The sequence below is a fragment of the Globicephala melas genome, chromosome X, assembly GCF_963455315.2.
Source record: "Globicephala melas chromosome X, mGloMel1.2, whole genome shotgun sequence".
Lineage (NCBI taxonomy): Eukaryota > Metazoa > Chordata > Mammalia > Artiodactyla > Delphinidae > Globicephala > Globicephala melas.
In genome coordinates, this window is record NC_083335.1 from 15573528 (window position 1) to 15715872 (window position 142345).

Sequence of the window (142345 nt, forward strand, 5' to 3'; positions counted from 1 at the left end):
TGGTTACACAACTTTGTGAATGTACTTGATGCCACTGAACTCTACACTTTACAATGGTAAATTTATGTAAAGGGAAACTTTCTCTGCTCACAGTACTTCTGGCACCAAATGTGTAGGTTTTCTACACCAAGCAGTTCTGCAGTTCTTTGTGGACGCCAACTGGTTGCCCTACAATTTAATTCAATCTTGACACTAACTACCCAGAGTTAGCACAGATCCCACAGATTAAGGGCTCAGTCCCATAAGACTGGCCCCACTTCAGATGCCAATCACAAGTAATGAGTTCCCAGGTTCCCTACACTTCTTTACAGTTTGGCTGTAATCAGGGGTTCCCATGATCTCCTCCTCGGGTTTGACAATTTGCTGTAACAGGTCATAGAATTCAGGGAAACACTACTTACACTTACCAGCTTATTATAAAGGATATTATAAAGGATACAAGGGAACAGCCAGGTGAAGAAGTATTCAGGGAGAGGTCTGCAAGGGTCTCGAGCACAGGAGTTTGTGTCCCTGTGGAGTTTGTGGTGTGCCATCCTTCCAACACATGGACAGGTTCTTCTCCCCTTGGGGCTGAAAGCACTAAGCTTTTAATCATTACTTGGTCCTTCTGGGGACCAGCCCCCATCCTGGAACTACCCAGGAGCCCACCAAGGGTCACCTCATTAGAATGAAAGACACTCCTATTACCCCAGAAAGGGATTTAGGCACTCTGAATAAGATGCTTCTAGCACCCCTATCATCCAGGACATTATAAGAGTTTTGGGAGCTCAGTGTCAGGAACCACGGTCAAAGACCAAGTATATCTTTCTTATTACGTCATATATGATACATCTATTTTACTACAATAAAAAAAATCAGCAAAGGGTCTGAATAGACATTTTTCCAAAGGTGGCCAACAAGCACATGACAACATGTTCAACATCATTAGTCACTAGGGAAATAAAAATCAATACCATAATGAGGTGCCACCTCACATCCACTAGGATGTTTATAATAAAAAACACAGGCAGAACAAGTGCTGGCAGGATATGGGGGAAACTATAACCCTCTTACATTGTTGGTGGGATTGTTAAATGGTGCATCCGCTTTGGCAAACCCTTTCGCTGTTCCTTAGAAAGTTAAACATAGAGTTACCATATGGCCTAACAATTCCACTGCTAGGTATATACCCAAGAGAAATGAAAACATATGTCCACACAAAACTTTGTACATGAATGTTCCTAACAGTATTATTCATAACAGCCCCAAAGTGGAAACAACCCAAATATCCTTCAACTGATAAATGGATAAACAAAATTTGTCCTAGCTGTACAATGGAATATTATTTAGCCATGAAAAATGAAATACTGATACAGGTTACAACAAGATGAACCTTGAAAACTTTACGCTAAGTGAAATAAGCCAGTTATGAACAGCCGCATACTGTATGATTTCATTTATATGAAACATCCAGCATAAGCAAATCCACAAAAATAGAAAGTACATTAGTGGTTGCCAGGGCCTAGGAGAAGGGGGTGATGGAGTTTGACTGCTAAGGGGTACAGGGTTTCTTTTTGGGGTGAGGGAAATTTTCTAAAATTAGATAGTGGTGCTGGTTGCACAACTTTGTGAATATACTAAAAACTATTGAATTGCACATTTTAAAAGGATGAATTCTATGCTATATGAATTACATCTCAATGAAACTGTTATTTAAAAACAGAAACACTAGCTTGTTTATAAGCATTTCCTAATCTGATTTTTTCTGAAGCCAAATATCTGGATGGGAAAAAAAAGATCAATACCCACCATATGTAATAAATGGCAGCAGATGACATAATTTTTGCTTCAACCATCAAGTCATCCTCCTCACGTATCATTTTCTTTCTGTCTAGGGAACTTTCTTTAGCCATTCTTTAAGGGTAGGTCTGCTGATGAAAAATTCTCTGAGAATGTCCTTATTTCCCTTTCACTTCTGAAGGAGGTTTTCACAAATATAGAATTTGTGTATGTGTGTATGGGTGGTAAACTGAACCAGCAATTAGTTCCGTTCTGTACCACCTCTTTCAGTGTCCTTGACGCTTCAGGTTTGCCTTTTTCTCCTTGATCATGTAGGTAGGACAATTGCCCAATCAGTGTATACGAATCTGTTGGGTTTCTTAAACAGTCACATGGATGCCATATAGATGTTCAAATGTGATGGTGAACAGGCACTTTGAGAAAGCCTTAATACTCAGGCCAGCCCTCCTTGTGAAACTGGGATGGGGTCGTGGTGACTCTACCTCTTGCAGACAGTTTTTTAAAAGTTACAACTATAAGGAAACATGAGCATTTTTCCACTTCATTAAATAGTCTTGAAAACATGATCAAGTTTGGGTTGGACTTGGCTTACAATAAAGATGAGATGAAACCATGAAAGGGCTTTTAAACACACCAGCAAGAAATGCCATGAACGAGGGCAAATGAAAACCTGAGAGATTCTGTGCAGTATCCAGGACAAACAATGGATTAAGAGAAGTGCTTAGAAATCACTGTAGGGTATGAAGGACTTCAGTACATGCCACCCCAAAATATGCCACGTCGGTTATACTGATTATCTTTAGCGGAAGTCATCTGAAAAAACAGCTTTCTCTGAAATCCCCTTATCTGCTTAAAGACAGAGCTTCTAAAAGGAACTCTGTCATAAATCCCCTCCTTGGAATTTTCATCAACCAGGGAGGATTGACTCTTACCACAGGAGAAGAACTAGATGTCAACACCACACCCAGAAAAACTCTGTCTCAAACTGTGAAATCTCCTATCTATGCTTCTAAGATGTCATCCAACTTTCTACAAATCATTTACTCTTCCCTAGATTGCCTACATCTTACCTCCCCTTCCCCTGTTAAGGTGGCATATAAGATCTCAAATCTCACTGCCTGTCTGGGTATTCTTTATTTTCTTATGATGCCATCGCCCAAATAACATTAAAAATTAATAAATATGTATACCTTTTCTCCTGCTACTCTGCCTGTTGTCGGTTTTTTTCATTGACCTAGGAAGTGTATATATTGACATATTGAATCTAGGAGGGTAGAGGGAAAGTCTTTCCTCCCGTACAGGTAAAAGGGAAGGACAATGGGGCAATTCATGAATAAAGAAATACACAACACCAGCAAATATACCAGAAAGGGGAAAAAATGTGCATGTGGGCTTGGTGAAACTCTATAGTGCAGAGTTACCAGAAAAATGTGAATTAAAGAAAAGTACAGAGTGGGACTTCCCTGGTGGCACAGTGGATAAGACTCCGCACTCCCAATGCAGGGGGTCCAGGTTCCATCCCTGGTCGGGGAACTAGATCCCACATTCATGCCGCAACTAAGAATTTGCATGCCACAACTAAGGAGCCCGCCTGCTGCAACTAAGACCCGGCACAACCAAATAAATAAATACTTTTAAGAAAAAGTACAGTGGGTTGGCTGGCCCAGTTTTCTGTGGAGACAGGGAGGGAGAGGGGATGGTGTAAACTGGCAGAGCGTTCAGGGTGGACCTTCTGTGCAGAATAAGCCCAGCGGTCCAGACCCTCCGGGCCTCCACTGCCCCTGCTCTAGCACATTCTGCAAAAGAATGCCAGGACAGCACTGCCTTCCAAAGCACTCAAGGCCCTCTGGGCTCTCTTCTTGGCAGCCCGGGAGGAGGCGGGGCTTCCCGGGGGGCGGGTCTGGGGGTGGGGCTGAGTCCGCGCCCGCAGCTCTATGGCGCCCGGCAAGGGGCGTGACCACGCTAGGGGCGGAGCTACGCTGGCGGCCGCAACTCCGGGAGCAGGCGAGGGGGCGGAGCTGTCCCTGGGCGGCTAAGGCGGAGACTTGGCTGTGGCTACCACTGCAGCTGGAGCCCAGCCGGGTAGGCGAGACCGAGAGCCGGGCGGTACGCGAGGGCTGCTGGCCGTCGGCTCAAGGCCTCGGCTCCACCTGCCCGCCAGCCTGCGGTGCGATCAGTCGGCGGGGTGTGCGCCGGGCTGGGCCCATGGCAGCGTCGGCGGCCCTGTCTGCGGCGGCGGCGGCGGCTGCCATGTCGGGCCTGGCTGTGCGGCTGTCTCGCTCGGCTGCGGCCCGCGGCTCGTACGGCGCCTTCTGCAAGGGGCTCACGCGCACGCTGATCACCTTCTTCGACCTGGCCTGGCGGCTGCGCATGAACTTCCCCTACTTCTACATCGTGGCCTCGGTGATGCTCAACGTCCGCCTGCAGGTGCGGATCGAGTGAGCGCCCGCAACCACCGCGCGGCCGCGACGGCAGGGGCGCCGGCATGAAGCTCCGCGGGACCCAGGGCCGCCGGCACGCGGCGGGGGAAGGAGAAGGGGCGGCCCGGGCCACCGGACCCTAGACCTCGGCGGAGGTCACGGCCACCGAGCCCCAAGCCCCGGCTCCGGTCACCCACGTCGCGGCCGGTGACGAACTACACAGAAACTCGCGAAACGGGCCCTTTCCATCGAACTCGAGAAAATTACTTGAGTGCGGCCGACCTGTTGCCTCACCTTGGGCGAAGTGGGGAGCAGAAGGAAGAAATTCTGCAGCAGGAACGTGAATGACTGGCCCTGACCAAAGAGGTAGGAGGCCAGAGGTTGGACTTCGGGCTGGAGGGAGGTGGTTGCCATGACATGTAGATGTCCAGGCCCCTCGGTGGTTTGGGGGAGACGTGGAAGGGGCCCGAGAAAGCCAGCCGGGAAAGCTGCCGAGCCGCGAGCAGGCAAGGCAGGGCGGGCGCATGCCCTCCGGAGTCCCTTGTCATATTTCCAAGATGGGGGTGAGAGGCGGCGGCCTCGGCATCTTGGAGGGTCAGCCCATCACCTCCCGGCCACGGCCCCAGTGGTGTCACCTGAACACGGGGGAGTGGAGGGAAATGGGCTCAGGGAGGCCCAGGGGAGGCCCAGGGAAGGCCCTAGAGGAGAAAAGATGCTGCTACCCTTGTCCTCTACACGCTGGGGGGCAGCCTGGAAGGGTGGCTGTGTTCTTGGCCAAAGCCCAGGTCTGTTTCTCAGCGCTTTGCAAACCGGCCCCCTGCCTGGTCTCTGCGGCCGGGGGACTGCTCTCTGCCTGCTGCTGCTGGCCCTGTTGCTCCCCTCTCCGCTCTCCTGGGGCATCCTCCAAAGCTCCGCATCTGCGGCCACGGAAGAGCAGGAAAGGTGCATTCCTCCCCGGCCCTCCCGCCATCTCAGCCACGCTCCCTCCAGCTCCTCCCCGTGCCCTCCCGGTGTCACAGCCCTGGACGGCCTCCAGCAGCCCCCGTGTCCCAGAGGATTTGGGAAAGGGAGGATCTCCTTGAGCGGAGGGCAGCTCTCAGGCTGGGGTGGAGGGGAGATGGAGAAGGGGCTTGTAGAGGAGGTGACACTTGGCGAGACAGGGACCTCTCTGGGTGGGGAGGCAGCTCTCAAGTCCCCATCTCTTTCTTTGTCTCAGGAACTGGTGTTATAGGAAGTGACCTGCCCCTTCTCTGGTCTTGTCAAGAGAGTGCCTAACCCTAACCCTGACCCTGACCCTAGAGCTGCCTGGGGAGCAGCCTAGAGAAGGGCCTGACCCACGAGGACAGGAAGGGACCAGGCACAGACCCCGAGGGGTGGGGAGGCCCAGTGCTCCGGTTCTGACACGGGGAAGGAAGGACAGACCTAGCGACACTCTGCGGGAGCTCTGTCCTCCCCACCTACTGGGGCTCTGGGAGGGGAGCGCTTTGCCCTTATCACACAGGTAAGAAGTGGTGGAGCCGAATCTGCCTCTGGGCCTGCACTCTCCCACCTTCCTCTGGGCCTGCACTCTCCCACCTTCCTCTGGGCCTGCACTCTCCCACCTTCCTCTGGAAGACCTAGCGCCATGGGATGGGGGAAGGGAGCAGAGGCTCCCAGGGGACCTAGAGACAGAGGGGCCCATGGTAGGGAAAGTGGAGTGTATGGGAAGTCACAGGGAAGACCGGGGGACAGTCTGAGCTGAGATGGGCACGGGAGAGATGAGTCCCAGCACCCCCGGCGAGCAAGGTCCTCACCCACAGAGCCGGACCTCCCCACCCTGCCGCAAATCCCACCCAAGGCTGAACCAAGGGCTCCTCAGTGTTGAGTGGCACAACCCTCTCAGTTTGGGTGGTGGGACGGGAGGGTGGGTGGCTCCTGGGGACCGTGTCACCAGGAGGGGAAGGGACAGTGGTGGGTGGGGTGGGGCTGAGACCCACGCCTGACCCCATGTCTCTGTCCCCAGGCTGGCCCCTGGGCCCAGCATCTCACGGGAGAGTCTCCTCTGGATGGGCCTGCATTGGTCCTGGAGGCCTTGGCTGCGCTGCTGACTGACACCCCAGGAGCGGTGCAGAGGGGAGGCAGGACAGACCCTGGCCCTCACCCCGCACCGCTGCCACGTCTGCTCGGGCGGTGGTTGCTCATGGTCGATGCACTCAGAGTTCCTGGGGCTGAGCACCCCAGCAGCCTGGTTGCCCCCAGGACAGAGCGGCCGAGCCTCACACCATGTGCCCTCGTCAGCTGCCCAGCTGGAGCCCGGGTCCCAGGTGAGGATCTCTGCCTGCCTCACCCCGGGGCCGGAGGCTGCACCGCGGCCACCACGTGCCCCCCACAGATGCCCACCGACGGGGCCTGATGGCTTCCTTCCTTGTGCCAAGTCACCCGGGAGCCCTGGTCCTGGTGGCCCTCCTCCAGCCCAACTGTGCCCACCCAGGGCCACTTCTGGGAGCCTGCCAGCCTGCGGACTGCATCCCCGGAGCTCTGGGGATAGCCTCTGAGAGACTGTGCCGCGGGGCTGCACGGGAGGAGAGCAGCAGAGGACGAGGGGCCTCCTTGGGGCTGATTTGCTGACGTGCCCCTTTCAAGCCCAGCTCTCACCCTCCAGGTGGCTCGATCCCCAGCTCCAGCCTCTTGCTGGGCCAGCCTGAGAGGGCCTGAGAATGGCACAGGAGAGGCTCTTCACTGACCGCGTGGGTGCCCGTGTGTGAGTGCGCATGTATGAGTGTGTGCGGGTGTGCGGGTGTGAGCGCGTGTGTGTGAGTGAACGTGCGGGTGTGAGCGTGTGTGTGGGTGCTTGTGCACACACACGAGTGGCTGTGCGTTGCAGCGGGCGCGGAGCTGTTGAGCAGTGAGCTGTGCAGGGTGCCCTGTCCTCCCTGGGCTCGGGGCTCAGCTAGAGCTGCCTGGGGCTGCTTCCCAACAGGGAGAATGCGCGCTGGAGGCCCAGGGGCCCGGGCTCAGAGACCCCCTCCCACCCATCGTGGGAGGGGCACGGCGGTGGCCCTGGCTGGGGCTGTCTGCGCTCTGAGGGGCTGGCCGTGGGAGGGGCTGGGGACGCGTCCTTAGCATGCGCTCCTGCCGCGGCTGTTCTTACGGTTCTGGCCCCGAGTTCTGAGCTGCTTCCGCTTCCCCACCTCTTCCTCGTCTCCCCCGCTGGGCCCTTGCTGTTTGACGGGCTCTCAGAGCACTTTATTTATTTGCCGTCTGTTTCTCAGGCAGTGGAGCTTTTACAAAATCAGACACCGACTTGAATAAGACAACTTCCACTTTCCTGTGTGTGATGTACTCTGCACCGGGCAGCAGCGTCTGGTCAGAGAAAGGTTCTTGTCTCGGGTGTTGTCAAATCTTGTTGTCTGTCTCAGTTAAGAAGAAAGTCCTTTGAGTTCAATCAAATAAAACCTGGAGGCCTCCTGTTTCTGCCGCCTCGGAGGAGAGAGGGGCGGCGAGCTCACCCTACTCTGGTGGCCGGGAGCTGGGGGAGGGGAGCACCCCGAGGGCTCTAAGGGGGCGGGGCTGAGGGCGGGGCTGGTGCCGGGTCAGAAGATGAGGCGAGACCCGAGCTGAGCCGGACCACTGCTCCCGTGAGGGGAAGGCAGCAGCACAGGTCTGGCCCAAGAGGTGGCACTTTGTCCCATTCACAAACTTTATTTGAATCAACTGACGCCTAGGCCTTTTCTTCATCTTAGAGGCTGGTGTTAGAAGGCGCGTAATTCAGCTGAACCCCGAGGGTGGGCTGCGGTAGGTGAGGTGGAATGGGCTGTCTGCAGATCATTTTGTGTCCCCGAAGGCCCTTCCGCAGCCGCAGGTGGCAGGGTCTCCATCACCTCCCAGCTGGCCAGGTGGTGTCTGAGTTTCGGAGAAGATCAGCCTCTGGGACTGGAAACCTGCCTCCCTTACGCCCACCTTAGACGCAAGCTGTCCCGGCAGAGAAGCCGGGGCGGGGGCTCTGAGGCTGCTGCAGGGGGAGGGTGGGCCGAGGACAGAGGGCTGGGGGAGGGGCGCCTGCAGGGGAGGGCAGCACCCCCCATCGGAGGAATGCAGGCCCATAGGACCCAGGAGAGGGGTGTCCTGAGGACTCGGGGTGTGGTCACACGAGGAGCGCAGCCTGGGGTAAGACACCTGTCGCCAAGAGCTCCGCAGGGGTCAGAGCAACTTGACAAGAGGGCCTCTTCCAGCATCCGCCAACCTAGGAGGGAGGGGTAGACTCCAGTCCCGGCCAGAGCCCCGAGCTTCCCGTCCCTTGGTCCAGATGGTCCTGTTCAGTCCCTGATGGTTCTGCACCCACTTCAGGGACCAGGTAGCCTGGCACAGCCAGATGGGAGAGAGGATCCAGCACCCAGGGGCCAAGGGACCGTGATGAGGGAGGACCGTATTCCCCCGCGAGGGAGGCAGGCAGGCTGGCGCATCACACTCTGGTTAAGAGGGGCGCCTAGGACACCAGAGACCTGCGCGCTGAGCCCAGCTCTTCCACTGACCACAGCGGAGCCCCAGGCCAGCCACGGGCACTCGTGCATTTTCAGAAAGGAGCCTTCAGCGTGCTGTGGGCCTTCAGTGTGAGGATGTCTCTTCAACAAATGGCCCCAGGTCTCAGCCAGAGCAGCCCTGTCACCATGAGGAAAGGAAACGAACTGGCAGGTGACGAGAGCCTGCCGAGCTCCAGGCACCATCCCTTAACCTCATTATCCCCATGGCCACCTTCTGGAGGAGGTCACCACTAGGATGTCACTGAGGTTGAACCTCGAGTTGGCCTCAGGCCGTCGGAGGCTCCTCACCCTTCCCCGCTCCTTGGGATGCACGTTCTGCCCACTGTTCCCACAGCCAGAGCCCTTTTGAGGACGTGGCCTTGAGAGAGTAAGGCGTCTCTGGGACTATCTGGACTGAATATGTGACTGAATTCCATTAAGACCTCTGTACAAACTTTTAAGATTCTGCCAGGTGGGTGGGGAGATCTGCTTGTCTTGTGCACTCAAGACAAGCCTCATCTGTAAGTTCACTTGCTTAGTAACCGTGCCCCCTTCCCAGTCTGGAGTGGTCTGCTTCTTTCTAGGTCTCTCCTTGCCTTCTGTGTACAGGACCAGTTTGCAAACCAGCACCACGGTTATCCCCATTTTTCGGAGAAACTGAGTCTCGGAGCCCAGTCTGAACTAGAAGCCCAAGCAGAAGCTGCTTTCCTGAGGCCCCAGTGCCTCTTGCAGGGGCAGGGAATTAGGCTGGAGGGGTGGTGCAAGGACACAGTCTGAAGGCGACCCTGGTCTTTCTGGGTAGGGGCCAGGGGCCAGATAAGAAACCCAGGGCTTGGGGGCGGAGCTGGGAGCCTTAGCAACGTGGAGCTCCCCATTGGAGCAGCTGGGGCCACGCTGAGGTGGGGCCACCTGTCTTCTTGCGAACCTCCCACCTCTGGAGACTGACTGGGATCCAAGCAACTGAGTCAAGGGAGGGCGAAAGAGCAGCTGAGAGGGCAGTTCCAGGAGGGCCAGTCAGAACCCAATACAGTCAGAACACGAGGGAGAGAAACGGCGTACAGAGTCCCAGCCCAGCCCACCCCGAGGGAAACTGCCCAGTTTCGGATGAATTTTCACTTTGTGTGCATGTCCCTTTTATACGTAAAATTAGGAACATATGACTTTTTTCACTTTATGACATAAACACTTCCTGCTCATCTTCCTGTGTGATTAAGTACGCTTCTGCTTCCAAAGCCACAGAGTATCTCTGGTATGAAGCTCTCATCATGTATTTCGCACTGCCTCTTGCTTGTTTTCCTTTGTTGTTTGGGGGGTTGAGTTTGAGGTTGTTGTTGGCTTTGGTTTGCTTTTGTGGTTTTTATTGGGTTTTACTGATGACGCGGTGACAGGTGTCCTTGTGGATAAATGCTGTGCTGCAGTCATGGTCGATCTCTTACCATACACTCCTGCACGTGGGCCGCAGGGTAGGCACGCCTCAGGGGTTTGACACCCTCCAGAGCAGCGGTGCCACGTTACTGTGCTCATGCCACTCAGGAGTGAGACTGTTGTGAGACAAGGGTGGCAATTGTGGGTCACAACACGTTTCAAAATCTGTTACTGCCTTTCCTGCCTCAAGCTGGGTGCATTTCTCTCTCCTCAAGATCAGTGTAATCTTTCATTTAACTCATCATTTCCCTCAAACTCTTCCTTTCCCATCATCCCCAGTTCACGGCTAGAATTAAATCCACTCTCCAGTTGTCCTGGGATAAAGTCGTGGTTCCTTTCTTTCTGCTCCTCATCTTTGCCTGTAGCGAAGTCTCAAGACAGGTTTTGAATCTCTCAATTGGATAAGCCAAATTGTTTATTTTGATATTTTATTTTGCATGCCTTTCAATACATATCAAGATTAAAATTTTTCATATGTCCATTGGCCATTTGTAGTTTTAAACTATGGGGAGTAATTTTTTATTGAGATATAATTGACATATAAATTGTCTACCTTTAAGTTGTACACGTGTTTGTTTGATACATTTATATTTTGCAGTTTGATTACCACCAGTAGTGTTAGCTAATACCTCCATCACATCACATAATTACCATTTTTTGTGTGTGTGATTAGAACAATTGAGATCTAGTCTCTTAGCAACTTTAAAGTTTATGATACAGTATTGTTGACTATAATCACTATGCTGTGCATTACATCCCCAGAACTCATCTCCTGTTTGCAAGTTTGTATCCTTGAATAACCTTTCCCCAATTTCCCCACCTCCCAGCCCCTGCTAACCATGGTTCTACTCTTTGTTTTTATGACTTCGGCTTTTTTACATTCTACATAATGTGATGTCAGATAGTATCTGTCTTTCTCTGTTTTTCCTATCTTACTTAGCATAATGCCCTCAAGTCCCAACCATATTGTCACAAATGGAAAGATTTCTTTCTCATGGCTGAATTATGTTCCTCTGTTGTACACATACCATAAATAAAATAGATAAACAACAACAATTTCCTTATAACACAAGCAAATGCATTAAATATCTTATAATAACCTATAATGGAAAAGAATCAAAGAAAAGAATATATATATATAATTATATATATAATTCTTATAAGAATATATATAATATATATGAATCACTTTGCTGTACACCCAAAACTAACACAGTATTGTAAATCAACTATAAAAAATTTTAAAAATTCCTCTATGGGACTTCCCTGGTGGGCCAGCGGTTAAGACTCCGCTATTCCACTGCAGGGGGCGCGGGTTCCATCCCTGGTCGGGGAATTAAGATCCCACATTCTCTGTGGCCAAAATAAAAAAAAGAAAAAATTTTCTCTATGTGTGTGTATACATATGTGTGTGTGTGTGTGTGTGTGTGTGTATATATATATATATATACACACACACATATCACATCTCCTTTGTCCTTTCATCCATTAATGGATTCTTAGATTCTTTCCATATCTTGATTATTATGAATAATGCTTCAATAAATATGGGAGTGCAGATATTTTTTCGATATTCTGTACAAATTTGAAAAAATAAAAATAAAAAAGCTAAAAAAATTTAAAACTCACCATACCAAGTGTTGGGGAGGATGTGAAGCAGTTGGAGACCAGTTTGTCAGTTGCTTGAAAAGTTAAACGTACACGTCCCATGTTACCCAGTAATTCCACTCTTAGATATTTACCAAAGAGAGAAGATGACACACGTACACACAAAGACTTGTACGTGGATGTTCAAGGCAGCTTTCTTTGTAATAGGCAAAAATTGGAAACCACACAAATGTCCATGACCAGGTGAATGGATTAATAAATTGTCATATATCCATACAATGGAATACTATTCAGCAATATTAGGGAAAGAACGATTGATAAATGCAACAAACTCTATGAACCTCAAAATCATTAGGTGGAATGGAAGAACACTGGTAAAAAGAAGTACATACTCTACAATTCAATTTATTTAAAACTCTAGAAAAATCTCAAACTATTCTGTGGTGACAGAATGTAAATAAGTGGTTGCCTGAGGATGGAAATGGAAGGAAGGATGGACTACAAAGGAGCAAGAGGAAACGTTTGGTGGTAACGGGAACGTCTATCTTGATTCATTGTGTATACATATGTCAAAGTTGACTTTAAATAGGCGCTGTTTATTGTACATAAATTATACCTCAATAAAGCTATTTTTAAAATAGATCTTTATTGGAGTATAATTGCTTCACAATACTATGTTAGTTTCTGTTGCACAACAAGGCGAATCAGCCACATGCATACACATGTTCCCATATCCCCTCCCTCTTGAGCCTCCCTCCCACCCTCCCTATCCCACCCCTCTAGGTCATCACAAAGCACTGAGCTGATCTTCCTGTGCTACGCGGCTGCTTCCCACCAGCCAACTATTTTACATTCGGTAGTGTATATATGTCCATGCTACTCTCACTTTACCCCAGCTTCGCCCTCCCACCCCATGTCATCAAGTCCATTCTCTATGTCTCCCTCTTTATTCCTGCCCTGCATCTAGGTTCATCAGTAGCTTTTTTCTTAGATTCCTTATATATACGTTAGCATATGGTATTTGTTTTTCTCTTTCTGACTTACTTCATTCTGTATGAGAGACTCTAGGTCCATCCACTCAATAAAGCTATTTTTAAAAGGTCAATGTCTGAGAAAAGATTAGGTCTTAATAAAGCAGTGGTCAGGACAAGAGTGGATAGAGCTATCTGTGTAGCATGAGGAAAATGACCTGGGGCATCCTCTCAGAGCACTGAACACAGTGGTGCCCAAAGACAGTAGCACATTTTCCCAAGGTCACAACAAGACCATGATAGATAAAGCAGACACCTTGTGCAGTGAGAAATAAGATATGGAGGTGAGGCAAAAATTGTCAGTAACAGTTTAAATACCTGCAGAGAACAGCAGTCAGTCAGCCTACTCCTAGCTGAAACTAGGAGCAGAGTATTATATGCAAATTTAACTGTCTTAGTGCGGTCAGGCTGCTGTAACAAAATACCACAGACTGGGAATCTTATAAACAACAGAAATTGATTTCTCACAGTTCTGGAGGCTGGAAACCTGAGATCAGGGTGCCAGCTCGGTTGGGTGGGAGTCCTTTTCCTGGCTCATAGCTGGTGTCTTCTCTCTGTGCCATCACATGGCGACATGGTGGAAGGGGTAACAGATGGATTTCTTTCTCTCTCTCTCGCTCTCTCATTTTTCCATTTTCCTTTTTTTTTCTTTTTTCCTTTTTTTTTCCAACTCCGAGTGGCCTATGCGATCTTAGTTCCCCGACCAGGGATTGAACCCGGGCCACGGCAGTGAAAACGTCAAGTCCTAACCACTGGGCCACCAGGGAATTCCCTGGCTCTCTTTTTTTTTAAATAAAGCACTAATACTATTCGTGAGGGCTACAGCCTCATGAATTAAGCACCTCCCAAAGACTCCACCTCCCAATACCATCATTTTGAGGGGCTAGGATTTCAACATATGAATTTTGGAGGGACACAAACATTTAGACCATAACAACAGCTAAGGCTACTACAGAGGAGATATCAGTCCATTTGGGAAAGAAAAATAGGCATGGGGGTCCAAGGACAAGCATTACTAGCAGAATTTATACATCATCAGCATATTAGTTATCTAATGGTGGGGGAATAATTTTAAGACAAAATTAGCAGATTAAAACAGCACACATTAAACATCTCACAGATTCTGTGGTTTGAGCCTGGCTTAGCTGAGTCCTCTGCAGTAAAGTCTTCAGGCCATGTGTCAGCTGAGGCTGTGGTCTCTTCTGAGGCTCTACTAGCAAAAGATCTGTTTCCTCACTCATATCGTTGTTGGCAGCATCCGGTTCCTTGTGGTCTTTGGACTGAGGACCTTTCTTGCTGGCAGTCAGCCAGAGCCCACCTTGAGCTACTTGTCACGTGACCTTCTCCTAAGGGTAGCTCACAACACAGAAGCTTGCTTCTTCAAAGCCTAAAGGGAGTGAGAGTCTTCACACAAGATGAAGGTTACAATCTTATACACTGTCATCATGTTCATCCTATCACCTTTGCTACATTCTGCTGGTTAGAACGTCCCACTCATACTCAAGGGGAGGAGGTTACACAAAAGCATGGATACCGAGAGTTGGGGATCATGGAGATCACCCCAGCACTGTCTGCCACGCTTGGTGAGCAGGGAGCTGTGACTCAGGGCAGATCATGTGAAATGGAGGCGACTGCAGAAGGCAATACACTGGCAGCCCATCTTAAGTGCCCCATTCAGAATAGTATTATTCACTGTAGTGACTGTAAAAAGCAACTGAAAGGTAAAAATGAGGTTAACCCAGCGACTAGGGTACCAAAGGGGAAGCTACCGCAACAGGGCTGTGATGGGGGTTCATTGGCACGTTTTATCAAGGAATGTGCAAATATCCAAGTGCAAGGCAGGGGTCAGTCGCAGAGTTTAGACCTCCTCGGAGACCAGGGAGCAACCTGCCTTGGAGCCAGCAAAGCACAGTGGAGGCGAACAGGGACCATTGCAGCAATGCAGGGGCATATCCACAAATCGTCTTTTTCACTTTTAGTGAATGCAAAGCCAATTACTCAGGAAAGGTCAGGCCATCCCAGAAACTAGAGGACAGAGGAGAGGCTAGGCACGATATGGCTTTAACATAAAAAAAAAATTCCAAACCCCATATGAGAACAATAGAAAGCACCAAGGACGGGCTACAGGTGCAGGAACACCCTCCCTCGGACAAGAGGCAGAACTCTGTGTGCGGGGAGGAGCCACCAGTGGGGGCTGAGGACAGCTATGCTCTCCAATCACATCTGAACCCCCCAGGGAGCAGGGGCAAGTGCCCTGGGGAAATGCAAGCCATACTCAAATGCTGTGAATACTTAGTTCAGGGGGGCAGAGCAACCCAGCTCCTAAAAGAGATGCTCTGCTTGGGTGGGGTGAATACAAAGAAGAGGGTAGGGGTCAGATCAGCAAAAGGGAGTTCGCCGATCTGGGAAGAGCAGGAAACTGGAGTGGGAGTCAGGGATTTCAGAGGCAAGACTCACAGTGCAGAGAAAGGGAAATGACAAACTTCTTTGGAGATGTATGGTTGGGAGGTGGCCCCTCAAAGTCTGCTCTTATTCAGTTTGATCCCCTTGGAAAGCAGCCTGTGTCCACCCTAACATCAGAAACATTGGTTAACGGAGCCCCACCTGAGGTCCCTTTAGCAGGCCAACACCCCAGGAGGAGGGGGCACTCTGTGTCCCCAGCTTCCCTACACAGTCCCCCATTGGAAAAGCAGGCCAGACCCAGCAGTGTAAGTGCTGTGTGTCTGTGCAGAGAGCCGAGAGTCCTGGACTGGGGAGAGCTTCCCCGGAGCAGGTGGCGATGGTGTGTGTGTGTGTGTATGGTGGGGGGAACACTGTGCCCACAGCAGTTCTTTAGTAATTGACCCAAACCCCATCTGCTTAGTTTAGTGAATTAGGCATTAGCATTTCCCAATTTCTCCCTCTTATTACAACTTTTTCTTTACATGTATCTATTCTTTTTCAAATTCTTTTCCCACTTAGAAACATAATATTGAGCAGAGTTTCCTGTGCTGCAGATGGCATTATTTCACTCTTTTTAATGGCTGAGTAATATTCCATTATATATATGGACCACATCATTTTAAAGATGTGGTACATATATTCCCTCCTTTGATGCAAGCCAGAAGTTCAAACCATGGCAGCCCCACCCAGTGGAAGCAAAATCCCTCACCTCAGCTCCATCTCCTAAGCATAATAAAGCCCCAAAGTCAATTTCCCTTCCCTGTTCACTCAAGCCATTTTAAGACCTACTTGGGGAGGCTGCCCTGGTCTCCCAAGAAAGCCTCAATATATGAGTACTGATCCTGTTACTAGTGCTTTAATGCATGTAAGGCGTAACCTGTCTTGATATCTAAACCAAATTTGGGGTTAAGCAGAACAGAGAGGACCCTGGAAGTATCCAGTAACTATGCAAAAGGCAAAACACTGGGTGGTGAGGGGGACAAAAAACTAAAATAGAGGTTCATAGTTTTACCCAATTGGAAATCCAAAATTTACTAAAAGAATTTATGCAACAAAAGATTAAATTATGCTAACTGGCTTTTGTACTTCTACAAGAGAGGTTCTGAATTAACTTTAGCATCTGTTGATATGCACCAATTGGCAAAGCTTCATAGCCTTAATCAGCATCAGACTTAGAACACGAATACAGTTATACCTGGAGATTCTCACTAGATCTTAAAAAGGTACCAATTATACTTTTAGGAGAGAGTTATCAAACACAAAATAAAGGACATCAGAACTGTTGCCTTGCATAAATTCCCCCATAGTCAAATTACCCAAAACTATGCTCTGATTCAATGAAAGATAAAGTCTTTGGCACAATTGGTTTTACAAAATGGAAGCCCTTGGACCTTCAATCCCACATAAATAGTTAATACAGCCCAATATAAATTAAAACAGGGGGTTATGGGTTGACTTCCCCCCCAAAATATGTGGAAGTATTAACCCACTGTGTCCGTGTTTTTCTGCCAGCTGAGTATAGTCAGGTGCAAATTATAAGTCAACTGTACAAGGACTAAGTGTACCTTGCCCTGGAATCATCCTTACACATGATTACCAGCCATGAGCCATTACGCAGACCCAGAGGTTCTGGAACACCAGGGCAGCCTGAGGAAAGGACCTCCTGCAGCTCTTGTGGAGCCTCCTACTGGTCTTCCCCCAAATTCACCTGAACGCATTGACTCCGGCAACTGTGCAATGAGGAGGACAGAAGCAAAAGTTTCAGAGACTGATTGGATACTAGCTATGAATCAACAGTGATGGCTGGAATTAATCTTTCTTTTATCTTTTTTTTTTTTTTTTTTTTTTTTTGCAGCGTGGCATGAGGGATTGCAGTTCCCCGACCGTGGATGGAACCTGCGCCCCCTGCAGTGGAAGTGCGGAGTCTTAACCACTGGACCTCCAGGGAAGTCCCGGGAGTTAATCATTTTGATCACATTAATTCCTTTTTAGGTAAAAGACTAAACCCATATTTAATACAAAGGGAAAAAATTAACGTTCCTCAAATGTATGGACACCGAGGGGGGAAAGTGGCGGGGGGTGGGGTGGGGTGGTGGTGGGATGAATTGGGAGATTGGGATCAACATGTATACGCTAATATGTATAAAATGGATGACTAATGAGAACCTGCTGTATAAAAAAATAAAATTCAAAAACGAATTATAAAAAAATTAATGTTCCTTTGGTAAGTATAATCAAGTATAATATTTTTAAAATATTACTTATACCTTAAAAGTTTAGAACAGGCTTATCTTATTTAGTATTGGAGATACGCTCTTGCAAATGAAAGCACTAACCACATCACTATTATTCAGTCATTGCAGAATAAGTCGTTTGGAGATGCTTTCCAGGCATAGTAAATATTACATATGATCAACATGTAATTAATATGCAATTAGAAGTTTATTACCTAATGTCTTTTTCTTCTCTGCCTCTTTTTTTTTTTTTTTTTTCTCTGCCTCTTTTACAATTTGTCTAATAGTGGATTTTGCCAGACTTGGAATATGGCCCGCCCAGATCTACCTGATGTTTACCTACTTAAAATCTGCATTTTCAAACAGCCTTTAATCATCAAAGTAATTCCTTCTTTGACTATGCAAACTATTTGCTGTGAAGCAGAATATGACAATGAGAAAATAAAATATTAGGGGCAAAGAGACCTTCACAGAGTAAACAAAACAAACTTATGGACTGAATGTTTGTGTTCCCCCTCTTCCCAATTCAGATGTTGATATCCTAACCCCCAGTGTGATGGTATTTAGAGGTGAGGCTTTTGGGATGTGATTGGGTCATGAGGGTAGAGCCCTCATGAATGGGATTAGTGCCCATACAAGGAGCTGAAGAGACCAGAGTTCTCTTCTGCCATGTGAGGACACTGCAAGAAGACCTCTGTGTAAGAATCAGGAAGTGAGCATTCACCAGACACCGAATCTGTCAGCATCTTGATCTTGGGCTTCCCAACCTCCAGAACTATGAAAAATAAATTTCTGTTGTTTATAAGACACCCAGTTTATGATATTCTGTTAGAGCAGCCTGAACAGACTAAACCAAAACCTACTGGCAAGTGCCTGTCAAACTGGGCAGAGTGACTCCGTTTCTGCTGGGTTGCATTCACAGAGACTTGTTTCTATCTGTGCCTACGTGTTTTTGCACTCCTGCTGTCCACTGTGTTTCAAATATATTTGTAAGAATAACTTGAGACCTAGAATGCTAGCAGCTTACTCCAGAGAGGATTTTCATTTGCTTCTGCCAGATGCCTGGGGTCATTCTAGATGGGGGCCAAGAAAACCAAGTGCAAAACTTGAGGCCCCTACACAAACCAGGGTATTTGAAACTAATCTATAATTCCACCCGATATTAAGTCCACTTCCTGTTCCTCCCAGCCGCTAGACCATAACAACTTGGGGGCCCAGATCATTTCTGGCAGAGTTAGAATCCCCATGTTGTGTGCCTCTGGTTTCTTTCACCTTGTCGGTTAAGGATGTCAAACCTCACCGGGCTGACAATTTCCCTTAGGGAAATAGTCACTTCCATGCTCCTTCACATGATTAGATTCCTATTTTCCTTTTGATTTTTAAATTCAAAATGATATGTAAAATTTTAAATATACAGAGAACTTGAAAGAATAGCACCATGAACACCCAAATATTCACCATCTAAACACAACTATCATTAACATTCTTGCCATGAACACTGTGCACATAGGAGAGCAAAATTTGCCACTCCAAAATGTCTCTTAGGTCCAAAAGACTCAAGAAGAAACTTTGACTTTCCCCCTAACCACCTAAAGAATTTAGGTACAGGGCTTGTTCTCAGAATAGAACTATCACCAGAGACACCTGTAAGAATAGGGGCTGGGTCTGGGGGGGCAACTCTTAGAGATCAGAGTCCACCCCGGGTCCCATTGTCTCTGCAGGGCCCAGCAAACATTTGTTTACCAAACATTTGCTTTTCCATCTTCATGTGAAATGCCTTCCTCCCCTTTTACATTCCAAGCCCCTACCCCCAACATCCTTTTCTATCTTTAGCTGAAGTTGGTATTTAAGATGAAGGTTTTGTCCATTTGGGGGAGTTACTCAGTTCTCCTGGGGTCTCTCCCATGGATACACATTATTAAACTTTTCTGTGATTTTCTCCTGTTAATCAGTCTCACGTCAATTTAAGTCTTATTACTTCTGAAACTAACACAACATTGTAAATCAACTATACTCCAATAAAATTAAAATTTTAAAAAGTTTAATTCTTAGACCAGCCACAAAAAGCTAGAAGGGTAGAGGAAAATCTCTTCCTCCCCAACATGCTGAACCTTTTCAACGACATTTTCTAACCTCATGACACCTCATTCCTAAATTTGTTTTTAGCACATATCTCCTAAAAACCAGAACATTCTCCGACATAAAAAGAAAACCAGGTTTCCTGCCCAGCAAGTAAGGAGCTTGGAAGTCATGACTCTCATCCTCATAACAAGAAAAAAGATGAACAAATTGAAAATCAACAACTCTTTTCACATACATCAGATGTTAAAGGAAAACCACTGCCCCTAAAGTTGGAGCAAGAAGCAAATGCACCAACTCACAGCTTACAAGGATCAGAAAGCCAGGGAAAGATGCTAGCACACACCCCAGACCTCCTCCTGATCTGTCAACCAACCCCTCTCCCCCGGGTCTTTACCACTCTCTTGGGGAGTGTTTCTGGAATGAAGGGGGAAGGAGTAGAAGGATGGGTGTCTCCAGGCTCTGGCCGCTGAGCGTGACCCTGTGCTCATGGGCACCAATGATGGAGCCAGACTGCTCAGGCCCACATCCCATTTCCCCCTGGCTGGCACCCTCAGGCAAGTTGTTCCACTTCCTTTAGCCTCAGGACCCTCATCTATAAAGTGGGGATAATAATAATAACACCTACCATGAAAAACTTGGCGGATGAAATCAGTGGCTGCACGTCAAGTGCTCAGCACGGTACCAGCACAGAGCACACACTCTAAAGGCTCAACCATGACTAGTACGTTAAGGAAAAGCCTTGCCTTCATTCTTCCCCATCTCATTTTTTTTTCATGCTGACACTTGCTGAAAGGACAGACCACACTCTCTATTCTCCCCTTGTGACTTGTTGCTGCCCAAATCCATCCCACAGCCACTGGTGATCACCTAAGCCCAGTAGACATTTCTAGGCCCCCGCACTCAACACCATGCCCCCCACGCCCCATAGACCTCCCCTCGTTGTCCGAACACTGCTCTCCCCTGGTTCTCGGGCGTCTCCCTTTCCATCTCCTCCATCAGATGATCCTCTTTGCAGCTCTTCTGCCGTCTCCCTCTGCAGGGCATGAAGGGCACACAGTTTCCGCCACTGTGCCCAGGCATGAAGCAGTACCTTTCTACTTGGCCTTCCTGCTTCACTCTTCAGCCCATTATAACCTGTTCACAGTCAAGCAGCCACAGGCGTCCTTCCAAAACATAAGACAGAATCCTCTCTAAGGATCCAAACACTCCAGGGACTTCAGATCTCATGCACAGTAGAAGCCTGAATCCTTATTCTCTTTCTGATCACATTTCCTACTATTCTATCTCTCACCTACTCTGCTCCAAGCACTTGGCTTTTCCTTGAACACATCAGGCACACTCTGGCCTCAGAAGCTTTGCACAGGCTGCTCCCGCATCCGGATAGCTCCAGACAGCCGCCACAGGAGCCCGCCAGCTGCACCCTCATTGGCTGGACGGCCACAGGGGTGGGCCTTGCATGTGATGAACCCACACACTGGAGCACGGGGCCCGTGTCACCTACTAGGGTGGAAGCAGGGTCCCTTGGGGGCACCGAGGCTGAGGACAGACAGCAGGAGGCTCAGGCCCCGAGAGGTCGCTGTGACCAGAGGGCATCCACGAGGCAGCGGCGTCAGCCTCGTGCATCATCTCGTGTGGCGCGTGCCCAGGCTGCGGTGACCACGCTCAGGCCTCTGACTAGGGCGGTGCCCGTCTTCCGGAGGAGGGGGACCCCGCGGAGGGGGAGTGCCCCGGCCAGCCAGCGCTCACACCAGGTACCTCTCAGTCCCCTTGTCCCCCCACAGCACCCTCGCAGAGAAGGCCCATGGGGGCGCTTCCCGACCCTGCATTTCCCCAGCTGCTCCTGCAGCAGATGCCTTTCCAGATTTCCCCTACGGTGCATCGGCCCGATCTGAGGGTGACCCTGATTTTACTTGACAAACGCGCGCGTATTTGAAGCCAAGTGGAGGAATCATGTACCTGTCCCCGGTCGGAGGGCAGGGGCCGTGTTAAACTTGCTCACCTTTCTGCCCTAGAAACCCGCCCCAGAGTCTGGCACCGAGGGGATGACTCGGGGGACACTGAGAAGACGTCATTTTCTTGGCGGGCATCTGTTAAATTGAGGTTTGCTGGGGAGGGTGGCGTCCGTGCTCTGGTTGCATTGATTCCGTGGGTGCTGAGCGCTCGTCTGTGCCAACCACTGGGCTCAGGGCCTGAGAGGCATCCACGTCCTTTAACCCTCAAGCAACTCCCGGAGACAAGTCGCAGTGTTTCCGAGTCCATTTGGCGGTGGGGTCGGGGAGACGCAGGCAGGGAAGGGCAGGCACAGGCCAGTCTCACGCGGTCCCGAAGCCCCACGGCCGCTTCCTGACCTCTGCGCTTCGCCCCAGGCGCCTACTGCCCGGGAGTCCGTGCGCCGGGCGTTTGCTCAGGATGGCAGTTTGCCAGAGACGGCTTTTTTTTTTTTTTTTTTTTTTGGTGGTACGCGGGCCTCTCACTATTGTGGTCTCTCCCGCTGCGGAGCACAGGCTCCGGACGCGCAGGCTCAGCGGCCGTGGCTCACGGGCCCAGCCGCTCTGCGGCACGTGGGATCTTCCCGGACCGGGGCACGAACCCGTGTCCCCTGCATCGGCAGGCGGACTCTCAACCACTGCGCCACCAGGGAAGCCCTCTCTGAATCTAATTTTTAATGTGGAAAATGAGGCGTGATCTCCAGGAATTTTAAATCCTTCCTCACCAAAAAACCACTTCATTTGGTAAAACCTACCAGGGCAGACAGCTCAGAATTCCTGCTTTAACCTTATAAATTCTAGCAAAATACAACTCATATGTGAATTTCTTCCCAGTTTACACACTTAATTATAAATTCACTACAGTTAACAGTCACTGGTTTTATTTTTTTTTAAATTGTCCTATTGGCCTTAGCTTGAAACTGATATTAAATGACTGCACTGCTTAAATGCAAGACTTTTTTGCATACAATAAACTATAATTAGTGTTCAATCCTAAAGTTATAGCACGTTCCACTCTGAACAGACTTTAGAGATCGCCAGGTGATCCCTTCGTATTATGGATTAAGAAAAAATTAAGGCTATACAATTAATTGGTGTTAAAACCCAGCCTCTGATTCTCAGGTCCATGCTCTTTCCTCAGTTAATCAATTAATTATGTGTAATGTAAAGACATAAAAAAAAGTTTCACCGCATAACAGTCTTTGACCAAAGCAGGACAGGACTGAAGACATCCTTCTCATTCCCAGTTATGCCAAACCTTTCCTCCTGGATCGAAAATCACAGTAAGGAGGATTAGAGTCCAGTCCACTGCCCACAATCCTCTCACAAGGGAAGATAAGATCGGCCCCCAGATCTGCTTTGCACTGTAAGACACACCGGACTTCAAATCTGTTTGTAGTCTGTGGCTGATTCCAAATCCCAGGGAACTTTCCGCCCTAGGCGATAGATTCCCCCCACGGAGCAAGGCTGACTTTGGCTCCCTCCACATTCAATGTCCTTTCCCCATATTGGAGTACTCTCACTATCCGGTTAGCACTGTGAAGAGAGGTCCATTCTAGTCATGGGGCAAACGCCCTATTCCATGCCGGACTTCTTTTCTATTCGGTAGGAATAACTCTTCCAACCTGGCAGCAAAGGTAAATACCCTGCCCAAATCGATGCAGCTCCTAACTAGCTAAGCAGTAACTGAAACCCATGCTGGCCAAGAAATTCAACTCCTCTTCCACTTGTCCCAAGACAGAGTCCCAGCATTTAGGGAGTTCGCAAGATAAGTCATCAATGAATTAATTAACGGTGTGACCTAAATGACAGCAAAGAAAATAAAATAAGGGCCATATAATGTAGTGATTAATACAGGCTTATTTTACTACTATAATCCATATCTTTCCACAACTGCAAAAACAAACAAAAGACCCTTGAATATGCTTTATTTTTCAAATCTGACACACCATCTATTTACCTCTCCTTAGAATTTATTTGTTAATTCTAGTAATAAACTTGATAGAAAATAAAATTACTGGGATTTACATTTCACCTCTGACTTTGCAAACAAGGACGGGAGTGACCTTTGGGCTATCTGTTTAACCTCTGCGTTCCTCAGGGGTGACAAGAAAACCGCCTCAGAGGAGGGCTCCCTTGCTCCAGAAAGGAAACAGGTGTAAAGCCCACTAAGCGGTGCCTGGCACAGAGTGAATGCTCAACACACCTTAATTACTGTCATCCACCCACCATCACCGCCATCATCACCACCCAGAACGTGAGTGTCACAGGAGGCTCATTTTTGTCTGTTCTGTTCACTGTCGTATCCCCAGTGCCTGACACATCGTTGGCACTCAAACATCCGTCGACCGAATTAATCATGAGCACTAGTACTTCTATCACTAAGTAGAGGATGATCTGCCCCCAAATGTAATTGCCTCCAAGAGAAAAGATTAATTAAGCAAAAAACAACAACAACAAAAAACCCACCAAATCCTACTGGAAATTTTGGGGATATGAAATAGAGAACCACTCTCAGCCCGAATGCAAGGCTTACTGGAAGAGAGAAGAGAGGGTCCTCTCAAGTCAAGTAAGCATCTCTTCAGATTAAACTACCACCTGGAGAAAAGGCAAGTCCAAAGTATCCGTTAAGGGCACTCTGCAGGCCAAAAGATGTTCCAGCTTACATGACGGCATCCAAGAGTCTAGAACAGGAGACTTCTTAGTCTCCTCAGGAATCTGGGCCTTGACAGCAAGAACAAACCCCACTCTGCAGAGAGGAAAGAAGCACAGCAAGTGAACCCGGAGCTGTAACTACGGTCCACATGCAGGTGGAGAAGGGCCCTCGCCCGCCTCTCTCCACCACCCGGAGACCTGACTGTCCCTGTGCACATTGGGCCGCGGGCAAGCTCTGCAGCCACAGGCTCCAACCAGACCGCCCTCACCCAAGCCGCAGCCCTGGCCCACTTCTGAGGGCCCACGAAGTGGCTGCTGGCTCTTGACCCTCCACCGGGAGGTCTGTGGGCAGGGAAGCCACTCTGCTCCCCCATCTCCATTTCTTACCGTAAAACCCTCAGAGAACTGGGAAGAACGCTGGGGAAAGGAGCCACCAGGGGTCTTCAGCAGGCTTCAGAGGGCAGCCCTCCGCCCCCCTTCCCCCCCTCACCCCAGACTTCTCCTAGACACACAGGCTAGTAATGTTAATATCACCTAAACAGCATGGTAAAGCACTAATCAAAAAGCAGCCTTTAAAAACAACCTGCTTCTCAAGAGCAGTGAACTTGTACAGTTTGTCAACAATCTGGCCAACAGAGCTAGTCTGACTTGACACAGGAGAGAAGGTCCTGAGAAAAGACTGGTGCAAGAGGTTCTCAGGCAAGTCTGAAGTTCTCCAAATCTCAGTTTCCTTGCTCGGTATAGGGAGGACAGTAAAAATACCTACCACCCACAGTTAAATGAGATAATTTATATAAAATGCTGGGCACACTGCCTGGCACACAGCAATCATTCTATCAATGTCAGTAAATTTTTTCTGTGCCCTTCCCCCAAATAATTATCTACCAAGTGTCCAGAATCCTGGTTAAAGGCAAACATTTTGCCTCACTCCTTAAGCCTGATTCTTTATATGGAATCATAGCCAAATAATCCCAGTTTAGTGAAAACCTCTAACAAAAGTTGAGGAAAGGCTGCTTCAAAGGACAGGCAAGTTGAGAACTCCACACCTCAAAGAAAGCTGTTCAAGATCACAAGGACAATTAGCAGTTCTTCTAGTTCATCTCAGCGATCAGGTGGTAACTAATAAAACTCCCCTCGATTTCAGCCCTGGAGTCCCGAAGCCCCACATGGAGACAGAAGCACTGGGCTTTTGCGTGTAACGGGGAGACAGGCCGTGCTCAAGAAGTCTGCAGGCTCCGGAGGCAACTCTAGCTCGGGACAGCATACGCCTCCAATGAAGGGAGTGTCCGAGTTCTCTAAGGAATGGCCGAACGTGAACCACCTTCTCTAGTCCCTGTATTTTATTAATTTTCCTTTGTAAGTTAAATACTAAAGACTCCTATTTAATTGCCTCTCAATCTTTTCAAACTGCAAAAATTTTGTCAAAATAAGATGTTAAATGTTATAAAACTTAACATAAAGTCACCTTTTCCTTAAATACTGAAATAGATTTGATGGCTTTTCAGGTGTAATTTATTATTATTCAACTTTACAGAACACCATCCTCCACATTTCACTACCATAGACTCCTTTACTCCAATTTTTCTGGCTCAAAGCAGCCCCTTTGCTGTCAGTGAAGGACAGTGTTGATCAGTCCTAGCCCCCGTGCTAACCGGCTGTGTGACCTGGGGAATCACACCTTCTCAGCCTCCCCTCCTCCTCCACACAATGACGGTTATTTAACTCCAGTACGAAGATCTCAACGCACACGACAACGGAATATTTTTTTTAATTCAATGGTTAACATGAGTACAAAAACGGTAGGAAATCTATCATATAAAACTGGATATGTTACTTTTTTCCCTGAAATGGGTATTTTCTAAATCCTTTAAATCTGAAGTTACAACAAATCATTTTATCTCCTAAATTGCAACTATGTTGGGTATACACTGTCCAATTCCCCCACAGTACCCTGAAATGCCTTGCTTCTACCCAACCAACAATAACTGCATTCTGTTCTCATTTCTACAGACTTCTACAACTTCCAGGCAAGTTTTCTGCAAGATAATAAACATCAGTAAGTAAAGACTTAATTATGAAATATTTTGAGTACCTAACCTTTACCAGTTATGCTAGATATAGGGGATAAGTGATTAAGACACTTTTTTCCTAAACCCAAGGATTCACAATCCTGTAAAGACATAGCACTGTGCCATCACTCCCATCCCTCTCCCAGGCAGACATCACTAATCTATCATGGGCCTCTCCCTTGAACTGGACACAGCTTTGGCTCCGCAATTCCATGTAGCCATTACCAATCAAATAGGCTTATTTTAATAGACTTCATCACATTTCATGAAATCTCTATCTACACAAGTGATGATTCTGATGCCAATACTGGAATGCAGAAATTTGCGGGACACCAAATATGGATTAGAAAGTAAAACCAGAAGATGTAATATCCCCGTCATCTATTATGATCCCATTGAAGCATTATTTAAAAGGGATAAGGAAAACTGTGGAAAGAATGGTACTTCCTGCCAATTCTCAATTACCATTTTCCAGCATCTTAAATGAAGATAATAAGCCTGTGAGAGCCACCTAAGTCTAGGGAATCTGGGTATCTGTTTTAAACATGCTCTCTTTAAAGGCTATGGTTGTCTGATGGCAGCTAGAACATGCTCAAAAGAAAATAATTAAATTAGTGAAAATAAAAAATAAGGCCATAAAAATAAAATTCTGAAACAAAATATTACGGCTTAAATAATCTGCCTGACAGCTCAAAGGGTCCATCTCTTTCCTCTACGCAAGACTTGGTAAAAATGTGTTGTCTGCCAACAGCAGACAAGTTAACTCCTCTTGACCAGGACTAACTTTCCAACCATTTAAAGATAAACACTTTGCCTTCCATGTGTCATGGCGCAGAACTCTGGACTTGGTGTTTGCTTAGATGTCTGACCACATCTAAAGCGCTTCCTAAGGAAAACCTAGGCTGCTTGCAGGTGTGGAGGACCTCAACGTGTCAGTTCTTCCATATTTAAAACACCAATATTAATTTCGTACCAAGGACACCTGACAAGGTAATCTACAGTTCCAACTTGCCTATGCTCCTGGCAGAGACTAGCTTGACATAACAGATATCAGAAAGGGAAAACCCCACAAACGCTGACCATTCAGTTCTCTGAAGTCTCCACCTACCGAAAAATGTGCTCCCACAGTCCATCGGGGTAACAAGAGCGTCCTGAGGAGATGACTCCATCGAGCTCATTGTGCATCATGTTGTTCTGTGTCCCCGAGAGTTCAGTACTAACAAAGTTCCACGTGCCCACCCACTCTGCCTCGACGGTCAGGAAGCTCAAAGCTGAATTTCATGCCCACCTGGCAGCTGTCCTCAGTGTTGGGGACACTACCTCCATCTTTCTACAGCCTTCACTGCAGACTCCTATTTTTTTCATTCTTCTTAGGATGGTCCAACGCTGTGTTTTTTCTTATTGAAGCCACCTCAGAATCTTTTTGGAAATAAGCAAGAGGTACAAAATGTAATAAATTCTCTTTCCTCCCATTATTACTATGTTTGGTCCTCATGGCCCCCCAAACTCTCCCCTCTCTGCACTCCTGTACACGCTGTTCTCCCCAAACACAGCCCCTGCTACTGCCAGCATTCAGTGAGGTTGGATGAACCAGGCATGCGGCCCCTAACATATTTGTAAAATACGGACTTTGACATGTGCATTAAGTCCCTCAAAAACTGTGAGATCCTGGAGGGCAGAGAGTACAGCTTACGTAGGCTCTGGCTCCCAGCAGCCACAAAGCAAGCCTTGCACCCTGCAGGCACACAGTAGAGACAAGTTCTGTTCATGGGAAGAGTAAGTCAACATTTTGGAAGCCCACTAGGTGAAGCCACATGGGAGGTAGTAAGCTCAAAAGAAGGTTTCTACCCTAAAGGAGTTAAGAAACCAAAGAACTAAGCTATGTGAACTATCTATGTAGCCAACATGGATTGCACATCTGTAAATACAAAGAATTGAAAATACAAAGCCTGGAATGATTGCATTTGGCTGAGGCTTTTAGCTGAGTTAAAAGGAGTAAGACTTGTGAGGGCATTCAGGTGCAAAATAATGACCCCACGGAGGTACAAGGCAGCAATATTCAGGGAGCAGCAATAACATTTCCCCGGGTGTAGCAAAGAGCAAGCATAATTAGACCATGAGGTGAGCCCTGGGGATGGCTGGCAGAGGGCCTTGAAGCGGCAATGCAGAGCACAGCCTGGTTTTCTTCGAGGTGATTTAATAAGGTAAAAAAAACCCCGGGAATGATTCACAACTACTGTCAGGAAGAGACAGGAGGAAGAAAGCTGGAGTGACTGCTGGCAGTGAGCACTAGAGATGCACAGCAGACAGGCACCCTGGCCACCTGCATGCACTCTCAAGGGCGAACGTGGGACAACCCATGCAAAAGCCCATCTTAGCACAAAGGCCACGACAGCCCTAAGGGCCAGAGCAGCGGTTTCAACCTCACCTTGAATCTGAGACCTCTTCTTAGAGTAAAACAGTCCCTCTCTCTCCCCTACTCCCCCGTCTCTGTCTCTGTCTCTGTCTCTCTGTCTCTGTCTGTCTCTCTCTCTCTGTCTGTCTCTCTCTCTCTCTCTCTCTCTCTCTCACACACACACACACACACACACACACACACACACACACACACAGGGCTGTAACTTAATGTGGCTTACCACAGAGGCAGTATAACAAAATGACTAGAGCAACTCTTGGGTTCAGATCTCAGCCCTGACACTCATGAGGTGTGCGCCTTCAAGGAACATACTTAACCTTACTTACTAAGCCAGGTGTAAAATGGGGACAAAAACTGTACCTGCCTCTTACATAGGAATATATAAAATGTTCAGCAGAATGAGTAGCTCAACAAGCTCTCACCCAACACGACTAAGAAACTGGACAGCAGGTATGGCTCTCCAGATCCTTTGCATTAACCTCACAGCACTCCGAGACCCACGGCGGGAGTCACTGTCCTGGGAGATAAATGCGAAGCAGAGCAGTAAACTCCACCAGCAGGGATTTACGTGGCAACCAGAGATCAGCACTGTACCAGGGGCTGCAGAAGCCAGCACAACACCCAACAAATGAGGGGACAATGCACAGGGTGGGGTTGGAGGGAAGTGGGAGATACTGGTGCAGAGGTTAGAAGGAGCCTGACCCTCAAGCAGGGGTTTTAAGGTGGAAATGAAGTGGGGAGCCAAAACTGTCTGGCCAGGGAGTAGCTCAGGAAGACAGCCTGGAGGAGGCCACTCAGCACCAACCCGACCACTGCACTCCCGGCTCTAAATAAGGCTTCCCTTCTAACCTGCATGGATTCACGCTGCTGGCACTTCCGTAGGCATAAGCCATACCAACAGACTTACACGAACAGCTTAACTACTTTCTCCATAATATTGAAAGTATGCAGGCCCTTGACTGACTTTGAGGGTTCTCTTACTCAGTCTCAGATCCCTGTCCCTCCCCCACACCCCTCCCACCAGTTTTCAAAACGGGGTTTACTGTAATTACCTTAAACACAGCACGATGCATGAGTAACTAAGAAGTAATCAGGTATCCAGCAGTTACAACTGTCTAACTCCCTTTGACTGTACGCCTAGACAGTTTCTACCTCTTGTCTCCTGCCAGAGAGTCTGACAGCAGTGTGAATCCCAACTGGACACTTCCTAGCGCTTTGACCGCGGGCCTTGGTTTCCCAATCTGTGAAGTGGAGATCATAAGAGCACCGCCTCAAAGAGCAGCTGGGAAAACTAAATGAGGTCCTATCAGCCAAGTGACTGCGCGTAATAAGCACAGCCTGCGTGCGCATTAGGATTATCACCTTTATTCACCCCATCACTTCCTGGGTGTCGGCACCGCCACCGCCCGGGGGGACCCTAGAGGCCCGGCCCCGGCGCCGCCCGCCGCTCGCGGGCCGGGCTCCGGACACTCCTGAGGGTCTGGGGCAGGGAGGGGACCTGGCCCGAGCCCAGACCAGCCTGCCCCACGTCCAGGTGCGGCCGCGGTCTCGGAAGTTCCTGCGAGGTGGCTTTTAACGTGTAAGAAAACACAAAACAAGAAAACATTTCCTGGTCTGTGACTGCACAGCACCGCTCCGTCTTACTTCCTCCGCGACCTGGGACCCGGGCGAGGGGACCGGGCAGCTAGGGAGCCCGGCGCGCGGGCACCGGCCTCCTCGCGGCCCGAGCTCCCGGCGCCCCCGCGGCCGCCCCCCCGGCGCCCCGCGCGCACACGTGCCCGCGGCCCCCGCCCCTGCTCACCTGGCCTGTGATGCCCGTGATGAGCGCCACCTTCCTGGGCTTGCCAGTCTCGCCGTCCCCGGAGCCGCGGGCGCTGGGGCAGCACGCCGCTGCCTGGGCCATGTCCGCGCGCGCTGAAGAGAGGCGCCGACCGCCGGGGGTATGCCGCAGGAGCCTCCTCGCCGGCTGCAAGGACCAGCCCCGCGCCGCCCGCTGCCGCACTCTGACAGGGCCGCCTGGGGGACCGGCGGGGCGGGCCGGGGGCGGGGCGGCCGGACTGCGGCCTGGCGGGCGCAGCGTCAGCTGCATCACCGCACGACGCACCGCCGCGCCGGCGGCAGGCCCCGCCCTCCACGCTGAAAGGCCCCGCCCACTTCCGGCAGCGCGCGCGCCAGGCGGGGCGTCGGGCGCGCCTGCGCGGGCTTATCCGGATCCTCAGGAGAGGCTGGGATGCCGGGTCTTTACGCCAGGCATGCCGCTTGCAAGGGCTGGCAGTGGACGGGGCGGACCGTCGGCGGCCTGACTTCACCATCTCACGCTGCACGTCCTCCCCTCCACCCTCCTGAATCTCCCAGGAATCGTCACACTATCCGAGGATGCTGGGAAGAAGTAGGGGCAGACATTTCCCTTAGGAGAAAGCCCTGAATCCCGTCCGAATCTAGGGGTCACGGCCCCTGGGTCATCGGCTTTGATAAGTAATTCCTGGAAACCTGCTGCAATGCCCTTTGAGGAGTCTGGTTCTCTGTTTCCTGAAGGGCACTAGCGTTACAAGGGCCCTGAATGGGGTCACGGATAGGGGCAATGACCGGCCTCACGCCTAACCTGCTTTCTGGATCTTCTCGTGTTTTTCTGAGGCTTGGAACCAGGCACGAGATTCCAAGTAACTCGATTCAAAATGTTGTAGTCAGAGGACTGGCAGAGCAAGACGAAAGTTTGTGACCCCAACCATGTGCAGCAGAAGGAAGTGTTGAAAAGACTGCACAGGTCAGTAAACCTGGACATGCCGAATTTCAAAAAGTAATTCAGATGCAAGGTGGCGTCCTAGCTTGACGTCTGTCGAATTTGGCTTCCGTGTGGCAGTTGCACATAGGGCAGGGAGAGGAGAGGAGCTGACTCAGACGCTGGCAGGGTAGCAGGTGTGTGTACCTAAGCATTGGCTGGAACCAGGGAGGAGAGAGGAACTTCCTTATGCCCACTGCTCTGCTTCTCTGCACTGTACATATTCCTCTCCCCAACGGATCAGCACAGACCAGCGCTTGAAATCACAAACTGAGTGACTAGGAGGTGCCCAACCTAACCTGCAAGACCCTTACAGACTTGGGACTTCCCTGGCGGTCCAGTGGTCAAGACTCCGCGGTTCCACTGCAGGCGGGGGCGCGGGTTCGATCCCTGGTCGGGGAACTAGGATCCCGCATGCTGGCAGGGCCCGTACAAAAAATGGGGGTAGGGGTGGGGGGAAAGACCCTTACACCCTTCAAATCCCAAAATAGAAGAGCTCAGGATTTCATTAAAAATCTCTCTGTCCCCTAAGCATGTCAGCAATATGCCTTAACTTTATGGATAGACTTGTCTCTGGATTCACTTGCCTCTCCCCTGTCCGTTCCATTCAGAGAATGACTAAAGGAAGGTCTGTTACTAGCCCCAGCAGAGGGCTGCATCACTGGTTAACAGAGAGGCCCTGAGGCAGAGGAGAGGAAACCCTCTCACTAGGGCAACTCGCTATAAGCAAGAAATGTCTTTGAAATCTACTAGATTCTATTAAAAACTTATGTTTGTTTTAATATAACTATGCTTTGAATTAATTTGCAGATAAATTATTTAACATTCCCCCAAATTGCTGAAAAAGTGGATCCTTAGGGAGGACGTGCCAAGTTTATCTGGCAGCCGAGACCTCCGATCACACTGCTGGCCTGTCCTGGTAAGAAGCATGACAGTGGAAGACCCATGGAAAGAAAATCAATTATATTTTAGGGCTTGCAAATAAAATAATTCCAAAATATTGAGGGAAATGGTAGTTCAGAAATACAGTGGGAGGTTTAAAAAGAAGGATATTGGACTTCCCTGGTGGCGCAGTGGTTGAGAGTCCGCCTGCCGATGCAGGGGACACGGGTTCGTGCCCCGGTCCGGGAAGATCCCACATGCCGCGGAGCGGCTGGGCCCGTGAGCCATGGCCGCTGAGCCTGCGCGTCCGGAGCCTGTGCTCCGCAGCGGGAGAGGCCGCAACAGTGAGAGGCCCACGTACCGCAAAAAAAAAAAAAAAGAAGGATATTTCTCTAGAAAAATTCTCTGAAGAAAGGTGATGAGACAGGAAGACAGGAGTACAGCCATTTTGGAAAAGGACTGGGGAATGGCCTTGAGTTAGTGGGCTTGACAGGCCCAGTAAAACAAAGCACCTAAAGGCTTGGCCTTCTGAGAAAATAACCAAAGACCCACAGGAGTAGAAGGTTATCTCTGTTCCACTGATGAATGTACACAGTTTCCAAAGTACAAAAGCAGGACTGTAAAACCGCCACCTAGCAGAACCACTGAACTGCCGGTTCCCTGAAAGATATAGATAAAGGCCTGACACACATTCCTAATTTGTTTTTGCAGGAAGCAGACGAAAACTGCTGACTACAAGCATGTGGACCCCAGACCTATTGAAACCAGATGGTTGATGATGCTCTAAACTTCACCTTGACGCCAGTGAATTGGAGACCTGAGCACAGGCTCCTGCATCCCCTCCCTCACATGACCTTTAAAACCCCTTCCCTGAAAGTCCTCGGGGAGCTGGCATTCTTTCATACCTTCTCCCTCGTGCACCAGCTCTCCTTCCAATAGAAAGCTTTGCTCGCCTAGGAGTCTTGTGGGAGCGACACTCATTTCTATGGTCTTGCTGTCCCAGAATCTGGAGAGGGCCCGAGAACAGTGGTAGAGCAGTATATTGGTTTGCTGAGGCTGCCACAGATTGAGAGCTTAAACAACAGAATTTTATTTCCTCACAGTTCTGGAGGCTGGAAGAACAAGATCAGGTGTTAGCAGGGTTGGTTCCTTCTGTAGCCTCTCTCCTTGGCTTAGAGACCAAGGTACCTCCTGGTAACAAGTGTCAGAATTGAGTTACGCTGGGACTTCCCTGGCGGTCCAGTGGTTAAGACACCACGCTTCCACTGCAGAGGGCGTGGGGTCAATCCCTGGCCAAAAAAAAAAAAATTGAGTTGCGTTGTTAGGACACACCCAGCTGATGTTCCTTGGTGGTATGGGAAACCCTCCCCAAAACACGTTGGAATTGTGTCCAGAACCTTATATAACATGTCATCTAAGAATGGTGATTGTAATTTGTAAAAAGTGTTGCCGAGGTCACATAGCTAGTAACTGGTTAGGGTAAAAACCATGATTGGCTCTTCCAACTCCATTCCATATTCTATTTGGAAAAACTGAAGTGCTAAAGCCCACATTTCCCAGGTTATGTTGCATCCAGGGTTTTGGAAATTGAGTTCTACCAGTCAGACTATGACAGGTGGAAGGGAAACAGGCACCATCTTTCTCCTGCTGGTCACATAGTAGAAAAGTTTTCGGCAGCTAGGTTCCAAGTGTAGGTCTGTCACAAGTTGCATGAGTACCGGAGCCGGTCAGGGTGGTGGCGGCAGCAGCTTCCTAAATTCTGGCTTGGAGCTCTGGGGGTGTGCCCTTGACATCAGCAGCCCAGTGATAGCCCTCTAGCCTCTGTTCCTCCACTCCTTACAAAGTTTTTTTTTTTCTAAACCAAGGTTTTTATTGGAATCATTGTAGATTAAAATGTATTTGTAAGAAATAATGCAGTGACATGCCATGCACCCTTTACCCAATTTCCCCCATGGTCACATGCTCAAAAACTACCGTGCAACATCACAAGCAGGATATTGACATTGATACAATTTGCTTCTATTATGCAGATTTCCCCAGTTTTACCTGTACTCATTTGTACATACGTGTGTTTAGCTTTATGCCATTTTATCACATGTATAGGTTCGTTTATCTACCACCAAGATCAAAATACAGAATATCTGGCAACACAAGGATGCCTCCTGCTGCCCTTTTACAGCCCCATCTCTCATCCCTGGAAACCACTAATCTGCCCTTTACTACTCAAGTTTTGTCACTTCAAAAAGTATTATAAATGGACTCATACAGCTTGCAGTCTTTGGGAACTGGCTTTTTTCACTGAGCCTAAGTTTCCTGGGGGTCCATCCCAGTCGTGTGTATCAGCAGCCCATCCCTTTTTATTGTTGAGTAGCAATCCATGGTGTGGATGCCCCAGGTTTGTGCAGCCATTCACCCATTGAAGGGTATTTGGGCTGCTTCTAGTCTGGGGCTGCTACAGATAGAGCTGCTATGAACATTCATGTACAGGTTTTTCTGTGACTCTAGTTTTCACTTAGCTCAAGAGTGTAATTGCTTGGCCATATAGTAATTGCATGTTTAGTTGGGGTTTTTTGTTTGTTTGTTTTGTTTTAAACTTCCAAATTGTTTTCTTGCAAAGAGTTTGTTAACAGAATATCTTGCCTTAAATCCCTTTCTACGTGAATTGCCTTCGGTGGTTTCTGTGTCCCACTCTAAACTCTGATGGACACAGCAGTACGGACGAGACAGAAACTCCAGACAGGTACCCTTCACCTCCATAGAAAGGCCAACGAAATGGGTGTGTGTGTGTGTGTGTGTGTGTGTGTGTGTGTGTGTGTGTGTGTAATTGAGAGAGAAGGGCTGTAGCAGGGAAAACATCCAGTGGGAAAGAAGAGACCATTTCCTTTTTATTTTCCCTCTATTTCAGGATTTATACCAGTTTTCCAGTAAATAAAGCAGGGTAGAAGTAGCGAATCTTTTTTTTTTTTTTTTGAGGTACGCGGACCTCTCACTGTTGCGGCCTCTCCCGTTGTGGAGCACAGGCTCTGGACGCGCAGGCTCAGCGGCCATGGCTCACGGGCTCAGCCGCTCCGCGGCATGTGGGATCTTCCCAGACCCACGTCCCCTGCATCGGCAGGCGGACTCTCAACCACTGAGCCACCAGGGAAGCCCTGAAGTAGCGAATTTTTAAGTAAAATCTTATCAGCTCCAACTCCACTGGAGATGAGGCAACTCAGACCTCTGTTTTCCACTGTGTTTCTCTTCAGAATAAAATTAACTTGTGTGAGTCTCCTGTCTTAGGATTTGTGGCAGAAGCAGCAGAGTTTTAGAAACAGAATTGGAAGGTTTGTGAGGACTTCCTGAAATCCGTCACCTCCACTTTGGGGTTTCCCACTTGACAAATGAAATTACAATATTGCAAGATTTTTAGACCATGATTTTAGAAAAGGGAAAATGTATCCAAAACAATCGAAGACATGTGCTTCTCACATCCTCACTCGTACAATTTCCCATCAGATAGCTCTCTGTCTTCAGGCAAACGTGTATTAGAAGGATGCTCTCTGGGCCCTGTTATACACACTCTATCTCTAGTGGAGCATGTGTGCCTGATGTCACCTTGCCACTACCTCCTTTGTTTTTAAAATTTCAGTTTTTAGTTGGACTAATAGTTTTCAAGCTAGAAGAGCTATCCACTGGAAAAGTTTTCCCCTCTGATAGTCTTAGTTTCTTAATTCACAAAAATCCCAGGGAGAACAGCCTCGGGGTCACTGCTGTACCGTCTCATTAGAATCTCCACTCAAGGCACACAATGCTGTTTTTCCGTTACTGGCATCAAACACAGGGGGAAAGCATGTGAAGCTTTAAGTGTCCCTTGGCTCTGATTTTCAGCATTCTCCTCTCTGGATTTTGGGACGCATACGTGCTCACTCCCCCTTTGTGATATTTCCTAAAGCTGTGACCAATAAAAAGTGAATCTCCCATAACGCAAAATAGTCACTAGAGTAGGGGTAATACATCATTCTTTAAATTAGATGAGGTAATAAAACGCCCTTGACTGCCTAGGGAAACCTTCCAGTTCCTGGCTACTACTCTGACCCTTATAATATGTCAAAATGGCCTCAAGGTTAAGATACAGGTGTCAATTTTTTTTTTTTTTTTTTTTTTTTTTGCCGTACGCGGGCCTCTCACTGTTGCGGCCTCTCCCGTTGCGGAGCACAGGCTCCGGACGCGCAGGCCCAGCGGCCATGGCTCACGGGCCCAGCCACTCCGCGGCATGTGGGATCCTCCCGGACCGGGGCACGAACCCGTGTCCCCTGCATCGGCAGGCGGACTCCCAACCGCTGCGCCACCAGGGAAGCCCCAGGTGTCATTTTTAATTGTAAGAATTCTAATTCCAGAAAACTTTACCCTTCTGTACTAACATGTTGAACATATTCAGGATGCTCTCATAAATTTCCAGTTTCTCCAGGCTGAGTCCACTTTGGCTTCCAATCTTCTCTCCAATACCTGTGTGCCCAGGAAGGTCTGGGCTAGGGGCCCAATGTGTGTAGGTAACAGAGGAACATTAGGATTATAAAGGCACGCACCACAAAGCCTGTGCATTAGAGAATTTGCTAGACCTGCTGGAGACATGGTAAGAATTTTGATGCTAATGAATTTTTTTAATGGCCCCTTCTTCCCCCACCGAGAAAGCTTCCTTTGACCTCTGGGAGGCATGTCTTAAGGAACCTTCTCTAGGACTAGAAATGAGGTAGGCTGGGACCTGGGCCCCTTTGCTGCAGGGCTGCAGAGCTTGCACCTGGACAGATGTCTCCAGGAGCAACAAAATACAACGAAACTACATGGGACTAAAAATCACTGCACGCATGCGCAGTGGGGGCAGATTACGGACAAAAAGCTACAAAAAAGCCAAAAAAACCCAACTGCCACTTCTGAAGAGCTGAAGCAAAAACAGGGTACTGCACGCGCCCCCGGCACTCGACACCACCAAAGGGGTGGGCACACCACCTAAGCCAAACCCCTGGACACACCCCTACCCTCCCCATATGAGGAACTGGCTCGCCTTCCCTCCAGGAGTGAGAGAGGGAACCCGCTACTTGTTCTCCCTCCCCCCTGCTGTAGCAGGGGCCCCACTGAAGCCTTGCCTGAATTTCTTGTCTGGCCTCTAGTCAATTTCTATTGATTGGGGAAGGCCAAGAACGCTGGTAACAGGAGGAGGGCTGAAGTGTATCTGGGCTCTGTCCTTGATTGTGTCCTAATCATTCATAAAAAGATTCACTTTTGGTGTGACGCAGGGTGGAGCCACCAAGTAATCCTCAGGTGCAGCTCTGCCGTAATTCATCCCAAGTTCTTAAAGCTAACAGTAAGCCCCAAGAAAGCAAGCTGCCCCTCCAGGAACCTCACTGAAGAGCGGTGAGGATGCTGGGGACAGAAGCTTCAGCTGCCACTGAGCAGCACAGAGAGCTGGGGCCTAATCAGAGGCAGTGGCGGTGCCGGCACCATGGCTGGCAGGAGACGGTCATCCTGCAGACACTGAGGCTTGAGTCCCAACACGAGGACCTGTAGCAAGTGTTCAAGGAACGCAGCACCTGTGTGAGTGTCAGTTATTCTGAACTCATCATGATAATTCCGTTCCCCTTGTCAGGGCAAGACTGACACGTATCTGGGATGCGACCCTGTGCCGTGAGACATGATGGTGAAGTTGTTCTGCTGTCGTGTCCCTGCCCCCCGTGGGAGACATCCTCCCCACTAGGCAGCATAGCAGAAAAGAACCTGGCAGCCCCAGAAGCACCTGAACGGACACTAAGAACGTACCACCCTCTGGCACGCTGCCAGGGAAATGTGGGGCTTTGGGGCTCCCTGGTGGGGAATCTACCCCTGAAACCATCTTTCCTGAGGCCAGGCAGCCTGAGAGAACTAGTTTGTTGCTTTGTTGTTTGTTTCCTTAGATTTTTTTTTTAACCCATCTCATCCTTAAATATTCTCCCCTTTTCTAAGCCTGGCTTCATGTTGGAAAACCAAGATTATATTTTAGCGGATTTATCCAGAATTATCAAAACCTGGTGCTGCCTCCATTTGATCCACAGATTATTACTAAGCCAAAAATCGGAGTCAAATGACCTTTGGGGGGCAGTGTGTTAGTCTCGTAGGGCTGTCTCACCAAAGTACCACAGACTCAGTAGAAGGAATTTAATCTCTCACAGTTCTGGAGCCTGGAAGTCTGGGACAAAGGTGTCAGCAGGCCTGTGTTCCCTCTGAGAGCTCTAGGAGAGGCTACTTCCTTGCCTCTTCCTGGCTTGTGGTGGTTACCAGACGTCCTTGGGATCCTTTGGCTTGGAAGCACCTGGCTCCACCCTCGACCTCCATCATCACGTTGCACTCGCCCAGCGTGCACCTGCGCCCGAATTTCCTCTTTTTATAAGGACACCAAGTCACGTTGGGTTAGGGCCTGCATTACTCCATCTTGACCTCGTCTTAACTTGATTCCATCTGCAAAGAACTTATTTCCAAGTAAGGTGACATTCCCAGGAGGCAGGGGTTAGGACTTAAACATATCTTTTTGGGAGACACAATTCAACCCACAAAAGGCAATGTTGGTGAGTCTATTAAAAGGCTGATGTGATGGTGGAAAATCATCCTTCATTGGAAGATTTGAATGAACTCTTGGCAGCATGAAAGAGAAGAATCAAAGGGCAGATTTAGGATGGCTGGATTTAAACAGCGAGGTGCTTGGATGACCAGGAAGAAGAATGTGAAAGGAGGCTGGGTAAACTTTTCTGAGGTTATGGAATTCTCTTGGGTAGCCAGGGAAATCTTTGGGAGAGAATAGCGTCTTCCATTTTTCCGGCACATAAACTTGGCAGCCATAAGATGAAACCCTGCGTACGTTGTTTCATTATTTGTCACAATTCTAATAGGAAGTAGCTCCGTTTTCTAGAAAAGGAAGTTGGAGCATAAAGAAGTCAATTGCTTCAAGTTTACTTAGTAAATAAATGGCGGGGCCAGGAATAAAATTCAACTCTGTCTGATAGCAAAGTCCATGCTCTTTCCATTCACAAAAGTAATCTTGTATTAAGTCAACGGATAATTATCACATGCCTACCATATGCCACGTACCGGACCAGAGGGTCCACACTGCCTTCCACAAAGGTAATCATTGTTTACATTTCCACTAACAGTGCTTAAAAGTACCTGATTGTCCAGCCCATTCACCAAACTGTGTATTCAATCTAGAATTCTTCAAAATCTGATGGTATAAGTGGTGTCTTGTTTTAATTTACACGTTTTTGATTATTAGTGAAGTTGACCATCTCTTCAAATGGTTATTTTACCATTTTAATTTATTTTTCTCTAAACCACTGTGTCATGCATTTTGACCCTTTTCTGTTGGATTGTTTGTCTTCTTACAGATTTGCTGAAGCTTTTTATGTATTGTACGTATCCAGTATGTATCCAACATGATGGATAGTAACACTGTTATTTTATATCTTACAAATATTACTCCCTTTAAGTTGCTTTTCATTTCCCTTTCTTTCTAGTACTTACTTAGAATGATATTCCCCACCGCAAGACTGTAGAACTGTTACCTATTTTTTTCTGTATTTGTATTTTTATGTAAAATGTAATAAAATATGTTTTGTTCTCAAATGATAGCCATTATCTCAAAGCCATCTACTGATTACTTGTCTTCTCTGTATCTTAAATTACAGTTTACATATGAATCATACTGGAATCTCATTTGTTTCAATTGATTTAATTATCTATTCCTTTTTCAATACCAAACTCTTTTAATATACCTTTATTAAAAACATATTTGTTATATCATTTTCCTCTTTATGTCTTCTTTTTCAGAATTTCTTTTCTACTTCTGTATTTTTCTCTTCTTGAAAAATATCAGAATCATCTTGTCAAATTCTTTCCACTGGGATTTTTAGAGGGGAATAACATTAAATGTACAGGTTAATATAAAATAATTATGGGACTTCCCTGGTGGAGCAGTGGTTAAGACTCCACACTCCCAATGCAGGGAGCCCCGTCTTGATCCCTGGTACGGGAACTAGATCCCACATGCATGCCACAACTAAGAGTTTGCATGCCACAACTAAGGAGCCGGCAAGCCACAACTAAGGAGCCCATAAGCCACAACTAAGGAGCCCAACTGCCGCAACTAAGACCCAACGCAACCAAATAAATAAATAAATAAACATTAAAAAAATTTATGTTTTTATAGAATTGTTTTCCACCCTTTAATTTAGGACTTTAAAGTTTTATAGTTTTTTGTCACGTAGCTCAAGCACTTTTCTTATTAGATTCATGCCAAGGTTAGTTGGTGTCTGAGAGTTACTCGGTGGTGTGGAGACGCCCTCCACACGTTGGACACAGTGACCAGAACCCTTAGTCGGTGTCAGAGAAAAGGGGTTTGCTAGAGTGGCCCTGGCTCACACAAACACGTGGTTTGTTAAGAGAAAGGATAAAGGGTGAGGGATGAAGGATGTTTGACCCCTGGAATGGCTACCTGGTCACGCATGGTATGAAGCTGCCATCAGTTACTAATCCAGTGAGTAAGTGGGTTCCCTGAGCTCTGGGAGCTGCTCTAGCAAATTAGTCAAACCCACAGAGAGAATCGTCAGTGTCCAATCTGTAGCCAGTCAGTCAGAAGCACAGTTAAAAACCTGGGCTTGTGCTTGCTGTCTGAAGTGGAGGGCAGTCTCGTGGGTCTGAGCCCTGACCTGTGGGATCTGATGCCGTCTCCAGGTGGATAGTGTCAGAGTTGAGTTGAATTGTAGGACACCCAGCTGCTCCTTGGTGGTGTGGGAACTTCCCCCCACAAACACACATTGGAATTGGGTCCAAAACCTTATAATGTGTTATCTAAGAATGGTTAATGCAACTTGTAAAAAGCTGTTGCCTGTCTTTTTAAAAATCCCTGGAAAAAATTTTCACACAAAGGGTAATTCACAGAGTTGTAAAGGGCATTGAGAATAAATAGAAGGAAAAGTTATAAAGCATTTACTCACAATAACACGCATTCCACTCTGCTATGCTGGGAATGCCATTTACATATGCAAAGTTTACATGAACTTCTTTGGGATACAGCAAAAATCTTTGATTGTATTCAGAAAAAAGAAGAAAAAAACACCATGAAATAGCAAAAAGAAAAGAGAGGATTCAAAGATTCAAAGTGAATGGAAACTCTTGGCCAACTAAAAAATTTCACACACACCCCAACCCTTTCTCTGCCTCCTGAGGCAAAACTCTAAGGCATGTAAACACTAGAAATTAGTGTTTCATGCAAAAGCCTTCTCAGAGTATATAAAATCAGAACAGAGTTCTTAATGAATTAAGAAACTATTGAGAGAGCCCAGCACCTTTGGAGTTACTAGCTCCTCAAAAGCAGGACTGTGTATTTTACTTCTTTCAACCTGCCCAGAGCACAATGGAAAGATATTCAATAAATGCTAACTGAATTGAATCTTGATGAGAAGCAGACGACGCCGTTCTTCGAACTATTAGTTCTATTTTATGGGGCTAGCTTAAAAATTAATCCATGTAGATGGTGACATTAATGTCAAGAATATTCTCCGTCCTCTTCCTCACTGGATTTGTGATGCCTTCTCAGCTTATTGTATTCATTGTTCTTTCCTAAAATACAGAGACTGGTTATCCAAATTATCATAAAAAATTACAAACAAAATTGCAAAATTACAAAGTGCTCCTATTAAAAGTTTTAAAAAGTCATTTCATCAAGAGAAAAGACTTTAGTGTTCTCTTCAAGTCCAATAAAGGGCTTTGAGAAAAATACTGAGCAGTTTTCTTTGCTAAGGTCCAAGAAAGACAAAAGGGACCTAAAGTGAAACTCAGCTTGAACATTTTACTTATTCAACCTTCATCAGAAAATATTTCTAAGTGCCGACTGCATACCAGGTGATGTGACAACTAATTGTTCACACTGGGTTATCTGGGAAGTAGTATAATGTGAATCATTACAGATCTTTGATCTGCAGAAGCAAGATAGCTCTCTATCTTGGGGGGCTAACTGGAAAATAGCACATGGAAGTAGGTAAAACTCAAGGTGCCTCTGTCACTCTAACTCTCACTCCATGTTTATCATAAACCAAGAGGGAAAAATCTCAGACATTCTGACTTAGGAGGTGTTAACAGATCACAGTCTGTTAGGGAGAAACAAGCCTTGGCACCTCTCTGTTACCTGAACTTCCAGTAATGAAATTAAGTGAAATGAAACTAAGCATTAGTGAATAACTTAATTTGGTTCAGTGAATCAGCTATTACAGTTACTCCAAAATCATAATGAACAAAATAGCGAAATTTTTCTGTCACTTGGAAACCCGTGATGTACGAAACTAGATCAAGTGTGTTGCATTCTTAAGCAACACTTAAAGTCTGGATGAAAGACATTTCTAGACCCACTGGCTTCCCTAAGGATCTCTAGATGTTTAGACTCTTTCAGAGCCGCCATGTGGGCCACCAGGGCAGACCTGGAGGACCATATTCTCAGGAATGAATCTAGGAGTTATACTAGGTAGGTGTAAATGGTTCCTTATCCTTTTTGCTACACTGAATTTAATCTGGAATGACAGAATTAGGATCTAAAAGCAAACAGGCAAAATGGCATCCAAAGGTTAAACAAGGGATTGAACTTAACAAGGCAAGTTTGAAATGAGACTGGAGAAGAAAGCTGAAAATAGGCAGAAATGGGTCTTATTCACCCCTACAAGGAGTCAGACAGTTACTGACATTTTGGGAGGGACAGTTCATCATTAGGGCATTCAGGTTAGGGTTTTTAATGACAGTGTTAGGGATGAAGGCTGCAGGGGGCCCGATCAGCTTGTGGACCTTCTTCTGATTGGCTGGTGGAGGGGTAACAGGGTAATGTCTCAGGAATCTCAGTCATCAACCTTCTGGTTCCAACCAGTCTGGGGTCTAGATGCTCGTGGTCAGCATGTGGTCACCATCCTCCACTAGGTGGGAATGGTAGGAGGGTCTTAGTTTCTAAAGAACATCTCAAGATCTGCATCAGATTATTATCTCTATCCCTTCAGGAGGCACTAGGGGTCCTGTGACGCTACTGTTCCATTCACTACTGGAGTCTGCTCTTTGGAACTGGGGAACACCTAGGATATGAAAGCCTTTCTTCTACAAGCAAGAAACAGGGGGACACGGAGGGGCATTTGTACCCAGGAAGGCCCCTCAGTGTCCTGCTTGGTTTCAAGCCAAGTTCAATTTTCTCTTTAAAATTTTTAATCAGATTTTATTTGGGAATTTTAAACAGATTCAATATTTAACATTTTCCTGAATACTTATCATTTTATTTTTCTTTTAATCGTCCAATGCAGAGAAAATGCAGTGGTGTTTTCACCAAGTCCATCCGGACGCCATCTCCTCGTCCCCTGCAGGTGACCCGTGTGTAGATGACTATGCTACTTTCCATGACCACCGACCGGGACGTGAAAGGGCTGAAGAGCACAGATTTCCTTTGGTTGTTAGATAGAAACTTGACTGACGCATTCTGCTCCCAACCCTTCCATATGGCAGGCCCCAGCTCTACGCTGGAGATGCAACATGTGGATGTCTTCTGCTCATGTATTTTTCAAGGGTTGATGGTTATTTTTGCCTGCAGACCCTTTACCCCCGCCCTCCTGGTCACTTCCCATGTGACTGAGCTGCCTCACCCCAGGGCCCCTCCCTGGGACAGCCTGAAGCAATGGGGTTTTGTATGAACCTCACTGTGGATGTGATCCCTGCCTGGAAGCTGCTGACCTGCTCTTCTTCCAGCCATGAAAGCAAGGGCCCAGGTTTCCAAGAACCTGCAGCTGTTGGGAAAATTAACTCCTCTTTTCCATGGTGCACACATGCCCTTACTGTGCCAGGAGTGGTAAAAAACTAATTCCCCTAATTCTCCTCTTTGGCTAGGAATTTTCTCTTCCTTTCCCACTGGGTCTCTGAAGGGAGGGGAGGTGGCAATGAATTTGCTTATGTATTTATCACCAGTTGCAAGGCTGAGCTCTGTGAACCATTCATCTGGCAGGATGACTACACATTAGGATCACCTGGAGAGCTTTAAAACCTTACCAATGCCTGGGCCAAACCCCAGACAAATGGGACTGGAATCGCTGAGGGTGGAGTTGGGGCGTCAGGAGATTTTAACAGCTCTCCTGGTGTTTCTAGTTTTCAGCCAAGGTTGAGATCCCCTGCTCTTAGGGGATCTCAAGAACTAACTTAGAAAGATCTAAATTTCAATCTCCATATCAGTAGCGTAAGATTACACTTTAGAACCCTCGTCAAAAATGTTTACAGAGGGACTTCCCTGGTGGCGCAGTGGTTAAGAGTCCGCCTGCCGATGCAGGGGACACGGTTCGTGCCCCGGTCTGGGAAGATCCCACATGCTGCAGAGCGGCTGGGCCTGTGAGCCATGGCTGCTGGGCCTGCGCTTCCTGAGCCTGTGCTCCACAATGGGAGAGGCCACAGCAGTGAGAGGCCCGTGTACTGCAAAAAAAAAAAAAAAAAAAAATGTTTAGAGAATTCCCCTTCTTGAGCACCGTGTCTTTTTTTTTAATTAATTACTTAATTAATATTTATTTTTTGGCTGCATTGGATCTCCATTGCTGCATGCAGGCTTTCTCTAGTTGCGGTGAGCGGGGGCTACTCTTTGCTGCAGTGCACAGGCTTCTTGTTGCGGTGGCTTCTCTTGTTGCAGAGCACGGGCTCTAGGTGCACAGGCTTCAGTAGTTGCAGCTCGTGGGCTCTAGAGTGCAGGCTCAGTAGTTGTGGCACATGGGCTTAGTCGCTCTGCGGCATGTGGGATCTTCCCGGACCAGGGCTCGAACCTGTGTCCCCTGCATTGGCAGGAGGATTCATTAACTGCTGCGTCACCAGGAAGTCCTAACTGTGTCTTTTTCTTGTCTCTAAACCTTGTAGGGGATTTTTGCACACCTCCCTTACCTTGCAGGCCTAGTCTTCTGAGATAGACACAAGGAGTATAACTAACCTAAGTTAATGCCAGGGCAGTGTCAGACGGGTAAGACATTCCCTTTTTCAATTCATTCATTCCCTTTTCCAATTTCACTCATTCCCCTTTTCAAATTTGTTATCAGTTTATTCCACGAATATCAAATTATGTTCAAGGAAGTATTCTCATCTAGTGTGGGATAAAAAAGATCCTTGGGACACTTCTGTGGTCTTCAAGGGTGCTTCTGGTCCAGCTTTCTACAACTAGCTAAACCCACAGCAGTGTGTGATGGCTTGAGTGAGGTTCAAAAGTTTTCTACTTTAGGAGTGGTGGAGTGAAGATAATAAGTAGAATTATGACTGATAACATTATACGAGGACATCAAAATTTCAGGAATTTTATAGTTTCTAGAAAATTTATATTAAAAAAGTCACCCTTATACTATGACCTAAGAAGGTTTATCATTATTTATTTTACAATACTTCCCATGTAATTCAATATACCAAGTAAGCTAGTTTAACATCTCTTCCCCTCCCCCTCCTTTTTTTTTTTTTTTAAATAAGGCAGGAGAACAAATCCTTTAAGATGTTCCAAGGGCCTTCTGGAAATCTCAAATTAGTTCAAGGGCAAAAAGACTTCATTTAGAATTTGAATTTGGGGAATTTTATCAAAAATATCAAAAAGGTTTGCACACTTGACGAAATAGGATCACAGACTATTATGAAACAATAATTATCCATTTAACCAAACTGACAATAAAAGATTTCAAAGGCAAATGCAGAAGGTTACATAATTATGAGTAAAACCAATCAAAGACCTGATAAAGCACAGAAAATAATTTTGATAAGACACAAAATCTTTGCTTTCTAGGCAGATCACTTAAGAGGTAAAGAAAAACTTTTAATAATCTCTTATCAAGACCAGACCAATAATCTAAAAAAACTTTGTCCTTTTACAGAGAGAGAAACTAATTTTAATTTTGTACCACCTTACTTTTGATATTAAACTCATTTTTTAACTTAAATACATTAATTCCAATCTTAGCCAGCTTGACCACACATAAAATTCCTATCCCAAGATTTCAAAAACTAAGCCTTCTGTAACTTTCTCTGTCTATTTTAGTTTGTTCTTCATTTTCTTCCTTCTCATTCTGAAATAACTGGCTTTTAGGACAAAATCACTTTTATTTCCTCAACAAACATGCGTCTCCATTCCTTACACATTTTCTTGCCAAAAACACGTACCCTACTTTTCTTGCATACAGAGATATTTCCCTTATTATTTCTAGTAGTTTTGATTACATATATTAATTAGAATTTTTAACCCTTAGAAACCTTAATTTCTAGTGAAAACTAAGAAGTAAGCAATTGTGTACTGTCTGTTATACCAGCATTCTTTAGGTGGACAAATTTATAAATATATTTCATAATTTCTAGAAACATGCCTTTTCACGCTGTGGGCTTTCAGTGTAGCACAAGACATGTTTACTAATAAACCCATATATCTTTAGTTTCTCTGTAATAAGACAAGAAAGAGTAGGTAATTAATGCTTCATTATTTTATCTTATTTGGAAATGATCTAGATATTTAATTACTATTCATCATTTAATCTAAATTAGCAAAAATTCTAAGGTTTCAAATTACCAAAGAGATGTGGAAAACTATTTTTAAGTACGCATACCATAAAACATAATTACTATTAAAAACTTCACCTAAAAACTCTTATCCCACTTACATTTATCTAAATTATTTGCTCCCAGCAGTTATGTTTAAACTACTCACGAAAACTTCATGAGTCATTAGACAGAGTCAGCTATCATCCTAAGCTATTTTTCCTGCAGAAATATTTTTGTAACGGAAATAACGTGAACTTATTTGCCTAACAAACCCAGGTAGACTGTAAGTTGTTTATCTGCATTATATTGAATGCTGATAACTTTGAAAACATGTTTAATTAAACCAACAAACTTAAACTAGCTTTTATTTACCAAAGATTATTAGGGTTAAGTTGTTTTTGTTTTTTTAATTTTAATTTTATTTTTTTGGCTGCGTTGGGTCTTTGTTGCTGTGTGTGGGCTTTCTCTAGTTGTGGAAGGACCTGGGGGTGGTTTCCAGCTTTTGGCTATTAGAAGTAAGCCCGTGTGAACATTTAATTGTTTGCTGAATTATTTTTATGGTCGATGCTTTACAATCATGGTCAGATCATTCTGACACCTAATTCACTTTGGAGTTAGTGTCACTTGATCGTCTTTTCTCATTCAGGTTGTGAATTTCCTGGTTCTTTGTATGAAGGATGATCTTCCATTGTGTCCTGGACATTTTGGTGTCGTGTCAGGAGACACTGGGGTCTGTTGGAGCTGGGTACTGTAGCACAGGGGTCCCCAAACCCCAGGCCGAGGACCGATCCTGGTCGGAGGCCTGTTAGGAACCGGGCCGCACAGCAGGAGGTGAGGGGCGGCCGAGGGAGCGAAGCTTTGTCTGCGGTTTCCCACGGCTCCCATTACCGCCTGGACCACCCCCGCTCTCCCGTCCGTGGGAAAATTGTCTTCCATGGAAACCGGACCCTGGAGCCAAGAAGGTTGGGGACCGCTGCTCTAGCTTGCAAGTCCCCCTGTTGAGGTTTGGCGAGCAGGCCCTGGCCTCCTGCCGTGGGCTGCGCTTGGGAGGACAGCATGAATTTCCAAGCCTCTGCGGTGCTGTTTTGGTTTGCTTGGTTTACCGCAGGCTGCTGGGGATGCTGCCTGGGGAAATGGAAGGAGCTTCCCCAGGCCGGGCCACCTTGGGATTCTAGGCGGGGGAAGGGATTCCACCTGCTGCCTCCACGAAAGGGATGCTTGCTGTGTGGGGAGCTTCTGGAGGCAGGAGCCCCTGCCAGTGGGCAATGGGGAATGTTTCCTGGGCCTGGGCTCTTTGTGGCCGGTGCCTCCCAGCAGTAGAGTGTCTCTTGGGGGCGGAGAGGGCAGGTTCAGGGCCAGCAGAGAAGCAGTGTGCTTGCTTGGCAGGCACTTTATTGTGATCCAATCCCCCCTTTGTGTGTCTTTGCACGGAGGAATGGAGTCTCAGCTGTGAAGGAAAGAATTTCCCAGGTTGGGTGCTCCTTTTGGTGACCCGTCCCTTGCCAGTGCCCCCAGTTACAAGATTTCTCTGTGTGAGGGAGGGGAGCCTCAGACCGGGTGGGGAGAGGAGTCCTGTTCAATGTGGAGGGAGGGCCCCTGGATGACAGGAGCCCTACAGCCAGCAGGGAAGGATGGCCGCTATTCCTTTACTGTGACCTCACCATTTGGGATATTATTAAGCCCCAGTTGCCTTCTCTTTTTAGAGTGTTTAGTCCTAAGGAGCAGGGACTGGGTTTGGGCGATGCTGTTGTCATTGTGATTTCCGTCGCCTTCAGCATTTTCTGTCCCCAGACTTCCTCTCCTTCCTCCTGAGGGAACCATGGAAGACAAAGTCATGATGGCCCCGGGTGGTGTGACAGATGCTACTGTCTCCCCGCAGTGCCCTTCCCCCTCCTGAGTGCTCCTCTTGGGGGGTCCTTCCTGCCACTTGCAGAGGATCCTTCTTCTGTCACCCACACGTGTCACCCCACCCTCCTTGTTTGTCTCCCCCCATCTCAAATGCAGGCCAGGCCTGCTCCCCTTCTCCCCCATGAAACCTGTTCTCGGCCCAACCATTTTGTCCCTTTACCCCCTGCCTCTTTTATAGAACTGTTCTTGATGGATCTGGAGCTGAAGGGGACTTTGTGCTCTTTCCGGTGACTATGTACTTCTCCCAGGAGCCATGGGTTGTCAGGGTCCCAGCAAGAGGGTCCTCTCCAGGGACACACGGTACAGGAGATTAATGGGAATGTGGACTCAGTGGGTGAGGACTTCTTTTCCAGGGATGAAGACTGGGCTGTTTCTGACCAGGATCCTGTCCTTTAGACACCCACCTCCTGACATCAGCTCTGGGTTGGGCCAAGAAAGCTCCACAGGAGGTGTCCCTTGATGTGATGTCCCCTTGACTAGGATCAGTTCAGCATCAGCTAAGCAGCACAGTAGCCTCAGACTCAAGCCCCAGCCACCAGAGCCCTTTAGATTTTACATAGTTTCTCTTTTTTATTTTGTGTTTCAACCATATTAGCCAAGACATTACTATGGATGGGATCTGGGTGTTATGGGTTTAAATTATAAACCTTTAATTTTGTAGAGTTTTATAAAAGAAAACATGACTCAGTGCATGCTTTTACCACTAACCATATTAACAATATGTGATGAAATTTGTTTTAAGTGAATTACAACTTGTCTTCCTGGAACCTCTAGTCCTTCTCAAGAATTTTCTCTTTTCTTTGAAGCGTAAAAGCCATAGTAGGCTACAAGAAAAATTGAAGAGATCATTATATTTATGTCCATATTCGTTCTAAATGGCTAACTATATAATCTATAGATAATTTCTATTGAAGACAATTACAAGGGATAACTGGCAGATTAATATTAAACTCCACACGGTTTAAAAACCTAACTATTTCAAATAAAAAGGAAAAAGAAAATGCCTTTATCCGACCGTCCTCATTGGTTAGTGACTCAGCTGAAAGGTAAGCCTGGGAATTGTCCAGAAGCAACAGTGCTCTGACTTCCCCTTCATTGTCCTAAAACATTCGGTTGACAATGCCTGACCTCAGGAACAGAGCTTTGAAGGAATCATTCTGAAAATGATTCTCTGGTGAAGCAAACATCTTTACTAGGTTTACAATCACAGACAACGCAGTGTCCTCTCGCACACTTCTGGGCAGCTTTACTTTGCAAATATGGATTGACCTTATCTTCTTAGAGTAATCTTCATTTGCATGTAAAAAGGTGGACAGGTGATCCTTGTTTATTTTCCTCCCAGGCATGCAGAGCTCTTGTCCCCTAGCCTGAGTGGTTTCTCACACTGATTTACAAAAGACGTCAATTTCATCCCCATTGTACAATTGAGCTACATACAGTTTCTCCTCTTTGATTCATACGGATAACTTCTGTCCAGATGGCTCAACACTAGGTAAACACTGAAAATTTGGAGACACTGACAACCCGAGATATTCGGGTTCTTAGAAAGAGGCCTTCTCCAGAGGACTATGCTAAGCATTACAGAAGATATAAGACGAAACAAGGTTCCTCTCCTTCAGGGAAGCATAATGTAGTAGCAGAAACACGGGGTATGCCAACAGGAGACCAAAATTGGTCTAAAATCTGCCACCGGTAATCCAAGTGACCCTGCGGACGTCGCGTCCTGCATCTCAATTTTTTTATATGTCAAGGAGAGATATAAATGGAACCCACACCATACGGTTAAAACCTACCTAACAAGAATAAAATAATAATAGCTGGGAAGGAAGTGCCAGCGAACCAGACAAGGGATTTAAAAATATAAGCGGCTGTTATTCCTGATCTAGCGAGGGGTCTGACTAGGAGGACCAAAGGCCTCTTAACTTAAGGAGTCCCGGGACAAGCCTAGGGATGATTTTCGGGGTTGGTGGCCCTAACCAGGCGAACTTCCCGGGAGAAAGGGAAACCGACTGCCAGAACGCGACGCAGGAGTAATCTGGACGCCACTCCGCATGTCGGGGGTCCGAGATCACGGCGTCGCGCGTCAGCAGGCTGCATCATTCCCAGGAGACGAGACGCCTATTGTGGCATAGCTAGGCCTCCCGCGGGCCCGAGACGCGGTGACCAGAACTCTTTTATTTGCATCCGGGGCTAAACCCGAGATGGGAAGGACCCGCGAGCCCTTCCGGACTCGCTAGGCTGCGACTCCCCAGACTGAAGGAGGGCGAGGTTGGGCGTGGCTGTCACGGAACCACCGGAAATGCATTCTTCCTTTTCCGGTTGGGGCCAGTCCACAGCCCGCGACCCCGAAATGGCGGGTTGCGGAATGTTCTCGGGCCGCTAGTGGGATTGGGCTGGGGACTAAGCTGCCAAGGCCCCGCGCTCCCGGACCCCGGCGTCTTGGCGCGCCGCTCGCGGGGCCTCGCGCTTTCCCGACATCGCCCCCGGGAGCGCGGGAACCCGGACTTTCCTTCCTCCCCGCGGGGGCGAGAGGCGTGGCGACTTCATAGCCGAGCCCAGAAAGAGGGAAGTGGCGTCCACGGAAGCCGGAGCTGGGTGGAGGTAATTTGATTTTCCTTCTGGGTTTGGTCAGGAGGGCCCCCGAGAGATGCCGGCCGCACGCGCCAGCTGCGTGGTGGCGAGCTGGGGTGCGGGCGCGCAGCCTTTTCCTTTTCGCGGTGGCGTCGCTGCTGGGCGGCGGGTCGGCCTGAGAGCCGGCGGGACCTGTTCTCAGCGAGGCCGGCACTCAGTCTCCTACAGCCACATCTAATCTCTGGAAGCAACCTCTTTGTACCCTGTGTGCAGATATAACCCAGGGCTGCTGCTGAAGCACGCTCGGAGGCTGCCGGTGTGCTGAGTGCACGCGGGCGCCCTCGCGGTCGGTCCTCACATGTAGGTGTAGATGGGGGATGGGGCGTAAGGCCTACCAAGGAGCCCAGCGAAACTTGCCCGTTTCCGCTGGCTTATGAGCATATCCCTGGAGAAAGGGTCATTTCAGCTTCCTAGACATTAGTTTTGGCTGACAAAGAAAAACAGGACGTGTCCCTGTACCTCCTGAGCCTGTACAGGCAGCAAGGAACCAGCCAAATTATTTCTTTGAATACCGGTGACATCCTTGAAAGAACTTTGTTGTTTCTGCTGGATCACCTCGGAGAAAATCAGACTCTCAAGGCCGTCCTCAGCCTTGCTTAAAGATCTCTATGACCCTGAGGAAGTGTAAAGTCAAGAGAAGGCTTACGTTTACAAGGACCCTTCCTGTCTCTGAAGAACCTTAATCGTCACCGTTTCTCCTTTCCTTTTTTATAGTTTGACGTTTGGGTATCTTGTAAACAAAGCCAACTGTCAGTTTTTCCAGTAAAGTAAGCAAAAATTTTCAGACACAGGTACAGAGCTGCTCAGTGCCCTTTATAAGTCTTCCCCCAGAAAAACAATGTTGATGCCATCTTATTGCTTAGTGGGGGGATACTTGCTGAGAGGAATAAGGTTGCTTTTTCTCTAATTACTTCTTTTCTGATCTGGCCGCCTCAGTTTCCTTTCCAATATTAATATGAAAAGAGAATATCAAATGTTCCATGAAGCAAAGGCGTCAGTCTCCATAATAGGATGAAGGGGCAGAGAAGTTGTTTTCACCCTGACTAAAGACAAAAAACTGGGGTGATCTATTACAATTTAGAGAAAGTCAAATATGCCCCATTTGTAAAGGTGGGACAGGAAGCACACAGATTAAGTATTGCATAATATCAAAGCTCGTTTTAGTGAATGGGTGCCAGTTTTTTCACCCATCAACCTTAAAAAAAAAAGTGATCAACTGACTTTTGTCTTCCCTGAGCTGTGCTTTGTTTCAGAGTTGGGTAACAAAGGAAAGGGGAAAAACATGTCCAGAAGTCGTCTTGAGTCATCCTGAGTGGCAGTTGATTTTAAAGGCGAGGCAGGACAGGAACTTTTCTGTTCTTTCTTCTCTGATAACTATAAATAGCAAGTAAATATGTGTCATGTGGCTTTCTTCTTGACGTTTACTTTTTTTTTCTGCCCTCCCTCAGTGACCTTGGGGAGAAGATCCACTCATTGGTTTTGTACCAAGCCTGACAAGGCCTCAGTTGTCAAAGGTGGCACCAGGAGGATGTCACACATAGGAGTAAAACTATTCCTAGAGCAAATGATGATGAGACATCTGAAGGTGAATGCATGCTTGTACCCACACGTGGAGGCTTTGTGGGAGACTAAGGGGTCTGTGAAAGAGAGCTCCAGTCAGAGTAAGAAATCCAGCCCACAGATGGACAGTCTTGGTCCTGAGAGCGCTCGCCAGCACTTCCGGAGCTTCTATTATCATGAAGCACCTGGACCGCTTGAGGCTGTCAGCCAACTGCAGGAATTATGCCATCAGTGGCTGAGGCCAGAGATCCACTCAAAAGAGCAGATCTTGGAATTGCTGGTGCTAGAGCAGTTCCTGACCATTCTGCCCAGGGATATCCAGAACTGGGTGCAGAAGTATCATCCACAGAGCATCAGAGAGGCTGTGGCCCTGGTAGACCGTTTTCAGAAAGAACATGGTGGAATAAGTAATGAGGTGAGCAGAAAGATTCCTTACGGGTACACTGAAATAGGGTAAAGGTCCGGGGCGGGGGCTGCTAATTGGATAATGGGATGGATTAGGTCATTCTTCTGTTGTTGCTTTAGAACAGCTAAGTGCGATCTGAAATCACAGACTGGCAGCCACAGTCAGCCTCCAGGTTTCGGAGTTCCTGGGAGTCTTTCCTGGCCTTCGAGAAAAGAAATGCATTTCGCCCTCTTCAGGGCCAGGGTGAATTGAGGGTGATGGGCCTGGTCTAGCATGGCTGAGGAGACAGGACTTAGCAACAGAGAAATAAAAGGCAAGAAAGACTTGGGGAAGGAGAAAAAAACCTGAAAGCGTGGACAGCACTTAGAGATCAAAGGCAAGAGAGGGTAGCAACCGAAGTATAAATCAAACATCTCTGGGGAGACTGCAAAGGAAGAGAAGAGATAGAAAAAAGGGAAACAGGGATACGGAAAGAAGAAAAGTGCCAACAGAAAAATGGAGAGAAAGTGCTGAGGGGTGGTGCCCTCTGTGGTGGGAACACACATCTCAGGGCCAGGAGGAAAGAGCCCTGTGGCCTCCCTTAGTGCTTGGCCTTGGCCTTGCTGGTGAGTGGGGAACCAAGGTCTGTCCTTGGGAGATGGCAGCACACTTCCTTTCCTCGAGAGTCCACCTTGAGGAACACAGGTGTCTTATTACAACTGAAGCATATGGAGGAAAGTTAGAGTCCCAACTCTTCCCTCATTTTTTCCCTCCGCTGCATCCCCTTTCTCCATTAAATCGTTCCCTGGACATGGGAGGATTGGAAAATCTGACTGACAGGAAAACCTTTTTTCTTTGCGTCCTTATTTTGTTTTAGAGAAAACTAGAAGATACAAATCCACTAGGTCAAGGATCCAAGTCTAGAAAGCAAGAGAGTGGAGGCAGCAAAAGGACAGGCAGCCTACCCCACCCTGCTCGTGGCCTGAGCTGTGGCCATCTGTGGAGGGGTGGAGGCCGGCAGCAGTCACAGCTTCTCTCATTTTATCCTAATCTTCCCAGATCACGTGTATAGTTCCTTGTGAGGAAACCATGGTGCAGTATCTCTTTTTAAAAATGACTTCCTGGGCTTCCCTGGTGGCGCAGTGGTTGAGAATCTGCCTGCTAATGCAGGGGACATGGGTTCGAGCCCTGGTCTGGGAGGATCCCACATGCCATGGAGCGACTAGGCCCGTGAGCCACAACTACTGAGCCTGCGCGTCTGGAGCCTGTGCTCTGCAACAGGAGAGGCTGCGATGGTGAGAGGCCCATGCACCGCGATGAAGAGTGGCCCCCGCTTGCCACAACTAGAGAAAGCCCTCGCACAGAAACGAAGACCCAACACAGCAAAAATAAATTAATTAATTAAAAAATGACTTCCTTTAACGTTACACGCTCCCCAAACCTGGGCTCTAGTCTTGTTTGTTCCTCCACCACCACCCCAAGGCCAAAAGTTCTTTGCTAACGAGGATGGGGATTATTTCTAGGTCACAGCCCATGAGCTGGGAAAGGAGGCATTGCTCTTGGGAGGAACAGCAGTGGCCCCAGGCTTTAAGTGGAAGCCAGCAGAGCCCCAACCAATGGGTGTGTTCCAGAAAGAATGTTGGAATACATACCGGGTACTGCAAGAACAGCTGGGCTGGAATACTCAGAAAGAAACCCAGCCTTTATATGGAAGAGGTGAGGAGCTTCATAATAATTCTCTTCTCCTGGGAGCTGTGATAGTAATTGGTTCAGCTAGAATGTCACGGAATTTTCCAGCTGCCCAGCCCTGCTGGCACTTAGGATGGCTCTCTGGTGGGAGTATAGTAGGCCAGTGGTGGGTGAAGGTGAGGGTCATTCTGTGGTACAGAAACATCCCAACCACAGAACCCTGGTATTTACAATGTGGACCTTGCTCCTTAGAAATCTGAGAGGAGAGAGGAAGATACAGCAGGAACAGGCGGGGTCATCTCACCCTTACAAGTTAAAGGAGAAATTGGGATCAGAAATGGACTGTCATTGGCAGAATGGGAAGATAACTGTACACCAGGAAAAAAGTAATAAATCTCCCACATTTCCTACCGTACACTGGAGGACCTTAGGCTTTCATTTTCAAACACCTCTAATTCTTGCCCAGCTCAGCAAACAATTTATTTTATGAGAGGAAAAACATAATGGATTTCCTTTTATTTCATGAAATCTGTGGAAAGAGTCAACTGGGAACCAGTTCTGCGGAGTGGTGGATATTTGGTTCTTGTTTGCAAGGAGAAGGCCACTTCTGGCACAGCACATCACACACGCACGCACACACACGTGCGCGAAGATGAGCCATCTTTACCGAAGGAGTCCTATATTGTAGAAATTGCCTCAGGGTATTCATAAATAGAAAAGAGAAAGTTTTTCTGGCTCTTTTCCCCCCACAGCTGTGCCTGCTCAACAGATTCTAGCCTTTTCTGAGCAGGAAAGCACCCCAAGCTGGAAGATGGCATCTGAGCTCATCCTGCCTGAGTCCCAGGTGAGCTGTACTTTCCAGCTTTTCCAGGCAGCCTGAACGTGACCTTGTCTGCTTTTCTCTGCTACCCATGACCCACCGTACCTGGCAGGTGCTCTGAGGTGCGTTAGCCCCAGGTGTTCTCTAGGCAACGAGGCTTGGCCCTGTGGGAATTGGGCACCTCCCAAGCTGTGTACTGATTTCTTTGGTGCCTTCCTTTTCTGCCATCTCACTTCTTTTCCCTTAAATATTATACTCTTAAGGTCTTCAGTGACTGGCCTCCCGTGTCATTCGGAGATGAGTGATAGGATGGCTTTTGTCGTGGCAAGTACTGAACTACAACTTATTCTCTTCTTTAGAGTCTGTTGACATTTGAAGATGTGGCCTTGTTTTTTACCGAGGAAGAATGGCAATTACTGGACCCTGCTCAGAAGATCCTCTACCATAATGTAATGCAGGAAAACTATGAGACTGTCATCTCTCTAGGTAAAGATTTTTCCTTTCCTTTGTGTAGAACTTGTGTAATCTGTCCCGTCCTCAGTTCATGAAAAATGAACTCCTGTGAGAAAGTCCCAGTGTTCCAGTGGCGGGTTGGTTCTCAGCTTGATGGTGTGGGGAAAAGGAAAGGCATATCCAGACCACCCGGAGAGCTTTTTACGAATACACATCTCACTTCTTTATTCTAGGTAGAGTTCTTAATCTCTCATACTCCTGCCCCGCCCTGCAAACCCACTCTTCCCATATCTTTTCCATGTCAGTAGCGGGCACCACGACTTACCCAGTTGCTCAGGCCCAAAACCTCTCAGTTATCCTTCTTTCTGGTCTTTTTGTTACACCCCCCAGCCGATCCGTCAGCAAGTGCCCTGAGCTCTGTCTTTAAAATAGTTCCTGCAACGCCGTTAATCAACTATACTCCAGTATAAGATTAAAAAGTTTTTAACAAAAGGTGCTGAATACAACCACGTCTCAACCTCTTCTGCTCTCACCATCTGGTCTAAGCCACCTCATCTCTAAGTAGGTCTGCTGGAATACCACTGCACTCCCCGCCCCCTCCACGTCGTTTCCATCTGTCCTCCTTATAGGTTTAGTTCTTCGCTTCCTCATTGCATATCCACCTACAACCACAGTAGAGTATAAAGAAGATGTGGAATCTAAGATTCTGCCCATTTAAATGTTGGGAGTAAATAAAAGTATAAAAGAGTCATTCACTTTTCCTGAAAATAGTCTGGAATTAAGATGGCAGTCCATGACCTCAAAGTTTTATTCTCAGAACATTATCATTGCACCCTAAACTTAAAGCGATCTGTTTAGCACAAGGGCAAGAACCATAGACCCGAGGTCCCCAAGAGTTCAAGGACAGTCTTAGAGAGTCTCCTTGAGGTAAGTGTATACATAGGAAGAAGAGAAGATTCCTTGATAGGAACCTTTATAGGAGCTTAACATTTTTAAGATTCTGTTCCTGTATTTTTTCTTTTTTTTTTTGTGGTACGCGGTCCTCTCAGTGTTGTGGCCTCTCCCGTTGCGGAGCACAGGCTTCAGACGCACAGGCCCAGTGGCCATGGCTCACAGGCCCAGCCGCTCCGCGGCATGCGGGACCCTCCCGGATCGGGGCACGAACCCATGTGCCCTGCATCGGCAGGCGGACTCTCAACCACTGCGCCACCAGGGAAGCCCTGTATTTTTTTTAATTTAACTTTTAATTGAGTTAATTGTAGATTCATATGCATATTTAAAATGTAATACAAAGAGAACCCATGTACACTTTACCCATTTTCCCTCAATGATAACTTTTGCAAAAGTATATAATATCACAACCAGAATATTAATACTGATATAGTCCACTGACCTTATTCATGTTTCCGTTTTCCCTTGTATGTGTGTGTGTTTAGATCTATAAAGTTTTATCACATGTTGAGGTTTGTGTATTCGCCCCCACAATCAAGATACTGGACAGTTACATAACCACAAGGAGCCCTCCTGTTGCCCTTTTATAACCACACACATTTCCCTCCCACATCCCACCCCATCACCAACCTATGCCAACCACTGATCTGTTCTACAGTTTTTTAATTTTGCCATTTCAAAAATGTTATATGAATAGAGTCATGCAGTATGTAGCTTTGGGGGATTAACTTTTCTCATTCAGAATAAGTCCCTGGAAATTCATCTTAGCTATTGCGTGTATCGGTAGTTCAGATGAACTGCTGAGAAGCATTCCATGATATTGATATGCCACAATTTGTTTAACCATTCACCCATCGAAAGGTATTTTTGCTGTCTTCAGTTTTTGGCTATTGCGAATAAAGCTGCCGTGAACATTCACGTACAGGATTTTGTGTAGAGATAAGTTTTCGTTTCTCTGGGATAAATGCCTTTAAGGGTGCAATTGCTGGTTCATATGGTAATTACATGTTTAATGCCAAACTGTTTTTCAAAGTTGCTGTACCATTTTACATTCTCAGCCAGCAATGGATGTGATCCAGTTTTTCTACATTCTTGCCGTTGTTTAGTAGTATCACCATTTTTTAAAATGGTGCCTTTTGCCTTTCTGCTAAGTATGTAGTGTTATCTCATTGTGGTTTGGATTTGCATTTCCCTAATAGCTAATGATGTTTTGTAGCTTTTCATGTGCTTATTTGCTATCTCTATGTTCAGTGAAATGGCTTTTGCCCATATTTTAATTAAGTTGTTTTTTAACTGTTGAGTTTTGAGAGTTCTTTATAGATTCTAGATTCTAGTGCTTTCGTGGATATGTGGTTTGCAAGGAGTTTCCCCAAGGCTGTGTATTTTTCTTTTTATCCTCTTCCCATGGGCTTCCACAGAGTAAAAATTTTGAATTGTGATAACCAATTTTTTATTTTTTCCTTTTATAGATTGTATTTTTGTTATCAAGGCTAGCAGTCTGACTAGCTATAAATCCCTAAAATTTTCTGTGTTTTTCCTAAAAGTTTTATAATTTTACATTTAAGTCCACGATTCTTATTGAGTGGATTATTATATAAGGTATGAAGTTTAGGTTGAAGTTCATTTTTTTTGCCTATGGAGGTCCAATTGCTTCAGCCTCGTTTGTTGAAGAGACTGGCCTTCCTCCACTGAAATGCTTTTGCACTTTTGTCAAAGATCAGTTGGGCATATTTGTGTACATCTATTTTGTTCCATTGAGCTATGTGTCTATCCTTCTGCCAGTATGGCACTGTCTTGATTACTGTAGCTATACAATTTAGGAAGCCTTAATATCTATCAGGTAGAGTGATTCTTCCCACTTTATTCTTTTGTCAAGATAAAATTTTATTTTAGCTATTCTAGGGCCTGTTCCTTTCCATGTAAATTTTAGAATAAGCTTATCTATGTCTACAATAAACTTTGTTGGAATTTTGCTAGAAATTACATTAAACCTATATATTAATTTGAGGGGGAGTGATATCTTTACTATGTTGATCTTTCTAATCAGAGAACACAGTATGTCTATTTATTCGGGTCTTCTTTGACTTCTTTCATCAGCTTTTTGTAATTTTCAGTGTACAGATCTTTTGCATGTTTGTTACGTGTATGTAGAAGCTAATTTTCATTGGAGCAATTGTAAATGGTATTATTTTAAATTTGGTTTCTGCATGTTTATTGTTTTTGTATAGGCGTGCCACTAATTTTGTTTTGTTCTCTTATCCTGTGACCCTACTGAACTCACTTATTAGTTCTAAGAAGTTTTTTAAGTCTTTCACTATTACCTATGATGTTAGTACAGGTTTTTTTGTTGATACTCTCATCAGGTCGATATAATTCCTTATTTTCTGAGTGTTTTTTATCATGAATGGATGTGGGGTTTGTCAAATACTTTTCTGTGTCAGTTAATGGGATTATGATCTTTGAAAGCTCGTTGATATGGTGGGTTATGTTGATTGATTTCAAATGTTGAACCAGCTTTGCATACCTGCAGTAAATCCTACTTGACCATGGTATATAATTCTTAATTATTGTTACATTCAGTTTGCCAGTATTTTGTTGAGGATTGTTGTATTTAAGTTCATGGGAGATGTTAGTCTGTAGTTTTCTTTTTTAGTACTGTCTTTGTATGATTTTGCTATCAGGGTAATTACTGGCCTTATAAAATGACTTGGGTAGTATTTCTTCCTCTTGTCTTTTCTGGAAGAGATTATATACAAGTGGTGTTAATTCTATAAATATTTGGTAGAATTCTCCAGTAACACTATATGAACCTGGAGCTGTCTTTTTTAGCAGCTTTTAAATTATGAATTCAGTTTCTCTAATGGTCAGAGTGCTATTCAGATTATCTATTTCATATTGGTTGAATTATGGTAGTTTGTGGATTTTGAGAAATTGGCCCATTTTTCCTAACTTTTAAAATCCATGAACATAAGTTGTTTATAGTATTCTCTTATTATCTTTTTTTTTTTTTTTTGTGGTACGCGGGCCTCTCTCACTGTTGTGGCCTCTCCCGCTGCGGAGCACAGGCTCTGGACGCGCAGGCTCAGCGGCCATGGCTCACGGGCCCAGCCGCTCTGCGGCATGTGGGATATTCCCGGACCGGGGCACAAACCCGCGTCCCCTGCATCGGCAGGCAGACTCTCAACCACTGCGCCACCAGGGAAGCCCCCTTATTATCTTTTTAATTGCTTCAGAATGTGTAGAGATATACCCAGTTTCCTTCTTGACACTGATGGTTTATATCTTCTCTCCTATTATTTTTGTCAGTGTTGATATAGGTTTATCAATTTTATTTTCTTTAAGAATAAGCTTTTTGTTTGATTGTGATTTCTTTTGTGATCTTTATTATTCCTTTCTTCAACTTTTTAAAATTTTATTTCGCTTTTTTTCTAGTTTCTTGAGTTAGGAACTTAGATTATTTATTTGAGACCTTTCCTCTTTTTTATTGTAAGCATTTAGGGCTATACATTTTCCTCTGAGCATTCCCTTAGCTGCATTCCACATATTTTGATATATTTGAATTTCATTTTCATTTAACTATGTATTTTTAAATTACCCTTGAGACTTTCTGTTTGAATCATGGATTATTTAGAAGTATACTGTTTCATTTCCATATATTTTTAGATTTTTCTGTTGTCTTTCTGGTTTTGACTTCCAGTCTGATTCCATTTTTGTCAGATTGCCTTTTCTCACTCAAGCTGTGATTTTTTTTTTTTTGGTTCTAGGTGTGATGTGTTATTTTCTTTATTGCATCCTGATCATTTTGTCTATTACGTTAGGAGAGTCTGGGTCCTATTTAAATATTTTATTTTAATGGGCAGTCACTCTGTTTTAATTTAGCACACAGGTTCTTTCCTACTTTTGTGGAGTATGTGTCTAGTGACAGTTTAGTTTTCAGAGCCTTTATAGTGTTATTGTGGTCTCCTTGGTTTATATGGTACTGCTAGGGTTCCCTTGCGTCCCCGCTGGTGCTGCCTGATGGTGAGGAAGATACTTACCTAGGCCAGAGTGTCTCTCAGTGGGAATCTCTGACCTGTAGGGATGAAAAGGCTTCCTGGGCCCAGCCACTTGTGGCTAGGTCCCTCTTGCTAGTTCTGCATGCCTAATTTGGTGTCTCCTCACTGGAGTTCTAGTGTTGTCAGAAGGTTTCCCATTCAGATTTGGGAAGGAATAAGCCTATCCAGGTAGCCTTCTGTTGCTAGGTTGCGGTTTGGAAAACACTAGATCTGGTTTGCCTTCTTTTTTGGGTGTGGGGATGTAAGACACCTGCTGTGTTACTCTTGTAGTTCTGGGGTCCCAAACCATTTTGCCTTCTTTTTACCACTTTTTAGAATTCTCTGTTCATTGTGTCTTGCATTCTTGAATGGGTTTGTTGTTGTGCCTAGCAAGGAGGATCAGGGAGAAATGGGTCTATGCCATTTTGTCCAGATTGGACCAGAAATCACTTGTTCTTGTATTTTTTAAAAGCTGTCATCATTGATTTTTCTTTTCATTCCTGTAGTTTTCTTGTTCTGGGATCAGATGTCTGATTCTTCTGTTTATTCCAACAGGGTTAAAGCTCAAAAATGACACTGGAAATGACCAACCTATGTCTCTTTCTACATTAGAAATACAAGCATCAGGATGCAAAGTATTAAGAAAGGCCAGAATGAAAGTTGCCCAGAAAACAACGGGCAGAGAAAATCATGGTGGTACACACAGGGTACGGAAACGGCATCGAGCTTTTCCAGGGAAGAAAAGAAAGAAACTTACAACTTGCAGACAAGAGCTTCCAAAACGTATGGATCTTCATGGGAAAGGCCATGCAGGAGAGAAACCTTTTAAATGTCAGGAATGTGGGAAAAGCTTCAGGGTTAGCTCTGACCTAATTAAGCACCAGAGAATTCACACTGAAGAGAAACCCTATAAATGTCAACAATGTGATAAGAGGTTTAGGTGGAGTTCAGATCTTAATAAGCACTTACTGGCACACCAAGGAATAAAACCATATAGATGCTCATGGTGTGGGAAAAGCTTCAGTCATAACACAAATCTACACACCCACCTAAGAATTCACACAGGAGAAAAACCCTTTAAATGTTATGAATGTGGGAAAAGATTCATTCAGAACTCCCACCTTATTAAACACCAGAGAACCCACACAGGTGAGCAGCCTTATACTTGTAGCATATGCAGGAGAAATTTTAGCAGGCGGTCAAGCCTTCTTAGACACCAGAAACTCCACAGGAGAAGGGAATCGTGTCCAGTGTCTCCAGTCTGAAGAAAGCCAGCAGCTAGAGCTTGACCCTAGAGGTGATAAAAGAATACAAAATGATGAGGCACCCAGTGATAGGAATCTATCATCAACAAAATTTGGGAGGGGCACATGTTATGTTTCATAAAAAGGAATCTAAACTCTCTTTTATTCAGCATTGTATCCTCAGTGCCTCCTAGCACAAGACTGATCCATAATGACTTCTTTATAAATAAAAGAGTGAAATAGTTCTCATATATCTAAAGTTACCTATCTATTTCTAACTATCTGTATCTGTCTGGTTACTCAGCTTCCCCACCCCCCGTGATCTAAATTCTTCAGGTATCAGGTGCTCAGCAAATATGTGATGGCCATGAGTCCTACTCCCATTCTTTCTCAGGAGAGACGGAAAATAAGAGTATTCAGGTCCTCTGAAGGGAGCTCAGAGAGAATTACTAAGTTTGAGGCAGTTTCTGTTGCTACCATTCTGGCTACACGAACAACCAAACCAGGGTTCAGGGAACTTCATTCTGGAATAGGAAGAGAGGGTTCAGTGTTTGCCCTGGGAGAAGTACCCCCATTCTAGTTGCCTCTCTCCTGAGCAGCCACTACTGCTGCAGTGTTTTCTGTCAAAGGAATTCCAAGCAGCACGCAGAGGCCTGAATGCCAGCACAGACCTAGGGACCCTGGAAGCACTTGATATCTTTCTTCCTGCTGGTCCTCTCAACACTGAGGTATTCAGAATGAAATGATGAAGGAGGTAATCGGGGCCCTCATCCAGGTATCTGTAGAAGGCAGAGGGCAGTGGTGAATGGCCTTTTTTTGACTTTCACTATGTGGACTGGAAGGCTTTCAAGTTGATGCCACCCTGCTCCAGGACCTAACAGGAGGCCCATTTTTATGGCTGTTCAGCCACAGCCCCATATACATGGATGCTTTGCAGGAAGGTCTGGAGATTTTGCAAACTGATTTACTAGAGTGGTAAGGAGAGCCATGTGGCCTCATGGCCTCGTAGCCTCGGTGAACATTGGATGTGAGGAGGGAGTGTCCAGTCAGAGCAGGGTGAGGCCTGTGACTTAGAGTGATGGCTCAGTGAGAGCCAGGTCAGACAGAAACTGGTTTGTTCATGGTGGTTCCTTTTCCTTCCCCATTGGCCTGAGGTTGCGCAGTTGGCCCTCTATATCCACAGGTTCCACGTGCACAGATTCAACCAACCGCGGATCAAAAAAATTCCAGAGCTTAGGAAAGGTAAAACATGAATTTGCTGCATGCTGGCAACTGTTTACATAGCATTTACATTGTACTAGGTATTGTAAGTAATCTAGAGGTGATTTAAAGTATATGGGAAGATGTGTGTAGGTTATATGTAAATACTGCACCATTTTACATAAGGGACTTAAGCATCCTCAGATTTTGGTAGCTGCAGGGGGTCCTAGAACCAATCCCCTGCAGGAGAGACAACTGTATCTCCTGAGAAGACGATGTGATGTCAAGGGAAGGGCAGGGAAGTTGGAAGACATGGGTTTATACCTGTGTCAGATCCTAGTTCAGGATGTTGGTCAAGCCTTCTATATACTTATTATTTCATAAAATTTTACTTTTTAAATGAAAACAGCATTTTGTTTCACATGAGATTTAAACATCAGACAAAATTCCATTGTTTCCATATTACCCAGAGATGACCAGCGTTCACTTTTTTAGAATAGGTGTCTTCATATAATTTTTCTCTTTTTTTCTTCTTTTTTTTTTTTGGCCACACCGCACGGCATGCGTGATCTTAGTTCCCCAACCAGGGGTGGAACCTGGGCCCCGGCAGTGAGAGCGCTGAGTCTTAACCACTGGACCACCAGGGAATTCCCCAGATAATTTTTCCATGAAGAGTCCTTTCTAAGCTTGTTCACATGTTTATAAAATGGAGATAGTGATTCCTTCCTATCAGGGCTGCTGTGAGAATTAAGAGAGACTGGTGAGCATGCCTAACATTGGTTACAGAAGATGGTCCATAAACATTTGGAACAGTCTATGTTCATGGTCCATAAACCATGTTACAGAAGATGGTCCATAAACATTTGGAACATCTTTCATCTTGTTTTAAAAAATCAACTCTGTCTACTTATTCAGCTTTTAAGCATCCTTACTGAGTTTTCCATCATTTCCAGCTGTTTTTTTTTTTATAAATTTATTTATTTTTGCTGTGTGCGGGTCTCTCACTGTTGTGGCCTCCCCCGTTGCGGAGCACAGGCTCCGGACGCGCAGGCTCAGCGGCCATGGCTCACGGGCCTAGCCGCTCTGCGGCATGTGAGATCCTCCCAGACCGGGGCATGAACCCGTGTCCCCTGCATCGGCAGGCGGACTCTCAACCACTGCGCCACCAGGGAAGCCCTGTTTATTTATTTTTGCCTGTGTTGGGTCTTCGTTTCTGTGCGAGGGCTTTCTCCAGTTGCGGTGAGCGGGGGCCACTCTTCATCACGGTGCGCAGGCCTCTCATTGTCGCGGCCTCTCCCGTTGCGGAGCACAGGCTCCAGACGCGCAGGCTCAGTAGTTGTGGTGCACGGGCCTAGCCGCTCCGCGGCACGTGGGATCTTCCCGGACCGGGGCTCGAACCCGTGTCCCCTGCATTGGCAGGCGGATTCTTAACCACTGCGCCAGCAGGGAAGCCCCTCCAGCTCTTTTTAAAGCTGGCTCATGATGGTCAGAAGGGTAGCCTTCTGGTGTGACATTCCTTTCTAGAGATGCTCCTCTCTAGTCAGTGGTAAGCAATAAGCTAATGTCCCCATTCAGCTAGATACACTGCTAATGAGTAACAACCACAATATATTAGATTCCTTAAACTTGAGATGCTTGAAAAAGGAGGGCAAGTGATGGCTAGGGGTGGAATTTTTGTGGACAGTATTTACACTATTAGGTGTATCCTCAAACTCATAAGAGGTGACTGTAGAACGGCCACTAAAAAGAATGAAAGAGTTAATCTCACAGGAGGAAGTGACCCGGAAGGAAAGGAGACCATTATACTGCAAAAGGCTTGGAGAAGGACTGCCCCACCATCCCTTCCAGGTCTCTCTGTGATTGTGCCCTTGGAACTAAGGGGAAGTTCAGCTTCCTGCAGAGGGCACTTTCTGTGTGAATCCATGTTTGGTAGCACCCTAGATAGCTGGTATCATGCTGCCACGGAAAGGGCATTTATTTGTGTAGCTTTTTTTTTTTTTTTTTTTAGCCGCGACACGTGGCTTGCGCGATCTTAATTCCCCGACCAGGGATCGAACCTGCGTCCCCCTGCAGTGGAAGCACGGAGTCCTAACAACTGGACGGCCAGGGAATTCCCTGTTTAGCATTTAGAAAGAAGAGATGGATTCAAAAGTTGAAGGAAGTACCGCGTGGATGGAGCCCGCAGTTACTGCCCCTTCATGAGATTCAGCAAAGTTCCTGAAAACGGGTCAGCAAAAGGGCACTCTGTTTTCCCAAAGCTGCCATCCTCAGTTACAACACCTTTTAGCTTCAGAGCTCATCTTCCAGGTCCTCGTCTATGCTGACCTTCCCAGGAGAGGTCAGAAGCATGGAACATGGGTCCTGTTTTAGAGATTTTTTTTTTAAGGCAAGTGGCAGGAAGACCTTTAGATGTGAATGGGCAGAAACAGGAAAAGAATCGAGGATTCCTGGTTCCAAGTTCAGATACTCCAGCACCCTTTGAACACAGGGGCTCCAGGAAGAATGGACATTCTTGTCCCAGCTGTTGTGGCACAGGATGTAGAAGTTGGGGCTCCTAGCTGACTCATTAGTACCTCTTCTTCCCTATCAACCCTCTGCCACAGCCTCGCAGGGGCTCCTTGCTCATGCATCCTGACCACTCACATCAGCCCTCATCATCTCAGACAAAGAAGAGACGTGGGCACTAAGGAAGGAAATGGCAGGAGGGAATGGAGGGGAGATGTCATTCTGCTTCATACTCACCTGCCACCTCCCCAGCATGTGGCTGAAAGACGAGAACTCTGATGCTTTTCTGAGGACACAACAGGAAGACATCACACAAAAGCCCGGGGGGCTGGAGACAGAGGCCGGATATTCACTCGGGACAGAACGGAGAGGCAGAACACTCCAACTTCAGATCCCACAGGCGGAGATGGCACTGAGGAGACGAAAGCTGACCTGAGCCAGGTGTGAGGGGTGTGGGCTCCTATCCCCACCCCTGTGCTCCGGCCCTCAGCAACTGAGGGACATCAGGGAAAAGATGGGCTGAGCAAAGAGGATGAGAAAGGAGCCAGGAGAGCAGAGGCCAGCGGTCCTCTTGCACTCTGATCGGTCTGCATTTGTGATGCCTGAGGTTGGGAGTCAAGGGGTCGGGGAGCAGGGGGCCACTGCCTGCTGTGGCCGAGACGCTAGGGTGTGTCCGCGTGTCCAGGCCAGATCTGTCCAGCCGCGTGCAGGGCCTGGCTCTTCAGCTTCTCCCTCCCAGAAAACAGCGAGGTGACTGCTACTCAAGAGCCTGTTGTGTGTGTGTGTGTGTGTGGGGGGTCCCTTCCAGCCCTTCCCCCACTCCAGCGGCCTCTTCCTCCTTCACTGCCTGGCTCCCTCTGCCATGGCCACTGCCAATAGTGAGTGTAAACTGTCCCACTGTTCCCAGAGGAATGGCCACGGTGACTGAGAATGGGCAGGCAGGGCGGGAGAGAAGAAAAAAGGAATCATGGTCTCATCTTCGTCAGGAGATTTAAATGCTCTCCTTGCTACCTTCTCTCTGTGTCCGTTGAAAATCATTAAATGTTAGGTTGTCGGTCACGTAAAGGAGGGGACTCCCTGCCAAAGTCTGTCCCAGGCTCGGCAGCCGGACGTAGTCGCTTCTAAGCCCTTCCATTCCCGTGGCCGTCTTCGCCTCTCTTCCCTCCCTCTGTGCCCCCTGCTTCTTACTACCATCGTGGTGCCAGGCAAGGGATGCAGCTGTGGACAAAGTGACAGGGAGTCAGGGAAGCCCTCCCCAGGGTCAACAATCATGAGCGTATGAGGGGGAGAGGGCGGGAGGCGAGGTGAGAGGAGTGGTGGTGAGCACCCTTCACCCTCAGATCTGGACAACCCCGGGGAAGGAGGGAGGGAGGTGGCCAGGCCAGCTTCCGGAGGGAGCTCTGCTCCAGGGTTGGGATTTAGGGGGGAAGTGGAGAGGAAGAGCCACGAAACACCAAGAAACATTTCCCTCGTCCCTCCTTAGGCTCTGGTATGGCCGTGTGCGACTTGGGGTGACAAGAAGGAACTGACTCCGACCCAAGGACTGCAGACACCTCAGAGGAACTCGAGTTTGGTAGCAGAAGATGTCATGGCTGGGAGCATTCTCTCTTCAGGTAGTACCCATATATCTGCCATCCCCAGGCCTCCCTTGGGGAGGCTCTCAGCTTTCCTAAAGGGTGTTATTCTGGGTTTTCTTCTTCACCTCGTGCCCCATTCACTGGAGTGTCAGCACCTTATATTTTGGGCATTCCCCCTGTTGGAGCTGGTGCAGGATCTCACACAGAGTAGAGGTAGTATGGGCGAAAGCTGTCTGCAGATTTTTGTGTGTGAGAGAAATAAACCTAAAGGGATAAATGTAACCCCCTGCCAAGATTGAAAAATAATCATCTCAACTCTATACATTGTTTGCTTTTAAAATCCTTGCTACAACAGGGCATCGGGAATGTGAGCTGAGAAAAATACAGCAGCATAGGGCGGTCTATATGGATTATACTCTGCTTTGTCCAGTCCCCACTCCCACAGATCCTGACACAGTGGGTGAAATCTTCCTGAAAATTCTCAAGAATGGAGAAAATTCTCAAGTCTTCAGGCTCAGTGGACATAGGCCTACCCAGGGCCAGGCTCCTAATGGTCCTTGTGCAAAGACTCTCCCCCTCCCCTGCCAAAGGGATCCAAAGCCTTTTCCACCCATTTTGCTGGCAAGGGCCCCTCTGGGAGCTGGGCATACCCACGGGATAGATCAGCACACAAAAAAACATTGGATTGGCCAAAAAGTTCGTTCGGGTTTTTCATAGCATCCTATGGAAAACCCGAACGAACTTTTGGGCCAACCCAGTATATCAATATCTTTCCTTCAGTGGTCTTTGACCAACCTGGGAAGCAAGGCTTCCTCATCTGGGGGTCCATGGATGACTTCAAAGGGCCTTCAAAGTTTTGAGTATGTGGGCAATTGTCCAAAAAGCTAGCCCGTACCTTTTTGGGGTTATCAAAAGTCTTCGTGACCCCCAAGCATTTAGGCACAATTACAGCTGCAGTAACTTAAAGCTGTATCCCCGACTCCCTCAAGTCTTGTAGTGCATTAGGGCTGAAAGAGCCCTTGGAGAAGCCGTTAAATGGGTTAGGGTTAAATGTGATCTTAATCTGCGCTTTATTTCTTTCTTTTATAAATTTATTTATTTTTATTTATTTATTTTTGGCTGTGTTGGGTCTTCATTGCTGTGCATGGGCTTTCTCTAGTTGCAGCGAGCGAGGGCTACTCTTCGTTGCAGTGCGCGGGCTTCTCATTGCGGTGGCTTCTCTTGTTGCGGAGCACAGGCTCTAGGCGCGCAGCCTTCAGTAGTTGTCGTGCGTGGGCCCAGTAGTTGTTATGCATGGGCTTAGTTGCTCTGTGGCATGTGGGATCTTCCCAGACCAGGGCTCGAAGCTGTGTCCCCTGCATTGGCAGGCGGATTCTTAACCACTGAGCCACCAGGGAAGCCCTGTATTTTTTAAAGTTATTTTCTAAGTGTTTACCCTGGGGACTACACTTGACATATTAAACTTTTAACAATCTAGTTTGAATTAATAACAACCTAGTCTCAATAGTATACAAAAGCTTTGCTCCTATACAGCTCAGTCCCCACTCTTGTAGTTATTATTACAAGTTAAATTTCTATTTATTGTTTCCATTAACATAGATTTGTAAGTATTGTTTTATGTGTTTGCATCTTAAATAATGTAGGAGAAACAGAGGTATTACAAACTGTAAATATGATAAAAGTGGCTTTTATATTTACCTGTATTGTTATCTTTACCACTGTTCTTTATTTCTTCATATGACTTACATTTACTGCCTAGTATCCTTTCATTTCAGCTGGAAGAATTAACTTTAGCATTTCTTCTAGGGTAGGTCTACTAGCGATGACTTTTCTCAGCTTTTTTAAAATATGGGGATGTCTTAATTTCTCTTTCCATTTTTTTTTTTTTTTGGTACGCGGGCCTCTCACTGTTGTGGCCTCTCCTGTTGCGGAGCACAGGCTCCAGACGTGCAGGCTCAGCGGCCATGGCTCACGGGCTCAGGCGCTCCGCGGCATGTGGTATCTTCTCGGACCTGGGCACGAACCCATGTCCCCTGCATCGGCAGGCGGACTCTCAACCACTGCGCCACCAGGGAAGCCCTCTCTTTCCATTTTGAAGCATAGTTTTGCCAGATATAGAATTCTTGGTTGAGAGATTGACAGATTTTTTTTCTGTCAGCACTTTAAATATGTTATCACATTACCTTCTGGTCTTCATGGTTTCTTCTGAGAAATTGACTGCTAATCTTATTGAAGATTCCTTTTACTTGATGAGTCACTTCTTTCTTGCTGCTTTCAAGATTCTATCTTTATCTTTGTCTTTTTACAGCCACTGTGTCACCATGAGAGAGTTCTGAGTTGGGTGAAAAAAAACTTGCACGTTGTATCTGTCCTTAGGGAAACCCTAGACGGGTCAAAATAGACAAATATAATTCCTTGGGAACAAGGTCTACGCTGTTCCTCCAGAACAAGATACCTACATCAGGAATGAGGGCTACTGTCTTCAAGACTATCACCATGGAGGGGAGGGGAAGGGGGCAAGGCTCAGTTAAAACACCACAAAGCCCTCCTGTCGAAGGCTTCTTTTTGTTGATTCAGCATTCATTTGGTTGCTTCAAACCTTTATTTCCTAGAGTCTGACCAATTTAGTTCTGACAGTGTTTGCTCATTTTGGTGTTTCTGTGGAAGGACAGGCCCTTCAAATTCCCTACTCTACTACTTTTGTTGATGTCACTCCTCTGTATTCTACCTGTCTATTCTTGCCTGTTGTCTATTTTTTTTCCATTATAGCCCTTAACATATTAATCATAGCCATTTTTAAATTTTTTAAATTTTATTTTTTTCTTTTTGCTGTACGCGGGCCTCTCACTGTTGTGGCCTCTCCCGTTGCGGAGCGCAGGCTCCAGACGCGCAGGCTCAGTGGCCAAGGCTCACGGGCCTAGCCGCTCCACGGCATGTGGGATCTTCCTGGACCGGGGCACGAACCCGTGTCCCCTAGCATCGGCAGGTGGACTCTCAACCACTGCGCCACCAGGGAAGCCCAATCATAGCCATTTTTTTTTCTTTTGCAGTATGCGGACCTCTCACTGTTGTGGCCTCTCCCGTTTTGGAGCACAGGCTCCGGACGCGCAGGATCAGCGGCCATGGTTCACGGGCCCAGCCGCTCCGCGGCATGTGGGATCTTCCCGGACCGGGGCACGAACCCATGTCCCCTGCATCGGTAGGCAGACTCTCAACCACTGCGCCACCAGGGAAGCCCAATAGCCATTTTTAATTCCCTGTTTGACCATTCTAAACTCTGTGCCATATCTGAATGTTGTTCTGATGTTTGCTTTGTCTCTTCAGACTCTGAATATTATTTCATTCTAACATGGATTGTAATTCTTTGTTGAAAGCTGTAATGATATATTAGATAATAGGAACTAAGGTAAATAGGCCTTCAGAGTGAGGTTTTATGTTAATCTGCCTAGGAGTTGGGCTTTGTTTAGTGCTTGCTCTAGCTGTAAGTGTCAGACGCATCAATTTCCTCTAGCATCCTTATTTTTATCTCCCTTGTTGGCTTGGTTGTCCCTAAAAACTCCTTCTTAGAGTCTGGACCTTGCAGACTTTTCCACTGCAGTGTAACAGTATAATAATCCCCTGTTATTATACTAGAGCCTGTTACTGTGGTGTCATTATGTGGGGGGAAGCGAAGTATTATGTTATCAATCACCAGATCCTATGGATTCTGCTTCCTTATGTTTTCCTTATCTCTTTTCCCTCTTCATCTGCTGTAGCACTATTTTTTTTTTTTTTGTGGTACGTGGGCCTCTCACTGTCGCGGCCTCTCCCATTGTGGAGCACAGACTCCGGGCGCAGGCCCAGCGGCCATGGCTCACGGGCCCAGCCACTCCACAGCATATGGGATCTTTCCGGACCGGGGCACGAACTCGTGTCCCCTGCATCGGGAGGCGGACTCTCAACCACTGCGCCACCAGGGAAGCCCTGTAGCACTATTTTAATTCAGGTTTTCACTCTATTTTCTGTCTAGATTAATGTAGTGGACCTTATCTTAATCGGAACTCCGTGCTTTTAGTCTCAGAAATCAGACTGTGCATAGTAGTGCACAGAAATCAACCACCTTGTTTTCAATGGCTGCAGTGTAGTCCATGGAATGAACTCACCATGACTCATTCAGACAGGCCCCTATCGAGAGACATTGTATTAATCCCAATTTATATCTCGCTGGCAAGAGGGACAGGCAGGTTCCAGGAGGACGGCAAGAATGAAAAAAGAGAAAGTGAACACAGTCTAGTTTTTTCATTGAAGAAAGTAAACAAGGAAAAAGCATCTCGAAGGGTAGAATTCTTACTAATGTTTTGTTGAAAGAGATAACACAGAGAGATCCTCTAACTTGGTGTTTCTAAACTATTTTCTGGGAGAGTGGGGCCCACAACACACTTGGATCAAATAAAATCTTTCTTGAAGGTCCAATATGCAAAAATAGTGGACAATAGGAGCTGCTCTGGCAGAAGGATGGGCTAAGCTTAGAGCCACCCCTACCAGCTTCCTGCAGATAGACTTCAGGTAATCTATGAAACCTAAGAGAGAGATAGGAAGTTATTGGTGCATGTGCTTTTTCACTAAGGAAATTCATAATCCCCATGGCCTATAATTTTCATTTGATTTTAACAAGGAACACTGATATGCTAAAGTTTAAGGATCTGTTCTCTAGGGGTTCAAGGGGCATATTTTGAAAACCAATACTCTAGTCCAAATCTCTACCCATTTATAAATTAGAAGGCTAATAATGCTTGCATTTGGGTTGAATGGCTTATTTCGTTCATAGCTCTTGCTGTAATTGGAAATTGCTGTTTCTTTATGTATGGTGTGTGACCCCCCTCCTCGCCCTAGCCTGTGTGTTAAGCTTACTGGAGCAGGGATCTTGCCTATCATGTTCACTGTTAAACTCGTGGAACATACAGCTGGCAGTGTGAGGGGTACATAGGAGACTTTCAATAAATATTTGAGGTAAACGTGAATGAATAAAGGGCATTATCAAGAAAGTGAAAGAGCAACCCACAGAATGAGAGAATATATTTGCAAATCATATCTATTAATAGAAGCAAGGGTCTAGTATTCATAGCATTATTATTTGACGAGATTGGGGTGTTCCCTGGAAGGTTCCATTTGCAAACCTGATTTTATTTGTTCTGACTTGGAGTTAACCCAGGGTGAAAAGCCTTTCCTGAGGCCATTTGTCGAAAAGAAAGTTACTGGCAATTGGCTAATTTTATGGCTGCCTGAGGCTATGGTACACTTGAGAAGGCTGATGCTTTTGCTCTGGCTGATCTTGAGTTTCTGTGTAAGCAAGAATTGAGACTAAAGTAGACTTGTAACCGGTCTACATGTGCATTGAAGGTATGACCTAACATGAACACAAAAGTTGGGAGACTTATTGATTCAAGATATTTAATAAAATCTATTTCCAGTTGTTGGTTCACCACAAAGGTAACTAAGAAGAAACTTCAGTGACCGCAAGTGACAAAGAATACAAACAGTAAAAATTCATTCGGGAAAGTCACTAAACAAACAGCAACAACAAAAACGATAAAACAAACAAACTCCCAACAACAACAAACCTGGAAGAAGGGGAAAATGTGACTTCCAGAGTTGGCACATTATAGTATTTGAAATGTATAATTTAAGCAAAATGATCGAGGCATGCAAAGAAGCAGAAATGTGTAACCAATACAGAGGGGAACAAAGCAGTTCATGGGAACTGTCCCTGACAAGGCCCAGATGTTGCCTTACTAGATAAAGCCTTCCAAGAGCTGTATTGAATGTGTCCAAAGGTATAAATTAAAACATGCTTAAAAATGAAAGGAAAGTAGGAGAGCAATATCTCACCAAACAGAGAATATTAATGAAGATGGGGAAATTATTAAAAAAAAAAAAGAACCGAGTGAAAATTCTGAAGTTGAACAATACAGTATTGGAAATGAAAAGTCCCTAGAGAATCTCAAAAGCAGATTTTTGCAGGCTGAAGAGAGAATCAGCAAGTGTGAAGACAGCCTAATGGAGACTATCCAGTTTGAGGAATGGAAAGAAGAAAGGATGAAGAAAAATGAATAGACCCTCAGAGCACAGCAGAAGTGATGCTTTATGAATTCCAAGGTGAGGTCATGTAAGACCATGGAGTGTGCATTTTATTTTTCACTAGGTATACAGTGGAGAGATTTTGTGCCCCAATTAAAGAGTCTGTGGCTACATTAACTTAATGCCTGTTCTTAATCTGTATGTTTATATTTACTTTGGAGGTAGAACCACACTGTTTTGATTACTGTAGCTTCGTAGTAAGTTCTGAAATCAGAAAGTGTGAGCCCTCCAACTTTTCTTCTTTTCAAGATTGTTTTGGCTATTCAGAGTCCCTTGAGATTCTATAGGAATCTTAGGATGACTTTTTCTATTTCTGCCAAAAAAATGTATTTAGGGTTTTGATAGGGAGTGCCTTGAACGTGTAGATCACTTTGGGGAGTACTGACATCTGAACAATATTAAGTCATCCAGCCCATTTACATGGAATGTCTTTCCATTTATTTCTTTAATTTCAGCAATGTTTTATAGCTTTCTGTGTACAAGTCCTTTGCCTTCTTGGTTCAGTTTATTCCTAAGTATTTTATTCTTTCCGATGATGTTGTAAATGGAATTGTTTTCCTGATTTCCTTTCTGGACTGTCCATTGTTAGTGTATAGAAACACAATGGACTTTTGTGCTTTGGTTTTGTATCCCGCAACTTGGTGAACTCAGTTATTTGTTCTAACTGTTTTGTGGGGGAATCGTTAGGGGCCTCTGCTTTTTAACTGTCTTCATATACTATACCTTCAAGAGAGATTTCTTTGACCCAAGTGAACTGCAGCCTTTACCCATCCAAAAAGTAGCTTAAAAATACCCACCTAGATATATACCCACCTATCCCTCTCTACTTATAGTTCCAACATTCCATTTGTGAAACTCCTATGCAGCAAGATATTTTCTCTATTTACTTTCTTCTTTTAAAAAAAAAGATTGTGTTCACCTGCACTTTTTCAATGGCCTAATGGCAGTCTCACTGGCACTATTTCTCTCAGATCACTCATCCTGCTAGAACATGCAGCTGCCCACCACCCTGGCCAATGTGTTACAAATTGGAAACACTTAAGTGAATATCAACAGAGGCCTCCCTGAATAAACTATAGTGAAACCATTCCACAGACTACACTGAAGACACTGCAAACAATGTGATGGATTTCTGTGCACTAATGTGCAAAGATGGCCATATATATTAATGAATGAGAAAGCAAGTTTGGAAGACAATGTACATAAAATAATACCATTTTTCTTATACTGGAAAAATATTTTTATGTTGAAATATCTGCATAGATACCCAAGATATAAAAAGGGCCCCTCTAGAGAGTAGAATTGGCAGGGGTGGGGTTCAGCTTGTACTTTTCACTCTGTGTTCGCTACACATTTGATATTTTTCAGAGCTACTGAAAGTTTTATGTCATGCTAAACATAGCCCATGAATATACATATATTCAGTGTAAACCAAAAACTATAGCCAGCTAAATGTCAGAGGGGACCTTTGATGTTTTTCTCTGTAGCTCATATAGCCTTAACTTGTTAAAATCTCATTAACTGAGATATTTGCTGCACTAGGATGCAGAGGATTCAGAAAGTGATTGTGAAAAGCAGACAGTGCCCATTGAGAAACAAATTTGTGAAGTTTTCAAACTAGGATGTAACTGCGTCTCAAGCTCAAATAAGTGACTTTGAGCCATATGGAAGTAAACAGAGCACACACCTACCTCCAAATTGTCAAAGACTCTCCTGTGTCTTTCCGTTGGTAAAAGGGAGGGTGGCAGTTCGTGGACGCTGCAGTGAGAGATGTCAGCTAAGAGCTCCGCAGCAGCCTCGCGTCGCAAACTTCACTAAGCCTCAGCCACCTCTGCGGGGCTCCAACTCCTCGAGCTCTGCTGGCAGAGAAGCTGCAGGGAGATTCCGGCACCTGGAAGCCGGGGCCCTGCTGAGGGAATAATGCTTCTCAAAAGCTGTCTCTGGGGGCTTCCCTGGTGGCGCAGTGCTTGAGAGTCCGCCTGCCAATGCAGGGGACACGGGTTCGTGCCCCGGTCCGCGAAGATCCCACATGCCGCGGAGCGGCTGGGCCCGTGAGCCATGGCCGCTGAGCCTGCGCGTCCGGAGCCTGTGCTCCACAACGGGAGAGGCCACAACGGTGAGAGGCCCGCGTACCGGAGGAAAAAAAAAAAAAAAAAGCCGTCTCTGGCAAACTGCCATCCTGAGCAAAAGCCCGGCGCACGGACTCCCGCGCAGTAGGCGCCTGGGGCGAAGCGCAGAGGTCAGGAAGCGGCCGTGGGGCTTCGGGACCGCGTGAGACTGGCCTGTGCCTGCCCTTCCCTGCCTGCGTCTCCCCGACCCCGCCGTCAAATGGACTCGGAAACACTGCGACTTGTCTCCGGGAGTTGCTTGAGGGTTAAAGGACGTGGATGCCTCTCAGGCCCTGAGCCCAGTGCTTGGCACAGACGAGCGCTCAGCACCCACGGAATCAATGCAACCAGAGCACGGACGCCACCCTCCCCAGCAAACCTCAATTTAACAGATGCCCGCCAAGAAAATGACGTCTTCTCAGTGTCCCCCGAGTCATCCCCTCGGTGCCAGACTCTGGGGCGGGTTTCTAGGGCAGAAAGGTGAGCAAGTTTAACACGGCCCCTGCCCTCCGACCGGGGACAGGTACATGATTCCTCCACTTGGCTTCAAATACGCGCGCGTTTGTCAAGTAAAATCAGGGTCACCCTCAGATCGGGCCGATGCACCGTAGGGGAAATCTGGAAAGGCATCTGCTGCAGGAGCAGCTGGGGAAATGCAGGGTCGGGAAGCGCCCCCATGGGCCTTCTCTGCGAGGGTGCTGTGGGGGGACAAGGGGACTGAGAGGTACCTGGTGGGAGCGCTGGCTGGCCGGGGCACTCCCCCTCCGCGGGGTCCCCCTCCTCCGGAAGACGGGCACCGCCCTAGTCAGAGGCCTGAGCGTGGTCACCGCAGCCTGGGCACGCGCCACACGAGATGATGCACGAGGCTGACGCCGCTGCCTCGTGGATGCCCTCTGGTCACAGCGACCTCTCGGGGCCTGAGCCTCCTGCTGTCTGTCCTCAGCCTCGGTGCCCCCAAGGGACCCTGCTTCCACCCTAGTAGGTGACACGGGCCCCGTGCTCCAGTGTGTGGGTTCATCACATGCAAGGCCCACCCCTGTGGCCGTCCAGCCAATGAGGGTGCAGCTGGCGGGCTCCTGTGGCGGCTCTCTGGAGCTATCCAGATGCGGGAGCAGCCTGTGCAAAGCTTCTGAGGCCAGAGTGTGCCTGATGTATTCAAGGAAAAGCCAAGTGCTTGGAGCAGAGTAGGTGAGAGAGAGAATAGTAGGAAATGTGATCAGAAAGAGAATAAGGATTCAGGCTTCTACTGTGCATGAGGTCTGAAGTCCCTGGAGTGTTTGGATCCTTAGAGAGGATTCTGTCTTATGTTTTGGAAGGATGCCTGTGGCTGCTTGACTGTGAACAGGTTATAATGGGCTGAAGAGTGAAGCAGGAAGGCCAAGTAGAAAGGTACTGCTTCATGCCTGGGCACAGTGGCGGAAACTGTGTGCCCTTCATGCCCTGCAGAGGGAGACGGCAGAAGAGCTGCAAAGAGGATCATCTGATGGAGGAGATGGAAAGGGAGACGCCCGAGAACCAGGGGAGAGCAGTGTTCGGACAACGAGGGGAGGTCTATGGGGCGTGGGGGGCATGGTGTTGAGTGCGGGGGCCTAGAAATGTCTACTGGGCTTAGGTGATCACCAGTGGCTGTGGGATGGATTTGGGCAGCAACAAGTCACAAGGGGAGAATAGAGAGTGTGGTCTGTCCTTTCAGCAAGTGTCAGCATGAAAAAAAAATGAGATGGGGAAGAATGAAGGCAAGGTTTTTCCTTAACGTACTAGTCATGGTTGAGCCTATAGAGTGTGTGCTCTGTGCTGGTACCGTGCTGAGCACTTGACGTGCAGCCACTGATTTCATCCGCCAAGTTTTTCATGGTAGGTGTTATTATTATTATCCCCACTTTATAGATGAGGGTCCTGAGGCTAAAGGAAGTGGAACAACTTGCCTGAGGGTGCCAGCCAGGGGGAAATGGGATGTGGGCCTGAGCAGTCTGGCTCCATCATTGGTGCCCATGAGCACAGGGTCACGCTCAGCGGCCAGAGCCTGGAGACACCCATCCTTCTACTCCTTCCCCCTTCATTCCAGAAACACTCCCCAAGAGAGTGGTAAAGACCCGGGGGAGAGGGGTTGGTTGACAGATCAGGAGGAGGTCTGGGGTGTGTGCTAGCATCTTTCCCTGGCTTTCTGATCCTTGTAAGCTGTGAGTTGGTGCATTTGCTTCTTGCTCCAACTTTAGGGGCAGTGGTTTTCCTTTAACATCTGATGTATGTGAAAAGAGTTGTTGATTTTCAATTTGTTCATCTTTTTTCTTGTTATGAGGATGAGAGTCATGACTTCCAAGCTCCTTACTTGCTGGGCAGGAAACCTGGTTTTCTTTTTATGTCGGAGAATGTTCTGGTTTTTAGGAGATATGTGCTAAAAACAAATTTAGGAATGAGGTGTCATGAGGTTAGAAAATGTCGTTGAAAAGGTTCAGCATGTTGGGGAGGAAGAGATTTTCCTCTACCCTTCTAGCTTTTTGTGGCTGGTCTAAGAATTAAACTTTTTAAAATTTTAATTTTATTGGAGTATAGTTGATTTACAATGTTGTGTTAGTTTCAGAAGTAATAAGACTTAAATTGACGTGAGACTGATTAACAGGAGAAAATCACAGAAAAGTTTAATAATGTGTATCCATGGGAGAGACCCCAGGAGAACTGAGTAACTCCCCCAAATGGACAAAACCTTCATCTTAAATACCAACTTCAGCTAAAGATAGAAAAGGATGTTGGGGGTAGGGATTTAGAATGTAAAAGGGGAGGAAGGCATTTCACATGAAGATGGAAAAGCAAATGTTTGGTAAACAAATGTTTGCTGGGCCCTGCAGAGACAATGGGACCCGGGGTGGACTCTGATCTCTAAGAGTTGCCCCCCCAGACCCAGCCCCTATTCTTACAGATGTCTCTGGTGATAGTTCTATTCTGAGAACAAGCCCTGTATCTAAATTCTTTAGGTGGTTAGGGGGAAAGTCAAAGTTTCTTCTTGAGTCTTTTGGACCTAAGAGACATTTTGGAGTGGCAAATTTTGCTCTCCTATGTGCACAGTGTTCATGGCAAGAATGTTAATGATAGTTGTGTTTAGATGGTGAATATTTGGGTGTTCATGGTGCTATTCTTTCAAGTTCTCTGTATATTTAAAATTTTACATATCATTTTGAATTTAAAAATCAAAAGGAAAATAGGAATCTAATCATGTGAAGGAGCTTGGTAGTGACTATTTCCCTAAGGGAAATTGTCAGCCCGGTGAGGTTTGACATCCTTAACCGACAAGGTGAAAGAAACCAGAGGCACACAACATGGGGATTCTAACTCTGCCAGAAATGATCTGGGCCCCCAAGTTGTTATGGTCTAGCGGCTGGGAGGAACAGGAAGTGGACTTAATATCGGGTGGAATTATAGATTAGTTTCAAATACCCTGGTTTGTGTAGGGGCCTCAAGTTTTGCACTTGGTTTTCTTGGCCCCCATCTAGAATGACCCCAGGCATCTGGCAGAAGCAAATGAAAATCCTCTCTGGAGTAAGCTGCTAGCATTCTAGGTCTCAAGTTATTCTTACAAATATATTTGAAACACAGTGGACAGCAGGAGTGCAAAAACACGTAGGCACAGATAGAAACAAGTCTCTGTGAATGCAAACCAGCAGAAATGGAGTCACTCTGCCCAGTTTGACAGGCACTTGCCAATAGGTTTTGGTTTAGTCTGTTCAGGCTGCTCTAACAGAATATCATAAACTGGGTGTCTTATAAACAACAGAAATTTATTTTTCATAGTTCTGGAGGTTGGGAAGCCCAAGATCAAGATGCTGAGAGATTCGGTGTCTGGTGAATGCTCACTTCCTGATTCTTACACAGAGGTCTTCTTGCAGTGTCCCCACATGGCAGAAGAGAGCTCTGGTCTCTTCAGCTCCTTGTATGGGCACTAATCCCATTCATGAGGGCTCTACCTTCATGACCCAATCACATCCCAAAAGCCTCACCTCTAAATACCATCACACTGGGGGTTAGGATATGAACATCTGAATTGGGAAGAGGGGGAACACAAACATTCAGTCCATAAGTTTGTTTTGTTTACTCTGTGAAGGTCTCTTTGCCCCTAATATTTTATTTTCTCATTATCATATTCTGCTTCACAGCAAATAGTTTGCATAGTCAAAGAAGGAATTACTTTGATGATTAAAGGCTGTTTGAAAATGCAGATTTTAAGTAGGTAAACATCAGGTAGATCTGGGCGGGCCATATTCCAAGTCTGGCAAAATCCACTATTAGACAAATTGTAAAAGAGGCAGAGAAGAAAAAGACATTAGGTAATAAACTTCTAATTGCATATTAATTACATGTTGATCATATGTAATATTTACTATGCCTGGAAAGCATCTCCAAACGACTTATTCTGTAATGACTGAGTAATAGTGATGTGGTTAGTGCTTTCATTTGCAAGAGCGTATCTCCAATACTAAATAAGATAAGCCTGTTCTAAACTTTTAAGGTATAAGTAATATTTTAAAAATATTATACTTGATTATACTTACCAAAGGAACATTAATTTTTTTATAATTTGTTTTTGAATTTTATTTTTTTATACAGCAGGTTCTCATCAGTCATCCATTTTATACATATTAGCGTATACATGTTGATCCCAATCTCCCAATTCATCCCACCACCACCCCACCCCACCCCACCCCCCACCACTTTCCCCCCTCGGTGTCCATACGTTTGAGGAACGTTAATTTTTTCCCTTTGTATTAAATATGGATTTAGTCTTTTACCTAAAAAGGAATTAATGTGATCAAAATGATTAACTCCCGGGACTTCCCTGGAGGTCCAGTGGTTAAGACTCCGCACTTCCACTGCAGGGGACGCAGGTTCCGTCCGCAGTCGGGGAACTGCAATCCCTCATGCCACGCTGCAAAAAAAAAAGAAAAAAGAAAGAAAGATTAATTCCAGCCATCACTGTTGATTCATACCTAGTATCCAATCAGTCTCTGAAACTTTTGCTTCTGTCCTCCTCATTGCACGGTTGCCGGAGTCAATGCGTTCAGGTGAATTTGGGGGAAGACCAGTAGGAGGCTCCACAAGAGCTGCAGGAGGTCCTTTCCTCAGGCTGCCCTGGTGTTCCAGAACCTCTGGGTCTGCATAATGGCTCATGGCTGGTAATCATGTGTAAGGATGATTCCAGGGCAAGGTATACTTAGTCCTTGTACAGTTGACTTATAATTTGCACCTGACTATACTCAGCTGGCAGAAAAACACGGACACAGTGGGTTAATACTTCCACATATTTGGGGGGGGGAGTCAACCCATAACCCCCTGTTTTAATTTATATTGGGCTGTATTAACTATTTATGTGGGATTGAAGGTCCAAGGGCTTGCATTTTGTAAAACCAATTGTGCCAAAGACTTTATCTTTCATTGAATCAGAGCATAGTTTTGGGTAATTTGACTATGGGGGAATTTATGCAAGGCAACAGTTCTGATGTCCTTTATTTTGTGTTTGATAACTCTCTCCTAAAAGTATAATTGGTACCTTTTTAAGATCTAGTGAGAATCTCCAGGTATAACTGTATTCGTGTTCTAAGTCTGATGCTGATTAAGGCTATGAAGCTTTGCCAATTGGTGCATATCAACAGATGCTAAAGTTAATTCAGAACCTCTCTTGTAGAAGTACAAAAGCCAGTTAGCATAATTTAATCTTTTGTTGCATAAATTCTTTTAGTAAATTTTGGATTTCCAATTGGGTAAAACTATGAACCTCTATTTTAGTTTTTTGTCCCCCTCACCATCCAGTGTTTTGCTTTTTGAGTAGTTACTGGATACTTCCAGGGTCCTCTCTGTTCTACTTAACCCCAAATTTGGTTTAGATATCAAGACAGGTTACGCCTTACATGCATTAAAGCACTAGTAACAGGATCGTTACTGACATATTGAGGCTTTCTTGGGAGACCAGGGCAGCCTCCCCAAGTAGGTCTGAAAATGGCTTGAGTGAGCAGGGAAAGGAAATTGACTTTGGGTGTTTATTATGCTTAGGAGATGGAGCTGGGGTGAGGGATTTTGCTTCCACTGGGTGGGGCTGGCATGGTTTGAACTTCTGGCTTGCATCAAAGGAGGGAATATATGTACCACATCTTCTTTAAAATGCTGTGGTCCATATATACAATGGACTATTACTCAGCCATTGAAAAGAGTGAAATAATGCCATCTGCAGCAATATGGATGGACCTAGAGATTGTCACACTGAGTGAAGTAAGTCGGACAGAGAAAGACAAATATCGTATGATATCACTTATATGTTGAATCTTAAAAAAAATGGTACAAATGAACTTACTTACAAAACAGAAACAGACTGATAGACTTAGAGAACTGAACTTATGGTTACCAGGGGGAAAGCGTGGGGGGAGGGATTGGCTGGGAGTTTGGGATGTACACACTGCTATATTTAAAATAGATAACGAACAAGTACCTGCTGTATAGCACAGGAAACTCTGCTCAATATTATGTTTCTAAGTGGGAAAAGAATTTGAAAAAAAAGTTGTAATAAGAGGGAGAAATTGGGAAATGTATTCCACAATTAATGCATAATCCATGTACACAAAATGCTAAATAAAAACTAAGAAAAAACAGAGACATATAAAAAAAGGAGGGAGTACTCAGGCTCTCTTATCAGCTTGCCCACATGTAGGGTAGAAGGGGAAGGGGTAGTAGTAGGGCTTAAAATCTCTCAGCAAACATTAAAACCGAAGTAAAACACGTTACTACAGACGTTTCCTTGACAAACTCTGGGGTAGGAGCAATTATGACCTTCACTTTACAGATGAAGAAATGTGGCTTAGATAAATCATATTCTCACGGTGATGGGATTTGAGCACACATTTATTTTATGGCAGTCAGTGCTTGTGTCTTTAACTGATATAAGGTAAAGTGGGGAACATTTGCACTAACAACAAGTTGATTTCCAAAGCAAGTGAGCAGAGTGTTCTTATTTTGTCTGGATTCCTGTAAATTAATGAAAAATGTTGCACCAGTTATGTACAGTATACAATTATCCTTTAAATTTCAGGATGTTGCTGCTGGTATATGAATCCTTATTCCAGTTGGACATGAAGTTCACCTTTACATCAGTGCCTCGTACTGCATTAATGAAAATGTTCTGGCCTGAGGACACACATGTCCCTCTCTGCCACCAGCAATGCTGTAGACAGAGGCTGTAGGTTGGTGTGTCTGTAGGCTATGGAACTTCACAGTCTTGTGCCTGACTTGGGGCAATGACTCCCTGAGCACCATTAGTATCACCAGCAGCAGTGCTTCTGGCCTAGATGCCCATACTGGCACCCATCCTGGTCACAGGCAGACCTCGGGATCCCCAGCGCCAGCGAGAACTGGAATTGAGGTCATGCATGGCTGCAAGAGTAGTTGTCCTAGCTCTCTGGGAATATGGCACATGCCGAGTTATTCCAGCAATGCTTCTCAATAGCAGATGCTAGCAGAACTTTCAGGGATACAGATGGAATGTTCTCTCCTGAGAGAATACAAGTAATTTCATAGCCAAGGACCTGACCATCAGCGTGATGTGGAGACCAGCTCAAGACTCGGGAGCCCCAGGCCTTCTGATACTGCAAGGAGCATGAGCTTTGCCTCACTCCAAGACCTCTTCTTTGGAAATAGGCTGGAGAGGAGGGGAACAGTGCCACTGGGGAGATGAACTTTGAAGGGATTGAATATACAGTAAATCCAACCAAGACTGAGCCAAATCAAAGAGGTTGGCTGAGATGAGCACAGTGATGAATGCTAAGGTCATCTGAGCACTCCCTGCATGCCAGACACTGTTCTGAGCACTTTAGTAGTATCGTCTCATTCAATCCTCACAAACTCTTAAGGAAGGAAGTGTTGTCCTCTCTGTTTTACAGAGGAGGAACTTGTGGATCAGAGAGTTTAAGGGACTTGCCCGAGATCCCACAGAACCGGGATTGGAAATTAAACAGTCTGTCTCCTGAGCTTGTACTCCTAACACTTCTGTGTGCAGCGTCATTTTCCTAATGTGGACAAATGGTACTCACATAACTATTACCGAGCAGGGCTGGAGTTTATCAAGCCGATTCATTTTGTGATGGCAGATAAAGATGCTACGTTAGCTAGATGTATCTGAGTGTTTTATCCCAGGAGTTGTTCTGATAAGCCACATTTCTCACAGCAGTAACAATTGGTCTGGAAGAGAGAGCAAAAAAGGGGAGAAAAATTCTTTTGCCCCTTCTCCCACTACCTTTCTCTAAGTCCCAGGACCTGATTCATTAGACACCAAGAGGAGTCATGGTGACGCACAATGGCTCAGAACACTGTGGCCACATGCAATGGCAAGATCTGACAGTGGCTGCCACCACCTGAGTTACTCCATGTTCAGGGCTGAATACACTGAATTAGAGGTGCTGGAAGGCAGGGCAGACATTACCTATGTTTGGGTACCACCTGTGTATCTGTTGCCTGGACACTCAGCTCTCTTCTCTCAGGCTTTTCCTTGACTTGAGCAAAATCTCTCCATTAAAACTTCTCCCATGGGAGGAATTACAAAAAGTGTCCTAACAGTGTTCATTGCATTTCAACAGGTCCACTGGGTAATGTCAGCGATTGTGGTCTCAAGATCCAATTACCCCATGAAAGCTGCAAGGCAATTCAGTCCCAGGTAGGATTCTCTACACTTCCTTGATCTCTGGATCCAGCCTTGGCAATGACTCTCAAATGACTGCTTTTTGTTAAACACCAATTCACATAAATGGGGTGTTTAATTGTAGAAAATATGGCTGTGAGTGGTCAGACTTCTCACGCCATATTACCTTGTGAGTGTCCGATATAGAACAAGTATATAGTTAACATTAAAGTGTGTGACCCATGTGGATATTGTCTAGAAGTAGGACATGGATTTTTACAGGATGTTTTTACTAACAGTGAGGACAGGGCTTTGTGTTTCTTACAGTGCTGCTGTTTAAGGAACTAAAATGACTATTATGATGAAATGTGCCTTGCCCCCATTATGGCTGTCCTACTCAGTCTCACATAACAACTGAGGAAATTGAGACACGTATGTGGAAGAGGGATCCAGGTCACACACCCCCTTCCTAGAGTGCAGGGAAGGCTCAGTCATCCAGGTTTCTTCTCACCCATGTAGAACCATGTAAAGGCACTAAGATACTGTTTTCAGTGTTCAAAACAAATAGAAGGAGGGGAATTGTTTCTTTGTCTTCCACAAGGATCAAGAGGAGGCAAACTGAAGGGGTGGAAGGCGGGGGCTCTGAAGCCAAACAAATTGGGTTTACACCCTGGTTCTGCTACGCACTAGCTATGTGACCTTGGGCCAATTACATGCCTTTCCCGTACCCCAGTGCCCTGCTCTGGGTAAATGGGCATGACAGTGGCACTCACCAAACCTGTTGAGACATGAAATGAGCCAGTGTATGTTAAGCCCTTTGGAGAAGTGCCTGGCAGGCAGACTCCCTGAGCAGACGTCTGCTGCTGCTGCTGTTGCTATTCTTATCATGAGTGTATTCCTGGTAAAATGGGGAGGACAAGGAAGCCTAAGAGACTGGAGAATGGGTGTCATCACCTCCACTTTCCCTCCTGAATGAGAACCTCTTAAAGCCACAGACAGGTAGAGAGTCTTCCCTGGCTAAGTCTGTGCTCTTATAGGTTGGTTGACTGTTTGTTTGGGGGTTTTGATGTCACTCTTCTGAGCCCCAGTGCCCTTCCCATGGAGAAAACAGGCTGAATCTGCGTCAGTCTGCCTTGGTGTTTGCACCTGTCTGCGTCTCAAATGTATGCTTCTGAGGAATCTTGTTTTATTTAAATAATTTTACAGAATTGACTTACATTTTTACATTCCTATAGAAAATACAAGTAAGAATTACATTTATAGAGATCAACTAATAATCCATCTTCCCACTCCTTTCTTATATTCCCCCATCTTACACACCTACACCAGAAGAACTGCCGTTAGCAGTTTGCTGTAGAATTTTCAGATCCTATTCTTTGCATTTACTTTTATTGATATAGATGACTCTGAAGAAAGACAAATGGGATGATAAGACACATTGTTTTTCGAGTTTCTTTCTTCAACTACCATTTCTTGGAGATCTTTCCAGGTCAGTACGTAGAGGACCCCTTTATCATTTTCAATAGCTGTAATTTATATCATATTATTGATATACTATAATTTATTTACATAGGAAATTGAAAAAATTGCCTTTGTCTTCTTAAGTGAGTGTCTCTTTAGAATAACAAGTCATTCAACCAGATATTTTGCAAAAAAGTAAGATTGGATACAAGTTAAACACAGAAGATATTATATACTTGAAGAATAAAATATGAAATAACAGAAATGATATGTCCATTTCACACTGGCCACAAAACACATGTGAATATCATTTTTTAAACTAGAGGGAAATATGCTTGAAATGTTTTTATGTTTCCTGTTTTGAGACTAAAAATACCATTTCTTGCAGGATAGGAAAACTAATTATTGTCATCCTATCAATTCTTCCCAAAATACATCTATGAATTCAGTGCAAACATAGTCATGAACCTCAACAGGATCTTGCCATGAAATGAGCCGACTGAAGAGACTCTATGTGGAAACAGCCATGATGGTGAGCTGTTTCAAGATATGAAAATCTACATTATAGATTTAGCAATTAAAACAGGAATCAAAAATTTGTCCATGGAACAGAACAGAGATTCTCGACACAGACCCATGTATATGACAGAATGAAAGAAATGATAAGGTTGACATTTCAAATCAGACTATGCCCCAAAGCAAGGTCTTATGACCACTGCTGGAAACAAGTGTGTGTGGTGGGGAGGTGGCCGGGGGGCGGGGCAAGAGGCCCCAGGGTCCACTGGATTAAGTGGGTTTCATCATCTCTTTCAGGCCACCTCGGTCGGTCGTGCTCTCTTCCTGAAGCCATCTGTGGCGTCAACCAGTCGTGGATAAAGGAGCCTCTGAAGTCAGTCCCAGGACGCCCTACCCATCGTCAGAAGGATGGCAGATGAATACCTAAAACCCTCCCTGGCCTCCAAAAACATAATGAGTTTTTTACTCGGTAGGCAACTGGGGAGGCACAGATATGATGTGGATTTGTCCAAATGGCTATGGATGCTGACACGAGCTGCACCAGGATGGAGCTGGCCATTGCCAAAAAGTTGTATAACCTACCTGCTTATGCCTATCTGTAATTTTGGAAAATGAAAAAAAAATGTAGAGGACTTCCCTGGTGGTGCAGTGGTTGAGAATCCACCTGCCAATGCAGGGGACACGGGTTTGAGCCCTGGTCCAGGAAGATCCCACATACTGTGGAGCAGCTAAGCCCGTGCACCACAACTACTGAGCCTGAGCTCTAGAGCCCACGAGGCACAACTACTGAGCATGCATGCCACAACTACTGAAGCCCGTGCACCTAGAGCCCGTGCTCCACAATAAGAGAAGCCACTGCAATGAGAAGCCTGCGCACCGCAATGAAGAGTAGCCCCCGCTCGCTGCAACTAGAGAAAGCCCGTGTGCAGCAACGAAGATCCAACACAGCCATAAATAATAATTGTAGAATAACAAACTCTTCCCTTGTTTCACCTGTTAAAATAAAAGGTACCTGTCACTCCTTTTCATTTGATATGTTGTTATGTCGATACAGTTTTCCTGGGTTACACTGGAGAGGGGATTCTATTCCTCCTAACAGTCTATGCAGGGGCTCTCAGACACAGCGGAGATGGTGAGATCACACTGCATGTCAGATTTCTTCCACCTTTAATCTGAAAAAAAAAATGGAATAGTTATGTAGTTCTAGGTCACTCAAGGAAGACATCCACTGCAAAGCAAGCACACTGCTTCTCTGCTGGCCCTGAAACTGCCCTCTCCGCCCCCAAGAGACACTCTACTGCTGGGAGGCACCGGCCACAAAGAGCCCAGGCCCAGGAAACATTCCCCATTGCCCACTGGCGGGGGCTCCTGCCTCCAGAAGCATCCCTTTCTCGGAGGCAGCAGGTGGAATCCCTTCCCCCGCCTAGAATCCCAAGGTGGCCCGGCCTGGGGAAGCTCCTTCCATGTCCCCAGGCAGCATCCCCAGCAGCCTGCGGTAAACCAAGCAAACCAAAACAGCACCGCAGAGGCTTGGAAATTCATGCTGTCCTCCCAAGCGCAGCCCACGGCAGGAGGCCAGGGCCTGCTCGCCAAACCTCAACAGGGGCACTGCAAGCTAGAGCAGCGGTCCCCAACCTTCTTGGCTCCAGGGTCCGGTTTCCATGGAAGACAATTTTCCCACGGACGGGGGAGCGGGGGTGGTCCAGGCGGTAATGGGAGCCGTGGGAAACCGCAGACAAAGCTTCGCTCCCTCGGCCGCCCCTCACCTCCTGCTGTGCGGCCCGGTTCCTAACAGGCCTCCGACCAGGATCGGTCCTCGGCCTGGGGTTTGGGGACCCCTGTGCTACAGTACCCAGCTCCAACAGACCCCAGTGTCTCCTGACACGACACCAAAATGTCCAGGACACAATGGAAGATCATCCTTCATACAAAGAACCAGGAAATTCACAACCTGAATGAGAAAAGACGATCAAGTGACACTAACTCCAAAGTGAAATAGGTGTCAGAATGATCTGACCATGATTGTAAAGCATCGACCATAAAAATAATTCAGCAAACAATTAAATGTTCACACGGGCTTACTTCTAATAGCCAAAAGCTGGAAACCACCCCCAGGTCCTTCAGTGGGTGACTGGTTCAACAAACTGTGGTACATCCATACCATGGGATGCTACCCAGCAATAAAAAGGAACAAATAATTGTTACACAGAAGGATGTGGATAAATCTCCAGTGAATTATGCTGAGTGGGACAAAAAAAGCCAATCTCAAAAGGTTACAGACTATATGATTCCATTTATAAAACATTCTTGAAATGACAAACTTCTAGAAAAGGAGAACAGATTCGTGGTTGCCAGGGGTGAGGGGTCTGGGAATGGGCAGGAGAGGAGTGGATGGGAAGGACAAGATGTGGGTGCGTCTACAAAGGGGCAGCAGGAGGGCCCCTTGCAGTGATGGACTGTTCTGTATCCAGACTGTATTCATGTCAATATCCTGGTTGTGCCTTGTGCTATAGTTTTGCAAGATGTTACCTACCACTGGGGAAAGGAGGGAGAGGGGAAAGGAGACCTCTCTATTTCTTTCAACTGCCTGCCACTCTACAATAATGTCAAGATTAAAAGTTTAATTTAAAAGAGGGACTCTACTAAGAGATATTCCCCAGCCCCCTTCCAGAAAAACCCCAAACCACCATTTCTGAGGTCTTTCTCTCCGCACTGAGGAACCTTGACTTCAGAAACTCTTTCTTGTTAGCATCCATGCTCCACCCTCTCGGTGTCAGTGAGGCCATTCCACAGCCCTGACTGCTGACCCTAATATACAGCTAAAAGATTTGGCCACGCGGCTTGTGGGATTTTGGTTCCCTGACCAGGGATCGAACCCGGGCTCTCGGCAGTGAGAGCGCAGAGTCCTAACCACTGGACTGCCAGGGAACTCGATGGCTAAGAGTTTTGTTCGTTTGTCAGGGCGGGGGTCTTGCTCTGTTGCCCAGGCTGGAGGGCAGTGGCTAGTCACAGGCGCCATGTGGCTACTGATCAGCAGGGCAGTTTTGACCTGCTCCATTTCAGACCTGGGCCTGTTCACCCCTCCAGAGGAAAGCTGGTGGTCCCCCGCTTCCAGGAGGTTCCCAGATTGAAGCTGAACTTAGTGCAGACACGCGATCACAGAGCGCCCTACAGCCCGGAAGTCCAGGGCTCAAGCGGTTCTCCCGACTCAACCACCGGAGTAGCTGGGACCACCGGCGTGTGCCGCCGCACCCGGCCAGCTTACAGTTTTAAGCACTGACTACGTGCCAGCAGTGTGATCAAAATGTACGCGCTGCTCTCCCTTTAATCCTCAAAACAATACCAGAAGCCATTTTACCAAAGGGGAAACTGAGGCGCAAAGAGGAAAGTAACTTGTCCCAAGCCACGGAGCCAGTGGGCAGAGCCAAGATTCGAACCCCTGTGATCCAAGCTGACACTGGCTATTGCAGCAGTGACCTGCCTCCCTGTGGAAACAGGCCCTCTTCACTGTTCCCTCTGTGCGCTTGGGGGGAAATCTGGAGGATGGAAGTTCCAGACTAAACTACAAAGTCACTTGCCCGTGTAGGTCTACTCAGGGCAATCAAGAGACTCCGGGTGGGGAAGTACGACACCGTGATGTCCCAGTCGCGGCCACCAAACCGCACACAAAACATCTCTGTCGCACTCACTCACCTATTCCCTCCCCTCCGTCTCGCAACCTCTGTCTGCATGTATTTTAAAAGACTCACAGCTTCTTGGCAAGCTGTGCGGGTGCAGCTTCTGCACGCTGTTGTGGATCTCCTGGGACAGGATAGTCGGCAGCTGCTCCAACACCAGCAGCGCCAGGACCTGCTTCATGGTGCGCATCTCAAGCCAAAGCCACCCAGCCGTGGCAAAGCTCCAGAAGCCGCCTGAGGGTTTCTGGGGGACCAGCGGCAGAACACATAGAAGCGCAGATGACACGCTTCCAAGCTGGGCCTCGCATGGCTCCAGGCGCAGAAACTACTCTGCTATCACAATGAGGACTACTTTTTGCTCCTGGGAGTTGGGGTCAAACGCAGACCATCTTGGTCCGGAAACCAGCTGCGACAGCTGGCGAAGGCGCCTGGCGCCTCAGCCAACAATACACGGAATCCGCAGGAGTCGGCGTACCCCTGGGGCCACCCAGTCCATGAGCCCAACTCCAGCCCAGGCGGAGCAGATTCAAGTGCCTTGGCCTCTGTAGGCTCGCGACAGCGGGGCGCCTGCCCCAGGTCTCACTTCCACCAGAGCCTCTGGGAGGCACAATCGCAGGCAGCTCTTTCTTCTCTGTCTTGGACCAACACTAAACTTTGGCGTCCAGAGACACACACACTCACAAACTAGCTCGGGACGAATGTGAGGACTACATCTCCAGAATGACATCATCGCCTCTGGCCTGGCCACAACTCACGGCTGACCACCCAGAAGGGAAAATTTGACTCCAGGGGCGGGACCTGCGGACGACCAATTGGAAGACAAGAGGAGGGGCCATATGGGCTAACCTAAAGACCCAAGAGCCCTCTGGTGGCGGCCGAAAGCAGAGAGGAATGCACGGGGTAGTTTCGTCGAAGCTCGGTTCTTTACGAGAAGAAAATACAAAGGTAGCTAGGCCACTGTGACCCGGGAGCGGAAGATCAGAGTCATTATCCCCAGAAAAGTTTATTGAAATGCAAATTCTCGAGTTCATGCGAGATCCAATGAGTATGGGTGTTGGGGTAGAACGCAGAAATCTGAATTTTTAAGATTCTCGCAAAAAAATTCTTCCTAAAAAGAGAGGTTTGAGAATCACTGATACAGTCATAACAGATTTAAGGATGTCCCCAGTCGCTCCGGTTACTCTAGGGCTGACGGGAGAGAAGCCCTCACTAGGATCTAGAACTGGAGCACGCCCCACCCAGTCCCCGGGAATCTAGAGTCGCTTAAGACCGGAAATGGGATCGCTTCCAAAAGCGGCCTCAGGCCGAGGGGAGACCAAGGAAACTCCCAGCCTCTCCCGGGTCAGCATCCTTAGGGGCCGAGATCTTTAGGCGAGTGGCGTGTAGCCTGCCGGGGGTTGTAGTCCGCAGCCTGGCCGCGCGCCTGCGCCCTGGGCAGCTGCCCCCGGTGAGCCTGGGAGAGCCGTGGGCGCTGAGGCGGTGAGTCCCGGAGCGGTCAGAGGGCGTGGCCGTCCCTGGGGCGCGGGCGCGGGGAGCGGGGCTCCTTTCCCGCTCGGGCTGCGCTAACCGGCCGCTTCCAGCCCCGGTCCGGGTGCGGGCACGGGAAGGAGCGACGGGCGGCGGGCCCCTGTCCGGCCCGGATCCCCGCCGCCGCTCCCTGCGACCCGGCCGGGCCTTCCCGGGCTTCTCCTGGGCGGGGAGCGCCCCTCCGGGCGGCGGGACATCCTCCCCGGGGAGCACGCTCGGGGCGCGCCGCGGCCCCCCGATTTTAAGCTGGTTTTTAGGCTTGTCCCCCTATCCTTTCCCCGAGTGCCCTCTCTTTACACCCTTCTTCATACACGGGCCCTGTGGGCCGGCTTCATTCAGGAGGCTTTGAGGAGAAGCCATCAGCCCCGGGGTGGAGTGAAGTTTTCATCCGGAAGGGCCGACGGGGAGAAAGGCGGAGGGTCAAGTCCCTGGTCGGCGTGGTGGAAGGTTGGGGACCGTCCGCGGAGGGCTGCCCAGCTGTGAGGCTGGAGCGCATTCAAGGCGGGTCCATAGCCCAAACCAGCACGGTCCCTGGATGCCCTCCAGCGACGGTTAGGTGCCTTGGCGGGGTGGGGTGGGAGGAAATAGAAGCTTCCTAGGAAATGAGCTTTCCTGAGCGCTTCCTCTGTGCCAGGCACACTGCTGTTCCTTTCCCTGCGCTGGGATCCGCGTCAGGAACTTCTATGAAAGAGATGCCGTGATTATCTCGTGTTAGCGACAGAAGCCCTGGGCGTCAGGGACTCAGAGCTAGCATGTTATCACGAGATGGGTCTGCCGCTGAAGCCCAGGCTGCCATCAAGATAACGGTGCTATGGGGGCAGTGCCCATCTGGCATGACTGGGTGAGATCATGAGCATATTTTTCCTTGTCCCACCACCCCAAGGAAGAGGACAGGTACATGAGGCGTCCTGGCAAATGCAGACAGAGTGCAGCCACAGCACACGGGGCAGTGGGGGGAGTGGGCACCGGTGCTGAGACCTGTGGGGACATGTACGTGACGGCCTCTGTGACCTCAGAGGCTGCACTCAGAGAATATGTGGATGTTTGGGACGTGAGCAGTGCGGGAGTCTGTAGATTCCAACCTCCTCCCCACTTCCCTCTGACGTTTACTGTGTGACTTGGGACAAAGTTATTCCATCCTCCTCAGGTTCACCTCAGTCCCCTCATCTGTATTCAGGGCACAGTACTAGAGCCCACCTCCTAACGTTGGGTGAGGGCTAAATGAACTGATGCGTGTGGGAGGCTTAGAACAGTAGCTGGCACAAGGCGTGATGAATGTGACAGATGTTCTTGGTTATTAATGTAGAACTGATTCCTGCTGGCCTGCCCTGTTGCCATGTGTTTTGCTCATGAGAAAGTCACTTAGAATGCTGTTTCAGGATGAGGGTCACGGTGATGTTGCCTGAACTATGCATAACCTCCAGTGGAGAGGAATTAGGGACTGATTGGTGGTTTGCTGTCTTTGCAAGGCATGGCCCTAGCCAAGATGCCCATGGTTGAAGGTGACTAAGGGTTACTCAAAGGTAGATGGACTTTCATGGTTCTTCACCATTGTAAGTATTGCTCCTCCATTTCTTCTGTGGCCTAGCTATATTCAGAAACACAAGACATTTGAAATTAGGCTGGGACTGGGTTTAAAGGCCACTAAATCTGTAGGGGTTCACTGGGTCCATGGAATTCTAGAGCAGAGCTGTCCAATAGAACTTTCTGCAAAGATGTCTCTTTTTTAAAATTTTTATTGGGGTATAGTCGATTAACCATGTTGTGTTAGTTTCATGTGTACAGCAAAGTGAATCTGTTATACATATACGTATATCCACTCTTTCTTTAGATTCTTTTCCCACATAGACCATTACAGAGTACTGAGTGGAGTCCTCTGTGCTATACAGTAGGTCCTTATTAGTTATCTATTTTATATATAGTAGTGTGTATGTGTCAATCCCAATCTTCCAGTTTATCCCTCCCCCACCCCTTACCCCCCGGTAACCATAAGTTTATTTTCTACATCTGTAACTATTTCTGTTTTGTCCATAAGTTCATTTGTAGCCTTTTTTTAGATTCCACATATAAGCGATATCATATATTTGTCTTTGTCTGACTTACTTCACTAAGTATGACAACCTCTAGGTCCATCAATGTTGCTGCAAATGGCATTATTTCATCCTTTTTTATAGCTGAGTAATATTCCATTGTATATATGTACCACACAAAGATGTCTCTTGAGCACTTGAAATGTGGCTAGTATGAATGAGAAATTGAATTTTTAGTTTTAATTAATTTAAACTTCCACATGGGACTATTTTATTTTTACTGAGGTGTAGTTAATTTACAATGTTGTATTAGTTTCAGATATACAGCAAAGTGGTTCAGATGTATATGTATTGGGTCAGCCAAAAAGTTTGTTCGGTTTTAAGTGAAAATAAAGGACACATTTTTCATTTTCACGAGAAACCTTATGGAACAACGTATTCACTAACCAAACGAACTTTTTGGCCAACCCAATATGTACATATATGTGTGTGTGTGTGTGTATATATATATGTTCTTTTTCAGATTCTTTTTCCATTATAGGTTATTATAAGATATTGAGTATAGTTCCCTGTGCTGTACAGTAGGTCCTTGTTGTCTACTTATTTTATATATAGTAGTGTGTATCTGTTAATCCCAAACTCCTAATTTATCTCTCCCCCGACCCACACGGGACTATCGAATACCATATTGGATAGCACAGTTCTAGAGAATCCGTGGATGGTCTTGAAGATTTTGTAAACTTTTTGAAATTGAATTTGCTGTGTAGTGTATCTTTCTAGAAATTGTCCATGACTTTCATCAGATTCTCAAAACCCCCCAAAAGATTATGATCTGCTTCTTTAGGGCTTTGGAGAAAAGTAAGCAAGTTAAGGGAGGTTAGTCTACCCTCTGGTAACCACTGCTGTTTCTCCTTCCTCATTTTGTCCCGTCCTTAGCTTGTAGGTGGCTCTGCCCGGAGGATAACACAAAGAAAGAAATTGGAATCTGCCGCTTCGGGACCCAGATAAATTGTACAGTGCTGGAAGTTGGCGATGGCTGTGGCCCTGGGTTGTGCAATCCAGGCCTCCTTGAATCAGGGCTCGGTGTTTCAAGAGTATGATACCGACTGTGAGGTCTTCCGCCAGCGCTTCCGGCAGTTCCAGTACAAAGAAGCATCTGGGCCTCATGAAGCTTTCAACAAACTCTGGGAGCTCTGCTGTCAATGGCTGAAGCCAAAGATGCGTTCTAAGGAGCAAATCTTGGAGCTGCTGGTGTTGGAGCAATTCCTAACGATTCTGCCCACAGAGATAGAGACCTGGGTGAGGGAACATTGCCCGGAGAACAGAGAAAGAGTTGTGTCACTGATAGAAGACTTACAGAGAGAACTTGAGATACCAGAGCAGCAGGTGAGAAAAGAGGTTGGGATCTTGGGAATTAGACCAAAAGAAGTAGCAGAGGCAGCTGGGACTGGATCAGACGTTCTGTCTGGTGCCTCAGGATTTCCCTGCAGGGCTTTCCATTTTTTCCTTTCTGCTGGAATTGGCATATGTTTCCTTCTGCTGGAATTGGCATATGTTTCAACTATTAAACCCAACTCCACTTCTATAACAGATATTTGGTAATGTCCCCTTTACTGTGCTAAAATGAAATTTATAGATAATATAACCTCCTTATATACACCGAATTAGAAAAAAAATCAATATAATAAGTGCTCTATGGGCCAAATATTGGACAAAGCCTGTTTTTATACAACCCATGAGCTAGTAATGGTTATTACCTTTTTGAAGAGTGGTTTAAAAAAAAAGAAGAGGCAACAGACCAATACTACCCACAAAGCCTAGAATATTTACTGTCTGTCTCTTTACAAGAAAATTTTGCCAACCCTGAGTCAAGTAGAGTCTAGAAGGAATATAAAGGAAAAGGAGTGTGATTTCTTATGAATTAATAAGCATGTGAGCGTGCACATATTTGGGCTTGACTGCACCAAAACTTCAGGAGGTTGTCATTTGCTTGAATCTATGCACAGATACATTGGGAAGGCGACAGGCAGAACTTCTGACTGATGTGATACAGCTCAAACACTGTGAGCGGTGTTGCTGTTGGTCATATGATTTCTCAAAGTGGCAAACAACTCTTGGTCAGTCCAAACAATAAGTAGTATAGTCTTCATTTGATTTCCAAAGTAATGCTTTCCTAGAGCATTCAAGTCATGCTAAAATATGCAAAAATATTTTGTGTTTATATGACCAACAGAGTGAGGTCCTTGAAAGGTTCTTTTTACGTACATGAATGTTTGAGGGAACATTCCTAAATTGTTTGGGAGGTGGAACAATTCTGCCCTGTGAATTATTGGGTTGGCCAAAGAGTTTGTTCTGGTTTTTCCATAAGACGTTACAGCAAAACCCGAACGAACATTTTGGCCAGCCGAGTACATAGACTCCCACCTCTGACTCGTTACATTCTGATAGCCACCACCTGCCATCATAGGCAAAATGCCCCATGGGGGCGGTGGCGCTGGCCTCTGTTCAGAACCATCCAGTGAAAGCCATAGCTGAGCACGGACAGAATCTTTGGGAGAAGAAGGTGTTTGTTGGTGGGCATTAGGGGCACTTCTGCCTGGTGTGTTGATGGGGTCAACTCTCCTTGGAGTCATCCAAGGGTCCCTGTCCCCCTAGGATAGAATGAATTTATGGTTTCCCTTCCTTTCTCCATCTTCTCGGTTTAGCTTACTTTGTATGGTCTAGTCGCGCACCACCCAGAACAGCCACTAGCCAGGGGTGGCTCTGGGGCACTTGCAATGTGGCTAGTCCAAATCGCGATGTGCTGTAAGTATAACATGCACAGCACATTCCAAAAACTTAGTATGAAACAAAAGTCGGTGTAATATCTCGTAACAATTGTTTATATTGATTACATTCTGAAATTATGATATTTTAGATATTTTTGGGTTAAATACTGTGTGTTATTAAGATCAACTTTACCTATTTCATTTTTTGTTTCATATGGCTGCTGGTACATTTAAAAGGACATGGGTGGCTTGCATTATATTGCTACTGGGCAGGGCTGGTCTGGACTTCAGTGACGGTTCTGGCATTTCCCCCAGCTCGATAGACAGGAAATGCTCTTGGAAGAACTGGCACCAGTGGGAATGGCACACATACCGCCAAACATCCACCTGGAGTCACCCCCACTCCAAGTAATGGGACCTGCCCCGGAGGTCCCAGTGGCAGAGGCGTGGATCCCACAGGCAGGGCCGCAGGAGCTGAGCTTCGGTGCTGCTGGGGAAGGCCAGCCCTTTCTGGACCCTGGTAAGGCAAGGGTTTTATTTCCTTTCTTTGGTTTCCATTTTGAGAGCTCAAGAGCTCTCCAGGGTTGAGGTTGCTTAGAATACCGATAACCTGATGGAAACAGGCCACTCTGATCAAGAGTAGAAGGAGGAGGGACTTCCCTGGCGGTCCAGTGGTTAAGACTTTGCCTTCCAAATGCAGGGAGTGTGGGTTTGATCCCTGGTCAGGGAGGTAAGATCCAAATGCAGGGAGTGTGGGTTCGATCCCTGGTCAGGGAGCTAAGATCCCACCGGCCCCGTGGACAAAAAAACCAAAACATAAAACAGAAGCAACATTGTAACAAATTCAGTAAAGACTTTAAAAATGGTCCACATCAAAAAAATCAAAAAATAAAAAAAGAGCAGAAGGAGGAAATATCTCTCTGGGGATAGCTGGGCACAAAGCACCTTCAATCGAATGGGATTGAAAACCCCTTAAGCTAATGACCCTGCTCAGGAAGCCTATTTTTCTCTTTTCAATTTTTTTTATTGTGGTAAAATACCCACGACCTAAGGTTTGCCACCTTAACCATTTTTATGTGTACAGTTCAGTGGCATTGAATACATTTATAATTTTGTGGAGCCATTACCAATATCCATCTCCATAACTATTTTCATCTTGTAAAACTGAAACTCTAGACCCATTTAAACAATAACTCCCCATTTTTACATTCCACCACCGCCCCCCACCCCCGGCAACCACCATTCACCTTTCTGGCTTATTTCACTTAGCATAATGTCCTCAGGGTTCAGAATTTCCATCCTTTTAATGGCTGAATAATAATCCTTTGTATGTATATATCACATTTAGCTTATCCATTTTCCATAAACGTATACTTGGGCTGCTTCTACATCTTAGCTATTGTGAATAATGCTTCTGTGAACATGGATGTAAAAATATCTGTTTGAGACCCTGCTTTTACTTCTTTTGGGTATATAACCAGAAGTGAAATTGCTGGATCATACGGCATTTCTAGTTTTAATTAATTTTTTGAGGTACTTCCATTCTGTTTTCCACAGAGACTGTACCATTTTATGTTCTCACCAACTGTGCACAAGGTTTCCAGTTTCTCCACATCTTCACCAACACCTGTTTTTTTTTTGATAGTAGCATTCCTAATGGGTGTGAGGTGGTATCTCACTGTAGTTTTGATTTGCATTTTCCAAATGATTAGTGATGTTGAGCATCTTTTCATGTGCTTATTGACCATTTGTAAATCTTCCTTGGAGAATGTCTAATCAGGTCCTTCGCACATTTTTGATGTTTTTTTTTGGTGTTGTTGAATTTTAGAGTTCTCTATATATGCTGGATATCCATCCTTTATCAGGTATATGATTTGCAGATATTTTCCACATTCAGTGGGTTGCTACCCTGGGGTCTCTAGTACACAAGACAGAAAATCAGTCCCAGGCACCTTGGAGCTTCAGCTCCTATGGATGATTCAGATATGAAAATAGGACTGTAAAATGATGTATTGGAGGGAGTAGGATGCTATGGGAGCTCATAGGATTGCCACCTAACCAGCTTTTTGGCAGAGAGGGAAGGCATCCCTGAGGAAGGGGGATCTGGGTAGACACCTACAAGATGAATTGCAGTAAGCCTGCTGAGTGGTGGAAGTGGGGAGGGGAGAGGGCTTTGGACAGAATGGGCAGCCTATGCAAAGGCTCAGAGGGCTAGAGAGCATGGCATATTTGAAGACTTCCTGCTGCAGTTTGAGGGCGCAGAGGAGAAGCAGAGGAGCCAGAGTTGCACTGAAGAGGCTGGAGAGAGAAGCAGGGTCCTGGATCTTGAAGAACTTTGTCAGCCTTGTTGAGAAGATGTGCTTTATTACCAGAACAGTGGGGAACCACTGGATGTTCTTAAGTAAGGCAGGGATATACACAGATTTGCATTTAGAAGGTCACTCTGGCTACAATAATAGAGGGAAGACTGGAAACAGCTATCCTGCAATCATCCACCTTAGAGAGCATGATTTTCTGGTCTAAGATTGTGTCGGTGGTGGTAGAGAGAAAAAGACCAATTTGAAAGATAAGTAGGAAATAGAAATTATGGGACTTGGTGATTGACTGGGTGTTGGATGAAGAAGAAAAAGAGGTTAAGGATGGTATCCAGGATTCTGGCCAATGAACTGGGAAGATTGATAATATTATTCACTGACACAGAGAACAGAAGAGAGGATCAGATTTGGTGGGTCAATGTGAGTTTAGATTTGACCATGTTGACCATGTGGAGTTTGAGGTGTTTGTGGGTCTCTAGATATTTTAAAATAAAGGTGACAAAAAAGAAAAACCGACAACTACATATGTATGTATATTATGGTCAAAGCAGAACTATATAATATTGTCATTTACGTTCCAATCTTTACATTACCTATAGTCTATAGTCTGTTTAAAAGTTCTAAAAAATCTGTAATTTTGTATGTATGCCAGCAACAAGTAGTGAAACTTAGCTAGAAATATTTAATGATAAATGTTTTTGCACATGCACTCTCATTCCCCATGTTAATTTGCTCCTCTTAGCAACAGTCCCAGGTACAAAGATCACAGATGATGCAGAACAGCAATGTTGCTCTTGATTGTAATACTTTACTCTTTAAAGCACGGGAATGTCCAGTGTGTTCAACAAGGAAGAGATAGAATGAATTAAACAAGTAAAATATACCAGTTTGGAGGAGAGGAAACTACCCCTTTTTCATCACTGTTAAAGTGATATATTATGCTTTGCAAAATGATGCAAGACTTATTGTTCTATAATTTAAAGGTTGCTTATACTTTTACTGGTTTTTTTTTAAATGAAAACATCTTCGGTATATTACATGAAGCACATCATATTGTAGGCTGAGTGAGTGAAAAGCACAGGATGCTGGCAGAATAGAAGAAATTTCAAAGTAATGGAAGAGGTCAGTTGATTTTATATTAAAGTTTGGAATGTATTCCCTGTTAGCAAAACATTAAGTTGTTGGGTATATAGAAAATGGAAAAAAATATATGTATATACACACATATATTCACCTAATGATATTCATTTAATGTGAATACAGAGGGGGGTGGGAAGAGAGAATAAGAGAGAAAGAGGGAAAAGAACTTAAGTAGAAAATATAAAGAGATCTAAGAAATACATAAGCTTTAAAAAATCCCTTATTTAAAAAAAATCCCTTATTTGAATTCAAGCCAGACACGCCAGATGTTAGAGATAGGCAAAAATATTAGAATGTCTGCAATAAGAAAGAAAAGATGTGCTGGTCCTAAAAATATAAAGTATACCATGCTTATCTTTGAAAGTCTGGAGTTCAAAATTAGTACACCAAATTTGGAACAATTTTCATTTGCCAAAGCCTCAGGTTTTTTTAATTTAACCGCATGAACTTACACTAGGAAATTGTATACAAAATGTCAAAGGTCACATCTTTTTGGTGATGCAGGATATGAGAGATGAAAATTTAAAGTAAAAAGTAGGGCAAAAAATGCTGTCCGCAGAGCAACAAAAGAGTCTTGTAACTTAAATTTCTTTATACTAAATGATGTATCATTAGCTAATATACAGCCCTAACAATAGTAATGATATTTCTTGGTACAGTGGAGACTTTATGACACAATGTTTGATAATGGGGCTTAATGAAGTCATTCCCTGAGCCTGGGATGGGGGGAACATTCATCAATCAAGTACCTTCTTTGTTAACCTCAAGTTGCTTTTTCCCTCTTTGTATTAGATAGCTTTTGCTGAATAACAAATTACCCCCCAAAATTTAGTAGCTTAAAAGAAAAAGCACTTATCACTTCACAGTTTCTGAGAGTCAGGAATTTGGGAGTGGTTGACAGGGTGTTTCTGGCTCAGAGCTGCTCATGTAGTTGCTGTCAAGATGTCAGCAGGGGCTGGCAGGAGACCTCAGTTCCCTGCTAAGCAATCTTCTCCATAGGCTGCCTGAGTGTCCTCACAACACAGCAGCAGATTTCCCCCAGAGCAAACGAATCAAGAGAAAGCAAGGAGGATGCCACAATGTTTTTGATGAACTAGTCACACACCATCACTTCTACCATATTCTATTCACTAGAAGAAAGTCACTAAATCCAACCCACACTTAAGGGGAAGAAAATTAAACTCCACCACTTGAAGGGAAAAATATCAAAGAATTTGGAGCTATATTTTAAAACAAGTATGCACCTATGCTTCCCTGTCCCTACTAGCCTTTTACTTTATACTTCAGTTTTTTTACGTCAGAAAGTAGTTTTTAAATTGAAGTGTAGTTGATTAACAATATTGTGTTAGTTTCAGGTGTACAACATAGTGATTCAGTATTTTTATAGACTATACTCCATTTAAAGTTATTATAAAATATTGGCTATATTCCCTGTGCTGTGCATTATATCCTTGTATCTTTTTTTTCTTTTTCTGCAGTCAATTTTTTTTGAGTAAATTTCTTCAGTTAATTAGGTCAAATAAAATATACCCATGATGAGTCTCTTGGCTATAACCATGAGGTGAGTTTAACATCCTGGACAACACATTATCATCACTTGGAAACTAAGGTCTAAGGTTCTAGACTATAGTCTAAAAGACAGAAGCAATGGTTAAATTTAAGGTAATAGACTTTGGTTTCTATTTGTAGGACCCTCTTATTTTATACCAACTGAATAGCAATTGATGTTTCTTCTATTGCTGTAAAACCACTCGTCCAATGGTAATAGCAGCTACACAGACTAGTCTGCATTGAGGATGAAGAGAAGAGCCCCCTGACAGAAGTAGAAATTAGAGCCTGCTTTCTGACTGCCATTCAACATTGATTCAAAGCCCTGGAGCCAAGCTATAAAATATACAGTGAGCATCCTTGTGTATATGCAGGTGTCAATAGGCTAAATTTCTAGAAGTGGGGTTGATTGGTTAATGGGTATTTAAAACTTTAATAGATATTGTCAAATTGTCCTCCAAAATTGTTGTACCAATTTATTCTCCCACCACAGCATATGAGAGTGCCAAATTCTCCTTGCCTTCACTTATTCTGTATCATCAAAGTGTTTGATCTTTGCTGTATAAAAGTCATAACTGTTATCACCATGTTAGCAGATAGAAGGAGGGCTGATATCTGTGAAAACCTTTTCAATAAGCGTCCAATTCATTCAGCATCTGTGATGGTATACTATGGAGTGTGTAAGAGTAGAGGACAGGAACTAACGTCAGAAGGGTGGAAGATGGGTCAAGGAATGGTCAGTAGCCTCCGCTGACATGGGTCATGAGCATAGGTTGGGAAATGCAAATTGGTTATAGTGTCAGGAGCAGGGCTCTGAGAGTCCAGGAAGTGGAGGCTGAGTGCACCAGAGGCACAAGGATCTGAATGTTATGTAGGATGTAGGACGACAAGGTGAGTGGGGGGCGAGGTTGGTAGATAATTAAGAAGTTCATCCAAGAAGAAGCTCAAGTATGAGCACATGTTCTCTGTATCCAGAGATGGTGTAAGGTGCAAAGTTAGGTTATTGAGATTTTTCTTCCTTTCTAATATAGGTATTCATAGCTATAAATTTCCCTCTAAGCACTGGTTTTACAGTCCTAAGTTTTCATTTTCATTTCGTTTCCATTTACCTCAAAATACTTCTAGTTTCCCTTTTGATTTCTTCTTTGACTGATTGGTTACTTAGGAGTATGTTGTTCAATTTTGAAATATTTGTGAAGTTCCCAGTTTCCTTTCTGTTATTTATTTATAATTTCATTCCATTTTGGTGGGAGAATATACTTTGTAATTGTGATCCTTTAACATTTTTTATAAATTTTTATTCATTTATTTATTTTTATCTTGGGGCTGCATTGGGTCTTCTTTGCTGCGCGCGGGCTTTCTCTAGTTGTGGCGAGCGGGGGCAACTCTTCATTGTGGTGTGCGGACTTATTGCGGTGATTTCTCTTGTTGTGGAGCACGGGCTCTAGGTGCATGGGCTTCAGTAGTTGTGGCACGTGGGCTTCAGTAGTGGTGGCACGCAGGCTCTAGAGCGCAGGCTCAGTAGTTGTGGCACATGGGCTTAGTTGCTCTGCAGCATGTGCGGGCTTCCCAGACCAGGGCTTGAACCCGTGTCCCCTGCACTGGCAGGCGGATTCTTAACCACTGCGCCACCAAAGAAGTCCCCTTTAACATTTTTGAACACTTGTTTTACGGTATAGTATCTCAACTGTCCTGTAGAATTTTCTCTGTGCACTTGAGAAGCATGTATACTCTGCTGTTGTTGGTTGGAGTGTTCTATAAATGTCTGTGATGTTTAGTTGGTTTATGGTAATTTTTAAGTCTTCTGTTGTTGATCATCTGCCTAAATTTCCTATCCAATAGTGCAAGGAGATATTGAAGTCTCCAACTATTACTATTCAATTGCCTATTTCTTTTACTATTTCTGTCCATTTTTCCTTCATGTATTTTGGTATTCTGTTATTAAGTGCACGTATGGTTATAATTGTTACATCTTCCTGATGGATTGATTCTTTTATCATTATAAAATGATTCTATTTATCTCTAATAACTTTTTTGTTTTAATGTCTATTTTGTATATTAATATAGTCATTCTAGCTGTCTTGTGGTTACTACTTGCATGATATATCTTTTTCCATTTTTTTCCATTCAATCTATTTGTATCTTTGAATCTGAAATGCGTCTCCTTAGACAGCATATAGTTGGATTTTTAAAAATCCAGTCTGACAATCTCTGCCTTTTGATCAAGTTGTTTAATTCATACCATTTAATCTTATTTTTTTTTGATATGGTTGGATTTATATCTGCTATTTCACTTTTTGTTTTTGTATGTGTCTCATATCTGTTTTGCTCCTCTATCCCTCACTTACTGCTTTCTTTGACACTAAGTAAATATTTTCTATGTAAAATTTATGTACTTTAATGAATTTTCACTATTTTTAAAGCTATTTCCTTAGTGATTACTCTAGGATTTATTATGTACATCTTAACTTATCATAATCAGCTTCGGATTTATACTAACAATGTCAGTGAGCCATAGAAATATTTCTCCTATGTAACTCTATTCCCTTTTTCCCCTTTTGGGGTGTTACTGTCATACATATTATATCAAAAATGTTACAAACTCAACAATATCTTGTTATAGTTATTACTTTATATAATTTTAAGACTTTTAAAGGAGCTGGGAGAAGAAAGGAAAACAAGTATATGTTATAGCTTTTGTTATATTAACATTATTTATCATTTCTGATTTTCTTCATTTTTCCTGTGGATTCAAGTTCTAACTTCAGTTAGAAGTCATTTCTTTAGCCCAGTACAGCTTTCTCCTACCCACTTCATTTGTGCTGTTATTGGCAAATAGAATACATTTCTATATGTTATTTGCCCAACAATATACTACATACATACTGTTTTACATAATTACTTTTAAAATCTTTTAAGACAAGAAACAGAAATTTGTATTTGTACTATCTTTTATAATTAAATAATTACCCTTACTTGTGCCCTTTGTTTTTCCATGTAGATTCAGGTACTGTTTGGGATCACTTGCTTTCAGACTAAGGAACTTCCTTTAGTGTTTCATGTTAGGCAAGTCTGCTACCAATGAATTCTCATCAGTTTTTGTTTATCAGAAATGTTATTTCATATTCATTTTTGAAAGATAGTATTTCTGGATATAAGATTCTTGGTTGACAGTTTTTATTTTTCTTTGAACACTTTGAATATATTATCCCACTGTCTTCTGGCCTCTGTTGTTTCTGATGAGAACTCAGCTTTTAATCTTGCTAGGGTTCCCTTGTAAGTGGCAAGTCATTTTTCATTTGCTGTCTTTCAAGGTTTTTTCTTCTTATTTGGCTTTTAGGATTTTTACTCTGATATGTCTGTTTGTAGATCTCTTTGTAGTTATTGTACATGGAATTTATTGAGCTTCCTAGGTGTGTATATTGATATTTTTAAATACATTTGGGGAGTTTGGGGCCATTATTTCTTCAAATATTTTTTCGGCTCCTTTCTCTCACTCCTCTCCTTCTGGTTCTCTCATTATATATCTGTTGGTGCACTTAATGGTGCCCCACTTTTCTCTGAGACTCCATTCATGTTTCTTCATTCTTTTCTGCCTCTGTTCTTTTCATAGCATAACCTCTATTGATATGTCTTCGAGTTCAGCAATTCTTCTGACAGTTCAGATGTACTCTTGAGCCACTGTAGTGAAATTTTCATTTCAGTCATTGTACTTTTCAACTCCAGAATTACCACTTGATTCTGTTGTCAGACCCAAGTTTTTGTGCCTGGCACACAGTGAGGCCAAACAAACAGAAATGTCGGAGTTTGGAGCAAGGAAAGGTTTATTGCAGGGCCAAGCAAGGAGAACAGATGGCTCATACCTAAAAGACCTGAACTCCCTGATGGGTTTCAGGGAAGAGTTTTTAAAGGCAGCATTTGGAGTGAGGGCTGCAGGGTGCATGACTTTCTTCTGATTGGTTGATAGTGAGGTAGCAGAGTGATGTTTCAGGAATCTCAGTCATCAAGTTTCTGACCAGTCTGGGGTCTCAGAAGGTAGTTACCATCCTCCACCTGGATGGGGAACCTTAGCTCCTGCAGAACAACTCAAAGATATGTATCAGATTATTTTATACACACACACACACACACACACACACACGTATATCTCCCTCCCTTGAGGAGGAACTAGGACTCTGTTTACTGAACTATTGTTTCTTGACTGCTTTTCCTTTGTTTCTGCACTCCCTCACTTCCCTAATTAGTAACTGCTTGAATTTGCTCTTTGGAAGTCAGGGAAGGCCTAGGAGGCTAAAGCCTTTTTCTACAAACAAGAAATGGAGGACACAGAGAGTCCTGCTTGGTTTCAATCCCCCCTTTGCATTGATACTCCTCAATCCTGAGGGGAACAGGTGCCAGACAAGAAAGGGAATAAAATTTTGGATAGAGGGGTTAATCATAAACTCAGCAGAGGAACTCAGTTTTAGGGGGACTCGATTTCAATTATTTTTTAAATAATTTCTATTTATCAATATTTTTTAAATTTAATTATTTATTTATCTTTGGGCTGCGTTGGATCTTCATTGCTGCGCACGGGCTTTCTCTAGTTGTAGCGAGCAGGGCCTACTCTTTGTTGCGGTGTGCAGGCTTCTCATTGCACTGGCTTCTCTTGTTGTGGAGCATGGGCTCTAGGCGCTCAGGCTTCAGTAGTTGTGGCACGCAGGCTCAGTAGTTGTGGCTCACGGGCTCTAGAGCACAGGCTCAGTAGTTGTGGCGTACGAGCTTAGTTGCTCCACAGCATGTGGGATCTTCCTGGACCAGGGCTTGAACCCGTGTCCCCTGCATTAGCAGGCGGATTCTTAACTACTGCGCCACCAGGGAAGTCCCTGTTTATCAATATTCTCTATTTGATGTGATGTAATGCCATCATAATTTACTGTACTTCTTTAATCATGGTTTCCTTTAGTCCTTGAAACACATTCATAATGGCTACTTTGAAGTCTGTTAAATTAGATATCTAGTCAATTTCATAGGCAGATTCTGCTGCCTGCTTTTTTTTTTTTTTCCAGTGTAGGGGTCATACTTTCCTATTCACATACATGTCTTGTTTTTTGTTGGAAACTGGACATTTTAGATTACATTCTGTAGCAACTGTGTGTCCTTCTTCCCACTCTCCAGAGTTTGTTTATTTGTTTGGTGAGTGGCTGGATTATTTTAGTGAACTCTAGTTCACCCTGCAATATTAAGCATTTGATATTGCCCTCATGGAGCACAGCCTTGGGTGTGCGCATAGTCACCCTGGAATGACAGTAGTTTTTGCAGGGCTTTCTTTGGCTGTCTCTTGCCATGACCAGCCCCAGCTATTAATTACCAGCTAATTGTTCTGTTGCTTCAACAATGCCCTGGAGCATAAATTGCTCTGTAGACTAATTCAATCAAATTCAGACACCTTAGATGGGCTAGTTCCTGAGGTCAGTTTTTGAGATTTGTTCTGATCCCAGGAGGGCTCCTCCCAGCTGTCTCTTTCCCCAGTTCTCTTCTGCAAACTAGTCAGCCTACAGTTTAGTGTGTATATGCAATAAATCTATCACTCTTTCCAATTGCCTTTCATTACAGCCTCCACTCTTTTTGAGAGTATCCTTAGGCTTGAACGTCTCCTCTCTCTCTTGGAAATGAAGTCAGTTTCTTTGAGAAGACTTTAGGAGCTACCTCTTTTAAGGCCTGCTTGTCCTCTCAGGCCAAATCTCAGATGCATTGCTCTGGAGCTGGAGGTGGGGACAGTAATGTGCTTATCTCTGAGTCACATTGCCACTTTAGGAGCTGAGCACTAAGTCTGAGCCTCAGGTCTCCTTGACTTGCCTTTCCAGGCAAGAAACCACTGCCTTATAATCACAGTTGCCTTACAAAACCACAACTGCCTTGCAAGGGCAATCAGGGCCCTAGTATTCTCAGCAATACTACACCCAAGGTAGATAGATCCTCTATCCCACCAGTGGAGACTGGGTAGATGAAAGGAGCCCTCACCTCTCAGCCACAGTGGCCTGGAATTTAGACTCAACTGTAGATAGCTAAGGGTAGGGTGACAAATGCTGGGGTCCTGCCCCTCCCAGGAAGATATCCCTCTGAATGGGAGCTGGGGGAAAGAGTGCCCCAGGCTCTTGGCTATGCCAGTCTGTAGTGGAGCTGGGAGAGGGCCCAAAGAGAACAGTTTTGGTTTAAATACGTAAGACTCTTGCTGTTCTCTGTAAATTTTAGCAGATTTTTAAAAATATTGGGCTGGCCAAGAAGTTTGTTCAGGTTCTTCTAGAACATCTTATGGCAAAACCCGAACGAACTTTTTGGCCAATCCAATAGATGTTTCCTAATTTTCTAGACTTTGAACATTTCTTTGTTATTTTTAGTAATTTTCACCAGTTTCACTAGGAAATAGGTCTGCAAAGCTCCTCATGGTATCGTGTTGGAAGTCTGTCTCCCTCCCTGCATTTAGATTATAAATTAGTGTTTCACACCTAGGCCTTTGCTACTCTCTCTGCTTATTTCAAGTTTCAGTTTGCTCCTACTTTTATGTAATTGCAGCTTTCCTTTCATCTATGACCTCCATTTTTATTTGACCTCGGTCTCATTACCCTCTCATCCTATTCTTAGCTTTGAAACCCAAACAAAAACAATATAGTGAATTTAAACAGAATTTTATTCGCAACGCATTTTTGCTTCTTAATCTTAAAAGGTCCTTTTTTCCATGAAAATATAAAATAAGGTATTTTAGTCCACTTCCTCCGTTTTGATATGTTTTAAATTTTAAAGTTTCATCAAATTAACTTGCTGATATTATTTTAATGATGCTAATATTTAAACATCATGCTGCATTTTGATCTCAGATGAGCCACTTGCAACCCAAACTTGATGGCGGACCGGTTAACTTGGCCAGAGCTGAGGAAGGCGAGGAAGGGGCGTGGAGAGAGGATGGGAGTCAGAGTGGCTCTCCTCAGTGAGGAGAGGGTGGTAGGACACAGCAGAGCACTGAATGTAGAAACTTCTCTGGTTGTCCTTAGCTTGACAGTGAGAAACACCCTTTGATGGTTACTTGGGTTAATTTCAAGAGGATCCACTTCTAGTCTTCAGCTGAAACAAGCATAGAGACTGCTTTTCTGGTTGCTAACCCAGTCCGTTTCCATTATAATTTGAAAATCTCAACTGAAATTATTCCAGTAAGCAGTTGTATAACTTCTGGCTTTACCTCTCTCTCTTTACGTAGTACTCAATATCAGCATTTCTCAGTTTTAATGTGCCAAAACTTTATGAAGATTTACTTCATAGTTTGGCTCTAACCTAAATAAATCTATTATCAAAATAGATACGGTAGCAGTTTATTGTATTGATTTCTGCACAGAATTGATTTACTCCCTTTCCATAGGTTAGAAGAGAATAGCCTTGTTTTGTTCTTGTCTTAAAGAAAAATAAGACTCTTGCAAGAGATTCCAGATGACATAATAGTAGTTGAGGAGGACGTAGATATTAAGGGCCATATGTCCAAGATATCAGCCTCAACTCTGGAAAAATCTTTGGTGACCTAAACTATTATGCTTCTCATCTTTCTTCTGGCCAGGATATCCAATACCAAAACTCGACGTGAGCTTTCCATTGGAGCATAGAGAAGAGGCATGGGTGAAGGAACTACAAGATTCCAAAGAAATTAAGCAATTACTCGATTCCAAGTTAGGTAAGTAATCATTCGTTGATAACACAGAAGAAAGAAAAGAAAAAAATCAACTTTGAACAAGGTAAAGAGTTTTGGATTCTATTGTACTTAAGAATATCTCTATTTCTACCAGTGGTTTAATATAACTCATTTTCCTTCATGTTCTTTTCAATGTGGGACACAGTGACATCTGCATTCTGTTTCTTCTCTCAGGTTTTGAGATCGGGATAGAAAATGAAGAAGCTACTTCAGAAAAACAGAAAAAAATGGAGAATATGTATCCATTTATTGTTACTTTAGAGGGGAATGCTCTTCATGGCCCCATTTTGCAAAAAGACTATGTACAGTTAGAAAATCAATGGGAAACCCCCCCAGAGGATTTACAGAGAGATTTAACAAAACTTGTAGAGCATCAGAACCCCTCAGCAGGAGAGAAACCTGAGAGCTCCAACTTGGAAGAACCCCTCAACGCTAGACCCCATAAGAAAAAGAGTCCAGGAGACAAACCTCACCGATGTTCTCAGTGTGGGAAATGTTTTGCTCGGAAGTCACAGCTTACAGGGCACCAGAGAATTCATTCAGGAGAGGAACCTCATAAGTGCCCTGAATGTGGAAAAAGATTCCTTCGTAGTTCAGACCTTTACAGACACCAACGACTTCATACGGGGGAGAGACCCTATGAATGCACGGTGTGTAAAAAGCGATTCACTCGGCGGTCACACCTTATAGGGCACCAGAGAACCCACTCTGAAGAAGAAACATATAAATGCCTTGAGTGTGGGAAAAGCTTTTGTCATGGATCAAGTCTTAAAAGACATCTGAAAACTCATTCAGGTGAGAAACCTCATAGATGTCATAATTGTGGGAAAAGTTTTAGTAGGCTGACAGCTCTTACTTTGCACCAGAGAACTCACACTGAAGAGAGACCATTTAAATGTAATTACTGTGGGAAAAGCTTTAGACAGAGACCAAGCCTTGTTATTCATTTAAGAATTCATACAGGGGAGAAGCCATACAAGTGTAGTCATTGTTCTAAAAGCTTCAGACAGAGAGCAGGCCTTATTATGCACCAAGTCACTCACTTTAGAGGTCTTCTTTAAGGATTGTTAAAGGAAACAAGTCCTACAGAGATTGACAGTAACTCAAAAAACAAAATCTTAAACCTGCAGCATCCTGTTTGTCTTGGAAGAATTTTTTTGTTTGAGCTTATAAGAACAGCTTTTTTTTTCTACTTTAAAAACCCATCTTCCAAGTCATATGAATTCTAGAGTATCTATCTACTCTTGCAGTTTTCCTAGATTTGATTTATTCTGTCTCTACAACTCTTATTTTTTTATTACATTGAAAAATTTTGTGAACCAAGCCAACCGTATCATAGATGTAAGCATAAAAATAATGGCAATCCTTTTCAGGGTAGGGTCAACATAATGGATAATCATATTTATCTGACATATCTATTATAGCAACACTATAATTATTCTGCTGTCATTATTAAAGGTGATTATATTAGTTTAAAGCTTTATATGTGTCCCAAGTGGCAAGAAAGGAGACAGTGTATTTTATGAAATAATGAAAATGTGTTAGGAACACATGGATGAAGACGATTTCATTTGCCTGGTATGAACTGGGTTCTTTCCATTGAAAATTTTATTTTTGAGGAAATTAGAATTTTAATCTTTACTTTTGAATTTTGCAAAGGTGGCTAGTCTGCTTAGTTGCAGCCTGGGGTGATGCGGCTTAGAGCTGAGTATTGATTTGATGATTTATTTTGTTCCCAGAATAAGTCAGCTCTTTGTGGAAGAACCCATTTGACAGTTGAAGCTATACAAGTAGAATCTAATTTAATTTAGGTTGACTGAGGAACCAGTGTCCATTGCTTTTCACTCTCCTTTGCTATCCAGCTATGTATCTCTCAGTGCTTTTAAATTTTACCCATCCTTTAATTCAGTGTCTCCCTAAGTGTGTGTCATAGAACACCTAGTTATACAAGATAGTCTGCAAATAAGTTTGGGAATCACTTCCTGCTGTTTCTGCTTTGTAGATTCACAGCGCACATCAGCATATAAGAATTCTGAGAGGTCCTCTGGTAAAGGCGGAAAAAGCACCTCTTTTGGCTCAGTGTTTTACAATCCTGTTTGAGCCCAGAACCCTTTTTCATGTATACCCAGTAATGACCCACAAAGCTAGTATTCTGCAAATATGCTTTGGAACACACTGCCTTTAACAGATATTTCTATAGCTATCTGTATAGTCTGATTGTTCCCAAGCCTAGTTATCTCCAGTTGTCTCAAGGGTGTTATGAAAAACTCTTTAAACTTATATGTTTTTTATGTAACACACACACACATTATTTAAGGAGGTGAAGGTCACTAATTCAGATATTTATACGTTGCTCAGTGATTCACAGCCTCTTTGAATTTTACTTATAATCTCACACACACACATTGCTACTTATATAAATGTTCTCATATAATAGTGGTAATGACTCAAGTTCCTGTAGCAAGGGAAGAACTCTCTTTGTCAGTTAAAGCTGTTAATACATGAAAATATTCACTCAGCCTAGTTCCTTGTAAAATACAAGAAATAGGACATTCAAGTATTTCCCCTTTATGAGGATACCAGTCATCCTTTCCTTAAACTAGAATTACAGAAAGTATATTTTTTTCTATTCCATTGAAGTTCTTGGAAGTGATATTTAATAGAAGCATTTGGGGGGTATCTACTATGTGCCTAACTAGTCCTGTTCTAGGCTTAATGAAAACTAGTAAAGAAATTAATTCATAAAGAGTTTATAATATCTTTAGTTAAACAAGAGTTGGGAAACAAATGGAGAGCAATGCAAGAGAGTTTGTAGTTAAGTGCCAAATCATATCAAGTGCTAGAGCCAGGATGTGTCTTTCATTTTTGTCATCTAGGTCCCAGTATGATGCTGCTATAAGTTTGGGGTTAAAATTGAGATCCCAGTAGCAATAAACATGGAACATGGGAGGAGTCTGAATGTAGAGGTGAATAATACCGAATGTAATGGCTTCTCTTTTCTCTCTTGTGGAATTGCATTCAAACCAGGACAGTGCCTTAGAATGGATGTGCCCAACTGCTCTGTATCTATGCAATATTTTAATAAAGTGGAAATGTATGCCCTTCCTGCTTCAATCACATTAACTAATTGTTTGAACAACTTAGAGATGCTTCCCTGAGCAGTGGCAACAAGCACCACGATGGACTCCTGCCCCCAACCTCAGTTGGAATCACTTTACTCCCTGCAACCATGGTGCTGGGTTTATGTACCAGTTTTAGCATTTAATACAATCAATTTAGCTAGTAGTGTTAGTTGCAATCATAATATGAGCTGTATCATCTATATCATAAACACACATGACTGGATTTTACAGGGTAGAGAACATCTATTATTCATTTCTTTGTCATAGTGTCTTGTATATAATAAGCACTAATAAATATTTGTGGCATTGAATCAAGAATTATGTGAAATAGTCCTTGGAAACATATCATAGTTAAAACATTGTGTGGATGTGCCTAATTATACTTCTGAGCATTTCAAAAAGATAAGGGCAAAATATAGTACGTACCTCCTAAGTATTACAAATAGCAAAACGCAGTACCCACCTCATAAGTACTAAGAAGATTAAATGAAATATATTTTTTTCAGGCCTCACACAGTGTACACTTTCAATAAATATCCAGCATATCGTATCTTAAGTATTTGTTGTTTAATGATAAAAGCATTTAAGGCTATGGATTTTCCTCTAAATATGTCTTTAGTCACATTCCATACTTTTTATATATAATGCTTCTATTAGCCAGGATTCTCCAGAGAAACAGGTAGGATGGGTAGATGGATATATATATATATATATATATATATATATATATATATATACACACACACACACACATACATATACATATGTGTATGTATTTATATATATACACATATACATATGTGTATGTATTTATATATATATAAAATTCGATTTATTATAGAACTTCACTCATACAGTTATGAAGATTGATACATCCCATAATCTGCCGTCTGCAAGCTGGGGGACCAGGAAAGCTGGTGGTGTAATTCAGTCCAGGTCTGAAGATGTAAGAACCAGGGGAGCCAATGGTTTAACTCCCAGTCCAAGTCCAAAAGCCTGAGAATGGGGGATGGGGGGAGAGCTGCAGGTGTAGGTCCCTGAGTCTAAAAGCCAGAGATAGATAACTAATGAGAACCTACTGTATAGCACAGGGAACTCTGCTCAGTGCTCTGTGGTGACCTAAATGGGAAGGAAATACAAAAAAGAGGGGATATATGTATACGTATAGCTGATTCACTTTGCTGTACAGCAGAAACTAACACAACATTGTAAAGCAACTATACTCCAATAAAAATTTAAAAAATAAATAAAAGCCAGAGAACCAGGAGCTCCAATGTTCAAGGGCAGGAAAGGGTGGACATCCCAGCTGAAGAAGAGAGCGAGGGAATTCGCCCTTCCTCTGCCTTTTTGTTCTATTCAGGCACTCAACAGATTGGGTGATGCCCACCCACATCGGTGAGGGCGGAACTCTTTACTCAGTCACAGAATGAATGCACATCTCTTCTGAAAATACTCTCACAGACATGCCCAGAAATAATGTTTTACCAGCTATCTGGGAATCCTTTAGCCCAGTCAAGTTGGCACATAAAATTAACCGTCACAATGTTATTATTGATGACTTCAAAATTATTTATTATCACAGTTTTCATTATAATTCCTCTTTGACCCAAGAACTGTACAATATTGCTATTTTCCTCTTAATTTTTGGTTCTCCTGCCCTGTGATCGGAAAATGAGGTTCACTCTATTTCTACATTTAAAGTTCATTTAGGTTTTTTAAAAAGACACATATTTGACAAAATTTGCTAAGTATCCTAAAAACCCTAGAGAATCAGGATTCTATCTGTAAGGCACAAATTTAGAATACAGTCTTGGACCTCTAAATTACTTTAATGCCTTTGGCAATGCCCTTGGTGTGTGTGAAGAGGCAGTAACTTAGAGGAGATTGCCTTGCTCCCCGTTCGGCCCCCCTGCAATTTTGTACTCCCCATTCCCTTGGTAAGAGTTTTATTGGGTCCATTTTATGGATGTTATATGGTGATTCTTAACAGCTGTGCAGCTATCAAGACTGGCCCTAAAAGCAGGAGGCTAAAAGACCTCGGAGAGACTTACCCTTTCCCAGCCAGACTGAGAAAGCTCTCCCTCGGGATTCCACAGTGGTCTGTCCTGAAAGCAGCGAGAACCTGCGATGGGCACTTTGAGGTTTTTGCAACAGTGGCCCTGCTGAATCAGCAGGGATTGTTTCCCAGTGTGCTGGCGAGGTTGTCTAGGGAACATACAGGTGAATCAGTGCCCAACTGGCTCACCATCAGGTGGGTGAACAGAGACATGAAGATTTGCCCTCTTGCACCTGCATCACCATAACATTCTGAAAAGAAACCGTCTTAGGCACTTCCAGGAAACTGCATGCTCTTTCTTTCTGCAACCCTCTCTCATTTCTAGCCCAGTGTATAAACTGAACATTCTTAAAAAGAACCAAAGCTTACACTTAAGCCTTGGGCAGCTCCTGCTTCTTTTTGAGTCCTCTGTAACAGATATGGAACAGATGAGAAGACAGCTCATCTCTTAGTCTTTCTTCAGCATTAATAATCAGCTTAGTTCCCCATTTCTGGAAATTCAACTACTGGAATTGGGGGTGGGGGGTTAAGTTCTCTCCTCACCAAAGTGATGTGTAAGTTAGTCACTATCTAGTCTTTTTCAGCTTGCATTGTCAAACAGGACTTCTCAGAGGTCTAGCATGGCCTAGATTCACATTTTTTAAGGATCAGAAGGTATTAAAATGTCATCTTTCCTCTGAGCGAGTGAAGCCCATCACAATCTCCAACATGATACACTGATTTTCAAAAACAAAATTTTATTTCCAAGGATTACCTGGAAACCTGATTCGTATATTAGAGAACCAGTTTACATTCATTAACTCCTGAGTCCCTGAAGAATTGCTCTAGATATTTTTTAGAAATAAACAACGTTAGTAGTCCGGGTTGATTGTATGCAACCACTTGCTGCTGCACTCAGAGTTTCCTTTCAACACAACAATGATGAGTCCGTCCGTGGTCTTCCCTCTCCTGGATACTCCTACTGCTGTCTTAACCTTTCACTGTGGCCTGCATTTTGAAGTGCTTAGTGCTAAAGGGAATGTTACCGAAGTCAGGTTCGGCTGTTCACCACTTGAAAAGTCAATATTAAAGAGACAAGAGTTGGTTGGAAAGGAAATGTTGCTTTAATCAGGAAACCGGCTACCCAGGGAGAAGGTGGAATCCCAAAACCAACCCCAAAGACTCTGCTCAGTCATGAAAGTTTTTAAAGGGAAAAAGGGGAAATAATCTCAGTTAATCATTAAGGTAGAGGGTCAGATTCTTCGTCATTTTTCTGTTGCGTGCAGATCTGCTGACTCGTGATCTTCCTTTGGATGCTATCTTGTCCACGTGGTTCACCTGCAAATTTGCTAATGGGGAAATTAGGAGTAGAGGGTCAGTCATTCTTCAACTATTTAATTCTTCATTCTTACTCCTTAGAATCCAGGAAATGACTCAACACGTTAGGGAAGGCATGGTGTACATTCAGAAGAGCATAAGTCAGGAGTTAGGTTAAACGTTACCTAGTGATCTCATTTTTATAACTAAGGTCTGAGGGGAAATAGAGATAGACAAACAGAAAAGGGGCGAAAGAGCTGCTTACAGGAAGATTGTGCAGGATGAATAATATTCTGTACTTCACACCACACTTGATATCCCTTAAACCACTTGCTTCTTCATACTCCCTTTCAAAACACAATACCTTTCGGCTCAGTCTTACCAAAGCCCCTGCTCTGACTCCTACATACACTGACCCAGATTGGATGCCCCTAGAGAAGTCAAAAGCATGAAATAGAGAAGCCGGACCACCCTTCTTCATGCAACTTCACGCTTATCCTTCAACTACTCCAGCTGCTGAAGAGCTATAGAAGTTAAAGAAATCTCCCTGTGTTGTGTGTGCAGCACCTGGCCTGAGAGCGATTAAGTCAAGCCAGGCTGCTTCCCCTGTCCAGCTCAGCAAGCTTCGGGTTCCATTCAGACCTCCTTCTTCACACACTGAACTCTGAACAATAGAATCTCCAAGCTTCCGGAATTCCCTGGCAATCCAGTGGTTAGGACTCTGCGCTTCCACTGCAGGGGTCACAGGTTCGATCCCTGGTTGGGGAACTAAGATCCCGCAAGCTGCGGGGCGCGGCCAGGAAAAGAAAGAAAAAGAAAAGAATCTCCAAGCTTTGGAGTCTGGTTTTCCACTTAGAGAGCATTATCTTAACTTTCCCACACCACTACATTCCGATTCACCTCTCTAAAGGCCACTGAGATTAAGAGCATCAGCTAGCTCTTGGATTAATATATATAGCTGTACCAAGACCCATATACAAGGGGAGAGGTCACCCATATTGGTAAAGGTGGGACTGAAAGTTCAATGCTATGTGATGCCAGGAAGCCTCTTAGTAGAAGTCATTTGGTCATAGTAAAGGTGCACGTCGCTACTAGATTTAGCTGCCTAACAGCTTTAATGTGGAGAAGTTGATTTACCCTCAAGAAAATGGCTCACTCTCCTTTCTTCTCTGCTAAAAGCCATTGGCTGTTGGTCGTCTGAACACAGTTGTCAGTTTGACCTTCTTGGAGGGGCACCAGCTTTGCCTCTAAGGGGTGTTGTTTACCACTCTGCATTCCACTCTACAAAATGAATTGCAAGGTTTCCCCTTGTCCGCACCTTATAGTGTGATGATGTTGCTCCCCTAAGGAGCAAACAATACATGCTTTAAAGTGGACTTGTAGGATTTGAGTGTCTTTCTCTTGATTTGAAACTACATCAGTAGTTTGGTTCAGGGTTTGGTAGTTGTCCTGATCCCAAGCCTGTGCCATCTTTGTTATTTTCTTTAATTGGAGTATAGTTGCCTGTGCCATCTTTGTAACCTAACCTTTTCCTGCCTGTGAGGCAGCCCACGGGTATGTGCCCTCTTAGGCACTGAGGAATAGTAGGGGTTTAGCAGCCAGTCTGGAGACCTGATCTGGGAGAGAGCCAGGCATTCAGTTTCATCTACAAATGCCCATTAGGATTCAAAGTCGACCATCCTGAAAAAGGGTAAGGCCAGCATGAAGCTGGCCTTGGGATAAGTTCAAGTTAAAAATGAGATAAGTATAAGGGTGTTCAGTGGAGTAAGTTTAAGGTTTATTGGGAGACAATGAGAATGATGATAATACCTGGAACTGTTACTGGTCAGGAGACAAAAAACATTAAGACAAAGATTCAAATAATGTTAATGTCGTGTGTGACAACAGCATAAAAATGACTGCTCGGGGTCCTGGCTCAGCGGGGAAGCGCGGTTGCATGTCAGAGCTGAGTGCGGCCGACACAGGGCCGCCTTCACCGGGTTGCTGGGCAGTGGCGTACCTCCCAAGGGGCAGTGGGTTCCTCATCTCCACACCCTCCCGTCCGTAATCAGTGACCAGGGCTACTGCAGAAATCACATCGCGGCAGGATAAATGAAGAAGGAAACGGGGAGGGGGCAAAGCATTGATTGCAAATGGCAAATGTCTTAATAATGAACAAATGTGGCAGGAAAAAAAAATAGAAGACAACTGACCATGGAAACAGTTGAATCCCAGCAGGATGGATCAGATTCTGTGTGACAGATTCTGTAACAGGTGTAACAGATTCTGTGGCAGAGTGAATCTGCTCATATGCAGACTCAGACTGGTCAAAATTCAATCCCTGGTTTAGCTCATGTTTCTGTAGCTGCGTCAGGCACCAGAAGAGCCTCCCCAGCTGTCACTCTAGTGCTGTCACCTTCTGGCCAAACGGTACATGCCCAGGGAATAATAAATGAGACACCACAGCCATCGGTTATTCAGCCACCACGAATACAAACTGTTCAGACAGCAGCGATTGCAGAGACAGATGAGTCTGCAGAATCAGAAGGTGTGATTGAATCTCGTAGAGGAATCCTTTCACGAAGACCCTTTATAGAAAAATACTGAATGAACTTTTCTCTGATGTGCCTAGTGTTCCCAAGATTGAGGAATAAAATGCAGAGGACCAAGGAATGTCCCCTAGCCTGACTACCATGGCAGTACCAACTACCATATATGAGACTAGCCAGCGCAATACAGTGTGTAAGATACAGTGTTAGGTTAGGCATCATTAATACCTAACCTGTGTATATAAAATTGAAAGTGAATGTTAAAGTGAGACATTTGCACTGGTAGCTGTCATATACTATTGAAAAGTAAAAAAAAATTATTACTGAATATAGAAGAAAACTGGGGGTAAAAATAAACAAGGGACAGTTTTTCCTATTTATATGTTATATCTACCTCTCATGAAAGTTTTAAACATGTTTTATGTTGTCTTTCTGATGCACGCAAACATGATAAGATGTAAATGTCTGTATTTCATTCTTGGTTTTGTTACCAACAATTACATATCATACATACTAACCTAAAATAAGCACATTTGATTTCAAAATTATGTTTTAAATGTAATTCTGTTTTCACTACTTTCTACTGAGTTACTTTGTGCTGCACTTTTTTCCTAAAAGAGAATGGAAAAATGATCTACTTTTTAAAACTATAGCAATTGGACAGATCATTTTATTTTAAATGTTAAGCACCAAACAGATACAGTCACATTTACTTTTCAGATGACTTACATGAATTATATTAAGGTTCAGAGTGAGACAACAAGCATAAGTGACACCTGGAATAAAGTTAAGGTTCAGTATTTGGTAACAGGAATATAGATCTTCTATGGTTCAGCATGAAACAACACACATAAAGGGGACCGCTGGAATAAAATTTAAGATTCAGGCTGAAACCACAAGCACAAAGACAACTATTTGTTCAGTGTGAGACGAAAACAGGAAATTTTCACTGGGAAAAGTTTATGGTTCAGTGTGAAGAAACAATCCTGAAGATTGGATTGGAATCTGCAATCCTCATTCTGCTGGAATGAGGTCAAGGTTCACTAGGCAACGCAAGCAATTAGATGACTGCTCAAATAAGATCACGTTTCAGTTTAGTGCAGGAAGCATAACAATGAATGGCAGAATGTATTCTTCAGTGTGAGACCAAAAGCATCCAGCTGACTGCTGAATGAGGTGAGTTTGGTGTGCGACGAGAAAGAAGATCACCAGGGAAATAAGTATAAAGCTCAGTGTGCCACAGCATTCCTGAACATGACGCTGGAATTAGGTAAAGTCTTAGAGGATGACAAGCTGGAAGTTCACTGCAGCAATAGGATAACGTTCAGTGTGACACAACCACCACGAAAATGATGGATTATTGTTAAGGATAAGAGTGAGACAAGAGCGTGAAGATGACTCCTGGGAGAAGGTTAAGGCCCAGTGTGAGACGCAATCAGAAAGATAAACACTGGACGAAGGTTATTCTTCAGTGTGGGACAAAAAGCTAGAAGATGAGTGCTGGAATAAACTTAGAGTCAATGGGAGAAAACAGGCCTGTTGCTGACTGCTAGAATAAAGGTACACGCGGTTCAGTGTGACCTGACAAACATGTTGGTGACTGCTTCAATAAAGGTTCAGGATGAGACCACCAACCTGAAAATGACTGTGGAAATATGGTTAGGATTGAAAGGGTGACGATGTGTATGAAGATGGCTGCTGGAATAAGGTTAAGGTTCAGTGTGCAACAATAAGCAAGTGGATGGATTACAAAAATAATTAGGCTTCATTGTGAGGCAACAAGCAAGAAGATGGCCTCTGGAATAAAGGTCAGTTCAGTGTGAGACTATAATTATGAGGAAGACCACTGGAATACAGATAAGGTTTATTGAAAAACATCAAGCATGAAGCTGACCACTGCTATTCCGTTACTGTTCAGTATGAGTCAACCAACGTGAAGATGACCACTGATATAAGGTTAAGGTTAAGTGTCAAACATTGTCAGAAACATGATTGCTTGAATGAGGTTAAGGTTGAGTGTGGGATGGCAAGCATGGTGTGACTGCTGGAACCAACTCAAGATTCAGTATGAGACAAAATGCGTGAAGATGGCTGGTAGACTCATGTCTTGCTATGGTGTGTGATCAAGCATTCAGTTGACTGCTGGAAGAAAGTTAAGGTTCACCAAGCCAACACAAACAAGATGAGTCGTGGAAAAGTTAAAGTTCAATGTGACACCAACAAACATTAGCACAGCCACTGGAATAAGAATAAGATTTAAAGAGTGTCAACAATCTAGAATGTTACTGATGGAACAAGTTAAGGTTCAGTGTGACACAACTACCAAGAGGATGCCTGTTGGAATAAGGGCAACATTCAGGTGACTTAAGAAGCATAAAAACAACAAGGTCCTACTGTATAGCTCAGGGAACTATATTCCATATCTTGTGATAAACCATAATGGAAAAGAATATGAAAAAGAATGTATATATCTATAACTGAATCACTTTGCTATACAGTAGAAATTAACACAAAACATTGTAAATTAACTATACTTCAATTTAAAAAAAGATGCATGCAGATGACTACTGGAATAAGTTTAAGTTTCAGCATATGTCTGACCACAAGCATGATGATGAATGCTGATAGAAGGCAATTATTCAGGGTTTCCCTGGTGGTGCAGTGGTTAAGAATCCGCCTGCCAATGCAGGGGACACAGGTTCGAGCCCTGGTCTGGGAAGATCCCACATGCCGCAGAGCAGCTAAGCCCATGAGCCTACAACTACTGAGCCTGTGCTCTAGAGCCCGCGAGCCACAACTACTGAAGCCCACGCACCTAGCGCCCGTGCTCCACAGCAAGAGAAGCCACTGCAATGAGAAGCCCGCGCACCGCATCGCACACTGCAACAAAGAGTAGCCCCCGCTCACCGCAACTAGAGAAAGCCCGCGCGCAGCAACAAAGACCCAACGCAGCCATAAATAAATAAATTTATATTAAAAAAACAAAAACCAAAAAACAAACGGTTCAATTAGAACATGACAAAAGACATTTCACTAAAGAAGACATACAGATAGAAAATAAGCACATAAAATGATTTTCACCATTATTAGCCATTAGAGAAATATAAATTAAAACCACAATGAGATATCACTATACACCTATCAGAATGTCAAGAATAAAAAATAGTGATAATACCAAATGTTGATGAGTATGAAGAGAAACTGGATCTATTCATAAATTGCTGATGGGAATGTAAAATGCTACAGCCACGATGGAAAAGTTTGGCTGAGTCTTATGAAACTAAACACGCACTTACCATACAACCCAGCAATTGCACTCTTGGGCATTTATCCCAGATAAATAGAAATTTTTGTTCACACAGTAACCCGTGGACAAATATTCACAGCAGCGTTATTCCTAATAGCCAAAAACTGGAAACTCTGGTGTGCTTCCTGGGTAAGTGGTATACGAACCATGGTACAACCATACCAAGGAATACTAACTCAGCAATAAAAGCAGTGAACTATTGACACGACATTCCCAGCAAATTGGATGACTCTCCAAAGAATGATGTTGAGTGACAAAGCCAATCCCCAAAGGTTACATACTGTATGAGTCCATTTGTATAACATTCTCAAAAAGACGAAATTATAGAAATAGACAACAGATTAGTGATTGCCAGGCATTAAGGAGGAAGGGCAGGAAGGAAGTGGGTGTGGCCGAAAAAGGGCAACACAAGGGATCCTGACAGTTATGAAACTGTTTTATATCTTGAGTATGATGGTGGATGCATGAATCCACACGTGATAAAATTGCATAGAACTAAACACACACACACACAAAAAATAAATTGGGGAAATCTGAACAAGATAGATAGATTTGTGACAATATCCTGATTTTGATATTGTACAGTACTGCAGTTTTGGAAGATGCTACCACTGTGGAAAACTGGGTAAAATGTACATGGGATCTCTCTATTTTTTCTTGCAATTGTATGTAAATCTACAATTATCTCAAAAGAAAAGCTTTAATTAAAAAATCAATTGCAGTTCTATATACTAACAATGAACATGTGGAAACCAAAATTAAACACACAGTACCACTTACAGCCACTCTAAAGGAAATGAGATAGATGTAACTCTAACAAAATATCTACAGGGTTGCTGAGTAAGTACAAAGAGGTAGCCCAAAGCAGTTCTTTTGTGGTGATGGAATATTTTTGTATCTTGACTGTAGTAGTGGTTACATGAATCCTGACATGGGATAAAATTGCTAGAGCTATACATGCACACACACACACACACACACACACACACAAATTAATGCAGGTTAGAAAAATGGTGAAAACTGAACTAGGCCTGTAGTCTAGTCAAGAGTAATATACCAGTGTCAGTTTCCTGGTTTTGATATTATACTCTGTCTATAGAAAATGCCACCATTGGGGAAGCTGGGTGAAAGGCACAATGTCTTTTTTGTTCTATTTGTGCAACTTCCTGTGAGTCTATAATTATTTCAAAATAAAATGTTAAAAATAAATGAGATGAGGCCAAGGAGAGGTTTCAGAAATGATTGGAGGGAACAGGTTCTGCAAATGAATGACGCTGGATCCAGTCTGGAACAAAGGGTTTCTATAAAGCATAAGTCTATATTCCTGTGCCCCTTCTTTTTCAAATAATTTTTATTGCATTATACAAGTAATACGTATAGATATACATATGGATATACATACATATACATGGAGAATAAAAAGTATGTCCTCCTTCCTACTGCCTTAACCAGAGTAAACAATGTTCCGTAATTTGATATATATCTGCCCTGGTGTTTTTTATGCATTCATATCCATGCATGGTTATATTGTTGATAAAATCATGATGCAATCCAATAACCTAGTGCCTCTCAAACTTACTTTTCTTCCTTGATCATGCAGGTAGACATTTGCTCAGTGTATATGAATCTGCTGGGTTCCTTAAACACTTATACAGAGGCTACAGAGATATTCAGTGTGATGGTGAACAGGCATTTTGAGAGGGACTATTAAGGTATTAATTTAGGCCAGCCCTCCTTGTGAGAATTGGGATGAGGTCTTCGTGAATCAGCTTCATGCAGACAGCTTTTTAAAAGTCCTGACTATAATGAAGCATGCGCATTTCAATAGTCTTGAAAACGTGACGGAGTTTGGATTGGATGTGGTTTAGAAAAAGATTAGACGAAACCACGAAAAGGCTTTAAAGCCCAACAGCAAGAAAAAGGCAATGAATGAGAGCAGATTAATACCTGAGAGGACCTTGTGCGGTATGCAGGGCAAAGATAGACTAAGAGGAGTGCTTAGAAATCACTACGGAGTGAAAGGTAAGGAAAACGAGGCAATGGAGCAATTCACGAATAAAGAAATACGCATGACCAGCCAATATACCCGAAAAGAAAAAAATGCGCGTGTGGGTTTGGTGAAACTCCATAGTGCAGAGTTACCATAAACATGTGAATTCTTAGAAAAGTACAGTGGATTGGCTGGCCCGGTTTTCTGTGGAGACAGGCAGGGAGAGGAGATGGTGTAAACAGGGCAGAGGGTTCAAGGTGGGCCTTCTGTGCAGAATCAGCCCAGCGGTCCAGACCCTCACCGGCCTCTACTCCTCTGCTCTAGCGCATTCTGCAAAAGGATCCCAGGGCAGCAGCGCCTCACAACGCGCTCGGGCCCTCTGGCCCTGTTCTTGGGAGTCGGGGAGGAGGCGGGGCTTGCCGGCGGGGCGTGTCCCGTGGGTGGGGCTGAGTCCGTGGCGGCCAGTCTGTAGCCCCAGAAAGGGGCACGGCCACGCTAGGGGCGGGGTTAAGCTGGCGGCCGCCACTCAGGGAGCAGGCGAGGGGGTGGAGCTGTCTGTGGCTGTGGCTGCTGCTGCCTCGGGAGACGGCGGAGCGGGCGGGGCGGGCTGTCGCCTCCAGGCCTCACGTCCACCTGCCCACCCGCTCCCACTGCGGTCAGTCGGCGGGGTGTGCGCCGGGCCGAACCCATGGCGGCGTCGGCGGCCCTGTCTGCGGCTGCGGCGGCTGCCATGTCGGGCCTGGCGGTGCGGCTGTCTCGCTCGGCTGCGGCCCGCGGCTCGTACGGCGCCTTCTGCAAGGGGCTCACGCGCACGCTGATCACCTTCTTCGACCTGGCCTGGCGGCTGCGCATGAACTTCCCCTACTTCTACATCGTGGCCTCGGTGATGCTCAACGTCCGCCTGCAGGTGCGGATCGAGTGAGCGCCCGCAACCACCGCGCGGCCGCGACGGCAGGGGCGCCGGCATGAAGCTCCGCGGGACCCAGGGCCGCCGGGACGCGGCGGGGGAAGGAGAAGGGGCGGCCCGGGCCCCCGGACCCTAGACCTCGGCGGAGGTCACGGCCACCGAGCCCCAAGCCCCGGTTCTGGTCACCCACGTCGCGGCCGGTGACGAACTGTACAGAAACTCGCGAAACGAGCCCTTTCCATCGAACTCGAGAAAATTACGAGTGCGGCCGACCTGTTGCCTCACCTTGGGCGAAGTGGGGAGCAGAAGGAAGAAATTCTGCAGCAGGAACGTGAATGACTGGCCCTGACCAAAGAGGTAGGAGGCCAGAGGTTGGACTTCGGGCTGGAGGGAGGCGGTTGCCATGACATGTAGATGTCCAGGCCCCTCGGTGGTTTGGGGGAGACGTGGAAGGCGCCCGAGAAAGCCATCCCGGAAAGCTGCCGAGCCGCGAGCAGGCAAGGCAGGGCGGGCGCATGCCCTCCGGAGTCCCTTGTCATATTTCCAAGATGGGGGTGAGAGGCGGCGGCCTCGGCATCTTGGAGGGTCAGCCCATCACCTCCCGGCCACGGCCCCAGTGGTGTCACCTGAACACGGGGGAGTGGAGGGAAATGGGCTCGGGGAGGCCCAGAGGAGGCCCAGGGAAGGCCCTAGAGGAGAAAAGATGCTGCTACCCTTGTCCTCTACACGCTGGGGGGCAGCCTGGAAGGGTGGCTGTGTTCTTGGCCAAAGCCCAGGTCTGTTTCTCAGCGCTTTGCAAACCGGCCCCCTGCCTGGTCTCTGCGGCCGGGGGACTGCTCTCTGCCTGCTGCTGCTGGCCCTGTTGCTCCCCTCTCCGCTCTCCTGGGGCATCCTCCAAAGCTCCGCATCTGCGGCCACGGAAGAGCAGGAAAGGTGCATTCCTCCCCGGCCCTCCCGCCATCTCAGCCACGCTCCCTCCAGCTCCTCCCCGTGCCCTCCCGGTGTCACAGCCCTGGATGGCCTCCAGCAGCCCCCGTGTCCCAGAGGATTTGGGAAAGTGGGGATCTCCTTGAGCGGAGGGCAGCTCTCAGGCTGGGGTGGAGGGGAGATGGAGAAGGGGCTTGTAGAGGAGGTGACACTTGGCGAGACAGGGACCTCTCTGGGTGGGGAGGCAGCTCTCAAGTCCCCATCTCTTTCTTTGTCTCAGGAGCTGGTGTTATAGGAAGTGACCTGCCCCTTCTCTGGTCTTGTCAAGAGAGTGCCTAACCCTAACCCTGACCCTGACCCTAGAGCTGCCTGGGGAGCAGCCTAGAGAAGGGCCTGACCCACGAGGACAGGAAGGGACCAGGCACAGACCCCGAGGGGTGGGGAGGCCCAGTGCTCCGGTTCTGACACGGGGAAGGAAGGACAGACCTAGCGACACTCTGCGGGAGCTCTGTCCTCCCCACCTACTGGGGCTCTGGGAGGGGAGTGCTTTGCCCTTATCACACAGGTAAGAAGTGGTGGAGCCGGATCTGCCTCTGGGCCTGCACTCTCCCACCTTCCTCTGGGCCTGCACTCTCCCACCTTCTTCTGGAAGACCTAGCGCCGAGGGATGGGGGAAGGGAGCAGAGGCTCCCAGGGGACCTAGAGACAGAGGGGCCCATGGTAGGGAAAGTGGAGTGTATGGAAAGTCACAGGGAAGACCGGGGGACAGTCTGAGCTGAGATGGGCACGGGAGAGATGAGTCCCAGCACCTCCAGGGAGCAAGGTCCTCACCCACAAGCCGGACCTCCCCACCCTGCTGCAAATCCCACCCAAGGCTGGACCAAGAGCTCCTCAGTGTTGAGTGGCACAACCCTCTCAGTTTGGGTGGCGGGATGGGAGGGTGGGTGGCTCCTGGGGACCGTGTCACCAGGAGGGGAAGGGACAGTGGTGGGTGGGGTGGGGCTGAGACCCACGCCTGACCCCATGTCTCTGTCCCCAGGCTGGCCCCTGGGCCCAGCATCTCACGGGAGAGTCTCCTCTGGATGGGCCTGCATTGGTCCTTGAGGCCTTGGCTGCGCTGCTGACTGACGCCCCAGGAGCGGTGCAGAGGGGAGGCAGGACAGACCCTGGCCCTCACCCCGCACCGCTGCCACGTCTGCTCGGGCGGTGGTTGCTCATGGTCGATGCACTCAGAGTTCCTGGGGCTGAGCACCCCAGCAGCCTGGTTGCCCCCAGGACAGAGCGGCCGAGCCTCACACCATGTGCCCTCGTCAGCTGCCCAGCTGGAGCCCGGGTCCCAGCTGAGGATCTCTGCCTGCCTACCCCAGGGCCGGAGGCTGCACTGCGGCCACCACGTGCCCCCCACAGATGCCCACCGACGGGGCCTGATGGCTTCCTTCCTTGTGCCAAGTCACCCGGGAGCCCTGGTCCTGGTGGCCCTCCTCCAGCCCAACTGTGCCCACCCAGGGCCACTTCTGGGAGCCTGCCAGCCTGCGGACTGCATCCCCGGAGGTCTGGGCACAGCCTCTGAGAGACTGTGCCACGGGGCTGCATGGGAGGAGAGCAGAGGACGAGGGGCCTCCTTGGGGCTGATTCGCAGACGTGCCCCTTTCAAGCCCAGCTCTCACCCTCCGGGTGGCTCGATCTCCAGCTCCAGCCTCTTGCTGGGCCAGCCTGAGAGGGCCTGAGAATGGCACAGGGGAGGCTCTTCACTGACCGCGTGGGTGCCCATGTGTGAGTGCGCGTGTATGAGTGTGTGCGGGTGTACGGGTGTGAGCGCGTGTGTGTGAGTGAACGTGCGGGTGTGAGCGTGTGTGTGAGTGCTTGTGCACACACACGAGTGGCTGTGCGTTGCAGCGGGCGCGGAGCTGTTGAGCAGAGTGAGCTGTGCAGGGTGCCCTGTCCTCCCTGGGCTCGGGGCTCAGCTAGAGCTGCCTGGGGCTGCTTCCCAACAGGGAGAATGCGCGCTGGAGGCCCAGGGGCCCGGGCTCAGAGACCCCCTCCCACCCATCGTGGGAGGAGCACGGCGGTGGCCCTGGCTGGGGCTGTCTGCGCTCTGAGGGGCTGGCCGTGGGAGGGGCTGGGGACGCGTCCTTAGCATGCACTCCTGCCGCGGCTGTTCTTACGGTTCTGGCCCCGAGTTCTGAGCTGCTTCCGCTTCCCCACCTCTTCCTCGTCTCCCCCGCTGGGCCCTTGCTGCTTGACGGGCTCTCAGAGCACTTTATTTATTTGCCGTCTGTTTCTCAGGCAGTGGAGCTTTTACAAAATCAGACACCGACTTGAATAAGACAACTTCCACTTTGCTGTGTGTGATGTACGCTGCACCGGGCAGCAGCGTCTGGTCAGAGAAAGGTTCTTGTCTCGGGTGTTGTCAAATCTTGTTGTCTGTCTCAGTTAAGAAGAAAGTCCTTTGAGTTCAATCAAATAAAACCTGGAGGCCTCCTGTTTCTGCCGCCTCGGAGGAGAGAGGGGCGGCGAGCTCACCCCACTCTGGTGGCCGGGAGCTGGGGGAGGGGAGCACCCCGAGGGCTCTAAGGGGGCGGGGCTGAGGGCGGGGCTGGTGCCGGGTCAGAAGATGAGGCGAGACCCGAGCTGACCCGGACCACTGCTCCCGTGAGGGGAAGGCAGCAGCACAGGCCTGGCCCAACAGGTGGCACTTTGTCTCATTCACAAACTTTATTTGAATCAACTGACGCCTAGGCCTTTTCTTCATCTTAGAGGCTGGTGTTAGAAGGCGCGTAATTCAGCTGAACCCCGAGGGTGGGCTGCGGTAGGTGAGGTGGAATGGACTGTCTGCAGATCATTTTGTGTCCCCGAAGGCCCTTCCGCAGCCGCAGGTGGCAGGGTCTCCATCACCTCCCAGCTGGCCAGGTGGTGTCTGAGTTTCGGAGAAGATCAGCCTCTGGGACTAGAAACCTGCCTCCCTTACTCCCACCTTAGACGCAAGCTGTCCCGGCAGAGAAGCTGGGGCAGGGGCTCTGAGGCTGCTGCAGGGGGAGGGTGGGCCGAGGACAAAGGGCTGGGGAGGGACGCCTGCAGGGGAGGGCAGCACCCGCCTCAGAGGAATGCAGGCCCATAGGACCCAGGAGAGGGGTGTCCTGAGGACTCGGGGTGTGGTCACACGAGGAGCGCAGCCTGGGGTAAGACACCTGTCGTCAAGAGCTCCGCAGGGGTCAGAGCAACTTGATAAGAGGGTCTCTTCCAGCATTCGCCACCCTAGGAGGGAGGGGTAGACTCCAGTCCCGGCCAGAGCCCCGAGCTTCCCGTCCCTTAGTCCAGATGGTCCTGTTCAGTCCCTGATGGTTCTGCACCCACTTCAGGGACCAGGTAGCCTGGCACAGCCAGATGGGAGAGAGGATCCAGCACCCAGGGGCCAAGGGACCGTGATGAGGGAGGACCGTGTTCCCCCGCGAGGGAGGCAGGCAGGCTGGCGCATCACACTCTGGTTAAGAGGGGCGCCTAGGACACCAGAGACCTGCGCGCTGAGCCCAGCTCTTCCACTGACCACAGCGGAGCCCCAGGCCAGCCACGGGCACTCGTGCATTTTCAGAAAGGAGCCTTCAGGGTGCTGTGGGCCTTCAGTGTGAGGATGTCTCTTCAACAAATGGCCCCAGGTCTCAGCCAGAGCAGCCCTGTCACCATGAGGAAAGGAAACGAACTGGCAGGTGACGAGAGCCTGCCGAGCTCCAGGCACCATGCCTTAACCTCATCATCCCCATGGCCACCTTCTGGAGGAGGTCACCACTAGGATGTCACTGAGGTTGAACCTCGAGCTGGCCTCAGGCCGTCGGAGGCTCCTCACCCTTCCCCGCTCCTTGGGATGCACGTTCTGCCCACTGTTCCCACAGCCAGAGCCCTTTTGAGGATGCAGCCTTGAGAGAGTAAGGCGTCTCTGGGACTATCTGGACTGAATATGTGACTGAATTCCATTAAGACCTCTGTACAAACTTTTAAGATTCTGCCAGGTGGGTGGGGAGATCTGCTTGTCTTGTGCACTCAAGACAAGCCTCATCTGTAAGTTCACTTGCTTAGTAACCGTGCCCCCTTCCCAGTCTGGAGTGGTCTGCTTCTTTCTAGGTCTCTCCTTGCCTTCTGTGTACAGGACCAGTTTGCAAACCAGCACCACGGTTATCCCCATTTTTTGGAGAAACTGAGTCTCGGAGCCCAGTCTGAACTAGAAGCCCAAGCAGAAGCTGCTTTCCTGAGGCCCCAGTACCTCCTGGAGGGGCAGGGAATTAGGCTGGAGGAGTGGTGCAAGGACACAGTCTGAAGGCGACCCTGGTCTTTCTGGGTAGGGGCCAGGGGACAGATAAGGAACCCAGGGCTTGGGGGCGGAGCTGGGAGCCTTAGCAACGTGGAGCTCCCCATTGGAGCAGCTGGGGCCACGCTGAGCTGGGGCCACGCTGAGGTGGGGCCACCTGTCTTCTTGCGAACCTCCCACCTCTGCAGACTGACTGGGATCCAAGCAACTGAGTCAGGGGAGGGCGAAAGAGCAGCTGAGAGGGCAGTTCCAGGAGGGCCAGTCAGAACCCAATACAGTCAGAACACGAGAGAGAGACAGCATACAGAGTCCCAGCCCAGGCCACCCCGAGGGAAACTGCCCAGTTTCGGATGAATTTTCACTTTGTGTGCATGTCCTTTATATATGTAAAATTAGGAACATATGACTTTTTTCACTTTATGACATAAACACTTCCTGCTCATCTTCCTGTGTGATGAAGTACGCTTCTGCTTCCAAAGCCACAGAGTATCTCTGGTATGAAGCTCTCATCATGTATTTCGCACTGCCTCTTGCTTGTTTTCCTTTGTTGTTGTTTGTTTGGGGGGTTGAGTTTGAGGTTGTTGTTGGCTTTGGTTTGCTTTTGTGGTTTTTATTGGGTTTTACTGATGACGCGGTGACAGGTGTCCTTGTGGATAAATGCTGTGCTGCAGTCATGGTCAATCTTTTACCATACACTCCTGCACGTGGGCCGCAGGGTAGGCACGCCTCAGGGGTTTGACACCCTCCAGAGCAGCGGTGCCACGTTACTGTGCTCATGCCACTCAGGAGTGACACTGTTGTCAGACGAGGGTGGCAATTGTGGGTCACAACACGTTTCAAAATCTGTTACTGCCTTTCCTGCCTCAAGCTGGGTGCAAAACTCTCTCCTCAAGATCAGTGTAATCTTTCATTTAACTCATCATTTCCCTCAAACTCTTCCTTTCCCATCATCCCCAGTTCACGGCTAGAATTAAATCCACTCTCCAGTTGTCCTGGGATAAAGTCGTGGTTCCTTTCTTTCTGCTCCTCATCTTTGCCTGTAGCGAAGTCTCAAGACAGGTTTTGAATCTCTCAATTGGATAAGCCAAATTGTTTATTTTGATATTTTATTTTGCATGCCTTTCAATACATATCAAGATTACATTTTTTTCATATGTCCATTGGCCATTTGTAGTTTTCTTTTAAATTGTAGGGACTAATTTTTTTATTGAGATATAATTGACATATAAATTGTGTACCTTTAAGGTGTACACATGTTGGTTTGGTACATTTATATATTGCAATTTGATTACCACCAGTAGTGTTAGCTCACACCTCCATCATATCACATAATTATCATTTCTTTTTTGTAGTATGAATCATTAAGATCTAGTCTCTTAGCAACTTTGAAGTTTATGATACAATATTGTTGACTATAATCACTATGCTGTGCATTAGATCTCCAGAACTTATTCATCTACTTGTTGCAAGTGTGTATCCTTAAATAACTGATCCCTGATTTTCCCGCCTCCCAGCCCCTGCTAACCATCATTCTACTCTCTGTTTGGCTTTCTTGGATTCTACATAATGTAACATCATATAGTATTTGTCTTTTTCTGTTGTTCTTGTCTCACTTAGCATAATGCCCTCAAGGTCCATCCATGTTGTCACAATTGGAAGGACTTCCTTCTTTTTCCACTACTGAATAATATTCCTTTGTGTGTGTGTGTGTGTGTGTGTGTGTGTGTGTGTATCTCACATCTTCTTTATCCATTCATCCACTGATGGATAATTAACCTTTTTTATTTTTAAATGGCCACACCACGTGGCTTGTGGGATCTCACTTCCCCAACCAGGGATTGAACCCGGGCCATGGTAGTGAAAGCCCAGTATGCTAACCACTAGGCCACCAGCGAACTCCCCACTGATGGATACTTAGATTGTTTCCATATCTTGGCTATTGTGTATAATGTTGCAATAAACATGGGAGTTCAGATATCTTTTTGATATCCTGTTTTCATTTCCTTTAAATATATACCCGGAAGTGGAATTGCTGGACCATATGGCAGTTCTGTTTTTAAAACCTAGAACCTAGGGACATGGAGTTGTCCTGGTGCTGAGGCCAGCCTGCCTGTGGTTCAGGGTGAAGTCGGGTGCTCACTTCCCTCTCCTGCCAGGGCACAGACAAGTACTCAACAAAGAGTAGAATTAATGCAATCAGCACGGACGCCACCTTCCCCAGCAAACTTTCTCAGTTTAATGGATTCCCACCAACAAAATGACGCTTTCTCAGTGTCCCCCAAGTCATCCCTTCAGTGCCAGACTCTGGGGCAGGTTTTCAGGGCACAAAGGTGAGCAAGTTCAACGTGGCCCCTGCCCTCCGACCGGGGACAGATCCATGGTTCTTCCACTTGGCTTCAAATACACAGGCGTTTGTGAAAAAAAATCAAATTCACCCTTAGCTCAGCGTGATGCACCGTAAGGGAAATCTGGAAAGGCATCTGCTGCAGGAGCAGCTGGGGAAATGCAGGGCCGGGAAGCGCCCCCGTGGGCCTTCTCTGCCCCCGTCTTGCCCACTTGGGATCAATGCACACAAGACGGAGCCGCCTCTGCCGCCCAGACCAGGGGTGAGGGAGCCCCTCTGGCGAGGGTGCTGTGGGGGGGACAAGGGGACTGAGAGGTGCCTGGTGGGAGCCCTGGCTGCCTGGGGCACGCCCCCTCTGCGGGGTCCCCCTCCTCCGGAAGATGGGCACCGCCCTGGTCAGAGGCCTGAGCGTGGTCACCGCAGCCTGGGAACGCGCCACAGGAGATGATGCACGAGGTCTGCTTCTGTCGAAGCCGCTGCCTCACAGATGCCCTCTGGTCACAGCGACCTCTCAGGGTCTGAGCCTCCTGCTGTCGGTTCTCAGCCTCGGTGCCCCCAGGGAACCCTGCTGCCACCCTAGGAGGTGACATGGGCCCCATGCTCCAGTCCCTGGGTGCGCAATGTGCAGGCCCACCTCCGTGGCCGTCCAGCCAATGAGGGTGCAGCGGGTGGGCTCCTGTGGCCGCTAAGAGGAGGTGGGCGGGGACATCCTGGCTCCTCCCATCATTGGTGAGGGTGCCAATTTGGTGGCCATAGGGAAATGGGCTGGGGTCTATGCCCTGTGTGTGCTTCAGGGGGATGAGGGGCTCCTCTGTGGGGTCCTTGGGAGGATGGGAGACTGGCATGGAAGGTGTGGCTTTTTGATCAGAGATACAGCCCTAGAAGAAGCTGGGGGATCTGCACCCTCCTCACTATGATTCTCTTTTTTCTGCTTCATGGATCACATCCTCTGTGAATGGGAAGTAGGGAGACCAGCAAAGACCTGGTCCAAACACCCTAGACATACATACCATGACCAAGTGGCATTTATCCCAGGAACGCAAAGTTGGTTTAACATCAGAAAACTAATTAATGTTATACTCCATATTAATAGAACAAAGGGGTAACACATGATCATTGAAATAGGTTTAAAAATGGATTTGATGAAATCCAACACCCATTCATGATTTTTTAAAAAATATTTATGTATTTATTTAGGCTGCGCCGGGTCTTAGTTGCGGCCTGCGAGATCTTCGTTGTGGCATGCAGACTTCTTTGTTGTAGCAGTCATGCAGGATCTAGTTCCCCAACCAGGGCTCGAACCCAGGCCCCCTGCATTGGGAGCGCAGAGTCTTACCCACTGGACCACCAGGGAAGTCCCTCCATTCATGATTTTAAAAACTTTTTTTAAAATAAATTTTTAACGTTTTTTATTGATTGCTGGGAAGATGTTCTACTTATTTATTTATTTATTTGGTTGTACTGGGTCTTAGTTGCGGCTCACTGGCTCCTTAGTTGTGGCAGGCGGTCTCCTTAGGTGTGGCATGTGAACTCTTAGTTGTAGCATGCATGTGGGATCCAGTTCCCTGGCCAGGGATCAAACACAGGCCCCCTGCATTGAGAGCATGGAGTCGTAACCACTGTGCCACCAGGGAAGTCCCTCATTTTAAAAACCTTTAACAAATTTTGAATAATAGGAACTCATTCATCCCAGCAAATAGTGTCTACAAAAACCTCAGTGTGCATAATACTTAATGGTGAAAGAATGAGTATTTTCACTAGTACTGGGAACAATGAAGGGTGTTCACTTTTGCCATTTCTATTCAACATTGTACTGGAGGTTCTAGCCAGTGGAATAAGCCCCCTACCTCACTGAAATAAAGCCATCCTGATTGGAAAGGAAGAAATAAAACTGTATTTATTCACAGGTGATCCTATATGGAGAAAATCCCAAGAAACGCACACACACAAAACAGCTAGTAGACCCACAGACAAATTTAGCAAGGCCATGGGACACAATACCAACATCAAAATATCAATTGTATTTGTATATACTAGCCACAAAACTCCAAAAACGAAATTAAGAAAACAATTTGATTCACAATAGCCTTTAAAAAAGAATAAAACACTTAGGGATAAATCTGATAAAATATGTACAAAACCTGCATACTAAAAGTTACTACAAATTACAAAACATTGCTGAGAAAATTTAAAGAAGCTCTTAATAAATAGAGATAGTTCGTAGATTGGGAGACTCAATATTGTCAATTTGTCAACCTTCCCTAGATTTATCTGTAGATTGAACACAATATCTATCAAAATCTCAGCTGACTTTCCTGTAGAAATTGACAAGCAGATCTTAAAATGTGTGTGGAATATACATTTATATTACCTTAAACAGCCAAAACATTTTGAAAAAGGAAAACAGTTGAAGGACTTACCATACCTATTTCAAAACTTATAAAGCCACAGTAAGTAAGACAGTGTGGTACTGGTGGAAAGATAAGTGTGTAGATCAGTGGAACAGATTGGAACGTAAATCCTTAAATTTATGATCAATTGGGTCTTTTATTGTGGCAAAATACATATAACAAATGTTGCCATTTTAACCATTTCAAAGTATAGAATTCAGTGGCATGAAGTACATTCACAATGTTGTGTAACCATCACCATTATCTAGTTCTAGAACATTTTCATCACCCCAAATGAGAACGCCATGCCCATTAAGTGGTCAGTCTCCATTCCCTCCCTACCCCAGCCCTCGGCAAACACAAATATGCTTTCTGTCTCTATCTATATGCTTTTCATGGATATTTCAAAAAAATGGAATCATACGATATGTGACCTTTTATATCTGGCTTCTTTAACTTAGGATAATATTTTGGCAGTTCATTCACATTGTTGTATTATCAGTACCTTTTTCCTTTTATGGCTGAATAATATTCCATTTTATGGATATATGACATTTATCCATTCATATGTTGATGGACATTTGTGTTGCTTCCACCTTTTGGCCATTGTGAATAGCCCTACTATGGACATTCAAGTACAAGTTTGTTTGAACACCTGATTTCAATTTTGGGGGTCCACATCTAGGAGTGGAATTGCTGGATCACTTGGTAGTTCTATATTTAACTTATTGAGAAACCACCAAACTGTTTTACATAGAAGCTGCGCCATTTACAGTCTCACTCAGTAATGTATGATGGTTCCACATGCTCTCTAACAGTTGTTATTTTTCTTTTTTTAATTTGTGGTTATCCTAGTATGTGTGAAGTAGTATCTCATTGTAATTCTCATTTGCATTTCCCTAGGGTTAATGATGTGGAGCATCTGTTCATTTGCTTGGTGGCCATTTATACGTCTTCTTTGCAGAAATATTAAGTACTTAGGGATAAATTTGACAAAAGGTCTGCAAGACCTGTACACTGAAAACTACAGAAGAAATTAAATAATACATACATAAATAAATAGAGTGATATACCATGCTCACAGATTTGAAAACTCAGTGTTGCTGGATGTCAGCTCTACCAAACTGATCTATAGATTCAATGCATTCCCAATAAAATCACAGTAGGACTTTTAAAAGAAATTGACAAAGTGATTCCAACATTTCTATAGAAATGCAAAAGACTAAGGACAGCCAAAAAAATTTGAAAAAGAACAAAGATGCAGGATTTACACTACATTTCAGGACTTAGTATAGAACAACAATAATCCAGGCAGTGTGGTATTGGCATTAAGATAGATTTAGAGATCAATGGAACAGAACAGAGAGTTCAGAATATACTCACAACTATATGGACAATTGACTTTTGACTGAGGTGCCAAGGCAATACAATGGAGAAAAAGATAACATTTTCAACAAAGTACTGGAAACATTGGAAAAGCACATCTTTAAAACCAAACTTGACTTAAAAATTTTTTTAAATTTATTTATGTATTTATTTTGCTGTGCTGGGTCTTAGTTGCAGCACGTGGGCTCTTTGCTGCCATGTGCAAAACTTGACTCTTAACTCACATCATATACAAAAATTAACTCGATATCATGACATACATATGAGATAAAACCATAATACATGTCACCTGCGAATTACTGGAGTTCAGTATTGCACTGCTGGGTGCCCTTTCCCCGATGCCAATTTTAATAAAAAGTTAGATTCTATCACCCTGGGGATCACAGCGGAATGGCTAAAGCAGAGGCTCTACAACCTCACATTGACACCCACTCCCTCCACTCCCTTCCTGTGTCCCAAAACCTCTCTTCTCTTTCTTCTCTTCCCCTTATCAAAACTGGCTGTGCACGGGTGCTGTCCCCATGTCTGAAGGCCTTGGCAACACAACACCCTCCAGTGGTTTCTGATGTAGTTCACGGAATCCACCAGGAGATGGCGCAGCTCCACTAGCGCCGGCCAGCCTCGGGCTGGAGCGTGGAGCTTTCACCCAGCTTTGGCAGAATTCGCTTTCTGTAAATGAACAAACCATGAGGACGAGATATATAGGTTTTCGAGTTATACGAGGTGCAAGATCTTGGGCAAATAAGAACCTATGAACTGATTACGTGCTTCCGATTTCCATGCACGCTGCAACAAGACTTGCAGATGCATCCGGCGGGCAGGGCATCCCAGTAAGTCACCAGGGACTTTTCAGAACACCATCAGTACTGGAGATGGGCCGTCCCATCTTTAAACCAGACGCACGGCGGGTGGAGCAGGCTTGGGAGGGGGAAACCAGCTGGGCTCGAACCCGGCGTCTTCAGGTTACGAGCGGAGTCACTTTGGCCAGGTCCTTCAGGCTCTCTGCGCTTCGCTTCCTTCATCTGCGAGATGATTAGTAATTCCCAGGTTCTCTGAGGAGTCGGTGAACTAACGCACGTCAGTCAGTGAACACCGAGCACGGTGGCTGACACGTGGGAGAGGTTCGAACACGAGGGCTCGCCTTTATTAGTGATCAGCCTGATTCGGAGCTGGTCGGACGAGCTGCTCAGTCTCAGGACGTCAAAAGGCAGCACTGCGTCAGGGTCAAGGGCGCAAACTGTCGTTGGACACAGCAGCTCTACCACTTAATCAGGGCGGCGGGATGGCCCTGGCCTCTCTGAGCCGCAGCGCCGTGACCGGTCCAATTGGCGTGGGCAGCACCCAGCTGGCGGGCTGTCGCGGAGTCCTAGGCGGCCGCGAGCGTGGGGAGGGCCTGGCTCGTGGGAAGGGCTGGGTGGGTGGCGGCTGCCGTGGGAACCCGGCCGCAGGGGCGGCGCCGCCGCGCATCGCCCGGAATCAAAGGTCTCCTTGCGCCCGGTCCGCGCCTAGTTCCCCCAGTTCTCCTCTGCTCGCCCTCAGCCACACAGAGGCGGTAGCCGAGCTCCAAAGGGAGAAAAAGAAAACGGGAAACAGGCGATTCTATCCATCAACATTTCCCCGGATTTGGAAAAGACAAAGCCACCCTGTGACTTTGATGGCGGTACTACCGCTGAAATCCGCGGTGAGCCTCCCTGAAGCTCACAGCCTGCCTCTGCTGCCTCCCAGCTTTGCTGGAAACGTCCAGAGGCCTAGTTCGCCGGAACCTTTAACCTCGCACCGCCTCTTAGGGCTGTCTCTCCTCGCCAGTGCCTCTGGGAGGACAACTGAAGGACAAGAGCCCGGCCACATTCCTGTACCCACTCCGTCCTTCTTGTGACTTCACCTTGTCAGGGAGAAGCCGGCCTTGTAATGCTTTGTGCAGTTCCCTGTCCCTGCTTCCCGAGGTCGCTCCAAACCGGGCCCAGTTGTCCATTCAGTCCAGCCAGTGAGGCTCTGGAGCTTGTTGGTAGTGCGAAGAATTTTGAACCCCAGCATTTCAGAAACCAAAGATAGTCTTCAGGTTCGCTTGTAGTTGCTTTAAACAGAAGGCAACAAACAAACAAATCAACCAAACAGATTTAACAAAAAGTCTGGTTTGGTTTCATCGTCATCGCTAATAGTATTGTGTCCACCTAGAGGGGTGGGATAATGAGGGTGGGAGGGAGACGCAAGAGGGAGGAGATATGGGGATATATGTATATGTATAGCTGATTCACTTTGTTATACAGCAGAAACTTAGACAACAACATAAAGCAATTATACTCCAATAAAGATGTTAAAAAAATAATAATATTTATTGGACCCTGAAGAGGAACAAGGTTCTGGCCTAGGCACCTCATAGTACTGGATTCTACAACACTCTTTATAGACAATATAGATGAAACAGAGCAGCTGTGTCAGATAAACATAAGGCATTCAAGGAACAACCAAGTTTTTTTTTAATCTTGAAAGCTTCCCCCCCCCAATCTTTTAAATCTGGCTTCAAGCAGAGCAATAGAATAAATGTATTAAAATTATGCCAGAAAGATGGTAGTTGGAGGGGAGGAAGTAGGTTAGACAAGGAGAGGCATTTTATAGCCACATCCTCAATCATTTTCCGGGTCCAAGCTGTCCTCATGTCTTGCCTGGATGATGGCGACAGCCTCCTCCTACCTGGAAGCCTTTTGCCCCTCTACACAGCAGCAAGGTTGAGTTTTTTAAAACGTGAATCACGTTTCTTCCCTGCCTAAAGCCCTAGGATTCCACACTTAAACTACGCAGCAAACACCATCCTTGTGTTCTCTCGTGCTCCCCCAATGCTCCTGCTGCATGTGCCTTGGGAGGAGCTGTCCCTTTTGAACCCCGATCATCTCATGGGACCTCCTTCTTGTCATTCAGACCTCAGCTTAACGTGACATCTCAAAGAGGCCCTTCCTGACTACCCTCTGCTTCATTTGCTCAGTTCTTTGTCGCACAGGACTTATTTGAGATGAGTTATTGATCATCTGGCTCTCACTAGAGAGCGTGTATCCCAGGAGGGCAGCGTCCTTGTCTGTCCTGCCCCCCAGCTGTCCCCAACACTTAAACGGTGCCTGAGAAACAGTGGTTTAATGACGATCAAGATAATCCCACCACCTTTTCCCCTTTCCCTAAACATACAGTGATTTTCCACCTGGTTTTGTGACACTTCACGGTGACTTTACGCTTGTAAGTGGAAAAGGGAGCAGGATGTGAACTCTTGTACTTGAGAAACCTTAGATAAGTGCTTTGACTTTTTGAAACTTCAACTTGACTTACACTCTACTTACCCTGTGGGCTGTGAGGATTAGATAATAAATGTGAAAGCTCTTATGAACTGCAAAGCACTGTACTAGGCCACCATAGTCGAACTGCTCCCTCATTTTTTTTTTTATTGAAGTAGAGTTGATTTCCAATATTGTGTTAGCTTCAAGTGTACAACATAGTGATTCAGGGTTTGTTTGGTTTTTTTGCAGATTCTTTTCCATTATAGGTTATTAGCAGGTATTGAATATTGTTCCCTGTGCTATACAGTAGGTCCTTGTGGCTTATCTATTTTATGTATAGTAGTTTGTTAATCCCAAACTCCTAATTCACTCCGCCCCCCGCTCCTTTCCCCTTTGGTAGCCATAAGTTTGTTTTCTATGTCTGTGGGGAAAGGAAGCCAAGAAAAAAAATTGTTTTAAGTGATAGCAAGTCAACAGAGATCTGCCTACTGCACCCAGCTATAAAGCACAAATATTAAACAATATGTAAATGCATTGATTTTAAGGAGACAAAATTCCAATATGCTTTTAGGAGAGGGAATAGGTGTTGAACAGTGTTGAAAAACTTCTTTCAGTGGATATTTTCCTTTTTAAAATTGCTCTCTCCTGTTTGTCAAATTGCTGGGCCTTGAGAATTTTAAATGAGCTCGTAGCAGCCTTGTTTCCGTGTTTTTCAGTCCTTCGCCTTCCCTAGAGTCTACACTACATGAACTGCCTTCAAACAGACAATAGTATTGCTTATCATCTTTGTCTTCTGTAGTTTTTTTAAACCTGGGATAGAATTTTTTGAAATTCTATTCACATAATCAATTACCCCAATTATTTTAAATTTCAATAGTGACTACAGAATTATGTTATAATGTAATGGAAATGTCTTGATTCTTTTAGACATTTGCGGGTTTTCATAGAGACAACCTAGTGGTTCCAGCACTGTAAGCTCTGGGGTGAGGTGCCCTAGGTTGGAATTCCAACTGTCATGTTGGGAGGATTCAGTGAAAATCATATATGTGCAATGCCTCAGACACAGTAAATGCTCAGTCATAACTATTCTATGGAATTTTGCCTCATCTTAGAACCTTAGATCAATAAAATGTTTAATGTTCTCCCAGTTACATTCTACATGTGTCATTCAGTAGTTTAAACATCTTAACTTACCAGAAGCATAAAAAAAACCAAACACATAACTAGTTTTTACTGCATAATAATGTTAAAGTGTACTTAAGAGTTTTGAAGGACACTGTCCCGCATGTGAGAAAAATCAAGTTTACCATGAAACCTGAATTATATGACATTGCAAACTGAAAAAAGAACTACCCCCAAACCTCCACTCACTCATTTGTTTAACTTGCCATTATATTCCATTTCAGTCAGAATAATCTTTATTTCAAAATATCATTTTAATTATACAAAATTATAAAAATCTAGCAAAGCCAGAGATATGGGTATATTTTCCTGGAGGTTCACATGTCAATTTTTATTCACAATCTCTTTTTCAATACAATTTACAACCTCATCCCCATTTCCAGTCTGATTATACAAATGCTAAGTGGCAGAAAGGTCTGGAATAAATATATCCAAAAAAAGTGGGGTGGGAGGGAGCTGTGAAACTAAGTTGCATTCAACAGGTTCTATGAGGGTGGGGTTAAGTGTCTGGGAAATAAAAAAGCGTAAGACACATAAAATAAGCTACAAGGATATATGTAACAATACAGGGAATATAGCAAATATTTTATAACAGTAAATGGAGTATAACCTTTAAAACTTGTAAATCACTATATTGTACACCTGTAACATATAATAGTGTATATCAACTATACTTCAATTTTAAAAAAGAGTAAGACAAACTACTATATATAAAATAGATAAACAACAAGATCCTACTGTATAGCACAGGGAACGATATTCAACATCTTGTAATAAAGTGTAATGAAAAAGAATAAATATATGTATATTTATACATATATACATATATGTATAACTGAATCACTTTGCTGTACACCAGAAACTAACACAACATTGTAAATTAACTATAGTCTAATAAAAACATTATTTTTAAAAAGTAAGATATAGTAAGTAGAAGTTGGTGTTTTGTTTTTTGTTTTTTAAAGATTTTTTTTGATGTGGACCATTTTTAAAGTCTTTTATGGAATTTGTTACGACATTGCTTCTGTTTTATGTTTTTTTGGTTTTGTGGTCCCAAGGCATGTAGGATCTTAGCTCCCTAACCAGGGATCAGACATGTACCCCCTGCATTGGAAGGCAAAGTCTGAACCCCTGGACCGCAAGGGAAGTCCCTGGAAGTTTTTTGGTTTTTTGGTTTTTAATTTTTTAAAACCATTTATTTATTTAGGCTCCTCCGGGTCTTCATTGTGGCATGCAGGATCTTAGTTGCAGCACGCGGGCTTCTTAGTTGCGACATGTGGGATCTAGTTCCCCGACCAGGGATCGAACCCGGGCCCCCTGCTTTGGGATCACGGATACTCAAAGTGTGGGTCAGGGCCCAGCAGCACGAGCATCACCTGGAAGCTTGTGACTCTGAGGCCTCCACCCCAGACCAACTGAATCAGGACTTGCACTTTCACAATGTGCCCAGTGATTCCAGTGCTCATTAGAGTTTGAGAAGCACAACTCCGTGGTAGCTTGAGGCTGGAGAGGCTAAGTAAGCTATATTTTACAAATGAACTAAGGAAGGCTCACAACCATGTGCACAAAGCCACACAGCTAGTGGGTGGGAGAGCCAAGGTTAGCAGCCAGGTTGCCTGACTTTCAGCTCAGCCATTTCTGCACTATTCTTGTCGATTGCACCCTATGGCAGATTCCCCTCCGGTCCCAGGGGACAAGTTCATGCTTTGTTTCTGGGACCAAGCCCCTGTCTCATGTCCTTGCATCTAAACCCATGGCTTGCTTCCTTACCTAACATCAAGGTGCTCCAGAACTGGGGTCAAGGGGCTTCCCTGGTGGCACAGTGGATAAGAATCTGCCTGCCAATTCAGGGGACACGGGTTTGATACCTGGTCCAGGAAGATCCCACATGCCGCAGAGCAACTAAGCCCGCAAGCCACAACTACTGAAGCCCGCGTGCCTAGAG

The 142345-nt window shown here is 45.7% G+C and overlaps 5 protein-coding genes and 2 long non-coding RNA genes across 17 annotated transcripts; all 7 read left to right on the forward strand.

Annotated features, from left to right (window-relative positions):
• The first annotated feature begins 3779 nt into the window (after window positions 1–3779).
• LOC115846333 (small integral membrane protein 10-like protein 2A) lies at window positions 3780–18214 on the forward strand. Of its 5 annotated transcripts, XR_009560651.1 has the most exons (4): window positions 4231–4565; window positions 6202–6925; window positions 17060–17196; window positions 17726–18214. XR_009560651.1 is itself a non-coding variant. In XM_030844974.2 (2 exons), exon 1 carries the CDS (start codon window positions 3985–3987, stop codon window positions 4219–4221), a length of 237 nt encoding a protein of 78 aa, XP_030700834.1. In that variant the 5' UTR covers window positions 3780–3984; the 3' UTR covers window positions 4222–4565; window positions 6202–8207. The 5 variants fall into 5 exon arrangements, 2 of the variants coding, with proteins under 2 accessions (XP_030700834.1, XP_060147960.1); XR_009560649.1 differs by lacking the exon at window positions 17726–18214 and having other exon boundaries at window positions 17060–17260; XR_009560650.1 differs by lacking the exon at window positions 17726–18214 and having other exon boundaries at window positions 6202–6502; window positions 17060–17260.
• Window positions 18215–30957: 12743 nt separating this feature from the next.
• LOC132594549 (uncharacterized) lies at window positions 30958–34944 on the forward strand. Its single transcript, XR_009560767.1, has 3 exons — window positions 30958–31412; window positions 32238–32346; window positions 33021–34944. It is a non-coding gene; the product is annotated as an uncharacterized lncRNA (long non-coding RNA).
• Window positions 34945–51241: 16297 nt separating this feature from the next.
• ZNF75D (zinc finger protein 75D) lies at window positions 51242–64291 on the forward strand. Of its 4 annotated transcripts, XM_060291987.2 has the most exons (5): window positions 51242–51380; window positions 52859–53385; window positions 54879–55071; window positions 56224–56350; window positions 61858–61995. In XM_060291987.2, exons 2-4 carry the CDS (start codon window positions 52939–52941, stop codon window positions 56238–56240), a joined length of 657 nt encoding a protein of 218 aa, XP_060147970.1. In that variant the 5' UTR covers window positions 51242–51380; window positions 52859–52938; the 3' UTR covers window positions 56241–56350; window positions 61858–61995. The 4 variants fall into 4 exon arrangements, with proteins under 4 accessions (XP_060147970.1, XP_030700811.1, XP_030700814.1 ...); XM_030844951.2 differs by lacking the exon at window positions 54879–55071 and having other exon boundaries at window positions 61858–64291; XM_030844954.3 differs by lacking the exon at window positions 54879–55071 and having other exon boundaries at window positions 52859–52995; window positions 61858–64291.
• Window positions 64292–65884: 1593 nt separating this feature from the next.
• On the forward strand, window positions 65885–87059 carry LOC138842494 (uncharacterized). The gene is made up of 6 exons (XR_011377144.1): window positions 65885–66692; window positions 67735–67864; window positions 84663–84739; window positions 86104–86192; window positions 86553–86696; window positions 86978–87059. It is a non-coding gene; the product is annotated as an uncharacterized lncRNA (long non-coding RNA).
• Window positions 87060–87310: 251 nt separating this feature from the next.
• On the forward strand, window positions 87311–112821 carry ZNF449 (zinc finger protein 449). Of its 4 annotated transcripts, none has more exons than XM_060291984.1 (5): window positions 87311–87688; window positions 94851–95300; window positions 96998–97202; window positions 109271–109384; window positions 109577–112821. In XM_060291984.1, the coding sequence occupies exons 2-5, from the start codon at window positions 94947–94949 to the stop codon at window positions 110461–110463; spliced, it is 1560 nt and encodes a 519-aa protein (XP_060147967.1). In that variant the 5' UTR covers window positions 87311–87688; window positions 94851–94946; the 3' UTR covers window positions 110464–112821. The 4 variants fall into 4 exon arrangements, with proteins under 4 accessions (XP_060147967.1, XP_030700832.1, XP_060147968.1 ...); XM_030844972.2 differs by lacking the exon at window positions 87311–87688 and adding an exon at window positions 91773–91836; XM_060291985.1 differs by lacking the exon at window positions 87311–87688 and adding an exon at window positions 91800–91836 and having other exon boundaries at window positions 94858–95300.
• On the forward strand, window positions 110954–118409 carry LOC132594442 (cAMP-responsive element modulator-like). Its single transcript, XM_060291993.1, has 3 exons — window positions 110954–110980; window positions 118151–118210; window positions 118365–118409. The coding sequence occupies exons 1-3, from the start codon at window positions 110954–110956 to the stop codon at window positions 118407–118409; spliced, it is 132 nt and encodes a 43-aa protein (XP_060147976.1).
• Window positions 118410–124243: 5834 nt separating this feature from the next.
• Window positions 124244–131812, forward strand: LOC115846340 (small integral membrane protein 10-like protein 2A). Its single transcript, XM_060292596.1, has 2 exons — window positions 124244–124965; window positions 126575–131812. Exon 1 carries the CDS (start codon window positions 124390–124392, stop codon window positions 124621–124623), a length of 234 nt encoding a protein of 77 aa, XP_060148579.1. The 5' UTR covers window positions 124244–124389; the 3' UTR covers window positions 124624–124965; window positions 126575–131812.
• Window positions 131813–142345: the final 10533 nt, after the last annotated feature.

Bases quoted from the DNA above. Each gene is read 5' to 3' on its own strand.
- LOC115846333 (XM_030844974.2), top strand. From the start codon at position 3,985: ATGGCAGCGTCGGCGGCCCTGTCTGCGGCGGCGGCGGCGGCTGCCATG.
- ZNF75D (XM_030844951.2), top strand. From the start codon at position 52,939: ATGTCACACATAGGAGTAAAACTATTCCTAGAGCAAATGATGATGAGA. The intron at 53,386-56,223 runs GTGAGCAGAAAG...TCTCTTCTTTAG, and splicing joins ATGGTGGAATAAGTAATGAG to AGTCTGTTGACATTTGAAGA. The intron at 56,351-61,857 runs GTAAAGATTTTT...TTATTCCAACAG, and splicing joins TGAGACTGTCATCTCTCTAG to GGTTAAAGCTCAAAAATGAC.
- ZNF449 (XM_060291984.1), top strand. From the start codon at position 94,947: ATGGCTGTGGCCCTGGGTTGTGCAATCCAGGCCTCCTTGAATCAGGGC. The intron at 97,203-109,270 runs GTAAGGCAAGGG...TCTTCTGGCCAG, and splicing joins CCAGCCCTTTCTGGACCCTG to GATATCCAATACCAAAACTC. The intron at 109,385-109,576 runs GTAAGTAATCAT...TTCTTCTCTCAG, and splicing joins ATTACTCGATTCCAAGTTAG to GTTTTGAGATCGGGATAGAA.
- LOC132594442 (XM_060291993.1), top strand. From the start codon at position 110,954: ATGGATGAAGACGATTTCATTTGCCTG. The intron at 110,981-118,150 runs GTATGAACTGGG...ATTCTGTGGCAG, and splicing joins AAGACGATTTCATTTGCCTG to AGTGAATCTGCTCATATGCA. The intron at 118,211-118,364 runs GTTTCTGTAGCT...CTGTTCAGACAG, and splicing joins CAATCCCTGGTTTAGCTCAT to CAGCGATTGCAGAGACAGAT.
- LOC115846340 (XM_060292596.1), top strand. From the start codon at position 124,390: ATGGCGGCGTCGGCGGCCCTGTCTGCGGCTGCGGCGGCTGCCATGTCG.